Below are 138,765 nucleotides of genomic sequence, written 5' to 3' on the forward strand. Positions count from 1 at the left end.
GTTTGAGTGGTGCTGGGCATGGCCCCAGGTGGTCACAAATCATCTGTCCTGAGATTAAAGTCAGCTTTAGAGCCAGCTTTTAGAGTCTGTTCATGGCTGAGGGCTGGGCATCAGCAGGGATTTCTAAGGGCTGGGGAAGGGACCAGGTGACTGTGCTGTGACTTGTACATTTTAAGCAGAGGTCCTGGTTAGCTTCAAAGCAAGGAGGCTCCCTTTTATTGCTCATTACTTCAGCAGCATCACCAAAAAACTGCATTCAATCAGACCCTCAGGAGGATTCCCAGCCCCCTCATTCCAAAGTGGATCTTCGTAACAACTTTTATGATAACACTGCAAATAAAAAGGTGCATTTTGCACCTTTCACTAAATAAAATGACAAGCTTTATACCCAAGTAGGAAACTATAGTGATGTTTTGTAGCACAATTAAATCCAGCCCCACCTTTCAGCAGGAAGGAAAAAAGACACTAGCCCAGATTTGGGAAGGGAGTCACCAGGTCAGAGTTAAGCTTCTAGGCAAAACCTCAGCTCTGAGTTTCCTGGTCCTCAAGTGTTTTCCTGCCCCATTTTTCACATTCACAAGTACACAAGGCTGGTACATTCAAACAAGGATGCCTGTCAGCTCCTGGCCTCACCCCACAGGACCTCAGTACCAACCCTTGCACAGCCCAGAGACCTCTGCACAGGGCACTTCTTCCTAGGGATTCATCAGGGCTCTGCACAATGAGGACTTGAAACTGCAGCTAATCTCATAGCATGGGTGCCATGAAAACATTTTATTTGAGCAGGCAGTGATAGGAAAAGGGGTTATGGTTTTAAACTTAAAGAAGGGAGATTTAGATTGTATATTAGGAGTAAATTTTTTACTGTGAGCATGGTGAGGCACTGGAACAGGTTGTTTGCCCAGAGAAGCTGTGGATGCCCCATCCCTGGCAGTGTTCAGGGGCAGGCTGGGTGGGGCTCTGACCAGCCTGGGATAGTGGAGGGTGTCCCTGCCCTTGGCAGCGGGGTGGAAGAAGCTGATCTTTCAGGTCCTTTCCAACACACACACACACACACACACACGCAGCGCAGGGGGCTGGCTGCAGCCGGCATGGATGGATGGATGGATGGATGGATGGATGGATGGATGGATGGATGGATGGATGGATGGATGGATGGATGGATGGATGGATGGATGGATGGAGGTACCGCACACACACACCCCCACACCACACCCACAGCACAGGGGCTGGCTGCAGCCGGCTCCTCCCCCGCTAAGAGGCTCAGCCCGGGCAGAGCTGCCCTCGCTCGGTGCTGGAGCAGCCGGCTCCGCTCCGGCTCCGTGCCCGTCCCGCCGCCCCGGCCATGCCCCGCTGAGGTGAGGGGAGCCGGGCAGGGCTGGGGGTGCGCGGGCGGGGGGCGATGGGGGCTGCGGGATGCGGTGGGCGCGGTGAGCTGCCATGGGTGGGATGGATGGATGGATGCAGGGAGGGATGGAGGGATGGGGGTGCCCCCGCCGGGGCTGCGGGCAGCGAGCCGGATCAAACCTGGGCAAGAGGCTGGGCTCGATGGGAGGGGGAGACGGCAGGAGCGCAGACCTGCCGACAGTGCCGGCAGCCCCGAGCCGGCTCGGCTCCTGCAGCGTGGATTAGCGGCTCGGTAATTTCTAGCTGCTGCTTAATTTGGCTGGGGTCACCTAGCAGGGAGCTGGAGTGCAGGGTGAGGGCACTGCCCTCCTGGGCTGTGGTGTGCAGCCCTCCACCCCTTCGCTCCGCAGCCCTCCCGTATTCGGGGATAGCTCTGGGGGATGTCCCTGCTACATGGATCCACTGGCGGTGCACAGGACCCCAGCCATCCACCTCACCCTCTCCCTGCCCTCACACAGCTCCAGACAGCTCCCTCTTGTCCTAGGGAAAGTGGAATATATCTTGATGTCTCTGGGAAGGCTGGGGTGTATGGTGGAGGACGTGTGATGTAGGAAGAATGGAGGGGGAGTTGGAAAGGCAATACTCTGGTGGGTCTAAGATTGCCGTGGCAGAAGATAGAGATGATTTTCTCACAGCCCTAGGGCTGTGGTGTTGGTGTGACTGCTTCTCTCTGTAGTCTGGGCAAAAGGATGTCCCAGAACCAACCCTATGGGGCTAACCTATGCATTGCATAAAGATGGCAAGGACATGGTTGTTGCAAGCTGGCTCCTCACCCACCCTCCGCTATAGGATGCTCTGGGTCTTACTCTTCCTGTGAGGCAAGGGACTGCAAGCTCCCAGCACAAGTAGTGTGAAGGTATGGAATGGATTTGCCAAAGCTTCAGTCAGAACCTGCATGCCTGTGAGATCCTGTGAAGTCTCCTCATTACCCTGTGCCTAAACTGTCCCAGGGAAAATCAAAGAGGGAAAAACAAGGACAAAAAAAAATCCAGGACAGCAATTCTCTTCAGTTCATTGATGGTCCAAATTGTTTTCACCTGTGGATTTGCAATTTCTGAGCCCTTACAATTCCCAAATGTGTGTATCTAAATTGTGTTTAACTCCGTGGTGATGGCCTGATGCCAAACTGTCTTTCAGCACTTGTTTGGAAGTGCTGATCTTCTACAAAACTAAGATGTAGGGCCAAAGTCTCTTCTGACTTTTTTGGGCTGAGACTGGAGTAACTTCATGAAGCTACAGGATCTCCCCACAGACAGTGGCATTTGTGAGATCTGAATCCTGGCCAGGGATGGCCCTCTTTTCAAGGCAATATTGTTTCTAACTCATTTCCCCTCCTCAGAGCAGCCGGTTCATCTTGCTGGCTGTGAAGTTTCCCCGGGGCTGCTGTACAGTGTTCTGTCTTACGCTTGCTAACTTGTGACTTCGCAATCCTTGGGTTGCCATGGAAAGGATTATGCTGTGATTAATGAAGGCATTGTCAGCTAATAGTTTTTTTCAAAGCCTTTCCTGGAGCTGCAGAGAACAGCTTCCAAGCCTGGCAGAAAGGGGCTGACAGGATAGGAGGCTGCAGGCTCTCAGTCCTGGGCACATTTTTGGTTGTCCACATCAAGACCATGCTGACTCCAGTCAGTCACATCGGCTCTGCCAGTCCCTTTTGAAGGTGAGAGAGTAAACAGGGGGGTTTATTGTTCTCTTGGAGCAGAGCCAGTGGTTTTTTTTGTCCCAAAGCAGAGTGGGACAAGTGTCACTGTAGCAAGGGTTTGGCAGGATGTGGAGACAGCATGTAAGACAGTTTTCCCTGTGAAGCCCTCCTCTGTGCTAGGCAATGTCTAAGGAGAACAGATATGGGATGAACCTATGTGTTTGTGACTTTCTGGTGCCCAGTCAAGGAGAGCCAGAAAGCTTTACAGGACAGCAGTGTCCATGTTTATGCTGTCTGTCCAACCCCAGGCAGACCCTACCAAATCCTGCTGTGCCTGGAGCTGTGCACATTTTCCTGCTCTGCAGACACATAGTGGTTGGAAAAGCCCTCTTAGGATCATAAAATCCAACCCTCAACCCAGCACTGCCAAGTCCCCCACTAAACTGTGTCCTCAAGTGCCACATCTACACATCATTTAAATATGTCTAGGGATGATGACTCCACTACTTCCCTGGGCAGCCTGTTCCAGTGCTTGACCACCCTTTCTGCAAAGAACGTTGTCCTAGTATCCAATATAAAGCTCTCACAGTCAGACACTTGTAGAGAACAGAGTGCAGTTGTGCCCAGCTGCACAAAGGGAATGAAAAATGTGAAAATCCAATGGAAAACAGGCAATTGAAGTAGATTGAAGTACGATTTGAAGTAGATTGAGCACCAAATGAAAATAGAAAAGTTAGAAATCCATAGCCATAAATCTCTGGGGACCCCATTATTTCCTGGCATTGTTGGATGGGTCCCCCCAGACCTGCCCAGCCTGAGCAGCTAGGTAGCAGCTTCCAGCTCAGCCCAGCTGGAACCTAAAACCTGAGTGCTTGGTGCCATTGCCAGGCTCAGAGCAGTCACAGAAAATCACTGAGCTCTTCTTAGACTGGAGTCCCAGCAAATGGCTTTCCCAGGATGTTGGTTCAGCTGCTGCCATCCCCTTTCCTGCATTTAACCTGATGCAATGACACTGTACTTACCTGCAGATGACCTGAACACAGATTCACATACATGAAAGGAGTTAAAACTTACACTGTAAGGTTGGCTGTAGATTCACAGGTGCCTGGGGGGGAGGTTTGTACTGCTGTTGGTGCTGCACAACCAGCCTGGTCTGAGCCTTTATGAGTGTGGGGGAAGGAAGACTTTCAAGTGGGATATGCCTGATGTTACATGGAGTTCTGGGAGAATGGAGCCTCTGTAAATCCTGGTTTTGCCCTCTCTCCCCATCTGACACTGGCTTGTACAGTGGGAGCTGGGCTTGGAAAAGGTTTCACCCCATCAGACAAAGCCACTGTCCTCAGCTGTTCCTGACTTTGGAAATGGGAAGATGAATCTGGGATCATGGTAGCTATCAATGTCTCCATGTAAATTGAAGACTTTTAGGAATATTATAGAATCATGGGGTGGTTTGGGTTGGAAGGGACCTTAAACATTAACTCATTCCTACCAATGCTGCTGGGCAGGGATACTTTCCACTAGACCAGGTTCCTCAAAGTCCCCTCCAAACTGGCCTTGATCACTAAGATTTAGTCTTGTAAGGCTTGCAGGTTGCAGCTGGGAAACATCTCCCACCTGAGCAGGACTCACCTGCCCAAAGCACCAGGGCTCAGGGAAAAGGTGCTCTGGGCTGTGCTGGATTGTGACCAGGACCCAAATATTGGGACCAAGCCCTTCTGTGTTCCTCCTCATATCTGCCATTGTCCAGAGGGTACATTCCACTCCTCTGATGATTTATCTCATTTCAATTTAATCTAAAAAAAAATGATCCCACTGGGGAGAACTCTGAGAAAGGAGAGATGGTCAGAGGTCTGGAACACCTTCCATGGGAGGAATGATTGTTTAGACAAAGACTCCAAGCTGAGAAGAGATGGGGAGAAGGTATGTTATAGATCCTGGAAGATCATATTTGCATGGAAAATGCAAAATAAAGATTTTCCTTTGAAATTAGGAAGCATCAAATTAGGGAGCATCAAATAAAGCTTCTAAGACCAGGCTCAAAGATAAAGAGTTTTCACAATCTGGCATTTGTGGTGCTCCTTATGGCAGAACTTCGTGGATACTCAAAGTATTGGGTTAAAAAAGAACATGGTTCATTTACAAAAATCCTCTAAAAAGTACAGAGCATATATATTAAAGGAAAAAGAAAACAACCCCTTTTTGGCTGTAGGGGTTCTTGAGCTGCAAATTAATAGTTTCTGGGGAATATTGCAGAGCAATGCCACTACATCTGCTTTTATACTGCTCCTTAGGCATCCTCTGTCAGAGAAATACAGTAGATGAGGAGCCCACAGGCTGGAACCAGTGTGAGCTATTTTATGTGGAGCTCAACTCACTAAAAAATTATTCATATCCAGAGATCCTCCTTCAAAGTATTCTTCTGCAGTCTCACTGCACTTCTTAATTATCTTGGAGAAGATAAAGTGTCAGCACATCATTTTAGTACAAGTGTCATGTGAGTTGAGAGAAATACAACAGAACCTGTTTTCGTCTTTTTTCATTGAAAATATTTTTACTCCAGCAGATACAGAGAGAAGCTGAATGGGATTTCTTGCAGGTTCTGTATCAGATTTCCTGAAAGCCATTAGGGAATTGCCACAAAGATATTGATCAGCTGGATCTCGGCTAGAAAAGGTGGGGTTTGTGTGTGGATTCCTGTGATTTCCAGAGCTGACCCATGCTTTTGTTGGGGGGAGGCTTGCTTTGTAAGTCAGTTTTCCATGTGCCTGGTGTGTGTTGGTGTACAGGAGTTTGAATTCATGCCAACAGGAGAAGAAAATGCTTTGCCTCTTGGTGGCATCGAGCTGGCAGCCAAGCTGAGCTGAGCTCAGGGGCTCAAACAGCTTCACAATAGCAGCGGGGCTGGAAAGTGGGGGGAGCCCCCATGAACCCCAGCAGCAGGGAGGATCCTCTTCCCTGGCTGGGGCTGGGGGTCAGGCAGCCTGCCCTGGGCCAGAGGAGCCCAGCAGGTGTGTCCTGGGCTGAGGAGCAAGGAGCCCTGCCAGCCCAGCTAGAGCGCGTCAGAGCGCTGCCTCCCACGCCCGAGCATTGGGTGTTTTCCAGCATCAGCAGAGGCTGCTCTTATGTTGTGATACCCCAGCTATTTCTGTCCTGCTTCTTCTCATCCCTCAGCTTTGCTGGATCAATGCCATCAAGGCCAGCAGATTTACCCTGGGCTGAGATGAACTCCAGAAACCACACACACACACTGGGTTTGTCTCTCCTACAGCCCACAGAAGGTTTTGGTGTGGAGAAACAAAAAAGTGGTCATTTAACCTGTAATTTCTGTGTAAACACCTTCCTCAAGTCAAGTCTACTGAAAGTCTGCATGGGTTCTCCATGGCTGGAAAAAGATCTTGGCCAAATGATGAAGTAAATCAGGACTGCAATCGATTCAGCTTAATTGTACCAATACAAATTAGGGTGGTGGCCAACAGAGGGTGAAAGCTCTTAGGGCAGCCTTATTGCTCTTAGAAAAAAACTGTCTAGATCTCCCCAGTCCCTCTTATGTCTGCTTTTCTCCCAGGTCAGACTACTCTTCAGAGTAGCAAACCAGCTCCTGTCCTCCCAGCCCTGAGCCCAGCACTCAGGGGAGATATTAAGTAAATAGGGCTGGAACAAAAGTCAAGCTTTTCAGGTGCAGCCAGGGAAATGAGACTTGTCTCCAGAAACCACCGATTTCTTAAGTGTAGCTAAGAGCAAATGGCAGCTATCAACAGCCACCCCTTTCTTTGTGTGGGTATCTCAAAGTACTGCAAAAAAGGGTAGGAACAGAGCATGTTAATGCTGGAATAATTTAAGAATCTGATTAAAGCTGGCTTTCTCATCTAGGCTGATTTCCATAGGAAATAAAGCTGGTGTGGCCACTCTGCTTGTCCCTTTAGATGTGTCACCTAATCACAATAATCTGATGATCAAGTTCACTTCAAATTTGAGCTGTGACAAGGAAACAAAGTTCCTAGACACTTCCTGAAAAGACACAGGTGAGCATGGGAGAAATCTGGTGCCCTGCAGCAGGATGCCAGTGCCTTTTGGACATCTCAGATGGGGTGAGAAAGCTGCCCCACCTGCAGGAAAGTCTTCTTAGGAGGGGTTATGCCCTGCTGACCATCTAGATACCTTATTATTTGTAATTTTGTCATTCCTCCTAATATCTAATCTAGATGTACCTTTTTATGTGCCCTTTAGTCTAACTCTGCTTTGACCTATATGAGTGACTTCAGCTCAGCCAGCTGCCCTTTAGAGCAGAGCATCCCATGCACTGAGTAACACCCAGAGAGGAGAGCAGTGGATCAGCAGCAAACAGCCCCTGTGACTCAGGATCCCCAGCTGAAAAATTAATGGAACTTTTTGCATGTGCAGCCAATGAGTCAGGGAGTGTCTGTGCCCCTCTCATCCGGACTATTACAGGGCTGATGTCTCCCAGCACTGCCTGATAACTGCCCTGAGGGGTGTGGTGCTGATTGCACCAAAGGCACCCTGAAAGGCCAGAGCAGAGTCTCCACTTAATTTTACAGTCCCTGTTTAAGCAAAACAACCTCAGGAGTCAGCAGGAGTCTCAGCAGAAAAAACAGGGTTGATATCTTATGACTTGAACCCCCTTAATCCTAATAGCCCTTGCATTTGGAAGCTGACCCCAGCCACTTGAAGGGCCACCCTGAATTTCTCCAGGACCATGAAAAATAAGAGGATAGGGTTAGGGCAGGCCAAAGGAGGATTTCACTAAAAATCCCAGCAAAGGGGTTTCTGCTGAGACAAAAGCCCTCACAGGATTACAACAGCTTGCAGAAGTCCTGCTCCAGCCAGCATTAGTGGCACCAAGAGGAGAGAGCCGAGGCCAGATCATTAGGGACCAACAAGAGTAGAGGTGAGACAGCTGCTTATTAGGCCAGTTTAAGGATAGAGAAAAGTAGAGCAGCTGCTTTTATTAAAGACATTCTGATCTGGAGTCATAGGCACAGACTTGGGTGTCCTGGTTCTACTGCATGACCTTGGGGAATGTGGCATCCTCCCTCCGTGCCTCAGTTTCCCTCTGTGTGAAATGAGGATAGCATTAGCCCCTTCTCCACAAACAGGCTGGGATTCAAGAAGGAATAACACAGGATAATGTCCTGCTAGAGTTGTTGCTAAAACAGTGGCTGCAGTAAAGACTCCCTTTAGAGAACATTTCTATAGGAAATAAACAGAAGTGGGTTAGTAATTAATTTACTGAGCTGAGCTAAGTTCAGTAAATTACCTCTGCCATATATTGTCTGGGTGATGGAGGGTCATCTAGAGACTGTTGCAAAATGGATTTTTGGTTCCCAGGCCTTTGCAACAGGCTGCCCAGATAAGCTGTGGATGTCCTATCCCTCTTGGATGGTTCTTTGAGAAACCTGATCTAGTGAAAATGCTCCCTGCCCCTAGCAGAGGGGTTGGAATAAGATAATGTTTAAGGTCCCTCACAACCCAAATCTTTCTAGGATTCTATGACCTTTACAGAGTTGTTTTCAGATAACAGGCAAAGTCTTTATAGGTGCCTGAGCAATACAGCCAAAGGGTTACACCTGCTAAGGGGTAATGTCTGTGGTTCCACTGCAGGGCTGGCAGAGCCTGGGTGGCTCTGAAGGTTGCAGCCTTCCAAACCTGGCCCAAAACAGGATGTACCATGCATGAATCTCCTCCCAAATCCAAGCATTCAGTGTAAAACTCACAGGCTGAACTCAACCAGCCCATCTGTGTGCACCATTTACTCTATAAACAGCAGGGATTTACCAGCCCAGGAAGGGGCAGGTCCATGGTGACCCCACTGGCACTCGCTGGTCTGCTCAGTCCAGGCTACTTGGGCTTCTCTGAATCACAGGTAGGCAGGTTCTGAGCTCTGGGCTTGGCACAGTGCTGTCCAGACATCCCAGTGTGCTCAGGACAAGCAGGAGGGCTTCCAGTACATCCCAGCACTGTGCTATCCAAGGAGAAGAGTCTTGAGAGCATGTTCATGTCTCAAATCACCCTCAGTTTCAAACAAAGGCTTTACTTCTAATTTGTTCTGGTCATGTGCTGTGCCCTGTGTGTAGGGACAAGACTTGGGAGTCCATGTCCAGGTACAGAGGAGATGAAAACAATTGCAGACACCATTCAGTCCACCTGCAAGCGCAGCATTTCCCCAGATCATCTCAGCCTGCTGCGTCCGGATTATGCTGAAATTACACCTGCCCTCCTTGCAAAGGGATCCTTTATTTGCTTGATGGTGGCGGGGGCTGAGGCGTGCTCCGTGGCCGGGGAGGCTGTGCACAAAGGGCGGTGGCGCTGCTCGGGAGGCTGTGCTCCGGGACAGGCGGGATCGGGTGCCGCCGCGGGCATTGTGCTGCCCGCGCTGTGCGAGCGAGCAAAGGTCAGCTCCTTTGTTCGGCTCCTCCACCTGCTGGCTTTTCGGGGAGATTGAATGCAGGGCAAATCTATTGAACTTCCTGCTGAGGGCTTGAAAAATTGATGCCTGTTTCCTGAGCGCTCTCGGATGAACAGAGGCTACTACGTATCGATTCTCTGACTTTCCAGAGGGGGGAGTTTTCTGGGATTTCTTGCTTTAATGTAACCTTTTGGCTGGGGTTCATTCAGTTGAGGTGTCTCTTTCCATGGCTCTGCTATCAAAACCCTCCAAACAGAGAATCAAACCCTCTGAGTCAGCTAAGTAATTTTTTTTTCTCAGGGATGGGAGAAAGGAGGGGGCATAAAAATGAAACCAGTCAGCTCAGGCTTCTTCTGTAGTCTATGGAGATAAATAATCCTGACAGGTGGAAAGAACTGGGCCTCGGAAGCACTAGTGTGTCTCCATAGTCATGGAGGTGATTTTTGAGAATCATAGAAACGTTCCGGTTGGAAAATATCTTTAAAATCATATTTTCCAGCCACTAACCCAGCACTGCCGCATTCACCACTAAGCCATGTCCCTAGATGCTCTATCCACATGCCTTTTGAACACTTCTAGGGATGTTAATTCCACCACTGCCCTGGGCAGCCTGTTCCAGTGCTTGAAAACCCTTTCCATGAAAAAAATATTCCTAATATTCAATTTAAACCTCTCCTGACACACCTTGAGACCATTTGCTCTTGTCCTGTTGCTTGGCACTAGGAAGAAGTGACTGACCCCACACCTGGCTACAGCCTCCTTTTAGGGAGCTGTAGGGAGAGATAAGGTCACCCCTGAGCCTCCTTCCCTCCAGGCTAAACACCCCCAGCTCCCTTGGCTGCTCCTCATCAGGATTGTGCTCCAGACCCTTCACCCTTCCAATCTTTCTTGGCTTTATCTAACCCAGTGTCTGCATATAAACAGCTCAATCCCACTTTGGGTGTCAGATGGGACTTGGATCTTGGAAAGAAAAGGTTGAGAACCACAAGGACACCTAAATGACAGCCCTGTCATGGGAGAGGGAACAATGGATGCTGATGTGAAGCATAAAGCCACAATGGAGATAACACTCCCATTGTAGGATTTGCATGCTTCTGTCTTACTCCATGGTCCCCAGGCTTGTGTGGATAAACACAGTGACAAGTATTTGCTCCCAGCTCTCCTCTGATCTGTGGCATGGCCAGGAGGAGGCAAGGAAATGTTCAGGCACCACTTTACACCCTCCCTAGGTAGTGATTGCATCACAAAGCAAGCACCTGGTTTTGTGGAAACTTTCACTTCTGTCTTGAGTTCTGCTTAAAATCCCATCCTGAGGTCAGCAGTGTTTTGGGGTTAGTTTTTTGAGTTAGCTAGTTTATCACCTTTTGAGACATGTTGTCCACTCAGAGTGTTGCACTCTTGTACAGAAAACCAGAATGAATTCTTGTTGGGAAAACCTCTGAGATCAAATCCAACCTGTGACTGAACACTATGTCAATAGACCATGGCACTGAGGTCACATCCAGCATTTCCTCAAACACCTTTGGGGATGGTGACTCCACCACCTCCCTGGGCAGCCCATTCCAATGTCTAATCACCCCTTCTGTGAAGAAATTCCTCCTGATGTCCAACCTGAACCTTCCCTGGCACAGCTTAAGACTCTGTCCCTTTGTCCTGTCACTGGTTGCTTGGGAGAAGAAACTGATGCACACCTGGCTGCATCTGAGGTGGGCATAGGGGATAACTCAGAATGCATCCCAAACACAGGGGGTGTCAGCCTCTTTGGGGAACTGTCTATATTGTCCTCACCTGAAATATGAAAGAGGGTGGGTAACTGTTAGGAGATTGGTGTGACAAAGCAGAGGATCAAATGCACCCTAGAGGTCCATGAAGGGACTCAGAGGACTGGAGCACCTCTCCTATGGAGACAGGCTGAGAGAAGACATTTGGATTTGTTCAATCTAGAAAAGAGAAGGTTCTGGGAGATGTTAAAGCCCTTCCCAGTAATGAAAGGGGCTACAAGAGAGCTGGAGAGGGACTATGGATAAGGGAATGCAGTGATTGGACAAGGGCAAATGGCTTTAAACTGAAGGAGATTTTATTTAGACTTGATATAGGAGAGGAATTTCTTACAGTGACGATGCTAAGGCACTGGAACAGGCTCCCCAGACAACTGATCAGTGCCCCATTGCTGGAAGTCTTCAAGGTCAAGTTAGATGGAGCTTTTAGCAGCCTGACCTAGTGAAAGGTATCTCTGCCTGTGGCAAGGGGTTTGGACCAGATGACCTTTAAAGGTCCCTTCCAACTCAAACTATTTTATGACTCTAAAAAAGCTCTGAGAGCCTGCAGCTGGAGATGAGTCTCCATGGTCCTCTCACTGACCAGTGCAGTGTTTTGCAAATGCAAACAATATGGCACAGCCTGGAGCTGTCATCACAGGCTCTAATTAGTGCTGCAGCTCTTGGTGGAGGAAGGAACAGAGGATCACATTCCTTTCCTTTGCTGTCTTTTCAAACCCTTCACAGTCTCAGCAGAGATCACTACCTCAGCATTTCTTGGCTCTGCATTTCACAGTTTGTGGAAATCAGCACCGTTTCAACCAAAGTCATTTTATCTTAATCATTTGATACTGCTGGGGATCTGGTTGTTGAGGTTTTTAGCTGGGTCACAAGAAACAACATTGTTTGCATTTTTAGCTGATCCACAGTCAGCCTGACCAATGAGGAGAGCTCAGCACATGGTTTAGAAGTCTCGTTTTTTGGAGAGAAACTGTATTTTTCATATTGTTCATCTCTATCCAAGGTCTGTTGAAAACCATACCCTGTTTTGGGAACTGAAATCTGGCTGCACAGCCCCTGACACTCGTCTGTCACTCATGTTGTGTAGATGACACCCTGTTTATTGCTGGTTTCAGTTACGAGCATCATTTCCCCGGGTTTCACTTGCACTCGCAGAATGACAGACTGCAGTGTGCATTTTCCTGGAGCTACTTGCACAGGGAAAAAATAAATCCTATGCACAGAAATGCAAAGTATCTGTGTGTGTAATGCAGCAAGGCTGCTCCTGTGCTTGGCTGTTTTACTACAGAAAGCCACCTATGGTCTTTTCATCCTGTAGTTATTTGGCTAAGTCATTAGCAGGTTCTCTGTGTTCTTTTCTGTAGGAAAGGTTGTTTTTACTCCAAGTAGCAGGGATTTCATGGATTTGAAGATCCCAGATCTGTAGGATGGTTGAAACATCTCTTTTTGTGTAAAAAAAAAAAATAAAAAAAATAAAAAAATAAAAAAAAAAAAAGCCAAAACCAAGCCAGCCAAACAAAACCCCACCACAATAAAAGACTGCCAAGTCTTCCCTGTGAACAGCATCCTCCCACGAGAAGGAGAAGCCTGACCAGAGTACCCCCAAATCTAATTAGCCCCTAATCCTGTGCCTTTCTTCACTGCGAGGCTGTGCTGCAGGAATAGCTGCAGAAAAAGCTGCACATCTCCTGAAACAGCCCTTGCAGGCTGTTGTTGGGTTGGACATGTTGAACACCAAGGAGCCTTTCTGAGGATCCAGGGCTTCCCAATGGCTCTTTACCCACCCTGCTATCAGATATACCTTTACATGTCACTTTGCAGCTCCGCTTGAATTCCTCTTTTTCACTCAGTTGTCCGGGAAGCTGAATCTGCAGGTAATTCTTCACACCAAAATACACCTCTTGTTCAAGCAGCTATTCCTCTCCTGAGACCAGCATTCACTGGAAATCTGGTACTCGCTCAAGTTCTGGTCCAAAAGCTGTAGGAAAGGCTTTTCTTGACCTGCAGTGAATTTGTGTCGGAGCTTTTCCAGGAGAGCAGGCTCTGTGCTGATGGCAGGCAGAGCCCGCAGGCAGGCTGTGTCATGGATGCGCCGCTCACATGAGCAGTGGTAATTCCAATGTTTTCTGCAGCCTGCTGCTGTTGTGACCTGCCTCGCTGAGGTGACAGCTTCCCCGCATTCCTCACGTCATTTGTCAGCATGACCTCGAGCTGATCCGTCTGTGCGGGGGCGGCAATTAAGGCATAAATAAGGGAACTTTCTCGGCACCGGGGGCAGCCAGCATGTGGCCAGGTGGTGCTTGCCGTGTCCCCACATCCCCGCCACCACAGTCCTGCACTGTTTGCTCACTTGCAGAACCTCAGGGTGTGCTGTCCTGTGTGTAAAAAAAACAGGGAATACTCTGGGTGAATTCCCACTGCTGTTTATTGCACACCAGGCAATACCATTGCTTTCCATAGGAATTCATCTTTTCTCCACATTAAAGGAGACAATGGGTAACAAAAGCAGAAGGCTGGATTTTGCTTTTCTGGAGGAGCTAGAAATGACCATTTCTTCTGCCAAGGATGAAGCTACTTGTGCCATGGGAAGGGAAGGTGTAAGTGAATGGCCACTACTGTAATACTCCTGGTTTTGGTAAAGTCAAAGGTGCTTGTCTCTGAGGGAGTAGGTCTGACCTTTTTATTCACCATTTCTCAGATGAACAGTAAAATACCCTGGAAAATCCTTAATCCTTCTCAGATCCCTTGCAGGAGGGCAGGAGGTGAAATCAGTAGTGTACAGAGAGCACTGATGTGTTAAATCTCTTTGCTCAGCTAAGGTGACACATGTTTCTGCCAATCAAGTGAAGTGGACACAAGCTGAATTGAATTCTGGGTTTTTTACAATTTAAAGTGCACAAGGTGTTCTCTGAAAGACAGGCTCCACACCAAGATGGGTACAGTTGGGGATAGGCATTGAATTTGAATGCACACACCCCATAATTTTTTTTTTTTTTTTTTTTTTTTTTAACGGTACTTGCATTCAGGAAAATCATTTAGGGTGCAGAACTTCAGGAGAAGTACCTGAATTTCTTCTGACCAGTGCTTAATAAGCATGTGCTCTGGAGGATTAGCACTGTGGAGTGATCCCCCAGGAAGTGTGGCCAGTCATGTGGTTGGACTCCAGTCCTGAAGTCCCAACAAGGGGCACAGAAATGCCAGTCAGAGATCAGATTAGCAACCCCCTCTTCACAATTGCAGGATAATGGCTTTGTCCAGGTTCCTCAGACTTTCTCCCTCCAGAGTCGAACTCTGTTGGTTTCCTTTTGTGTTGAGCATCTCTTCAGAGCCAGGGGAGCCATGGTAGAGATCACTGTGGTGCAGACCTCATACTGAAGCACTCCTTGGCTTCTGTAGAGCACAGCTTGCAAGCAAGTGGCAGGTATTGGTCCATGTCACACATCACTCTGCATCCAGATGTGGTTTAGAGCCCCTTCAGCCTCACCCCACTGCCTGCCTCAGATGCTCATTTCAGATGGTGCTCAACCAGTGATGGCCAGAAAGCTGCAAAATGAACCCTATTTACAAAAAATACACTTTCTAGAGGGTTGTCCCTGCCCTTGTGTTACATGTGAGTGATGTGGGAGAGGTGCTGGGTATGTTTTGTTTAGCCCAGCTCGTTTCCCAGACCATCTGTGGAGCTTGTCACAGGATTGGGATTGAAGTGCCCTACACTCACCTGCAGCGAGGGTCAGAGGGTCCAGATGGTTGTTTTGTTCCACCAGGGCCCCCATGAATTAGCAGGCAGCTGATCTCTCTGGTGCTCAGACAAGCCCAATCCTTCTTACTGATCCCTGTGGGAAGAACAGGCAGGGGAGTCTGCTGCTTCCCCTTTGGGAGTGTTCCCTGCTGAGCAAGCTGTGGCTCTGTGTTGTGCACAACCTCTCTTGCAAAGGCATCATCAAGGGACTGACCATGCACTGAACAAGATCAAGTCTGGCTTGGGCTGAGGCTAAACCTTTAGAAAATAAAAATAAGATAAAAATAAAAATAACCCACAAAATATTCTGGGCACCAAAGTCCTGTTTAAAACCAGACTGGATTTGGTATGTAAATACTCTCCAAATCTGGCATAAGTTTTGGAAGAGTGTTCAGGATCACCAGAGGCCTGGTTAAGCAGGATGCCCACACAGCAGGTAGTTTTAATGTTGGGAACCCAGCAGGACAAAAACTGAAGGAGCAGCTCTGAGATGTGGACTTGTGGCTTTAGCTCAGCCTGTTGGAAGAGATGTCCCATGCACAGTTTTTGCAGTGTGGACACCCAATGGGGCCAGCTCACCTAGGTCACTTGGCTAATTAGTATAAAATTTATGCCTGGGATACTTAGAGGTTCCCTTGTTTGGTGAGATGTTTTTCAGAGAGGAAAAGGGAGGAAAGGATCTATGAGATGACTTGTCCATAGCAGATGTCCTTCAGCCAAAAACCTCCAAGTGCTATCCAGCTGCCCACCCCAGTGTCCAACACTGACCCCATAATCATCTCTGAAGAACCTCCCCCAGTGCCTGCTCTCAGCCTGGCTAACATTTCACTGACTGCTCCCAGTGGAACAGACTCTTCAGCATCCCTAGGCAGTCTGCCTCAGGGCTCACTACTTGGCAGGGTTAGAAAGTTATTTTCAGTCCATGTGAATTAAAGAAAACCGTAATCATTTAATGTGCTACAGAGAAGATTCAATCTTAGAATTAGGAAAAGTGCCTGACAGCCTTTCAGTGTGCACGTGATTTTCCACCATTCATCTACCTTCTAGGAAAAGCAAAATTAATTCATTAAATATGGCCTGTGGCCAAAGTTTGCCCAGGGAATATTTCCTAATGAACAGTGATGCCTTGGCTGCTCTTAGGACACCAGTTCCTTTCCTAGGCAATGCAGAGGATTTGTGGATGGTTTTAGCAGATGGATGTTTTCATTAAGGTGCTTGAAATTCCAGTGGGGTAGTTATTTGCTTAATATATGTGGTCTGTGAAAATGTAGAGGTGGTGCAAGCTGGCTGGTGAGGAAAAGGGAATAACTGGAAATTCTGTTGAGCCCTTACAGTCTCTGCAGGAGCTAACAGAGAGAAATCCTGCCTTTCTAGCCAGGATGGGAGCACCTCTGTTTCCCACTGCCCCTGAGAGCCTACAGGAAGTTCAGCCAGCAGGATCAGCACCAGAGGCCAAGTCTCCACCTTGCTGAATGGGATACAAGCTGCTGGTGGGGGAGAGATCCCTTCCCTTGCCATGAGGGAAGGGTGTGGGGACACTGGCATGGGACATTATTGTGCCTTTTTATTGTGAGACTGAGCCTGTCTCTTTGGGACATCCCACCTGGGGATGATTGTGGGGAGGGTGGAAAGACTTCTTCCTCCCATCCCCCTGAGAAATCTTTGCTTTTTAGTGGGGGGAGCATAAAAAAGAAAATTATGGCTAAAACTTGAAACACGGTATTTAGGTTTTTATGATGAGTTCAGATTATTTCGCCACTGTGAATGGAAATATCTTGTGTCCTGCAAGATTATCCTTCATCAACCTTCAATGTCCAGTGTCCTGTGGGAATTGTGTCTCTGAGATCAAGTGCCTTTTCCCCTGTTTTTTAAGGCATGAGTATTTTTACTATGCTGAAAAACATTCCACACCATATAAATACAGTTATTATTGATTGCCATGTAGCAAGGATGATTCAGAGATTAAAAGCTGCAGAAATCCAATTCTTTGAAAGAATTTTTTATTCATACAAACCCAACACATTTAATTTTGGGAGCCATGAAATGGGACCAGAACAGCAAGCACAAATTCAGGAGCAGCATGGGATTTTCCCATGCATATCCCATAAAGATACAACTTGCACAACAGCTAGAGCAGGGAGTGGAAATACTCCATCAAATCCAGATCTTAGCTTCAGCCTTTGCTAGGGGACTTGATATTTTCTTTCCTCTCTTGAAAGCAGTTTGGATAGAAAGATGAAAATCCATCCATCCAGCAATGTGTTGAGGACAGTACTCCCTGTCTCCATGTGTTTTAGTGCATACCACAGGATGCAATTGTAATAAATTACATTTATTACACATGTAATGAATCAGTATCAGTGTGTTTGCTGGGTTAATCCTTGGATAACTTTCTAGGACTCAGTTTACAAAATATTACTTGCATAAGCGACCTCCAGTCCTGGTCTCATTCACCACTGTGCCAGCATTAATCTGGATGTATTTAGAGGATTGTCTCTCACTGTCTGGAATTAATATTACAAAAGCACTGGGAGTTTCACTGCCACTAGCTCTCTCCCACACCTGGGGCTGTGGAAATGCTGTGGAGTTTGGACAGTCCCCAAGCTGGATCTCTTGAGTTAGGGGAAAAAGTCATTAATTGCTGACTTCTTTTGATTTAGATCCATTCCTGGTGATTGCTGATGTGTTTATACAGGAACCATGGTCATTCTACGACAGGTAAGTGAATCATTCTTGCTTCAGCTTCTCTAGTTTTACTCCATCACTCCAGCAGGCACTAATAAAAATATTTTTTTGGAGGGGAAGGGTCAAGTCAGGTTATTTTTGTCCTATCTTATTTCCCTAAAAGGACTGTTACAAGATGCAGAGATACTCATTAGCCTTAATCCTTGATTGGCTTAGAGAAAATCATTGCTCTGTATGTGTAGTCCAGATTAACCTCACACAATGTTCCACTTCTATTTTCTCATCTGGGATGGCCCAAAAGCTACACGTGAATCGTGGACTGCAGAAGCATAAAAAAACTTACTGCCTGACTTAAAATAGGATCTGGTCAAAAATTTATTTTCAGTTTCCAGGAACAATTCTGCTTTGGTTGTGTAAAAATGGAGTCTTTTTGCACATTTAAAAGAAATTGAAGGGTGTAGCACCTCTGATGTGAAGACAGTCTGAGAGAGCTGGGGTTGAGGAGAAGGAGGAGAAAAGAAGGCCTTATATCACCTCACAGTACCTAAAGGGAGCTTGTAAAAAAGAAGGAGAGCAACTTTTACATTGCCCTGCAGTGATGGGACCAGGGAAGTGCTTTAAAACTAAGAGAGGACAGGTTTAGGGTGGTGAGGCACTGTCACAGGTTGCCCAGAGAAGCTGTGGATGCTCCGTCTCTGGAAGTGTTCAGAGGGAGACTGGATGGGGCTTTGAGCAACCTGGTCTAGCAGAAGGTGTCTCTGCCCATGGCAGGGGGTTTGGAACAAGATGATCCTTAAAGTCCCTTCTGACCCAAACCATTCTATGAATTCAAGAACTAATTGCAGGTCTAATTGCATGTAGATTCTGCAATAATTTAGGGCTTCATATTGTAGTGTTTTCCCTTTGTCTAGTATAACATGTCTCACTCTCAGCTTCTCATAGCCTTGTCTCCCCTGGGGAGGACTGACAGTCCCACCACGTGCCCTGGATTGGGGCTGCAGATTGAGACTCAAGTGTATTTGTCAACACGGTCAAGCATTGAACAAATGGAGAAAATCTACCCAACAATTTTGATTTCATTTGGTTTCTTGCTTGGCAAATCTGCTTTTGTCCAGCAGAAAGCACTGGACCTTTGAAGGAGCTCACATAGTTTCAGTTCACAGCATGACACAAGGACCTGAGGATAGCTTTGAGTGGAAGGAATGCCAAAGAGCTTGTGGAGCAACTGAAATGCTTTTTATAACACTTCCCTAACCTGCCAGAACCTGAGCCCAACAAAAACAGGCTGCACTTTGGTAGGGGTGTGTAGGAGCTTGGTCCTTCCAAAGGCTCCAAGGTGTTGGCCCCATGCACAAACTGGCTGATGCAGCTTGTGATGCCAAGGAAAATGGGTGTGGAAATTAAAACAAATTAGGCAAAAAGGTCAGCATAGCAGTTGAGAAATACCCTGCTACAACTCTGTCTAGGATGGTATCACTCCAGGCTGCCTGTCATGTCTCTCCCTGGGGGTTGCCCCTCTGTGGTCCAGCTACTGGACCATTGTCTTCTGTGCCAGCCTGAATTCACCCTTTGTGGAGCTTTAGTCAAATTGGGCACCATGCTCATTATCTAAAAGCAGTGTCCTGTCTAGGCAAGGCTGCAGCCTGCTTCTGAATGGCCCTGAACACTCTCCCTGTGCCTTCAGATGCCAAGCACTTGCTGGCAAGTATCAGGGAAATGGGTTTGTGTTGAATTTGATGCTTACTGCAGACATCTCTGCAGCATGAATAAGGTAGCAAAGAGCCCACCATAATGAAGTAAGCTTACCTAGCTATTACCAGGTACAGGCTCTTTCTGAAGTCATTTTATACCAGTTTGTTCCATCTAAATGTGCTTTCTGAGTCACATAAAAAACACTTTGGTCTCTGTTTTCCTAAAGGCTGCTGTTTATGCAATGCTTAATTCCAAATAGCAGCAATATTTGTATTTTGCCTCCTTCAGTTTTGCTGCAAGATTTTGGAAATAAGTCTATGTTGTTCATGACCTCGTTCTTGAATATGCACAACATGCTTTTTCCCTGAAAACTTTCTCCAACAATGTCAAAACCCCAAATCATCACCTGGCATAAATGATCACAGAGCATTTGGCCCTTACTGCTTGGTTTCCCCCCAGCTGTAAATCCAGGAATTCTGAAGATGAGCCTGTGGCATTGCTTCTCCTCCATTCTCCCATGAGAACAATTCATAGCAGGGTCTCCCTTAGGGAGAGCTGAGCCCCATGCCAGGGCACAGCTCCAGCAAGGAGGAGAAAGCACACAGAGCTTTCTGCCTGCCCTGTGTCTTCCACCCAGTAATCCAAAAGAAAAGCCAATATTGTTCCCCAGCAGGGGCCTGCAGGGAGCCAAACCTATCAGCTTTAGTCGCTAGCAAATTACTAGTGGCAAGTCCATTTCCAGGCACAAAGAAAGGGAAAATGGAAAAGAAGGGCTTCCTGAATTCCTGCCTTGGCAGCCTGACAAGTTTGTTTGGCTCCCCAGCACAGCAGCAGCTCATCCATGCATTTTCTGTCTGTTACTTAACCTAGAGGCATTTCTGGAGCTGGAGTGGAGGCAGGGAGGGTGTGGTGGTCCTGCCCACAGCTGGCCAGGAAGAGGGCTCTCCTGGTGGCAAATGGCAGCAGACTGGTGTTTGCTGCATGGCTCCTTTTTCCAGATCCATCTTCTTGCTCTTGTAGGCAAGAAGCTCCTATATCCCAGTCTTAAATCCAAGGTGCTGCAAATTTGCTGTTGCTGGGCCAGCCCAATAGTAATCAAGCCAACTTATCTGCTGGGGAATAAAACCTGCTGCAAAATTTAAGTATTTAATGGAAGACTGAGTTCTGCATCAGGAGCTGGACTGGACAATCCTTAAGCATCCTTTCCAACCCAGCATATACTGTGATCCTGCAAATCTCATCCACTAAAATAGACTTTTCAGATTATTGTTTCTGTGTTACTGTAGCTGCTTGACTATATCCAGACCACATAAAGTGGATCTCTCCTGTTGCAGGTTTCTCCCATTCTTAGTGTCCCCCTAACCTGCTCCTGCAGCTACAGGAGAAAAGTGGAAATAAGAGCTAAATGAAGCAGTGGAGACCTAATCCAAGCAGATAAAGAAACCAAAGTTCAGCCAGATGTTAAGGTCCTGAGGGATCAAGCACAGCAGATGCTTTACACTATAAAGTTTTTTTTAGTTCACCAGCAAAACAAGGAAGTTGTTCCAATTATTTTGAAACTTTGCAGGAGCCAAGGCTTGGTCAGAGACTTCAGCTCTGCACTCCTGGCTTGTCAGAGCTGCTGGGGAGGTGACTCTTGGGGACAATGCCAATATCTCACCATTCCCTCACTCCTATCCACTCTGCAATTCCTCTGACATTTGGCATTTGGTGACATCTCTGGCATTTCTTTGAAAGTAAAGTCTGCAGTACAGCTTAAGCTTTAAACCCCACAAGGCCTAACAAGAATAAGATTATTCTTGATATACTCATGATTCTGGTTTTTGAGGATACTTGTGGCTTCCTGTCAGGAATGGCCTTTAGAAGAATTAATTAATTATATTAATTTCTTCTTGTTAAGACCAGAATTGCACATTGCAATGCAGGTGAAGGAGATTTGTGCAGTTTGTAAATGAGCAGAAATAGTTGTTGTGACTGCCAGCATTTACAGAGTCTCTGTTTGATGCTCCAGGAGATGTTTTCCTGTGCTGGGGATAGAGTAGCAGAGACCAGGCTTTGAAATCTTTCACCTCTTCTACTTGGGCTGTGTGAGCACTGGCTTTACCTGGAGCTGACATACACTGTTTTGAACACACATTTCACTTTGCCAAGTGATTCATTGTGCTGTGCATTTTGCTAGCACAGAGGAAGAGGCAGGGGAGAAAAACAATGGTATTGTAGATCTGCTTGGGGCTCATCTGTAATCATGTTATTATAAAAAGCAAAGTGTAACTCTGCTGTTTGGATTCTCTTTCTCATAAACACTGAATAATTTAAGTCTTCTCCCATTTATGCCTTGTATCTGCCTGATCTATGAGTCTGAGGCTTCCCTGCGTAGCTGTAATGCTGCAGTGAAAAGTCCAGCACAAGCCAACCAAAGGGCACATTTGCATATAGATTGAAACATGAATCGTTGGGAGCCATTCATTAGTTGCAGTGCTCAAGACATTTGGCATTTTAACAGCTCTTTGCATCAAATCCTTTCCATCACGTTTATGGGACAATTAAAGTGCTGGGGTTGCTGTGTGCAGAAAATGAAGCTGCAGGCTAGGGAGATGTTCTTGCAGCACTATGGCTGTGGAATATAAATTATGTGATGTCAAATAAAGGTAAAGCAAGCAATCTCAGCCCTGGTATGGAGATACCCTCTGAGAGAGCCTGTCTGAAATGCACTCATTCCTGCTTCTTGATACCTCAGGCAAAACCCCAGGATCCATCTTCCCTGAAGTGTATGCACTGAAACCTTCATCTATTTGAATTCAAGACACAGAAGGCTTGGAGTGAGAGTTGTTGTGTGTGTGGCTGAGTTTAGTATTGCTTTTTTAAGAGGTAGTAACAAAATGCCCAGCCACCAGGACATTTATATGGTATAGGAAACTTCAAAGGACTCAATCACAAATTTTACCTTGACTCAATCTTTGGGGCCACATGTTTCCCCAGGGAGAGCTCTTGCAGAACAGCTCATATATCATCTTGTCTTGCTTGATGGTAACTTTTTCATGACTGTCAGAGCCCGTAAAGATGCATTTAACTTGCTGACACCTGTCATCTGGAGCAAGAAGAGAGGAATTCAGCTCCTCAAACTGTCTCTTTCTCTTATACCCTTCAACTCATCATAGCCTCAAGCTGTACCAGGGGAGTTGAGATTGGATATTAGGAAAAATTTTCCTTACCATAAGGATGGTCATCATCCCTGGAGGCATTTAAAAGATGTGGCACTTGGGGCATAGTTTAGAGTGCTAGGTTAACAGTTGGAGTTGATGATCTTAAGGGTCCTGTCCAACCTAAATGATCATTCTATGATTCTATAACCTGACCCTGAACAAGTCTCACTGAATTTACATGCTGCTGGAGCTGGGGGCTGCTGGCCCATCTATCATCCCCTTTTACAGGAGAGGGGTTTGGGGAGGGAGATCAGAAATCCTTCACTCTCATCCACCCCACATCTTATCCTGCTGCTAGGGATCAACACAAGAACACAAGTGTTTCATTTCCCTTGGTCATCCAGCTGTGGAGCTTTTGACTACTGTTCTTAATGGGAGGAAGCATCTTCACCCCAGCTGTGCAAGCAGCAGAGCAAAGGAGCTCCCATCCCATCCCATCCCATCCCATCCCATCCCATCCCATCCCATCCCATCCCATCCCATCCCATCCCATCCCATCCCATCCCATCCCATCCCATCCCATCCCCATGCCCTCATACCCACCTGCCTTTGTCTGTCCCAGATGTGTGAGACAGCTGTTATCTGGACTATCTTATCCATAATTTCACCAAAATCACATTATTCACATGTACTTTGAAAAATCTTTTACATAAGTTATGATTTTTTTTCCTGTTATTTTTAATCAGGTGAGTTCACAGGTGGGATATACAGGGACTGACAATTAGAGGGATTTGGCTAAAAGGGAGACATTTAAGCCAACATGTCTGCTGTAAGGAGTGTTTGTGATGTGACATCCTCAGTGGGGTGTGGGCCCATGTTTGCTGTCTTCTCCTTGTACAAAAGGCTGTGCAGCAGGCTGGTGTCTCTCCCTGTTTCAGGTGACCTTCCTCTTCATCAAATTCCTCTTGCAAGATTGGAAAAAATTTGACAGCCAGGCATTAAAAAGGGAACCCTCAACATTTCATGGATTTGGGGTTTCAGACACTTCTGTGGAATCACTCTGATGTACACCAGAGAAAGATTTGTCTGTTATGGTGTAAAATTCATTCCTTTTTCAAGACACAGCTCCATTTGTTAGCACAGAGACTTGACAGCAATTTTCCTAAAGAAACCCACTTAGCTCTGACTTTTGCAATCAGGTTCAAGAGGCTGAGCACATCTCCTGGGGCCCAGGGGAAGAAAAGCAATAACAGACCTTTTCAAATAGCACAAATTGAAAGATGGCATTTCTTTATTGGGAGAAAGTTGAGATGGGGGAGTAGAGAACATCTTCAAGATGTAATTTCCTGGTCAATAAACAAAATACTTCCATTTAAATTAAAAGCTGAATTTGGAGACAGAATTCCAATAAGAACATCAAAATTATACTCTCCATGTCAGACTTTAGTGAAATGCAAGTGTTTTCCCTAAAAGCTTTGTTTATATGCTTTTCCTCTTGCATTACAGTTTTGGTGAAATGGCAATCTCTAAGGAAAATTTATAGTGAGAACTTTTGAAGAGTAAATCAGTTTTGAGTTGGTTCATAAATGTAGCCAAAATAGTCGGGTAATTTAGATGTTTGCTTGAATTCATATAGGGAGACTTCTGAAAAAGAATTCAAAATCCATTTAAGAACAAAGAAAATTCAGAACTGGCAGTGAAATAACCTGAGATAGGCCAGTGAGCCAGCTGCCACTTCAGATACCTCTGCTGGACTTTTCAACAATAGGGAGGGAATGAGATGAGTAAGTGTGGACTGGGACTTGGGAATTTGCATTCTGATCCTTTAGCATTTCCATTTTGCTGCACCTGGATATATTTACAGACACTGCTCTAGTGGTCAGCTGTACTGCCCAGCTCCTGCAGGGGTTGTGCATCAGTGTTGCAAAGGAAGGGAATTGCCTTTTCCCTGCTGGCCACACCCTCATGGATAAGTTTTACAAGCCTGGGAAGGTGATACAATGGTGGATAAATCCTCTTCTTCCCTGCTTCACGAATCAGCCCTGTCTGGGAGACGGTACAAGGGATGTGGATTGGGCAAATTCGCTTTTAATCTTAAAAGTTTACAAGGATTTCATCTTTCTTAAGGCCATTTTTGTGAGAGGAGAAAACTTCACCAGCTGTAAATTATAAGGACTTCTGTTCCTGAACAGAAATGATTATAAAATTCTTAGGAGCATTACAGGTGGCTGAAGTTGGGAATGTATATCAAATGTTCAGATTTGTTCAGACCCAGATCTGTCCCACTTGGCATTTTGTGTCCAAAATGATTACTGCTGAACAACAAGGGACTAGTAAGCATACAATGTTATTTCCTCAAAATATTTTACTTTCCTTCATCTAATTTCCTTGCCTTTTCAGCTTGGTTATTTCCCAAGCCTGTTGTGATTTATTTAGTTAGCACTCCCTAATTCATCTCCCTTCCATGCACTTGTCCTTAATTCTCATCCACCTCCATGGCTATTTTCTGGACCTACCCACCTCTGAGTTTGAAATCCCCTTAATTTTGGACCAGAGGAGTGTTTTAGAGAAGTGTCTCATCTGACCTGTCCTGCATGGGCCACTGGAGAAAGCAGGATGCTACCCACCATAGATGGTCCTTTTGTGTGCCTTTACCTTGCACACCCATTTGCATGTCCTGCCTGAGGCAGTCCCACTTGCATCCTGTTAATATTGCTCCCTCCCTGCTCTTCTACCAAGAATTAGATGTCCTCCATCCTTTCCTCAGAGCCACGTTAGCAGAACCCAGGAGAAGGAGAGGTTGGTTTATCCTGCATGCTGTAGAGAGAACCAAATGATGCTTGGTGTTAAGGTTAGGAAGAACACCTGCCTGGGACAGTGATTTGCCCACCATGACTTTTGTGCAGCCCATGCAAATGCAATGTGAGCAATTTGTGTGCATCCCCTGCCACCCAGCCAGGCGTTTTATTGCCAGCAAATCACTCTTAAGGTCACATGCTGCATTTTCATGATCTACAAATCACTTTGTGAGGGCATTTTACTGCCCCTTTACCCCATAAAATTTGTAGATTCAGTGTGAGAGAAGCAGGCAGTCTTTTCAATTGCATAGATGCTGGAAATTAACATTTGCATCCAGCAAAATGTAGTGGGGGCATTAACTGTATTTTTATGCTGATACTGTCAGCTAATTTCTGAAACACAGGCTTGATTAATATATCTATATGATAATACTCTTGCCAGTCTCAAAATTAAATCTGGATGGCAATTAGTGAGTTTCTCAAAGCAAGTATAAAATTGGTGAGTATTATTCACAAGAATTAATTTCTCTTCACATGATTTGGGTTTGCACATGAGTACCCACTAGCTGCCAGTTTCTGCATAAGCCTCTGTGCCATGCTAGGCTTCCCGAAAATCCCCCAACCAAACCAAAATTTTGGTTCCTGAAACAACATTTTACAGAACTTACTTGTAATGCAACCCTTCTGAAAATGGGTTTTGGAGGCCATATCCCACTTGTGCAGCATATGCAGAATGGACTATCCATGTAATGAAATATCCATGAGGAATATAAGAAGTACCAAAACTACAGAAATTATTTTCTGTGCCAAAATGCTGAGCTTATTTCTTTTATGGCTTCATTCTTCTAGCTACTAGAGTTGAGGATGCCCATATGAGAGTTTTATCCCACTGACAATCTTACCAGCCTTTATTCCTTAAAAACTTCATGTAAGAAATATGTCCAACTTCCTTTTCCAAGCTGTGAGTATTGCTTTGTTTGCAGTGGCTGGGGATTATTTGCCAGGACTTGGATTTTGAAGCAGGTTTCTGGGTTCATGTGTGTGAAAAGGACTGATGTCTGGTTGATGGCCACTTTCTGAAGGCCAGGTCACTTCAGTGTGTGCCCAACAAGCTCTAAACCATTAGCTGTGGAGCTGTCAAGCTCCCAGTTTGGAGGCATCCACAGTGCCCATCTGTATGTGTCCTGATCCAGCAAGTCTTGGCTGGGTCTGGCAATTGCAGGTGTGATTTGAGCAGTGATGGTTGTCCCCGTCTCCATCACCTTGTGCCAGCCTAAAAATCCCACTCCACCTCTGTTTGCAGCCTCTGAGGGTTTGTGTAGCTGGACCTGCCAACTGCTCCCTTCAGACCCTTCATAAGCCGGATTGCCCTCTGTGATCTCTACGTCATTCCAGCCTTCTGGAATTTCATGTACTGTTAGCATCAAGGTTCAATTAAAACCCATGGAGAAATCATCAGAAACAAGTCTCCTGATGCATTTGGTAATTCCAGAGAGTCACAGCAGATGGGGCTGGTATTGTGCTGCAGCTCTGTGGCTGGTCCACCTCCTCCCTCAGAGGGACCCACCACCAGCACTTTGGTAAGTTTTTCCAATACTGTAGGCACAGGGATTGGAGAATCCAGGCAAGTGCTTGCAATTAGCAGCCTTCCCTGAGTTCCCTTTTCAAGATAATCTTGTACAGAGGCAACTCTGGAGTCTTCAAAACCATGAAGCAACTAATGAAATATGGATTATTTTTCTGGGTTTTGATAAGTAGTCACAGCATTCTTTTGTTTTCTCTTTCATTAAGAAAGAAGAACTATGTGATTCACATTCTCAAGGCTTTTTTCATAGAGTCATAGTATCATAGAAAGGTTTGGCTTGGAAAGGACCCCAAAGATGATCTCATTACAATCCCCTGCAGTGGACAGAGACACCTTCCACTGGATCAGGTTACTCAAAGCCCCACCCAACCTTGCCTTCAACCCTTCTGGGTTTGGGACTGCCACACCTGCGCTGGGCAACCTCTTCCAGTGCCTGACCACCTTCCCTGTCAAGTACTTTTTCCTGATACCTAATCTAAACCCATTTTTTTCACATCTTGAGTGTCTTTTCTCCTTTTGGAAGGATGCTGCTTGTATTGCAGCACCTTTGTTGCTGGCACCCAAGGAACAAAGCCCAGTATTGAGATGTTTTGAATCACATTACAGGCATTGCCAGCATGGTTTGTTTGTTCCCAGTTATGCTTTTTCCTGCCATCCTTCCCTCTCAGGGGCTGGCTTTTCAAACACACCCCTAGACTAGTCAGCTTCTCCCTTCAGCAGTCTATCACAAACTCCCTCAGGATGCTACTCTCTGAGCTGCAAAATAGCCTCCCTCCAGAACCCCTCACTCTCCTCAGTAATCATCACAACCCTCAGTGGGTAAGCATAGATAGTGTGCAAAAAGGACAGATCTGCTCTGATCTGGTGTGGCTATGAAGGAAAGGTACCATTACTCCTCTTTCATTCAATATTTCCAAAGATGAGATATTCTATTTAAGGAGCAGGGCTTGTCTAGACAGATCAGTGTGACTTTGGCTAATGCAGCCCCTTAGCACAAGCACATTTCTGCTGGGAAAATTGCATTTACACAAGTATAGACTATTACTATACAGGAAAATAATTTATTTGCAGTACGATTAAGCACTTCTTTGTACTAAGTCTGCATCTTTGTTTATGTAGGAAATGCTGTGCAGATTGCAGTAGTCTCACATCTATTGGGAGCTAATTGCAGACTAGGTCTCAGTGAGGTGGTGAAAAGGCAGGGAGGAGCAAAAGAGAGACTGAAGTAAAGAAATGAAGCCAAAAGCATCTTCCCGCAGCACGGAAGATAAAGCTAAAACTCTAAAAGAGAATTTGACAGGTTGCATGTGAAAAGTAAAAGATATTTTTATTGCAGATGGTGGAAAAATATTCTTTGTTTCCAAAGGAATAAACTCAGCCAAAACAATTAAATTCATGTGGTTGTTTTTAGGCTTCTTTGAGCAGTCTGTATGAGCTAGGATTAGAAACATCCCTTCCAATTTACATTTCTGTGTATCATCTTCTTTTTTTATTATTGTTCCCCTTAATCAGTACTGTGCAATGTAATTCAAGCTGTCCTTTCTGCAAATCACTGTGATCTTGAAAAGGCTGTATGCCTCAGAGGCAGAACAATGTTTTGTAGACACACCTATTTACCTCCATCTGTTACATAGCTCTGTAGCTCTCATGCTCATCAGCTGGGATTCTGCTTTCATGAATCAAATCAAACAGTTCTCTGCCTTCATCCAGGGAATGAAGCTCATCCCTGGGTGTGGCAGAGCTTCCCTCAGCCCTGCTCAGTGATGCTACAGCAGGTCCCTCACAGGCAGCAGCTGCACTCCCCTGGCCATGCTGCCAGCTCTGTTCTTGCTGCTCTCCCTGCTCCTGCACTGGGGAGTTAGCTCAGGGAATAAACCAGCAAAAACACTGCCCTGAGCTGGTCCAATGGGGATCAAATAAAAGAAAAAAAAATCACAGATTCTTTAAGTCTGATCTAGTCCAGAGCCCCTGCAATGAGCACAGACATCTTCAACTGGATCAAGTTGCACAATGTCCTGTCCGACCTAATCTTGAAAGCTTCCAGGGTGGAGCATCCACCACCTTTCTGGGCAATCTGTGTTTCAAAACAGTGTTTCACCACCCACATTGTAAATTAACTTATTCCTAACTTCAGTTTTAAATCTCTCTTCTTTTTGTTTAAAACCATTACCCCCTTTTCCTGCTAAAATGTTTGTCCCCAGCTTTCTTGTAGCCTAAATCAACCCTATTTGAACTTGAACATTCCCCCTTGTGATATCACTACATGCTCTTGTCAAAAGTCCCTTTCCATCTTTCTCTTGGGTCCTCTTTAGGTACTGTAGAGGCTCTAAGGTCTTCCTGGAGCTTTCTCTTCTGCAGACTGAACACCCCAATTCTCCCAGTTTGTCTCCACTGCAGAGGTTCTCCAGCCTTCTGAGCATTGTCATGGCCTCCTCTGGTTTCACTCCAACAGGTCCATGTCCTTCTTATGCTGGGTGCCCCAGAGCAGGTGGGGTCTTATCACAGTGGAGGTGAGGGGAAAGATCCCCCTCCTTTGGCCTGCTGGCCACACTGCTGGGGATGCAGCCCAGGATGCAGTTGGAATTCCAGGCTGCCAGTGCACATTGTTGGCTCGTGTCCAGTTTCTCGTCCATCCTGTCTTTCTCAGTGCTGCCCCCAATCCCTTTATCCCCCAGCCTGTATGGGCACTGGGGGTTACTCTGACCCAGTGCAGGGCCTTGCACTTGGCTTTGTTGAACCTCATGAGGTTCCCAAGGGTGCACTCCTACAGCTTGTCCCTCTGGTGGCTTCTCATCCTTAAGGTGAATCTACTGCACTGCAGAGCTTGGTACCATCAAAGGGATGGGAACAGACAGCTGAGTGGTATTGTCCAACCTTAGGGACCTGTTGGAACCAGCAGCCATCCCAAACTATGCTTGGAGAAGGAGGTGGCATTTCCTTAGTACCATCTTCCTAAAGCTTGACATATAGAACAACATTCACTTATAGAAAAATATCCAAATTCTTCATGGGTAAGGGCAAGGAGTTTCCATCGTGCCTGCCATTGCAAACTAAGGAAGATATAGCTGCACCCTTGGTTCTCTGGGGGTATGGGGCTGACTGTTCCTGGCAGATTTAGAGTGGATCTGAAAGCTCCCAGAGTGGTACCCAGCAACCTCTTACTCCTAGGACCTGAAGGAATATGTCTTGGTCAAACAGTACTGAATTATGGGCTCCCATCCTGAAGTGCTCCCCTTCTGATTCCTCCTGTTTTTATTTTCCTTCAATCCAGTTTTCCAGATTTGTATTTCTTTGATTGCTCTGTCGTCTTCATTTGGATTATTTAGGACAGGACCCTGCCATGGGGCTAAAAGGCTCAAGCTTCATTTCCTGTTCCACTTCTTCATCTTAGCAGATTTTTCAATCACATCCCAAGCAGCATCCATCAGCTTTTTGTATGAGGCCTGATAGGCAGGGCTCTGGCTCAGCTTTTGGGTGGGTGACACCCGAGGACAGCCTAATCTGCTTGCAGCATCAAGGGATTGCCGGATTCTCCACTTCACCCGTGACAGTAATGCCACAGGGGCCATGGATTAAACCTTCTATCTCCCTGTTTGTCTGCGTGCTTAAACTCCTCTCCTGTGCCAAGAGGTCCCAAGCAGTCAACAACAAGCTCCTTGCCAAAAGCCAGGGAAGAGGTCAAGCATCACTGGGAGCTGAGCCTCATTACACCACACTGGATTGCACCCTGGTAAATCCCACTGAATCCATCATTTTTGCTCCCAGAGCCTTTGAGTATCCCTCAGCACCAAATGGGAAAATGTTGGGATGAGTGTCCCATTTGTGGGAGGTTCTTTTCACTGCTGTCAGTATCAGAGTTACAGGGTGCGTAAGCAGTGCATCAATTATTGAATTATTTAACGACTCCTCTTGTATCTCTCCCCTTGCTTCAGGAGCCCTTTGTGTGTAGCTCGTTACCTTGGCTGACAGCTGGTGCCTGATGTGCTACAAGAAATTGTGAATGGAAACTTCTTTGAAACAGGAAAACTATTAGTGTTACCAGCTACCAGCATGTGCCCTTCTCCTCTACGTTATCATTTGTTATCCAGCAGAAATGCAAGTTTTTTCTGCTTTTCTGCCTCTTCCTGATGATAGTGGCAAATGCACGAGTAAAGACGAGTGCAAAGAATAGCAATGAGCAGTCCTGCTTCTCCCTTGGGCTGCACACTGTGAATCCAGGAGGAGCCCCATTAAAATGAGCAGGGCACACCTGTGTAATTGAGAGCTGAACTGAATCAGACAGGTGATACCTAGAAGTGATGATATGTGTTTTTAGTAGAGCACAAATATACTGCCTGAAGGATTCAGGTAGCTCCTGCAAGTCCTAACTGGCATAATCACCTGCAGTGCACCAGTACATTTGGATTACAGTGTGTTCTCTAAATCACACAGAAATTTGGAGCTGGGGGAATATCCTATGTTTGCACTGGTGTCATGTGCATTAAGAATTTTCTTTCTCTAAAGACAAGCAGGAAGGGAGTAAAGGATTCAGCTCTGGAAACCTGAATATATGAGTGTCTGTTTCCACAAGAAAAAATCCAACACACAACTGCACAAACACACAAACGGGTTGGTTTACATCAGTTGTCAGATGTATGGCCCACAGATAACATTTGGCTCACACAGTGCATCAACAATTATTCTGCAGGATATCATCTTCCTTATTTTAGAAAAGCAAGTTTTAGAGCTGCAGGGAGCAACTGCTGGCCCGAGTCCACAGACAGCTTTTGCTGATTTTTCCATATCCTTCAGCAATTTACCTGAGTATCAGCCCTTAGGGATTTTCAGTATCCATGCAATGGGTAGGAGCTACCTTAGCTAGCCTTGGACATATGTACTGTAGTTTTGTAGCTCCAAATTGTTCTCTTCACACTCTCCTTTAGGTCAGCATCATCTGACCTGGTTTAATTAACTGCTTTGGTGACCATAGAAGTGCCTCTTTTTTTCCTCCCTTGAATGTAGAGTAGGCTAGGCTAGGCTAGGCTAGGCTGGGATATTTCATTTGAAAAGGATGATCATCTAGAAAAGATCTGGATGTCTTGCTGAGAGGTGAGCACTGGGTTAGTTGAGCTGTACCTGACCTTTTGTCACTGAATAACTTAGCTTTTCAGTGCTAGCTGCAAAATAATTGATTCAAGAACACTTCTTCAGCCCTGGTAGTGTCTGATGCACTTTCTTTGGGACTGAAAAACAGACTGGTCCAAAGAAACCCAAGCTTTCATGAAATTGTTTCAGCTGCTGTGAGGGTGCTTCCTGCAGGTGGAATTTGCCTTCTTTCTCCAGCAGTAAGGTCCATGCCCCTGCAATAACACTTAATGGGAGCTCATACCTCAGCAGCAGCATAAATTTCCTGCCTTGTGTCCCATCAATTCCTTAGGATAAACATTTACCCCTTACCATGAGTATGCACAAACGTGTCACAGCAGGACCTTGATCTCAGCTGTGCCTGCTGCTGCAGAGGTGTAGTAAATCACCAGAGCAGGGTCCAGCATGGCTCTTCTGGCTCATCCTTCTGTCTCTGCAGGGAAGGGTCTAATGTTACCCCTAGGGAGCTGTAATCTAAACCGGATGGCATTGCTGACAGGCTGCCAGCCAGCTGAAGCTTCATTTTCCTCCACCGTGGCCCTCCCCTTATTGTACTAAGTGTGTTTATTTGTTTCCCACATAAGGCATAGCACATTCCCTCAGAAAAAGCAGGCTTAGTATTGTTGCTCTGCCTCTTGATGCATAGAGAAGGGAGGCTGGTTCCCAAGCCTGGCCATCTCTTCCAGGGAATGGGGTTTCCCATTTCCAGGATGCAGCACGCTGGGGTCATTCAGGCAGACCTCCTGCAAATGCCTGGTGTCTCTGGCTGACACGTGTGACTCTGCCTAAGTGTCCCAGAAAATCTGCTAGCAGAGGAGCAGTGTGAAAAATAAAGTGGTAATGTGCGAAATTACAGATCTTCAGCAGCCCCAGTGCCAGGAGGAAAATAAGCACACTCATATAATAGGACTGCAGAGGCAGGATTCAGCCCCTAAGCTCCCATCTGTCCTTTGGGTCCTATTCCAAGGATAACCTAGGGCAAATCATTGCAGTCCTCTGCTCCTTAGCTTACTCTTTGGCAGCACACTGGGATACAAACCTCAGAAATATGGTACAGGGTATGGCTGAGCAATGATGGCATTGGCTGCTCCAGTGCAAGGTGAGAGAACTGCTCCAGCTGCTGTCTTGGATCTGCTGCTCCCACACTGCTCCAGTTTCTGGGGCACAGCAGAGGAGAGGTGTTCTGGTGAATAAAGAGCCTCTGTAGGACCCCACTCAAATCCAAGGAGCCCATCCTATAGGTCCCTTTCTATATATTTCATCAGTCTTTCCTTCCACATGGATCCTCTCATTGTTTTCTAGCTTTGATTTCACAACTATCTTCTACTTTCTAGGGGAGCAATACTTCAGTCATTTACAGCACTGTCATTTACATTACAACTATCTTCTACTTTCTAGGGGAGCAATACTTCAGTCATTTACAGCACTGTGTGTTCAGGTCACCCTGGAGGTAGATATCTCCCTTGTTCCCTTCTCCCTGCAATGCTATCATACCTCATGTACATTTTTACTTGCTTCTTTGGTGGACATCCATCTAAATAATCTTCACCTGGCTTCTTATCCATAGCACATGATCTCTTCTTTACTTTCCCTGCACAACTACAAGAATTACACACCTTATTGTTCCAGGGCTTTATAATACAGCTTAAACCTCCAACATTGCCTGCCCTTTGGGCAAGAGTTGCCTTGCTGCTGTCACTGCTGCTCATGGAAGAGCAGAGCTAGCTCGTTCTGAGTTTAATGTACCCATCATCTGCTTGGAGGTCCCATGAAGGGAACCTATGAAGCCTTCCTTTGTCTGGAAAGCTTACCTTCAAGCATATAAAATCACAGAATCATTAAGGTTGGAAAAGACCTCTAAAATCATTTAATCCAAGCACTAATGAAATGCTGCCAGGTCTACCAATAAACTATCTCCCTATGCCTATGGGTTCAAAAGCCCATGGAATCAAGGCATCAGTAGAGCTTTGCATTGAAACAGTGACAAATGAGAATGTCATAGCAGCTGCACTAGTTTAGCTAGTCATGCATTGCTCTGGTCCCTATAAATGGCATAGCTTTAGATTCAAACTTTTAATGGAAGAAATTTGGGGCTGAGCTATAGTGGTCTGAAATTCTCCAAATGACCAGAAAAGCCTTTCTTATCTGAAAATGAGAAATTTCAAATTTCTCAAGTTTCAAGTTTCTCATATAGGACAAGAAAAAAAACAAATCAGAGGTAACTGTAAAATGTCTTGTGCTCTTCTGCTTTGACCAGTGGTCCTGATTAATCCTTGCTAGAACAGTCCTCACTATAGAGAAGGAGTGATTGCAGAAATGTGTTTGTGGAGCTGGCAGGTGTAGAGTCAGTGCAAGTCATTATTTCTGTGATATTTCTGTGATATCTCCTTGTATTGAGCCCATTTTCATCCAGCACAGGCTCTCCTCTCACCTATAGGCACGGAGGCCGTGCTGTGCTCAACACCTTCCACTCAATTATTTAAAATTCAGTTGCTATGGATCTACTCAAGGCGATCAGTTTAAAGAAAATGCAGATGGCCTCTGGTTTTGAGTTCCTGCTGGCTTTGGTTAATTTGGTATGTAAAGGTATTAGGTTAATTAAATGCCATGTGTTGCATAGGGACTGACTGCATTTGTGGATTAATAAGTGTCCCAGAGTGTTCTGTGCTGAAAGTCCTCAAGCTGGCAGACGATTATTTCACTAAGAAAGGAAGGTAACGGAGAGAAGTGCTGGGGAAATGAAGAGGTTTCCTGTTAATCCTGCAGTTGTTTTTCCAGAACGGGTAGTTGCTATGTCCTTCAGCTCCTTGACAGAGTATCAGCCCTTGCTGGAGAGCCTGGAAGAATTTAAGTGAAGAGAAGCAAAGTTGCACAGTTTGCTCTGAGCTTCCTGCAGGGCTGGTCATACACAGCGAGTGTGTCAGCTGGCCAGGGGAGGTCCATGGCTGGTGCATGGAAATTTTCCTGCTAGGAGAAGATCTTTACCAAGAGCCATATTGTGAATCAGGTCAGAGGGTGTCCTGCGAGCAGCAGGTATGGTGGTGCCGCAGGGCTAGAGCAATCCGCTGTGTTTGGGCACTCATGGTGGAATACACCATGTAGAGAGCAGAGACAGGGACAAACACCAGCGCAGTTTTGGAGATGTTGAAGAAGAAGAAAGTCGTTTTCGTGCAGCCATGCCCTGAGGTGGTGGAAGATCAGGAGAGAGACCAGGGCAGATGGACACTGCTCCGCAATGTCAACCAGGTCCTGAAGCCCACGACCATGCTGGCGGTAAGAAAGGGGGCCCCAAGCCCTGAGCACGGCTGGAAGCTTCCAGGCTGCTGTGAAATCTGTCTGGTGTGGATGGGATCCTAGTACTGCTTACGCCAGCTTCTCTCACCTTCCTCCTTTGTCCCCCCCGCCAAGCACTGTAGCTCCCCTGCAGTGCAGCCTCCTCGCTCTTCCATTTGGAAACTCCTGCTAAAGATCTTCTTTGTGAATTGTGTGGATCTGTGTGTGGCGTTTTCTCCTCTTGCACCGTTCTTTGGTTGTCACTGCCCCCAGTTTGTGAGGTCCTGAGGGTCTGCCCCAGAGCAATCTGGAAGGTTTTCCTGGTTTGGAAGTGTACCAAAAACCACTGGCTGCATTGAGGAAGAAGAGACAGACCATGTTGATACTGTAAAGGGTCTGGTGGTATTCTCACTTATTCTCCAGTACTCTGTCATGCATTTTGGGAAACAAACTGTACCAATGTAGGCATGAGGCAGGTTATACAACTCGCAATCCACAGCTGGTAAATGCATGAATCACCCCGATTTGCTCTGAAATCCCCAATATATCTGCTGGGTTTGGGGCTCTGAAGGGATTTGATCCGAAGGGATTGCTTCTGCAGAAGGAATGTGACTCGCTTCCATGGGGTTTATATGAAATTGATTAAAGTCAGAAAAGGAAATAGGTCGGCACTCGTAATAAGTGATGTTATTTTATAACCCCTCCCAACCTTCCTGAGCTTACCAGCTTAGCCCATCCCATAAGACTTTTTTCACCAGTGTTAAGAACTGCACGTTAATGGGTTTTAAAAGAGCAGTTTGAGGGGATGAGCTCTCTGTGCATTAGGCAGACAGAACACAGAAGTTGTTTCAGTCGTAGCAGAGTATCAGTTTACCTTGGGGAGGGCAAACTGCCTTTTATCTCAGCCTTGCAGTAATACACCTTATGAAGCAGACTGCTTTTACAGCTATTCAATATTAGAGTGGTTTTTTTTAAAAAACAGCATTGCAATTCTTGTATTTTTGATCAAGAGTAATTTTTTGCAGAGCTGCTAAGATGTTGGAAAGGTTTTCTGCTGAGCAGGAACTGAGCAACCCAGCTCATCTCTTGCTGACACCTTGATCAGGTTACCTACCATGTGCATGAATTTACCCAGTGATGCAGAGAGGATAACAGTGCTGAACATTCTGAAATGCTTTGAGAGTCTTAGATCAAAGGAGCTAAAAAATAAATGCTAATATAAAATGGATTGATAACATATCTGCTTCTGACACTGCCTTCATTTGTTATGATTTTTTGCCTTATTAACTATGTTATGAGATGAGAGGATAAGACAGTTAATGAGAAAAATATATCAATATTGTATTTTTATGAGCTGGATAAAGATACTTAGAGCTGTAGCACAACCCTCTGAGGAAATGAAAACTCAAACTAAGGACTGGATCCTGACTCCATGAAAGCAGGATGACTTTGTTGATATCCTAGTGGAAACCTAGCAAGCAGCTGCCAAGGGTAGAGTTGCCACAAAAAGGTTGGGAGTCCCTGGTGTGTAGTTTCTCCATGTGTGGATCCCTGAGTGTAACCTTACATCCTGTGGTACTCACAGGTTTGTGTCTCCTGGAAATCTTAGTCAATGATGACTTGGATGGTGATGTTTCCAGTTCCCACCAACCAGCACAAAGATGAGCATGATTTAGCAGCCCAAACCAAGTCTATAAATATGCTCTGTCCACAGAAGTGGTTGATAGTTGATACTCAGGAAAGGGGTTATATCAGAGCACATGCAAAGCAATACATCCTGGTTTTCCCTTCTCCCTCTCCCAGCAGTTTTTTCAGGACTTCAAAAGGTAGATAGTGCATTTGCATCACACTTAATAGGTACAAGTGGAGCTGGTCCCCAAGAATGTGGTGTTAGGTGGGGCTACAAGTCCACAGCATTAATCTCAGCTGCATGAATGAAAACACACCTGATGAGTAGATTGCTCCCAATTTTAACTTTTCACCTTGAGAATAGGGGTGGGAAATAATTCTGCTTTGTTCCAGTGTGGGTCCTGCTTGGGACTTTAGTTTGTAGTTGGTCTGGAGTTTGCTTTTGTATTGAGGAAAACAGCTTCTTTAAAAGCTTTTTTGCATTTGAGTAATTTAATAGCCACAGAGCTGATGAGCAGATAGTCCCTGCCCAGCAGGACTGACAAAGGTGTATAGGATCAGTAGTGACATGAAGTGAGTGGATAGGGGTCAACTGCTTGCTGTGCCTTTCACAATGGAAACACACAGGCGTGAAATGAAAGAGGTAAAGCATTTGAAACATGTAAAAGGACACAGCCTTTTGGGATTATGGATGCTAAAACTTTGCACAGCTTCAGGACTCAGATGAAAGTGCTCACAGCAGGTAAAATCCACTTAGAAGTATTAAATACAAACAGCCCACCCACACACTGCTGTAGCTTGAGGAACTCCTGAAGGAGAACATATATCTGCCTCTCTGTTTATGTTCTTTACCCATCTTTAGTCATTCCCTTTTCAGCAGTCTCCAAGGAATATTTGATAGTGGTTATCTGCAAGTAAGAATGGTGCCACAAGCCTCCAGATAAGGCTTAGCAGAGCTCAGAACCATCTCCTAAATGTGACTTTCTTGTTTTGTATGTTACACAGAGAAAACCTCTACCTGGGTGGGTTTTTCTGCCTGTATCATTGTTCTGTAACCATCTGTGACCAACAACCTCTCATGAGCTTGAGAAGCAGAGAGTTAGGGCAGCAGGACAGCAGAGAGGTCCATACGCTGTGTGGACCATGCCCTGCTGCTGGCACTTTGCAGGGGATTTCACAGAGCCATTAAGGTATCATTAAGGTTGGGAAAGACTTCCAAGATCTTCGAGTCCAACCATTAACCCAGCAGCAGTGTGTTCACCACTAAACCACCTCCCCAAGTGCCACATGCAAAGCATCTGCTTCGCTGAGCCTTTGGGCTTTGTGGTTTGTGGGGGAAGTCATTGGACTCCTGCTAATGTCTTGTGTACTGAACACCAACACCTCGTGTCCCAAGGGATGCTGAGCTCCCTGCAGTGCTGAGTGTAACTGTGCTGTCTTTGGTTCCAGGGGGATTATGTGTGGATGGACCTCAAAACCGGGCGGGAATTCGATGTCCCCATTGGAGCGGTGGTTAAACTGTGTGACTCCGGGCAGATCCAGGTCGTGGATGATGAAGGCAATGTATGTACAAAGGCTTGTGATGTCCCTTCTGCAGCTCTGTGGCCTTGCTGGGCCAGAGGTCCTAGGGCATGATAATCAACCTTGTTATGACTTCCCACATGTTCTTGGGAATCAACTGTGCCACAGTTTTCTATTTGTAAAGACAAGGCAATGTCATGTCCCTGTTTTTGTGATAGTACTGGAAATGCAAAATTGAGAACCTTCTTGAGAACAATGATAGCAGAAGCTCCCAAAATACATTTAGGTAGTTACTTGAGCAAACCCACCTCAACAGGTTCCTCTGGTGTTATCCAATCCTTCCCAACCTCCTACTAATACCTGATGTGCCCTAACACCAGTTCTTCAATTTCCCACCTCTATTTTTATGCAATGGTGGCTATTTTAGAATAAGATCTCTGTGCTTCCTTTTTTTTTTTTTTTTTCTTGCAGAGGTAATTGTAAATGCTCCCACTCCCTTCAAGGGTAATAGAGATTTGGTTTGGCAAGGTCTTTGTGGGCAGTTTGTAGTGGCTTTTGAAACCCTTAGAAATGGTGAGGGAAAATAACACTGCCGATAAAGTATGACTTTGCTACCCCTGTCCATCCCTTTCTCCTTTTCTAAATCATCTTCTCTCTGCTCAATAGTATTTTTGGCAGAGGGTTAACTAGTGATATGAAAATGCAGCTGTGAAGGGGAAGACAAATCTGCTATTTGTTATAAACACCCCTGACGTGCTAGATGACCATGCTGCCCTGGAGGAGGCTCCTGCCAGACTGGCTTGTGTCTCCTGTCTTTTGTTGCTCCAATAAAAAGATGTTTTCTTTCTTCTGTTACAAATCTTTCTAATGCATCACTGCCTTGCCCCAGGAGCAGAAGCTGTGGCACGTGTGCTGATATTGTCTGGTCCTTGTCTTTGGGTTGGGCTGTTTGTGTCTTTCATCCAAGTGGTCTCTCCTTTGACTTACCTTTCTGTGGCCTTGCCCTTTTCCCAGGAGCACTGGATTTCCCCACAGAATGCCAGCCACATCAAGCCCATGCACCCCACCTCCATCCATGGAGTGGAGGACATGATCCGCCTGGGGGACCTGAACGAGGCAGGAATTCTCAGGAACCTGCTGATTCGCTATCGGGAGCACCTCATCTATGTGAGTGTCCCCCTCACCTCCACCTCTGCTTCTGCACCCACCCCTGCTCTCCTTAGCTCTGGGCAGCCCATGTGGGGGAGCTCTGACTGAGCCCAGCATCTAGGTTTCACCTTGTCCCAGGTGGTGAAGGGCTTCTGGCTTTGGAGGACATTGCAGAGCTTCTGGATGCCCCAGTGAAAGACTCCATTAAATCCCCACCACCTTGCTGTCCCACCCCTGCAGAAGTTTTAGGCATAAGTATTAGCTTTCTGCACACAGAATAACCAGTTCAGCCCAGGCCATGAGCATGTTGTAGTCACCTTAAAGCAAAAACTTCTGCAGAAGTGTAAATTACATGCTGAATGTGACCCTTCTGCCCTCTTCCCCTGGACTGTTAACTTATTTTACCTAAGGGGGTGAAGACAACCACTGCTGGAGGTGGAAGGGGTGGAGAAAGGATGAAGAGGGGCATGCATGAAATAACTGGGAACAAAGAAGTGAGCAACTCCCAGAACCTTAGAAACCTTCCCAGTTGGTATTCATGGCTCATTAGCCCTGGGTTGCCTGGGATTCTGGCAGCTGATCTCTGAGGACAGCAGTGTCCTTCCTTAGGTCAGCTCAGTCATGTCATGCCCAGTGTACCCAGTGCACAGCCCAAACAGACATTCACATATTGAGGGGTTTTCGGGGAGCCAGTCAGATCTGCATCTCTTTTCTGTGATAGCATCACAAAGGCAACCTCCCTACAGGTGGAACAGGAGTCAGCATTCAAATCTCTGTGCTGGTTTTATCAGTGTTCTCTGTGCTATGTAGACTTCTGCATGTTCTTCAGACAGAAATTCAGAGTGCACATGTGTTTGCTGCTAGATAAAGTACTCAAACAGACTCTGCAAATACAGAAAATTAGGTATTACTCTTAAATCCTACAGTTTTCAGATGTTCAGGTGAGTGCCTGCTGTGCCTTTGAAGGCCTTGTCAAAGCCTTCTGGTCTTCCAATTTTTAAAAGACTCTAGAGACTACTAGATTTTCAGGCCAAAGGGAATTGCAAGACAGTCAGACTTCACAGATAAAATAAGCTAGCAGAGTATGGGTGGGATTTTATCTATCAGTGTTTGTTCATCACTGCATGATGTCCAGTGCTTTTTGATAGGATGGTTTTGGATTAGGACTGGGCAGGATGGAGAAGACATCATTGCTGCACAGGCTGTTAGTATGGTTGACAGCTCCTTGCCCCCTCTCTGGGATATATCCATCTCTTCTTTCAGAGATGGAGTCCAGTTCTGGAGGAAGGAGACATGGGTGCTGAAAAGGCACCCATAAGTCCCCAAAGCCTGGAGGAGAATAGAGACTTCCTAATTCATCTCTCACCCAGACACTTTATTTGTTGTGCATGATGCCTAAGTCTCCTGTATTGTCAGTTTTGACAAAAAGATTATAACCAAAAAATTATTCCCATGTTAGATGAACTGAGTTTCTCCTTTATAATTAAAATTTCTTGCCATTTATAATGATAAACTAGCAAGTTAACAGCCCAAATTCATACTTGAGGTGCTGTCTCCACGAGCATCCATGGCAGGCACCAGAGGTGTCAATAGAGCCAGCAGAGATAGAAAGATGCCTTTCAGCTATGCAAACAGAAGTGCCTCTCAGATGCTTTAGAACTGGAGTTTGGATACCGTAGAGGAGTTTATGCTGGAAGAAATTTTTAGGCTGGAGGTGTACAGTCCCACCTCCCCCAGCTTAGAGCACATCCATCTTCAGGGTTGGGTGCAGTACTCATGTGGATAGCTGAATTCAAACAGCCTGAATGCCACCTGAGAAGTACAGATGGACAATAATTTGTACCTGATTGGCTCATCCAAGGAGCTTGTGTGTACCCAATGAGCATTTCCCCTTTTCCCCTGCCTGTGAGCACCCTGCAGGGGCACAAAGTGGATTCCTGCCATTCTCTCTGGTAAAGTTTGGGTCATGTTCAGTATTTTTTCAGTGCTGTCCATGTGTCTCTTTTGGGGTGTTTGTATTATCCAGGAAGTGCCTGTTGCCTCTCCAGGTGACCAGAGGCCCACAGATACAATTCTGTGTGTGCAGTACTGGATTGCCTGTGAATACACCAAGCTCCTTTGTAAAAGCTCTGTCTTTGAGCTCCCTTGCCAAGCTATTCACAGGCATCCTGGAAGATTAGGAACACAAACAAGCACTGGTCAAAGTGTTGTTTGGCAACATCATCCTAATAAGGGCTGATGCAAAGGGCAGCTTTTAGCCTGGAGGTGAGTGTGGGTGGTCATTTGGGTTAAAGTGACGCAATAACCACATCAGTTTCTCTGCAAGTTCTTCTGGTCCGATGGTGACAGTGCAGTGTGTCCTGCAGAGTTCCTGCCTAAGGGATGGCCACATCCCACAAAGACATTTGCATCACAGAGATTCCAGGTTGCTGTGTCTTGATTGCTCCACACCACTAATGGCTTTAGAATGCCAGCCCAGGAACTGGGCACAGCACAGCAATTAGTGCAATCCCAAAATCAGAATGACACTCTCAAAATGACAGAGAGTGCATAGCTTGATAGAGAGGTATGCAAACCACATCTGTCTACAGGTGTGTAGCTGGGGGCTCAGGCACCCAGCCTTAGGTTAAGGTTGCACTCTGTTGAGAGTGATGGCACTAGGAGGGGTAGATTTGTTGGGTGTGGTAAATAGTGACGACAGTTTTGCAAAGCCAAGGTACCACCAAATGGATGCCATATGTGCAGGGGACACTCAGTCCCCTGAGGCATTTTTTCTGTGGTATCATTTGCCCTGTCTTAACGATAGTGAAGTTTCACTGCTTGAAAGGATTTCTGAGCCTGCTGAGTAAATTATTACTTTTCCAATGGGACTTCTGTTCCTCTTGTTTCCTCGTGCCTTTAGCTTTGTGGAGGATGTAGCTCTGCTGTAATAAAATATAATTTCCCTTTTTCTTCTCCCTCACATTTTACTCCTAAGACAAACTGCGGCGGGAGGGTGAGTATGACTCTTGGCCATGTCATTTGCAATTGCTGCCATGCCCTCCACTGGATCATCTTTTTCTGTTCACCATTGTGGCCATCTCATTTACTTTGCACCACCATTGCTGCTGCTTCATAAATGCACTGGGAGCATCCATCTGCTTTGATGCAGAGCTTGACCCACATGCTGAAGCTGTGACACCTTCTCAGAGCTGGAAAGTCCCCAACCTGTGACCATGGTTAAAGTTTTAAGTGCTTCTCAGTAATGACCTTAACTTGAAGGGAAGAAATGTCTGCAGCAAAATATAAAAATCTTCAGCAAGGGCTTCTTGCCCTTACTTTGGTTTGCAGGCAGCAAGAGAAACTATGCTGAATAGCAAGAGAGCCTGGTGGGGAGTTTGGACTCATGAGTAAGGTTAAATCTCTTTATCTAGAGATGCAAACAGTGCCTGCTGCTGCTCTATAAGGGCTGCCAAAATGCAGTAGTGTTTGGTAGAGCTTTAACCCCATAACAATCCAGATGAAGTCAGCCATGGTGTTCTGGGTAGCGAGGGAAGCAGGCTCAGAAAGGATTTGTTTGGGGCTAATTAAAATGTAGGTCATGCAGGCAGTAATGAATTTGCTGTGAGATGCAGTTCCTGTGGTCAGCTTCAGCAGAGCCCCTGCTCTCAGTAAAGCTTTATTTTTCCAATAGAAAAGGGCTTTGACATCACCCAGCAATAGAAACCAGTGAGCTACTATTTCCTTGGAAGTGCCCTTTGGCTCCTCATCAGAGTGAACAAAGTTTTGCATTCTGTCAGCTGTGAGAATTGGGCAAATTGTGATTATTTATCAACTAGGAATGACCTAGGCAAACAAGCAATAGTACAAGAGTTCATGCTGACAGAGTGTTTTGTGGATCACAAGGGAAGGGTCAGTGAGAGCATCCAGAAAGCATTCCTAATGGTTAACACCTTTAAAAGCCTCTCTGTTTGCATTTGGGACAGGGCAGACCACTGTGACTGAAATGCAGGGATTTCAGAGACCTCTGCAAGGAGTTGGATTTTTTTTGTTTGTTTGTTTGTTTTTAAAGAGACTCAAGGAAGATGAAAAATGTCCCTAAAATTAACCTGGTGATAAACTGTAAAGAAGAAAAGAGCTTTTCACATATCCCACCTAGGACTCATATGAGTCTTCATTAGGGATCTTGGTGTCATAAACCCATTCAGAAATTGAGCTTCCTCCTTCTCTGAGCACTGAGGTTACCTGTTCTGTCCCCTTTGAAGGCTCCTTTTGAAGGATATCTGTGATCCTTTTTTTCAATGCCTTTTACTTCTAAAATACAGTCTACACAATTTCACAGCCAGTTTCTACCCTTTGGAGTTGTGACAACATTGTTCTTGAGCTCAAAGAGCTTTTTTCCCTTACTGGCACATAATCCCCTGTTACAGAGGAGAGTACTGTGTCCTTTCTCAGTTACCAATGTAAAGTCAAACCTCCCATGGGATTGAGCTGAAAGCTGCTCTCTTGTGTTGGCCATGAGACTAGAAGATGAGGAACCCCAATGCTTTCATGTCTCTGCTATGGGACACAATTGCCACCTACTGGCTGCCTTCAGGAAGCCCAAACTGGTGGCAAGCTTTGTGTAGAGGGTGGTGAATTAATTCTTCTCTCTCACAAGCATCCTCAGATGTGCCACTTTGCTGCTTTGTGCCAAAGTCTTACCAGCTTTAGGCCATACAGATGAAAACCCATAAGGATTATATGAATGTTGAAATTGCTTATTTTGTTTCCTGAAAAAATATGTGCAGTAGTGAGGGCACTTTCACAGCTGGTTCCACCAGGAAAGAAAGGTGAGATTAAAGCTTCTTGTAATTTCAGTTGCTAAAAATTAGCCTAGAGAGAGTAGCTAGAATTCTTTGAAGTCACAGAGTGAGAGTAGCCTTCATCTCATGCCCCTTGGCTAACTCAAGGTGGAGGCCCATTGACTCACCTGCTCTAAACACTGACTTTTAGACAGATGAAACAGGGGAAGGAGATCCTTATTCTCTGCCTTGAGCTTGGGTTGTGGCCAAACCTCCTAATCTCAGCACTGCATCTGAGCAAGATAACAAAGTTTATTAGTCCTTTGATGAGAGCCTTGAAAGAAACAGTTTCTGGAAGGGCAGAAATGAAAGAGCAAAATACTACAGAGGTTTGCTACCCAAGGCTCAGGATAGCTGGACCAAAGGCCATTTACAAAACTTCAGAAATAGATGAGAAGGGGTATATCAGGACTTTGTCAGCAATATCCATCTGTACAGGATGAGGTTTAAACTGCAATATGGAGAGATTTGGTTAGGCAGAGATGGTAGAGAAGAATACATTGCAGAGGGAAATTTAGCAGCTGTTGTGGATTGATAAAAACAGGTTAGATTGTCATCTGTCAGAATGGTTTGAATCCAACTGGTTCTGCCTTGAGGTATGGGAATGGTTGTCAGGTTTCTTTCATCTATGGTTTCTCATCCTACGTGCAGTGCAGTAGATGTGTATGGATATATGCTGGTTCTGGTGATATTTTTGCAAATATGAGTTTCTCTTAACTTAGAGCACACAAAATATTAATTAGGGCTTGAAACCATGCTGTGCATGAGCAAAGCTGAATACAAACTGATTTTGGTATTTTGGGACTTCTGTTCCCATTTTACTCCAAGCTTCCTCTGCAAGCATCTCTGACTTGAGCATCATCTTTCATCCAGCTTTTAAAAAGCCTTGATTTTTCTGGCCTCCATCCCCATCACGTCCAAGCTCCAAAGTCTCTCAGCTGCACCTCACTGTCCCCATAAACCCTCATGTGCTTCTCCTCCAGACATACACTGGTTCAATACTGGTGGCAGTAAACCCCTACCAGCTCCTTCCCATCTACTCACCTGAGCAGATACGCCTCTACACCAACAAAAAGATTGGTGAGATGCCACCACACATCTTTGCAATTGCTGACAACTGCTACTTCAACATGCAGCGCAACAACAAGGACCAGTGCTGTATCATAAGGTGAGTGCTGAGTTTCCAGGTGGGCCATATCCTGAAAGCAGGTGCTGAGCAGATGCAACATGCTTGATTTGGATCAGTTTATCAGATAGAATTGGACATTGAATGGCTGAGTAGGTCTTCCATCCACATATTCCCAATGCAGAGGTGGTCTCTGTTTGCAGTCACTCTGTTCCTAGTAAAGGTGCTTTATAAATACTCTGATATTTACCCTTACAACCCATAGATCTCATACAAAGTTTTAAATTGAAGCTCAATACTCCTACAGACATCACAAATGCAAACATCAATACTTTGCACAAGGAAGGATCAGGGACAAGCTTGGTCACTGGAGCTGTGGTCATTCACACTCCTGAGCAGTGTCTCCTTGCATGGCTCTGCCCCGACTGATCAACCTTGGGCACCAAGAAGTGTCTGGCCACAGTTATGGGTATAGCTCCTTCCCATATCTGTCCCAAATGCTGGTATGAGCCAGATTTGATGTCCTCAGCCCTCCATCATGATCCTATAAATTCTAAACCCACAGTCTTTTTCATTTGAGGCACCCTTTCCCCAAGGCATGCCTACCCTAAGTTTCATTGAATAAAAAACATAACTCTGGAACGTCCTGTGTGCAGTATTTCAGATACATGAGTCTGAAAAGGCCATTCAGCAAGGCTTGTTTTGATGGTCTAAAAAAGCATCATGTGGGGCCCATAGAAGAGTCAGTGCAGTGTGCCAGTGGCCTGAAAAGAGAAACAATTTGCCCATGAGGCCAGGGCTGGATACTCAAAGTCAGGAAGCACTGTTTCAGTCACTTATTTTGGCTACCCCACATATCAGACATACCATAGGCTTACCAAAATATTTCTGCCCAGCCCCCTCACAGGATAACTGAGGTTATCTTTCAGTGAAAAGAAGAGTTTGAGGAGTAGCTCTGGCTTCCTGCCCCACAAGCTTCTCCTCTCCCACCTGCTCTTTGTTAGAAGACGCCTAGGAGGCCTGTGGAAGTTCCTGCTGTTAAAAGTCTGTATTTCAAAGTCTGCCTTACCACAGCTCACTGGTGATGAAGATGTCCCATGGGACCAGCTAGACCCTGCACCACACGGCCATGGTCTGGTGGTCATACCTGGAAAAACACTGACTGAAAGTACTTCATGACCTTCTTAGTGCTGGTTGAATGATGGCATTTGCTGGGGATACCCAAATTCAAGCAACAGCTTGGGCCAAATGGAGCACAGAGCAAATCTGGATCTTGGCTGGAAGCTCTCTGATACCAGGTCCTACCATTTGACCCACAACCAGTCCTTGGGATGCTGGAAACCCATCCTTAGTGGTCTCATCCAGCCTATGCTAACAGAAGAGACACAGGGACAGTCTCTTTGGAGAGAGAGCAGGGGACATTGGCAGGGATGCAGTATGGCTTTCACTGACCCCACTCCTGTTGTCTTTGCAGTGGGGAATCCGGAGCAGGGAAGACAGAAAGCACAAAACTGATTCTGCAGTTCCTGGCAGCAATCAGTGGTCAACACTCCTGGATTGAGCAACAGGTCCTGGAGGCAAATCCCATCTTGGAAGGTGAGGCCTCAGATAATAAAGACTTATTTTGCTGTAAAAAATAAAAAACAGATTCAGGAGCCATAAAATATAATCAAATCACTTATGTCACACTTCGTGTTTCCAAAAAAGTGACAAAACATTTTTTTAAGTACACGTTTGCTAAATAACACATTCAGATTCTTTCCATCTGAATTTATTTTTTACAAGACTAATACTCTCTGATTTGAGCTCTCAATGTTTCCTTTAATATTTTTGACAACTGTTGCTGAAAGCAAAGCATTTCAGCTTTGAGTTATTTTTTCTACTGCTTTGTTATTTTAAAAAGTGAAAAAAGTGGCTTACCACTTTAAAAAAAAAGTGGTTTTTTCCCCAAAAAAAGTTCATACAAACCCCTGAATTTTACCTAATTCTCTGTGTAGTATGTGAAAGTGCTGATAACTACTATTTTGAGTATCTGATGTTGAGTCAAAGCCCTTTTGAAAGATCTCACCACCTCTTCCAGTGCTGGACTGCATGCAGAGCATCAATATCCTATCAGTGCTGAATTCAGCTAATTATTTGCTTTTTTTGGCCATAGTTGCAAAAGTCCTATTCTTATTCCTTGATGGTTCCATAAAGCATCAGTTTAATAGGACCTGAGCTTCACAGCACCTTGTGCTGGCTGTATACAATAGCAAACCTCACCTTTTTCTTTCAAGATCAGTGAATGGCAGCAGAATGCAGAAAAATAAATAGAGGAGTCCAAGAAAGAACCAGATAATGAGAATCAGCCTGTGGCCTTAATAGGTTCATTGGCAAGCTGTTGCTGTGATCAACCCCACTATTTTAATTGGATATCTGTAATTTAAGTAGGTTATCTGTCCCTCTTGACCCAACATGATGCCAAATGTACCTTATATGCTTATGCAGAAATATTGCATTTTCCTTAAAGAATAGCATTGGGGTTGTTCTCTAAGGATAGCGGTTTGTTCAGGCTGGTCTGGTGGGAAGTGTCCCTGCCCATGGCACAGAGATTGGAACTAGATGATCTTTAGGGTCCCTTCCAACCCTTCAAACCATTCTATGATTTCTACCTCCTCTGCTTGGTAAGTAACCCTCTAGGAACCAACAGAAATGTGACAAGCACACAGGGCACTATTGAATATGCGCTTAGTCACTCTTGAGATTCAGAGAAGAGAGGCTTTGCAAGCACATGTCCATCACCTGCCAGAAATCTGGAGCAGGAATTGCAGGGTGTGCTGGCTTAGAGCACTCACCCACACCCAGCAGAGGATGGACACGGGTACCTTTCTCTGCACAGTCTATTTGCAGGGAGAAGTCTCCCATTGGAGGTTGGCTTAGTTGTCTGTATTTCCCTTTTGGACATATTTTCCCTTTTCTTTCCCTCTCAGTCATCAAATCACTCAGCAACATCTCTGTCATTTTCTGTCCAGTGACACCTTTCACACAGCAGCCACTCTTGCTCAACTCTCTTCTATTTTATCAGCTGCCACCAAAATCCTGCTGTCCTAGCCCTTCTTCCTGGATAAGATCACTCCATTCCCAAGCTTCCTCCTCTGTGCTCCTCTCTCATTTCCAAGGAGACTCATCTGATACACATCTTGATTCCTCACACTGAGATTAAAGTGATCCAGCCAAACTTAAGGGAAGGCTTTGGGGCTTATTTTAAAGCTCTCAGTCTCACTCTTTTGTCGTTTTACTGCTCATCCTCCCTGCACAGATCCTCTCTAACACACGGTAATTCTTGCAGCTTTCGGGAACGCGAAGACCATCCGGAACGACAATTCCAGCCGATTTGGGAAGTACATCGATATCCACTTCAACAAAAGGGGAGCCATAGAGGGGGCCAAGATTGAGCAGTACCTGCTGGAGAAGTCGCGGGTGTGCAGGCAGGTGAGGCGATGCGCTGCGGGGCGCTCGGGCAGCCGGCCTGCGCCCTGCCCTTCTCCTCACAGAGCTGGACCTGCTCTTCTCCTGCAGGCCCCAGATGAGAGGAATTACCACGTGTTCTACTGCATGCTCAGAGGAATGACCGTGGAGCAGAAGAAGAAGCTGGGTCTTGGCAAAGCCACGGACTACAACTACCTTGCCATGGTGAGAGGGCAGTGAAGCAGAGGTTTGGTGGGGTGGGGTGGTGGAAGGTTCTTGGGAAAGAAGGAAAAGAGAGGTGCTTCTGCAGCCAAGAGCTGCTTTGCTGGTTATGACCTTCCTGAGCCTTAGCCACAGGGTTTGACAGATCTCTTTGTCTCACCACCTCAAGGCTCATGGTCTTAGTGGAAATCCTTAATCCTTGCGTCTAGACCAGGCTATTTCCACACTTTCTGTGAAATAGGACACAAGCCTGGATGGGATAGTCTATGGTGCCTGTGCCACGTGTTTGGAAGTAACCAGGGTGTTAGAAAAGACCTGCTGCTCTTGAGGCAGTGATGGGTATAGAGGAGTTCTTGTCTGGATAGCACTTTCTCAGCAGAATATGGGGTTGAGCTGTGTGTGCTCCAAGTGTCTGACTGAGCCAGCAGTCTCTTTATACCCCACTTCCTATATACCAGTGTTGATATCCTGAGGAGCTGATAGAAAAAGATGTAATCGAGGCTGGTGCATCCTCAGCAAGGCTGGGACCCAGCTTTCTAACTGGAGGAGTGGGAGCCTCCAACTCTCTATCCCCATCTCAAAGAGCTTTTTCTCTTCTGCTGATGGCAGTCAGACACAGGCTACCTGGGAAAGAGAGGGTAAGAGTAGGTCACAAGGTTGAGCACTGAATCATAGAATATGATGAAGGGCAGAGCCAGATCCACATGTTCAGCATATCCCTTAAACAAAACATTGCTGATTTGGGGAAGCCTGATAGCTTAGGGTGCTCCCTGGCTTTGCCCCATACAGTGTGTGCCCTGCTTGCCTCCCCAGGGTAACTGCACAACCTGTGATGGCAGAGATGACAGCAAGGAGTATGCCAACATCCGCTCCGCTATGAAGGTGCTCATGTTCACCGACACGGAGAACTGGGAGATCTCCAAGCTGCTGGCTGCCATCCTGCACATGGGCAACCTGCAGTATGAAGGTAAAAGGGCAAAATACAGGGGCATGGTCCAGTGCACTGCTGCTCTTTGTTCTGCATGTTGACAGAGAGCCAAGCTTGGGGGTGGAGGGCTGTATCCAGAGCACCTGCCATGGTGCCGTGCCAGGGACTCAGATGTTTATTGTGGCGTTGTAAGGACAAGGAATAAAGGATAATTCCACCTGCCCACAGCAGGACTTCCAGGCTGCAGTGTGTTCAAGGGCATCCACATTTTCTGAACGTTCTGAGGTTGAATATGATCACAGACCATTCAGTAGATTCACATTCTACTAAGAGAGACTAATGGAGTGTGTGACAGGTGCCTGTGTGATTGGATATGCCTTTGTCAATGCACCAAACAGCTCTGCTGTCAGAAACGACACAGTGATTTAAAAATCCACTTCAGAAGACAAAAGCTCAGAACACTTAGATGCTAGAGACATTTCTACATTCTTTACTATCTGATCTGGCAGAGCAGAGTACAGGTCCTTTGCAGTCAGCAGCAGGACTCCAGCAGATGTATGAACTTTTCTCTCCCTTCTGATAGCCAGATTTTGCCAGGACATCACACAGAGGCAGTGGAGAAAGACCCTTTCCCTCACCCCATCCACTTTCTGCAGAGACATGTCCCTTGCTGATGGCTTTCCCTCTGCCTTTCTCTCCCCAGCTCGGACCTATGACAACCTGGATGCCTGTGAGGTTGTTCAGTCAGCATCGCTCATCACTGCAGCAACATTGCTGGAGGTCAGTGGCCCTGCAGTGCTGCTGTTCCCTTTCTGAGTCCATCCCAGGTTTTAGTGTGGTGGCAAAGCTTTGTCTGAGCCAGTCTCTCCTTGCACCACCAGCTCTAGGAGGCTGAGGAGGCCTGGATCAGCCATACTGTGTCCTGCATTGGCAGCATGAAGGGGAATGTCTCCATCTGGGCTGAGTAGGCAGAGGAGGCTACAGAGATGCTCAGAGGGCTGGAATGCCTCTTCCATGGAGATGGGCTGAGAGATTTGAAGTGTTTCAGCCTGGAGAAGAGAAGGCTCTGGGGGCAGCTTAGAGTCCCTTTCAATACCTAGGGAGACTACAAGAGAGCTGGTGGAGGGACTTTTGACAAGGGCAAGGAACGATAGGACAAGGGGAAATGGTTTCAAACTAAAAGAGGACAGTTTAAATTGGGTATTAAGAAATTCTTCATTGAGCATGGTGAGGCACTGGAACAGGTTGCCCAGGAATTTGGAATGTTCAAGGCCAGGTGTGATGACTTTGTGCAACTTGGTCTAGTAGATACTGTTCTTGTTGGAGAGTTGGAGCTAGATGATTTTTAAAGGTCCCTTCCAACCCAAACTATCCTGTGATTCCATGATGTGATTATCTGTGCTCCCCTTCATACCAGCAGATAGAAACAGACCCTCTGGTCGCACATTGTCCTAGAAGGGGTATCCAAAATACCTCAGTCCCTATGGTAGGGTCTTTCCCTCACTGATATAAAGAAAGTTCATAATGGTGCTTGAGACAGATGTTATGTATATTTTGTGTATCTGAAGTGAGGTGAGATAACCCTCACTGAAACCATCCATGCAGTGACTGGAGCATTCTTCAGTGGCCTTTCCAAGAGCTAACAGGGATCCCTCAGGGACATCATCTCATCTCCATAGGCACTGCTGGTCCCAGAGTGTGATCCACAGTTCTCTGTCCACTTAGGGAGTGGACATTTCCCTGGAAAAATATAAAAATGGGTCAGAGTGATGCAAAGCTTTAACCCGTGCTGGCAGGTTTTGTTTCACTTTTTCATCCAGAAATAATTTTTTTTAATCCTGGATTAAAATGCAGTATAAAAATGTTAATTTTTCTCCCTGAAAATGCCTGTGTCTTCATTTGAGGTGCCTCCCCATCCAGCAGCTGTGTTTGTTGTTGTGTCTGTCAGGTTGAGCCCCAGGATGTGATGAACTGCCTTACCAGCCGGACTATAATCACGAGAGGTGAAACTGTCTCCACCCCTCTCAGCATGGAGCAAGCGCTGGATGTGAGGGATGCTTTTGTAAAGGTGAGTCTCAGGGCATTTCCTTATGCCTTCTGTTCATAAGCTGCAGATATCTGTTCCTTCTGAGACTGGACTATCCACTGCACAGAAAAAGGGTCTCTCTTGGTGCCTGTGTGAGCTCAAATGCCCTTGAAACCATGTTCTAATTTGGATGTAGAAAGAGTTGAGATGGAAGGAGTCTAGGTAAACTGGTTTGCAAGGGATTTGCAATCTGGACTGGAGATTGTCTGTAGTCAAAAGAGACCTGAAGAAGGACCCAGCATCCTGAAAATACTTTACCTCAGCTTCAGGATAGATTCTCAGCTGCTGAAAATCAGAACAACTCTACCAACACCTCTAGCACCCACTCCTGAATTTCAGGATTTGGGAACATAAGCAGCAGCAAATACAGCTAATGATACTGGGCCAGGGAGACAGCAGTCCAGAAGCCATTAGAGCACTTGGAACATCTGAAGCTTTGGAGTGATGAAAGTTTATGGGGTGGGCATGCATCACCCCTGCTATGCTGTTTGCAGCCTCATGTAAAACTGCAAGACAAGCATTATTGGCATGCTTTGGCCAGCTTGGGTCCTCATTTTGTCTGTGGGGAATTGGTGGATCAAGCTGCTTTGATAGCTAACTAGCCTGCAAATCCTGGCAGTGTCTTCTCTAATGGTGACAGGCCTTTGAATTGGGCTGCCCTCTTGATCACACTGCTGCAGCTTATAAAATTAAAATTTATGAAGTTTAAAACATGAAGTTCTGTAATTACTGAAGCAGCAATATCTGTGGCATTAGATCATCAGCCTGTTCAGACAGTGCTGCAATGTTTCAGTTGCATAATCTTGTTCAGGTGAGCAGGATGTTCTTGCAGCATAACATGGCTCTGCTTGCTGATCTGTAGAGAGAAATGTGTGCAAACCAAGGAAAGGACTGTCTGTCTTCACAGCAAGCCCACAGATCCAAAATTTAGCACTATCCAAATTTGGGGTTTTGCTCTCAGTAGTGTTTTAACTAGGCTTTCAGGTCTGTTTCCTTGACCTACATAATGGTTCTTGAAGCTTTAAACCATGCCTAGAGTCTGGCACAAATGCTGGTGAGCACATCCTCAGGGACTGCCTGGTTGCTGGCCATGCTTTAGGAGAGCCTGTGCCATCAAGGGTGAAGTGGTGACACAGACTGGCAGGGCAAACTGCTGAACTGTCTCAGTGAGCTCCATCTTTGGGATGTTGCAGGGAATTTATGGGCGACTTTTTGTGTGGATTGTGGAGAAGATCAACGCTGCAATTTACAGACCTCCTTCCCAGGAACTCAAAAGTATCAGAAGATCCATTGGCCTTCTTGACATCTTTGGCTTTGAGAACTTCACTGTGAACAGGTATGGAGCCTGCAGAAGGAGGATCAGGTCTTAATCCCCCTTCATAAGGCCAAGCTCAAGGTCTTGCAGTCCTACCACCTCTCCTGAAGTGAACTGGACTGGATTGGACCAAGTTTTTTTCTATATGAGAAATAATCAGAGCTAATCAATTGCAGCAGGCAGTGGAGTTCCTAAACTGATTAAGACCACACTCATAACATTGTTTTGGGAGAAAAAATGATTGTCTGAACCAATAAGTAAATTCTAAGCCAATAGCAGCCTTACTAAGTGGTTGACAAAGCTGAGAGTATTGCTTCAAGCATGGGGAGAGATGTAGAAAAATTAACCAGGATGGATCTAAAGTGACCTTTTCTTGACCTTCCCTCCACAGTTTTGAGCAGCTTTGCATTAACTTTGCAAATGAAAACCTGCAGCAGTTCTTTGTGCGCCACGTCTTCAAACTAGAGCAGGAGGAGTACAACCTGGAGAACATCAACTGGCAGCACATTGAGTTCACTGATAACCAGGATGCCTTGGACATGATTGCCATCAAGCCTATGAACATCATCTCCCTCATTGACGAGGAGAGCAAGTTCCCCAAGGTGTGTTTTGGGCTCAGCCCTGCTGCCAGTGGCTCTCCCAGTTTTATCCCCTTCACACTTGCATGCTGGCACCATGTGAGTGATCTGCTCAGCCCCAAACACACATTCACCAGTGGCTTGCCTATTTATAGTTTTTATTGCTCTCTTAAATTTTCTTCTGTCAGTGTCACAGCCATGCTAAAACAAGTGTTTCTGATGGGAAAATATGCCTGCAAGAGGCTAAAAAACATCTGTTGGCAGAGTTTAAGAGAAAATGGTGTTAAATATACTCCTTTTGGAGCATTATTTTGAATACAGTACTACATACCAGTGATATTTAATCAATTTTTGTAATTTCTGCACTTGACATATCTTCTCCAATATATCACTTCTCAACATAAATGCACATCATCACCAAGACAAGAAAGAAATGTGCTATTGACTGGAGAATTATATCAGTGGGAATAGCCTTGGTTAAATGTCAGATCTTTTCATGCATGTACAGGGTACAGATGCCACCATGTTGCACAAGCTGAACTCCCAGCACAAGCTTAACACCAACTATATTCCTCCGAAGAATAACTATGAAACCCAGTTTGGCATTAACCATTTTGCTGGAATTGTTTACTACGAAACAAAAGGTAGGGGGCAGCTCCTAGGGCCCTGCAGGGGGTGAGGGGATGTTCGTGGGCAAATGAGCTGCTGCTGTGTTGGAGCAGGGCAGGGTGGTATTCCACAGTAGTGTCAATGTATTCCTGTTCTGGCTGCAATGACTTGACCCTCCAGCTGTGCCCATGAGCTGCGGAGTGTGGTGCTGTTTCATTTGTGTGTGCCTGTGACAGAATGGCAGTGCTTTGCACCACTGCATCTTCAATCCAGCCTGAAGATGCACCTCTGTCTTCCTTTTCATGGTCTCTCTCTCTCTGCTGCTTACTACTCCCATTACCTCATCAAGAACATCCTGTAATCCAACAGCCCAGAAGCTGCTTGCAGCTCACATGCTGCCCATGTTGCACTGTGTCATCTATGTGTTGTCCCATTATTTCTCTAGGTTTCTTGGAGAAAAACAGGGACACGCTGCATGGAGACATCATTCAGCTGGTGCATTCCTCAAAAAACAAATTCATCAAGCAGATCTTCCAAGCAGATGTGGCAATGGTAATGCAGGCGGGAGAAGATCTTCATTCAGGAGGAGGGGTGTTCTTGGAAGGGGTGGGAGATTTGCAGTCATGTTCCTCTGATGTTCTTTGGGGTGTTTCAAACCTGTTAGTGAGAGTCAACCATCAGGAAGTGTTAATGCAGTGTCACAGGTGCATCATGCTCACACCCCCAGTTCACTGCATTTGGTTCATCAATTTATTTTTTTTTTTTTTTTGCTGTGATTGCCCCTCTGAATTGTGTAGGGACAGAAACAATTAGATTTGTGATTGCAGAAATCTGAGAGAAAAGTAACTGTGCCTTCCAGTTAGGTCATCCAGATGTGTGTATATAACAGAATGAGAAGTAAACTAACAGAGGGCAGGCTTAGATCAGGTGTTAGGAAGTTCTTACCTGTGAGGGTGGTGAGGGACTGGCACAGGGTGCCCAGAGAAGCTGTGGATGCCCCATCCCTGGAAGTGTTCGAGTGTTCCAGTGATCTGATCTGCTGGAAGGTGTCCCTGCCTATGATAGGAGGGTTGGAACTACATGGCCTCAAAGGTTCCTTCAAACCCAAACCTTGCTGTGAGTCCAAGTAAAAGCCAAATACTTGTTAATCAGGGTAGAACAAAAGGACAGTCTTGCTGGTCCTTAAGCACTGCAACAGGACTTGGAGGAAACAGTATTTTACTGTTACACCAGCAGAGAGGGAGCACCAGTTATGAAAGCTGAACTTCAAAGCTCCTCTTTCCACATCCCAGTCCTCCAGGAGGTTATGTGCTTACTCCATGCTCAGTGTGAGAGAAGACTGTGTGCCTTGCAGTTTCAGAGAAAGGCAGAGTTATTCCTTTAACCCTTTCCACCCCATTTGAGCATTTATTACTGGGATATCAGCTTAAATGCTGGTAATGAGATTAGTGACCATTTTATCTTTAAAAACACAAATTATGCTTGTGTTTAATAACTCAAATGATGTTATATGATATTTTGTTCAGGAAGTTGAACATCTAAATATTTCTACTCAGCTCTGCTCCCAAAATTAAAGTAGAAAGTGTTTCAAAATATCAGTCTTGCAGATTCTGAAAGTCTATACAGATCAGTCACTATGGCCAAATCCCCAGTCTTTCCCAAAGCAAAAGCCATGAGATGCAGAGAGTGTGGGGATAGCATTTTTCAAAGCAAACACAATTTTTGGCAGTTGAAGTCCCATTTCCAAATGCCAGCCAATGCCACTGATGGACCAAGGGACTTAGGGACTTACAGGAGTGCCAAGTTGTAAGTGCTGAATTCCTTTACATGCCAAGGGAAAGAAATATTTACACTCTCAAGACATTTCTTTGAATATGCTACGTGCTGTTTTGCTAGCCTTGTTCATAACCTTTAGCCATCCAGTTTTACTCCACTGAAATTAATGATCATTATCCTTTTGACTTCATTAGGAATAAGAGAACATTTATCAATTACTAATTAAGCTACCAATTGGCATGGCAATCCTGTTGGGTTCAGAGCTATCCTCAGAAGTGGGTACTCCTGTTGAAGTAGACACTAACTCCCTTAGCATCAGTGCTGCTGCTTACTTTGCTTTTTATTGCTTATTCCTTGCTGCTTTTTATTTTTGGTGTAAGCTTTGCAATTGACCTTGGAAGTGATTTTCTTCTTCTTTGGGCAGAGCAGAGATGCACTCTGGGGCATCAATGAAAGGATTTACACAGTCACACAAGTTTTCTCACAGGGCTCCCTACCAAAGCATCTTTAAAAGATGCTGGAAATATTTAATAACAAAGTTGAGATGTCTGCCTGGATGTTGTCTAGGACTGAGAACTGAAACCTCTGAAAGCATTGGAAACGTTTGGGTTTTTTTCTTTTTTTTTTTTTTTTTTGAATGAGAGAATTTTATCCTGACATCATGGAACCGGAAGAAGAGCCAACACTGTGTACCAGCTCCCCTGGTCATGACAGTGTCACTGTGAACCTGGAGAGCACTAATTCCCTGAACACCACCACACAAAAATCCTCAGACAAACAGGATCCAACACGGGGCTGGGATGCTTTTCTATTGCTTTCCACCAACAATCAGTAACATTTGCAGCCCCTTTCTTAGGATATGTTCCCCAAAAGAGGGACAAAATGAGCCTGGGTCACAGGAATTGACTGCATGTAGCAAAGATCTGTGGTGAGGTGTCCTTGGAATTTCTTGGAACTCTGCATGCCTTCCCTGAGTTTCAGTGAGGCAATCTGTGGAACAAATTTCCAGAGAAAACTTAGGTTTGGTCAATCAAATATAACATCTTCTCTTAAAGAGATGGCTGCTCTGCTAACGGCTAAAACAAACCATGAGGCATTTTGCTCAACACTTCCCAAACTTTGGTCCCAGGAGCATATTGATGAGTTTGTAGGATTCTGTGAGTAAGCCCTAATATGTTTTACATTCACTCTTTCCTATGGAGTCCTTATATTCCAGAAACTTGAGAAAGCCACAGGTCAGAGAAATTTGAAAACTGGTTGAGATTGTGTATTTGAATATTGTAGTAACTGTTTTGTCCCTGAAAGGTGTAATATTTGTACATAGTGAAACCTGTGTGGTGAACTGGGTATTTCTGGAGCACATGGGGCTGTAAAGTCTCGTTTATTCATGGGCATCACAGAGAAGGTTTATCTGCATGTGTTTGCTGAACAGGAACATTGCTTTGATTGGTGCCAGGTGAAATTATGGATTGTATGGGAGTTGTACACTGTTCCTCTGAGGAATCAGCTGGTGTAGCAGCACTGCTTGCTCAAGGAACAGGTAGAAGGAGCAGTGGAGGATGGAACCCTGTAAAGTGAAAAACATGGGAAACTTGGGATGGTGGGGAGGGGGGCTTTCTCCTTGCAAAAGTTTAAATTTTATGAAAAATACCTGAATTTTGGGGTTAAAATTTAGGGAGGGTTTTCTTTCATGTTTTGTTCCTGGTACCTTTCCAACCACTGTATATTGAGAGAGGAGATGTGTGAGGAAGAAGAATGGGAATGGCTGAAGTTGGATTGATAAAGAGTGAGGTTTAAAAATCTACAAAGTTTGTTTCCAAGAAGCAAGAGTTGAACACTGGCAGTTCCCTCAGATTCAGAGCAGTGAACATCAAGACAAAGGAGAAAAGCCAGGAGAGGGTTAGACAACAATCTAAGAATTAATGCATTTTGTTCCTGAGATATGTAACAGCTGGACATCCAAGACTAAAAATGTCAGGCTCCCATTTCAGTTATTCCTTCTTTTCACTATTTGCTCTTCTCTGTCTCTGTTTTGTGTTTTGTTTTTATTTTTTTTTTACCTGTGCTTCGTGTAGTTTCTCTGTGGCTATGCATCCAGCACATTTGGCCAGTCGCCCACACCCACACCAAAGGTAAATTGAATACATGAGTTCCTCTGTTGTATACTCACCTCTCCTTGGCAAGGATTGTGCTTTATTCCTGTTGGTTTATTCCTCTTCCTGCACTGTCTATAGAGGATCCATTTCAAGTGACCAATGTGTTGGAGAGCATTTTTACAGCTTGTTGAATAGGTATAGGTCTATGGTTGTGTCACTTAATTCTGGTACCTAACTCAGAAGAATTTTGTAATGATGGGAATTTGGTTTGGATAAAATCAGAACCAGGCTCAGCCAAAGTTTTGAGGATTTTTTTTCCTGATATTTGAATAATTTTCAATAACTTCAGATGGATCATCTGGGATTTGGCTGTTTACCATAGTGTTACCATTGGTTACCATAGTGTCACCATTGGCTTCAGTGGGACATTATTCCTCCAAACATCTGCAAATCTGACCCTGTTTTGCACTTTCTGAGGCAAGGCAGTTCACATGCAAAGAGAGACCCCTGGATTGCATTTCTGGGTCGTTTGGAAATGCTGTATTTTTTGGAGGTGGAGGGCAGTTCTTTTTCAGGGGGGACCTCAGATCCAGGCTTTCAAAGACAAGATAATATGAAATTTTGTCGTGATCATCCAAAGAGCCTTTTGGCACCTTTTTAAAGTCTTTTCTGTTGCATCTCGTCTGCTGACTGGTTCTGATAGCTTCCCAAACCTTGCTTGCTATTGGCCATAAGGTAGCATTTTGTGTGCTAAGGATTTTATGATACAAGCTTTGTGACTCTGCTCACATTTCCATGACCCTTTAATAACCAGAGTATTAGCCTGCTTTTCAAAATTCAGCTCTTCGCATGGGGCTGAATTACATCCCTTTTTACTTCAGCAGCATCTTGGATGTTTGGATTTGGAATTCCAATGAGGAGGATCTGACCCAAAATGACTGAAAGCTATTCATTCCAGAGGTGGACTCCTTCCCCTCTGTATCATGGTTAAAACTGTTTCAATTGGAACATATCACTGGGCCTTGCTCTAGAGTTGTAGCAAAAATAATAGTCTTTCCTGAGTTAGAATATGAGAGAGCTGGAGAAGTGTTTTTGACAAGGGCCTTGAGTGATAGGACAAGGGGAATAGCTTTAAACTGAAAGAGAAAATGTTTAGTTAAGGTATTAGGAAGAAATTCTTTCCTGTGAGGGTAGTGAGGCACGGGTTGCCCAGAGAATCTGTGGATGCCCAATCCCTGGAAGTGTTCCAGGCCAGGCTGGATGGGGCCCTGAGCAACCTGATTCTAATGGAAGGTGTCCTGCCCATGGCAGAGAGCTTGGAACTAAATGAACTTTAAGATCCCTTACAGCCCAATTCTGTGATTCTTGGTGGGATTAAATCCAGGAGACAAGTATGCAAAATTTGTCAAAAATGCTTAGACCAGTTTTTTTCCTCTGAAGATGTCAACAGGTGATACAGGGAAACGGGACTTTTGTTGTCACAATTGATCTTACAACTAAATTTTATGTTTTATAGGTTTTCTAATGAATAATAGTTGTTCATATTGTTAGACACTGAGGTAAAGGTGGAACAGTCAAGATAAAAATTATTTTTCAAATATATATGTTTATATATATGTATGTATGTATATATATATATACACACATGCATATCAATAAGCTTGTAGTTCAAAAGAGTGATACTTGGCACTGTTATGTAGCCCATATTTTTGCATTGGAAGGCACTTTCCAGACTGCACAGCCTTTAGGAGAAAGACTCTCTTCACTACATGACACTGCAGAATGAGGTGGCCTCAGCTTGAAGTGGTCGCCTGAAGGCCACCCCAATGACATTTCATATAAAAACATAAGAAAGAGAAAAGCATAATTTTGCCCAGAAACTGCATGTCACATTGGCATGGCTCAATTTAGTGACTTCTTAATCCTAAAGAGATGGGAGGATGGTCCTTTGTCCAGAACCTTTCTCCCTCCTTCCCCAGCTCAAGTATTTTATCTTTCTGCATTTCCACTGAAGCAGGTTGCCATCTCCTGATGGTGTTTCTGGTGCACCAGCAGTCTTGTCCTTCAAGGAGGAGAAGGTGCAGAGGGACAGAAGGAACAACCTCTACCATTGCTGGCTCAGTGACATTTCTCCTTGTAGCTGCCATTCTCCTTGCCTTTTGTCTTTGTGTTACTGCAAACAGCCATGTATGTATGTGCTTGCACTTCCAAAGTTCAGGCTGGCTGGAGATGGCAGAAAGAAGCAGAATTGCAGCATGTCTGCATGTCATGCTGGGCTGCACACCATTCTAAACTCACCTGCATGTTCCTTCTCTGTAAATCAGCTAATTCTCATCACTTCCTTGTTTTTCTCCTCTGTTTTTGAGTCTTTCCTTCCTTTGATGTTCTGTACAGGCTGAGTACTCCAGTACTCAGGCTCCAGTTTGGGGTACAGCACCTGGGAATCCTGCTCATCCTTCCCCCCGTTACACAGGTCTCATCCTCCCTTCTAGTGGGCTTTGTATGGACACAAGTGAAGAGACAGTCTAAGTCCCAAAGATGTTGCAGTCTCAGAGTTTAAAAGCTAGGAATTGTCTGGCCAGGGAAAACCAAAAATTATCAGCCCTTTCTCCATCAGGCTATGGGGACTGGGTCTGGTTATAGCTTTAAAAATGCTTCTCCTCTGCAGTAAATCTTGTATTTTCAGTGCCTTGCTAGGCTGTGTTGAGAGGCTACTCCACTCCTTTTTTGGGGTTGTTTTGTTAAAGTAAGGGTAGAGGTGTGATTCTCTCCAAGCTGGTGTTGAGGTCAGGCAGAAGAAACCACAATTACTTGAGTGGTTTCACGCATCCCTGAAGGATGAAGCTAATGCAAAACACTTGTCAGAGTATTTATTGTTTATCTGAGAGCCCAAAAAAAGTGCCCATAGGAATGGTGAGCGGTCTGTGCACAAATGTCAGGCCCTGAAATGTCATTCCTGAATGGGATGATGTGGTCTTGACAGGGGGAGCCCAGACCACTCTCACTGTTTGGACAGGAAGACAAGCTGCTCTCTGGTCACTGTCCCTTCCTGCCAACCCCTCCCAGCAAAAAGCTCTCAGGTGTAAGGGTGGAAATGGCACCACTGCTCTTTGCCAGATCTGGATGCATGCAGGAAAGAAATGCAAGGCACCAGCAAGCTGGAGAGGCATTTCTTGCTGTCTGGGAGCAAACCACTCGTGCATTCCCCTGTAAATATTTGCATCAAGTTTTGCTCCCTTCCTAACACCATGGTTTAAAAATGATCTCTCCCAGCCAAGCCCAAACTGACTAAAATTTGGCTAACATGGAATTGTTTCCAGCTGCCAACCCTGCTCCTGCATCTGCTGCTGCTTCTAACCCCCGTGGCTATCCTTTCACATCTCACAGAGGTGATCTCATGTGCATAATTAGCAATGCGGTAAGAAAACATTCATCAAAGCCTTTCAAACCAGGATTCTGCTGAAACAGCCTTTTCCTCAGAAAATCTGTGACAAAATGTGAGCATTAGACACTACAGTGCTCTGCAGGTAGCAGCTGTATCCATTAATTCCTCTAGACTGGTTAGCAGTTTGTCCTTCCAGGGAGGATTTTGCTGGGAGAGATTGCTGGTAGCCCCCCATGCTCCTCTTGACAAGCAGGCCAGGCTTTTGTGGTGTTTGCATGAGCTGGGTTTTCTCTTGTTGGAATTCCATGATGACTTTGTGTTTGTCTTGATTGGGTTTGTCTCAACATCACATTCAACGTGAGCTGTGTAAACTCCCTGTTCATTTCTGATCCAAACTATTTTGTGATTCTGTGGAATTCCTCAGTTCAGAAGAGTGGGAATGTTAAAGTGGGAATGTCATTAGTGATATGTGATGAGGCATGTGTAAAGATGTTAGCAAAAGTAGAAATAAGCATGGCAACAAAAATGTACAAATAAACACTGCATAACATGGCAGCAAGGCCAGTGCAGATGAGGATTTTGTGACTCCCCATGTGGCTTGGCCACCTGCAAATAAGAGTATGTTTGGAGGGAAAATGCATTAAAATCCTCCCTTTGGGAATTCTCTGGCCATCAGGTCATGTCACAGCTCATGTTACATGCTCACCCTGTTTTTAGTTAAAAAGAGGGAGTTGCCTCCTAGTGCCCAATTCTCCCTCCAACCCTCCAGCTTTACCTGCTGCCTCACAAAGGCTCCCTGAACACCAGACCCCACTAGACACACAGCACCACTGTGGCTGATATGTGATGATCTCAGGTAATAGTGTCTGGCACATGGAATGAGCCGGGAACTTCATTTGGAGCTGGGTTAACAAGGTTTTCCCAGAGCAGGGAGAAGGGACTATTAAGGGAAACATACACATTCTCATTTGGAAACACCTGCCCCAAAATAGAGATTAGGGTTATTAATTTGACCAGGGGAGCTATACCGAGAAAAATATTCCAAATCATCCTGATTCCCCCTAATTTAGTCTAGTGGATATTATTATCCAAAAGCAACTCAAATCTGTGGTAATACAGGCTGAGGAATCTCAGCAGAAGTTTCTGGAACTGTTGCAGGGTCACCCTGCAGCAAGAATTCTCCTGGACTATTTTTTACCTTAAATGAGTCTCTGGTTCTTGTTCCAGAGAGTAGGAGGAGCCCTGCCTGACACGAAGAACCATGACAGAGGGTTTGGCATGACCATTCCCCAATGCATGGGGACAGGGAAGCCCATGCTGCTCCTGAGAGCATCATTGGGCAGGTGCATTGCCCCAAGCTGTGATACAGAGAATTTTGATGGCTCAGAAGAGGCTGTTTGCTCTTATGGGCAGATTTTCCTCATGGAAGATGGGTTTTCCAGTCACACAGGGCGGTTCAAGCAGGAGAAATTAAATCCCAGCTCTTTTCCTGCCTTCATAGAGCCCATGGAGCAGGCTGCCAGAGCCTGGCCATTGCAAGCTCACAGGCTCTGCCCTTCCCCTCTCCTGCCACAACTTCCAGCCAGCTCTGGCCCCACTCCTGGCTGCAAGCCTGGCTGTTGCAGGAGGTTCCAGAGGGGAAAGGCAGTGTTATCCTTTCATTTCCTGAGCACTGCACTGGGGTTTTGCAGGGAGCAGAGACGAGGAAGCGCTCGCCGACGCTCAGCAGCCAGTTCAAGCGCTCCCTGGAGCTGCTGATGAGGACTCTCAGCGTGTGCCAGCCCTTCTTCGTCCGCTGCATCAAGCCCAATGAGTACAAGAAGCCCATGGTAAGTCCTGCTTTTCTCTCCTGGTTGCTTTTTGTATGAGACTGCCAGTGGGGTCATTCTGCTGTGGAGCTACTGGCAAAATTCTTTTAGGCATCAGTGGAGTCAGAACTAGCCCTGCAGGCTTAGGAAACCAAGCCACAGCCTGCTGTGCAAGCAACAGAGCCACAAAAGGGTTGGCAAAATCAGGCACTTGCTTTGCAGTCCAACAGCACCTAAAACTTTCTGCAGTGAGTAGCTCCTGACCCTGCCTTTCCTCCCAAGGACGATCTCAAGGAATTCACCCTGCAGCCCTTTATCCTATAGGAAATGCCTCTGCATTTCCATAGGGGGTAGGCTCCTTCCTGCCTGAGACCTCAGCTGAGCCATGGGTTTAGTTCTGTGGAAGAGTTCAGTGCTTTCTAAAAGCAGAGGAATAAAGAGGCAAAATAGCACATAGGAAATGTGAGAGGAGTTATTTTGCTCAAATTCACAGTGATTTGCTTCAAAAGCAGTGAACACTATAGGGGCAAAATTTTAGGAGCTCATGGAAGGGACTCCAAGTTTTGAGGCAGAAGGCAGGTGAGAAGGTGGGTGCTGATCCCACTCCCCACACCTTGCAGTTTCCAATGCTGATGCTGTGAGTGATCACTGTTACCTGCTCATCACACTTAATAGTGGTACTGCTGGGAAAGGAAGTGCTTTATTTAATAAATAATCTAGCCAGGGTTGGTGCTTTATCTAAAGTCAGTGTCTGTTAGTAAAGCTCAGCTGAGTGCAAAAAAGCATAAAACACTGAATTTTGGACCTGTTATATACAAACAGTGTTTGTCTGAAAGTTATTTTTGCTGTTCAGTGAACCTAATATGATGCAGAGCAAAAGGTTTGTGGGTTCCTCAGATCATTTTACTGTGCTCTTATGCTGGTTTTGGTGAGAGTAAAAAGGCACCTATTATCCTGTTAATGGAATATTTTGGGTAAATATTTAACAATATGTCTGATCTGTGATTATTATCTGAGCAAAGATTGGAACAAGATGTTCTTTTCCAACACAGGGTGATGTTGAGAAATAGGGGTACATCCTGAACTGATGTTAGCAAATTATTCTAAATGTCCTGACTCTGAGCTGTTTTTACACCTGGATGTCTGGAATTCAGTCTGGTACTTTATGTCCTACATAGGAAATCTGTATTTTATCAGGTCTTGCTAGTGCTGAGACAGAAGTGTCTGTTCTACCTATTTGTCTACAAAACTTTGAGTGGGACAGAAAAGCAGTTTCAAGTTTGAAAGAATTAGACAAAGAGAAATTAATCTCCCCATTAAAGAAATAAGTGGGTGAGCTAACACTGAATCAGAGACTGCAGTGTGATATGAAATGTGATTTCTTGCTAAATTTAATTTTGGCCTTGGTTTAATAATCTAAAGGAAAAGAAATCCCAGATAAAGGCACACAGAACTGTGCAGGGTGACTGCAAAAGAGAACATTGTCTGAGAGATCATTTTCTATCCCTGCCTTTGAAGGAAAACATACTGATAGTGATAGGAAATGGGATAGCGGAAGCGAGAGGTCAGTGGAAAGTCCTGGCTGTTTGTTACTTTATGTTATTCTAAAACTTTTACTTCCTTCTGAAACGTGCTTAAGGGGAGAAAAAATTGTTTATATCGGGATACTGGCTGGAGTTCTCTGGGTCTGTACATCATCCCATGCTGCTCTTTCTGAGTATTGTTCTGGTTAATCCAAGAGAAAGGCGTGGGATGAATTAGATAACAAAACCATGCAGAGAAAATCAAAACTGCCTCCAGCAGTGCGTGCCTCATCAGGCCCACACGGAGGAGCACATAGTTGCCCATAAGTACAATGAACTAGCCCTGAAAGGTTGGCAATCAACCCCCTGTGTCCTGTGACCCTTCCCAGCTGTTTGATCGGGAGCTGTGCGTCCGCCAGCTGCGGTACTCGGGGATGATGGAGACCATCCGCATCCGCCGGGCCGGGTACCCCATCCGCTACACCTTCGTGGAGTTCGTGGACCGCTACCGGGTGCTCATGCCTGGGGTGAAGCCAGCCTACAAGCAGGTGAGGATCCTCTCTCACAGCTAACAAGTGCTCTCTGCTGGGCAGTCTCCAGAGATATTTGTGGGGTGTGCCTCCTCTCCAAAAACAATTACGAAGCATCTGATCCCCAGGTGTCACAGCGGTCCTCTGGGCTTTCCAAGTGAAGGGCTGGCAGGGACAGGTAGCCATATTCAGCCTGTCTATCTCACTCATCTCAAACAAAGTGACAGTAAAGCCATAATTACCTCATTAGCAGAAAGCTGCAGGATTTGGGACCACAAGAGGTTTACCCTGGGCTTGGGAGGAGTGATGGGTGAGTCTGTTCGTGGTGAATCCCAACCCCTCTTCTGTCAGGGTGACCTGCGTGGGACATGCCAGCGCATTGCTGAAGCAGTGCTGGGGAAGGATGATGACTGGCAGATTGGCAAGACAAAGATATTTCTAAAGGTGGGTGGTTCTCCACATTCCCCCTGCCATCTTGGATCCTTGCCTCTGGAGGTGTGTCCTACCATTTCCTTTCCATCACAAGAAGTGACCTTTTTCCATGGTCTCTGGGCTGGCATGACAGTGGGTAGAACCTGGCTTAAGGCAGAATATTTGGGACAGGTTTAGGAGAAGCAGGAAGGAGGGAGTCCTGACACAGTGCCAGCACTGATGCATTTACAAATCCATACTGACACAAGAGTGGTCACATCCAGTGCGCAGCCTTTTCCCTCCTGGGCTGAGTGGTTCAGCCTTCCTCTCATGCCCAAAAGGCACAGCAGCAGGAGGGATGCCCCTGCAGAGAGGACATGAGCACAACCGGCTCGTTTTACTTTCTGCACATCCTTATGCAACCCAAGATGTGCTTACAGTCTCCTTTTCTGCATCACTCCAGCTGACATAGAGCAGTCCAACACTGCAGGTCTCCTGAAGCCCCATACACACTCATCTTTCATTACAAACCCATTCCTGTGCTGTTCTGGGAAGGTAAGGCTTCTCTTGAGCAAAAATCACAATGATAAACCCTGGCTGCATACACCTAAATTCACCCCTAAGTCCCACTGCCGGCACAAGCACCCCCATCTCTTCCCCAGAACTTGCTCCCACTAGTTGCTCTTTCCAGAGCCTGTTATCAAGATTTCACAGCTGTCAGGACAGGAAACAGAAAAATTGGGAGGCCCCAAGGGGCCATGGGAGGTCGAGCAGACCAGGAAATGTGTAGAACTGGCTCTGCTGCATGCAGTGCAGCGTGGCTCAGCTTGCCATGACTGGGAAAGAAAGCTGAATCACACACATGAGAGGAATCAGAATCAAGCTTGAATTGGTGCATCTGAAAGCCTCAGGCCAAAGGAAATTTAGTGTTTTGAGGAGGTTTTTTTTTCCTTAGGTTAGGGAGACATTGCAGTCTTGGCTGGAAGAAGTGATGGGACCCAGGCAGCCAGGAGTTTGTTTGAAAAGCTCTCCAGTGCTCCTAGGAGCTACTCCCATGGCTGAGAGCACTAGGAGGGAGCTCTGCAGGGAAGGACAATGTTATTTGGTTGTTTTCAGACTGTGAAGTATTGCATTTGTATCTTCTGGATGACCTGGTTCATTTGGGAATGAAAACTATAGATCACTAGGGTTTATGTTAGGATTTCCCCCAGTGGGCACGTGGGTAATACTTGGGATATAAAATGACCCAAGAGTTTATTTTGAACAACTGTCCTGGAGAAGGATCTTTTACCACCCACATATGAGGCAGAGGGAGAGCTTGAGACATTGGTGCTGTGTTGCCTCCTCCCACAGGACCACCACGACATGCTGCTGGAGATTGAGAGAGACAAGGCCATCACGGACAAAGTCATCCTCATCCAGAAGGTGGTCCGTGGCTATAAAGACAGGTAGGTATGAGCCCCGTGGTCAAATGGGAGGTGGGATGTGGGGGATGCTTCACCAGCAAGTGGCTCCATCACTCCTTGGGTGCCTAGATGAGAAGAGAGAACCCCTGATGTGTTGGCACTCAGATGCAGCAAGTACTGGAGGAAAGCAGTAGTGGAAACAAGAGGATAACTGTGTTATCTGCCTCAATCCTGGACAGAACAGGACCTTATGTCCCTGTTCAGGGCCATTTTCAGGGGATGTGTTTACTATGACAGTGCAGCAGTGGACTCTGAGCCAGCTGAAGGCAACGCTGAGATTCCAGTCTGTGGAGATCCCCACAAGACTGCAGAGGAAACACTGGGTCACCCTCTGCTACTAAATTTGCTCTCCACAAAGCCCAAGGGGATCAGAACTCTTCCCATTGCAACCCAGTTTCCAGACATGGGAAGAGGACAGGTAGCTCATGGCACTGTTGTGGTGAAGAGGGGAAGCCACAGCCAGGGACAAGCTTCACCTACAGATTAGGGACAGTTCTTGGAGTTTTATGCTCTTTGACTGTCCAAGCCATGGCTGTCACTCAGGCTGTGCTTTGCAGAAAGGGCACATGCTAAATAATTTATCAGTCTTTCACACACTGATGGTAGGGAGACCCCCCAAGGCTCCCAACACAATTGTCTCCATGTTGTCTGCAGGTAGAATCAGATCAGGATGAGGACTGGAGGAGCAGATAGGATAGCAGCATGGTGTTGGTGAGGTTTGCTCTCAGTCATTTGCATTCAATATATTTTCAGGTGCTAGAATGAAATGGAAAGGACACACAGGGAAGAGGTTTTAGGTGTGAGAAGAGGATGTGGGGCTGGGGGAAGGAGGGAACCATTCCTAGCATCTCCTGTTCTTCCCATTCCCATAATGTGGCATGATCTCCCTGCAGAGATGTCTCAGAGAGAGTGACTACAGATGTTTTTATGAAAGCAAGGAAAGCTAGGGAAGGAGACACTTTCATGCCAAAAATGTAGTGTTTATTCCACCTGGACACTCAGGTTTAAATCTCCAAGAAATGAGGACTAGGAGATGATGTCACTTGTGGCCAAACCACAGAGGCAAATGATTAAATGCTTTTGCAGGTCCAATTTCCTGAAAGTGAGAAATTCAGTCCTGATGATTCAGAGGTACTGGCGTGGACATAACTGCAGGAAGAACTATGGTGCTGTAAGTACAGAGCTGCTTCCTCACAGCTCTGCCTTCCTGCCTCTTTCACCTGGGACACGCATAAGGGTTTCCTGGTTCAAAGTGTCCCACTGAGTGTTAGAAGTGATGAGGTTGGCTTTTATCAGTTGGAGTGATGAATGGAAGTTTTTCTTTTGCTTTGTCATTGAAGATCCCACCTCCTAGCTGTTCTTTCCCCTGTGGCTTTTATATGTCCTTTGCCCCAAGTTGTCATCTGGGGTTTTGTGAGTCTTCCCTAGTTTCCAGATGACTGAAAACCCAAGAGCAGCTTCCTTTAAAAAATGGACTCCATCTCCATGTGGGACCATATTTGAGTTTCTCACCATCCCAGTCCATAGTCCAGTTCTCTCCCTATTACAGCTGATTTTGACCCAACAACAGGATCTTTTGGAAAGTGCGTTAAGGTTTAAAGTGCCTCACTATAATCTTCCAAATCTGCAAGCTCTGAAGTATCTCAATATAATCTTTCAAGTCTGCAAGGTCTAAAGTATCTCAACATAATCTTTCAAGCCTGTAACTTGATAGAAATAGTGACTTCCAGGCTGGTTGGGATGCTGCCTCCTGCCATCAGACAGCACCTTGGCTGTCAGGCAGGAGCTTTGCAGATACAACCCTCATGGCTCGTGGCTACTTTGGGGTGGCCAACCAGACATCCTGTGGCCTCTCAAAGGCCCAGAGGGGAAGACACTCTGTCCTTCCTGGGCCTTGAGTCAGTGCAGCAGCCGGAGGGGTTCATTTCTCTTGGAGAACCTCCCTCCAGAAGGTTTGCTGCCGTGGGGCCTGGTTTCACGGCTCTTTCTGCCGTGCAGGCAGGAGATCGGTAGCGGGAATGGCCCGGGGCGGGCAGGCTGCCAGCCGTGCTGTGACCCCGCTCCCGTTGCAGATGCGGATTGGCTTCCTGCGGCTGCAGGCCCTGTACCGCTCCCGCAAGCTGCACAAGCAGTACCACATGGCTCGCCGGCGCATCATCGACTTCCAGGCGCGCTGCCGCGGGTACCTGGTGCGCCGGGCCTTCCGCCACCGCCTGTGGGCCGTGCTGACCGTGCAGGCCTACGCCCGCGGCATGATCGCCCGGCGGCTCTACAGGCGCCTCCGCGGCGAGGTGAGTGCCTGCCGGAGCATCGGCTGCTCTTGTTGGTAAAGGGGAAAAATATCCGGGAAGTAGGTAGATGCCTGCTCAGAAAGGCTCTTCTGTTTATTCCCGCAGTATTATCGGCGCCTGGAAGCAGAGAAGCTTCGGCTGGCAGAAGAGGAGCGGCTTCGGAAGGAGATGAGTGCCAAGAAAGCCAAAGAGGAGGCAGAAAAGAAGCACCAAGTACATGGGGACTGATCTCTTTGTGGGGTTCTGTCTGTTCTCCAGGAACTAGTTTTGTTCCTTTGAGGGGCAATGACAAAAATAACTGAGGGATTTCTGCCCTCCTTGAGTGGTTTGTATTTAATTCTCTAAAGTACCCTGTGCTCTTTTAGTTTGAATCTGCTCCAGAATTTCTGATTTGCTGCACAGGAATGCCAGAGATTACAGTTATTATTCACTTTTGCTATTGTATAAAGGGGGAACTGGAACAGTCTGTGTGTGTGTGGACATGCAGGGCTGTTGTATAAAAGAAAAAAAATTAGGTCAGTGAGAGTTTCTATGCATGGACCAACACCCCTAAAAAGGAACTAAGGAATGGGGAAAATGCATTGCTTTGTCCTTCTGGAGTTGGGAAACTGAGACATGGACGTGTCCAGGTCCTGATACGGGTATAGCGCCCTTAGCACCAGGCAGCCTGCCTTCCTAAAGCCAGGCCCTGTGGAATTTACTGCCAGCTCTTTGGAAGGAGCAGTTCAGTCACTGCACTTCTCCTTTTGCAGGTGCGCCTGGCCCAGCTGGCGCGGGAAGATGCAGAGAGAGAAGTAAAGGAGAAGGAGGAAGCACGTCGGAAGAAAGAGCTCTTAGAAAAAATGGAGAGAGCTCGCAATGAGCCAGTGAATGACTCAGAAATGGTGGACAAAATGTTCGGATTCCTGGGGACAACCTCCTCCCTTCCTGGCCAGGAGGGACAGGCACCCAATGGCTTTGAGGTACTGGAGATGTACAGGAGCCTGGCTGTCACATGACAGGTGTTAGCAAAACATTAATAGATCAAGAAAGAGTACAGTAATAAAAAACTGTGTCTCTAAAGGCTTCCTTCAAGGCCAGGCTCTCCTGTGTGGACCCGAAGGGTTACTGTGTTGTGGCTAGAGATGGGCAGGCAGCCTGGCAGCTTTCCCTGGGACTACCAAATGGAGGAGAGCTGTATGACTATAAGGTCATTAAGGACTTGTGGTCTTTGAGATCTTTCCTTTTAGGTTTGTCACAGCTCATGGCATTTAGGTCTTAGACATCCTTTCCCCATGCTATGAGTGGGGCCATGGTCATTGCTTCTTCAGCTGCTCTGGGGACATTCCTGGGCACAGGTTTGTCCTTTGGAGCTTGGGCTTTGCATGGGCTCTAGAGCTATATTCCAAGTGTTTCTTCCAGCTGTCTTTTCCTTTTGGGATGGAAATCAGACTGGCAGAAAAGTCAGGCCCAAAGGGAAATGGTAAATTGATATCCAAAGCCATGCTGAGTGTCTGACATATGCTTCCACCACAGGATCTTGAGCAAGTCCAGAAGGAGCTGGAGGAAGAGGACCTGGATGCAGCATTGCCTCTCCCTGAGGAGGAGGAAGAAGACCTCTCAGAGTACAAATTTGCCAAGTTTGCTGCCACGTATTTCCAGGGCACAACAACACACACATACATCCGCCGGCCCCTCAAGCAGCCTCTCTTGTACCATGAAGATGAAGGAGACCAGTTGGTGAGGCAGGGGATGAAAAGCCTTGAGCAGGGCTGGGTGGGTTGGAGAAAGCCTGGGTAACCCTCCAGCCAAAGGGCACCAGTAGTTTCCATTTTGGTATAATCTCATCTGCTGCACGTGTCCGTGGCCACTGTCCCTCCAGTATGCTTTGAGTGCTGGTAAAACAGTGAATATTGGAGGGATGGAGCCTTAGAGAGGAGGGTCCCTCCCTGTACATTTGTGTAAGGCAGTGAGGTGCTCTGGGCTCAGGGCATGGAAATTGTTACTTTAGTACCACTTGTAAAGCTTCTAGGGAGGTGGAAAAGTCACTTCTTACCTTGTTGTACACACCAGTGCAGAGCTAGAAAAGAAGAACTGCTTGTCCCATAGCCAGCAGTACAAGAGCAGGAATGGATCAAACCAGCATGGTTTTAATTAATATTACATTATCCATGAACTTGCCTTCACTGTGGTTCTTCTTCCCCTCTGCAGTGGGTTAGGAGATGCCAGTCTCTGCCCCTTAATGAGGTTGGCAAATCCCCTTGTAGGGTTCGCAAACACGATCATGGTGGCACAAGCACAGAGGCTGAATTTGTGGTCCCAGCCAGCATCCTGCCCAGCATTCAGAGAGGATGTGTGCTGCAGGAAAAGCTGTTACATGGGGTACAGGGAAGTATTTTATCTCCTGCAGGTGTACAGAGAGACCACAGTGGGGATCCTGATGGATTCAGCCTCCACTGCCCCAGTGTGAGTTAACAGAATGTAACTTTTCTTTTGAACAGGCGGCACTTGCAGTATGGATCACTATCCTGCGTTTCATGGGAGACCTCCCTGAGCCAAAGTATCACACAGCCATGAGTGATGGTGGTGAGAAGATACCAGTAATGACAAAAATCTATGAGACTCTTGGGAAGAAGACCTATAAGAAAGAACTGCAGGCTCTGCAGGGAGAAGGAGAGGTAACTGCTGCAGCTGTAAAAGAGATGTTGTTATTATTAGGTGTTGGATATTGAAATGTGTATTGAAATGTGTGAAAGAAACAACTCGTGGGGTTTGCTGCAGGCAATCAGTTTGTTGATTTTATTTGCACTTATGATAGAAGGGAGAATTCCCTTCCTCACAGGGAGAACTGAATGTCTGCCCTCCGAATGTTCCCCAGTGAAGGAAGTGCCCTGGTATCTCTCCTGGGATTTTCATCTCTCTCCTCCACCCTGCAGGGCTAAAGTACAGGGGGGGAATGAAATGTCCCATGCTTCTTATTTGGGGATTTCCTTTTGATCTGCCCTGAGTCAGAAGAGTCTAAATTAAAAATGTGCCCTTAATCTTGAACCAGGAAGTAATTAGTTACCAGGAGATTAAACTGTGGAAATGAAAATTAAAAAATAAAAACCAAACCAAACAAACAAAAAAAACCAAACCCTATTGCATCCTGAGTGCCTTTTGGATGTCACTGGAAAACGTCATCTTAGTATCCTTCCCAGAAGAAACATTATTCTGGATAAATCAATGTCCACAATGCTGATACTTTTTAATCTTTGTCAATTGCTTTATTCAATAGGACAAGATATAATCTGCTATTGGCATCTTCTGGATGCCACTGTTTAATTTTGACAAATCTCTGCAGTATTTGCAGAGGTAAATTAACAAATTGTTTTTAGAAATGATTATACCATTCAGCAGTTCTAGTGAACTACCTGAGGAGAGTAGCCTGTAAAAAAATACACCATGAATCACCTTTCATTTCTTCTCCCCATAATTTCTTGCCTGTTTATTATAAAAAGACGTATTTGGCCAACTGAGATATCAGGTAGTACAGAAGAGAAGGAAATTTAAGCTGTCCTTTTTCTCTGTAGTTACATCATCTCTTCACAGTACAAAAAGGTGCCTGAGCAAAATGATATACAAATCCAGCATCAACTCATATTTATAATGGATATAAACCATCACAGCCACAGGACTCAAAGTGTCAGTTGGGTGTGAAATCACGGTTTTTTTCAAAACTGTTTAAATGGGTGGAGGTTAACTAGGTCCAAAAGTTTGCTATAAAAGCAAACTTCTATAGCAAACTAAAGCAAACTTCTAAACTTTCCTATAAAAGCATACTTTCTATAAAAGTAGAAACCCAGCAAGTTAATTTGGTGATGCGTAGTCAGTGCCTGGAGCTGTACCACATCAGAGATGTTCTTCTGGGAAACCTAATGGAGCACAGGACTGGTTAAAAATTATGAAACCAGACTGGGTAACTACCTGTCCATGAATCCCTGGCTAGATGACTTCCTGCTAAAAATGCTGTGTAAATGGCTGGTCTCAGAGAGTGGTCTTGCTCATCTCATTTCCACTGTCATACAGCAGAATTGGGTGGACCTGAGTTAAGCACAAGTCAGCCATATATTCATTACAATGAAAACATAAGTTTTTTCATATGCTCCCAATATATAATTTTGATCTAAGGGACACTTGCTGATTAGAGAGTATCTACAAAATTCAGAACCATCTCTGGGTTATCAAGGGGCACAGGAATATGGGTCCAGACTTTTGGTTCCCACCAGTCTGTGAAGCACTCAGGATTAATTGTCTTTTGCAGGAGCCCATGGGAGGCAGAGAGAGCACTTGCTCAGCACTTGCATCTCACCGCTTTGCATCCTCCCCTCTTGCTTTGCAGAGTACTCACATTGATGGGCACAAGAAGAACAGTGTGCGGCACAAGCTGGTCTCCTTAACTCTCAAGAAGAAATCCAAACTGACGGAGGAGGTGAGGGGAGACGCTTGGCCGCCTGGCAGCACAAGTGCCGTTGGATTGTCTGCAGCCCTCTCTGACTCTCTTCTGCTTTTCCCTAGACAACATAGAACCAGCCCTCCTCTGGGTTTGGCGCTACCTGTCTCTCTGCCTGAAAGATTTAAGGAGTGTTTAAGGGGAAAGGTTGGCTTCCCGTGTCTCCTTGAGTCATTCTGCACCTCGCGCCGGCCTCCCCTGGGCTCCTGTTCTCCACTCATCCAGCACCTTCCCTCCCCTCTTTCACAGCCCTCCATCCAGCTGCTGATACCTCTCACCACTCTGTGATGGTCTGATCCTTATCCCTGCTTTTAGTTTCCTGCCCTCTACCATAGATACCATAGAGTGTCTCCACTACCACAGAGTGTCTCCAACGGCACTCACCCATCCTCTGCCCCACTCCAGTGCCAGGGACAAAACTCCCCATGGCAGCAGTTACTCCAAGCTGAGAGTTTTTGAGAAATACCATCTCAAAAGAATGAGGAATGATAAATCTTTCAGGTGGGAGCGATGAAAACAATTGATAGACTGCCCATTTTCAGAGCAGGCACCACCTTACCTGGCTATAGCTGCTTGAGAGCATGAAGATTGCTCTGTGAGATATTCCCTTAGGGGTCAGTGGGGAGAACAGGACCCAATCCAGCTCACCCTAATTTGCTCTGAAGATGCTCTAGAAATGTCCTTCTCTCTAAATCGAGATGGGGTTGACTAACTGAGACAGTGAACTGCTAAGCAAATGCCATCCTTGTTTTCACAAACAGCACCATGCTTATGCATTTTCAGCTGCTTCATTAGCATGGGGAATGAGTCCATTTTTCCAGTGAAAACACTGATGGTTATTTTAATGTGATTAAGTTAAAGGGACAAGTCCTCTTTGGTAATAAAGATGGATTTATTCCAAAGGCCCTTGGTGGCCCTCTCCCAGCAGCAGGGCCAGTTCAGAGCTGGGATGCAGGGAGATGCCATTGTAGAAACCCTGGGAAATGACCAAGCAGGTGGAAGTGTGACTAGACAGGACCATTTTAATTTCACTCATACATGATTAAAGCCAACACAGTCAAACCCTCCATTACTGTTAAAATCCTACATCTAAGAATTTCTGAGTGCCGTCCTGGCTGGTGGAGGAGTCCTTCTGGGGGAGCACCACACACTTGGGGTGGGAGCGGGGGGGACACAGTAACTGGCTGTCCTGAAAGAGACCAATGTGTGTGGTTGGCAGGTGACAAAGAGACTTCATGATGGTGAGTCTACGCTGCAGGGTAACAGCATGCTCGAAGACCGACCCACTTCCAACCTGGAGAAGCTCCATTTCATTATTGGTAATGGCATCCTCAGGCCAGCCTTAAGGTTAGAAATCAAAACAAAGGCATGAACATGCCATTCTTTCCATTCCTTCTTCCTTGAGCTTTTCTTGAGCTATTCAAAAAAGTCTGATATTATCTGCAGCTTTACAAAGCTCTTGTTTTATAATTTTTATGGTTATGTTGTATAAGGCTGGGCTGGATCATGTTCCTTACTGTATGTATCAAGCCCAGTGGAAAGACCATGCAAAGGAATTCAGACTTTTCTGAAAGTCCTAATGACACTGGACTGCTTTTTTAATGCCCACTCTTGTTCCTCACTACTCTGTTTTCCATTTGGCCCTTATATCTCTTTTGTTTGTGTGAATATTTTTAATGATCTGCTAATGAAAAACTCTAACTCATTTCAGCAGCTAAATGAAGCATTCAAAACTGGAAAGTGTCAAATGAAGGTCACTTGCACATCTCTAATTTAGCCAATTTATATGTGTATGTTTATTAATAGAAATTAATGTTAAATAATTAATTTTTTACTGTTTAGCTTTTAATTTTTTTTCCTATCATAGGGATGAAATCTACTGTCAAATCTGCAAGCAGCTGACTCAGAACCCATCCAAAAGCAGCCATGCTAGGGGTTGGATCCTGATGTCCCTTTGTGTGGGATGCTTTGCTCCTTCTGAGAAGTTTGTGAAGGTAAACTGTAGATTACATTTGTCTAATGAATTATCTACCAATACATTTTCTTTTCCACTCATGGGACCAGCTTTTCTCTTGGGTTTCACAGTAGAGGGAGTCCCAAGTTCAATATCTAGTGTCCATTGGATGAGTCGCTCCTGAAAAGTGACAGCCTTTTTCCTTTGGCTATAAAGATAATGCAGACAACCAAATTAGATGATGTCTCCTTCTTGTAGATGTGTGGAGATGTGATTAAGTGACTTCTGGTAGGAAATTTGTTTGTGGGAGGCTGCAAGTAGAAACTACACAACCAGAATAGCTCCATTTCTCCTCTGTTTCCTATATGGAAAGTTCTGTGCATTCAGCATCTACTGGCTTTGACAATATGACCTCAGGAATCTACCAAAACTGGCAAGGAATAGAACACAGCCAATTATAAATATTAATTTATAACTCAAAAATGCACAAAGAAAGGGAAGGATTTAATTTATCAGGAAGTACATTTGCAAAGGAGCTCTCTCAATAGCATCCAATTCCAAACAGCCACATGAGATGACATGTAAACCATCTTCAGCAGCACTGTGGATCAGTGGGAAATGTCAAGTGGCTGACACTTTTGAAAATTGGGTTGTTCTTAAGGATTTTCTTTTTTCCTGGGCAAAGATCTATTGCAGAGATTTGAACAGTCCACTTTCCAAATGAGTTATAGAGTCATGGGATAGTTTGGGTTGGAAAAGACATCTAATATCAAGTCCAACCACTGCCAACTCTACCACTAAAGCATGTCCACAGGTGCCATATCTGCTTTTTTTTTTTTAACACTTCTGGGGATGGTGATTCCACCATCCACTTCTCAGGACAATTTGTTCCAGTGCCTGACTGGAAGATGTTCCATTAATCTCCATAGATATCAGATTAGGTTTTGGGTGTTCAGCACTGAAAGAGCTGAAGCCAAGAATAGAAATGCTTCCTTCATCCCCAGGCCTTGTCAGTGTGAAATCTAATAAAGAAGATAAATCACTGGCAAAGTCACAGAAAATTATATTATGTGTGGAAATGAGATCTGAGAAGTATGCCACAGGAAGTTGTGTTGGTTTAAATCTTTAATAACAGAACATTACTTTAGGATAGTGAATCAGTTGTCAGAAATAATTTGTAAGTAGTTCTGGAGACTCAGACATAGAATCATACAATCACATCATCATAGAATCACAGAGGCAAAGAATGGTTTGGGTTGGAAGGGATCTTTGTAAGTCATCTAGTTCAACCCTGCTGCCAGGAGGGTGTTTCTTCCACTGGACCAGATTACTCAGAGTCCCATTCAGCCTGGCCTTGAATGTTTCCGGTGATGGAACAGACACAATTTTTCTGGGCAACCTGTTCCAGTGCCTTACCCCACCCTCACAGGAAGGAATTTCTTCCTTATGGCCAGTCTAAACCTGCCCTCTTTTGGTTTAAATCAACTTCCCCTTGCCCTGTCATTACATGCCCTTATCCAAGGTTCCTCTCCAGCTCTCTTGTAGCACCTTTAAGTTTTGGAAGGCACTCTAAAGTCTCCCTGGAGCCTTCTCTTATCCAGGCTGAACACTCCCATTTCTCTCAGCCTGTCCATAGCAGAGGTGCTCCAGCCCTCTGAGCATCTTAGTGGCCTCCTTTGGACTTGCTCCAACAGCCCAACATCTTGTTGGAATCCCCAGAGCTAGATGCAGCACTCCATCTGGGATCTGATTAGGGCAGAACAGGGGAGCAGAATGGGGAGCAGAATCTCCTCCCTGGCCCTGCTGCAGCCCAGGACACGTTTGGCTTTCTGAGCTGTGAGTGCACACTGATGGGTTGAGCTTCTTGTCCATGAATACCCTCAAGTCCTTCTCCCCAGGATTAGTCTCAATTCATTCTCTGCCCAGCCTGCATTTGTGTTTGGGATTGTCCCAGCCCAGCTGCAGGAAATTGTTCTTGTCTTTGTTGAGCTTCATATGGTGAAGACCAACTTAAGATTAACTCTTAAGCATGTCCAAGTCCCTCTGGATGGCATCCATTTCCTTCTATGATTCTGTCATTCAGAATTATCAGTTAGAACTAAACAGTTTGAGTTTCACTGATAATGAGACAGGTCTTCAATATGTATTCCAGCTTCCAAATATTCAAAATTGGATCCCATTAGACCCCTTTATCACATCATATGTTAAACATGGGCCAAGGCACATTAGCACTCCTGCTCTTTGCACCTTTCTTTCAACCAACAGTGGGCCTAGGTGGGAAGGCTCAGTCACAAGGAATGTGAAAAAATATGTAATTGCATAGTTCATTATTAGCAATAGCACAATTAAAACTACACTTTCACATTGCATCCATCACTTAGGGTCATTTGCAGCAGATCTCATCCCTATAACCTGGATGTATTAGATAGGTACTTCATAGTGTCTCTGTAAGTTATGATTGACAGAGATATCTATCTCTCCAGCTGTGTTGTTTATGGCTGACAGTGTTACAAAGCAGCCTGTGTTTCTGAAGGAATAGCTGTGTGTTATTGTTCAGAGATCTCTATCTTTCTATGAAGTGTCTCAGAAAATTTTGATTTACAGATATATTAGCCTTAGCTAACATTTTGGCCAAGATGTTTGTGTAATATTTTCAAGTGTGTTCTTTCATATTGTGGAAATCACTGGATTTAATTGTCTCTACAATAATGTGGTTGTATTTTTAACATACACTGAAGTGCTTCAAATTCGAGTTTAGGCCAAAATGCAATTTAAAAACTGACTAAGGAGATATCTGTTTAGTGTCACTGTGAAAGATCTTTTGTACTGTCAGTTAAATGTTCTGAGTGGCATTAACTTACAATTCTCCTGAATCATTACTTACACGTCTTTCTCATTCTTTCCCATCTTTTTGGCCAACACTCAATAACATTTTATAACACATCTTTCAAATACAAAGATAGAAATCAGTGGCAGCAATAGCAGGAACAGAAAAGCTGATGCTCTGGCTTCAATCAAAGATCTGTCTAGTATCTTATCTCCTCTGAGGCCAGAAATGCACAGTAGAAGAACAAGGCAGGGGTGCAGACTGTCCTACTCTCTCTCAGCTTCCAGTGATGTGATGTGGGAGCATCCAATCCTGAGTGGTGTCATTAGTCATGGAGGGCTTTTCTACAATAAAACATTACTTTTTCCAAATGCTTGGCTTCTTAAGCCAAAGGTCTAAACAAGGTGTTCCCTGCTGCCAACAGTATTTAAGGAACTTTATCAACGGAGGCCCCCCAGGTTATGCTCCCTACTGTGAAGAGAGGCTGAGGCGGACGTTTGCCAATGGGACAAGGACACAGCCACCCAGCTGGCTGGAGCTGCAGGTATGAGCCCCTCCACATCCTCCCCAGGGAACTGAGGCTCAGGGCTTAAGCCTTTCACTGTCACAAGAACCACATCTCTGCCAGGACAGAATGTGGGAAAACAAAATGCCTATTTCTGTCAAGAATTTTCACGTAATTCCAACACACTGCATTCCCCATGTGTCCTGGGTTTGCTCCAGAGTACGTTGAGGATCGATTCTTTTGGTTGCATCAGTATTTGTAAATTAAATGTGCTGTTGGCATTGAGGCCAGCTGGCACAAAGCAAGTTCCCATGTGTTCAAAGAAACTGTCTTCCAGATGAAGGATGCTTGCAGGCAAACTGCCTCCTGTGAGTGGTACCTGGGACTTGTTTGGGGATAATTATAGCTGGAACAGGCAGTTTGTGCAAAAATTGCCCATTTTCTGTGCGGGTTTATAAGCATATACAGTTGTGCTCCAGTGTCTGTGAGCATTCCCAAGCATGTTTATATTTTCTGGATTAGGCACATTGATGACTGAATGTATTAAATAAAATATCTGTGACTTCTAAGTGCTTCCAGTGGCTGACTGTACATTATCCTGTTGATAAATATGGTGTGGTAGCATTGAAAAGCATCCAGTCCGTGGGAGCAGGAATTAGGAAGTGGTTACCAGAATGGGGTCAAAGAGTATGCAGGTAAATAGTATTGAAATGCATGTAACATTATAAAGTTTGACTTTAATCCTTTAGGCAACCAAGTCCAAGAAACCAATCATGCTGCCTGTCACATTTATGGATGGGACAACAAAGACACTGTTGACAGACTCTGCAACAACTGCTAAAGAGCTCTGTAATTCTTTGGCTGACAAAATCAGCCTGAAGGACAGATTTGGCTTTTCACTCTACATTGCACTTTTTGACAAGGTATATCTAAAGTTCTATTCCTGAATAGTTCTGGGAAAGAAGGGGGAGGTTCTCCTTGCTGTCACATAACATCCAGAAGGCAGAGGGATTATTTCTACAGTTCAAGTGTCAGCATGATTTTTCACAAAAAGAGTAGTCAAACTCTGCAGCTGGGTTGTATGAAAATCTCTCTCCTTGGAGATATTCAGAATTTAACAGGAAAGTGCAGAGAAACACTTTAAAAAAATGACCTGTTCTGACCAGTGTGGTGGACCAGATTCCTTCAGAAATTCCTTTCTTCCTACATACTTGTATGATGCTATTCTCTTACTCTCAGTTAAGCTTATTAGAGATGAATTTCCAGTAAAACATCCTACCTGGATTTTTATGCAAGGGAGCCAATTAAATTTAATTGGAAAACTAGCAGTTGCAATTAAGCTTCCAAAATGAGCTAAAATCCAAACTGCCATGCCTGCTTTGGCAATTTACCTCATTCATATAACCCAAAAACATATCTTTTTCAGAAATTCTGTTAAAATAAAGGTGAGCATAAATGAGAGAGGTAAAGCTTCATAAGGTGAAACAACAGTTACAAGCCAATGAAACTCAAGTATTCCAAGAGCTGCTGTGTAAGAGGCTGAAGTATATTCTCACCTACAGATGTGGTCACCTCTGCCTCTAGGTGGAGAAGAAAATGTTTTATACTCTGTCTTCTTCATCTTTTGTGAGGAGACATTCAGCAAGGGATGCTAAATCTGAGGAGATATAGAGCTTTGGGGGCTTCATGGTAGACCCCAATAAGAAGGCAGACAAATTTCTGACAGGCTTCTTTATTGTGGGTTTTTGTGATGCTTAGCTAGGTTGGATCCTAGTCCATCCTGTGTTTCAAAGCACAGTATAAATCAACAATAGTTTAAAATGGAGCCATTGGCTCTGCTGGTTCATACTGATGCTCTCCTTTCAGTGTGGATGGGAAACTGGAGCTCAAAATGAAATGGCTCGCCTGGCCGTGCTGCAGAACTTGGCTGGCTAGATGGCATAGAACCATTGATTATTTTGATTATTTGGATTGTCACGATAGTGTCAGGGAATCAAAAATAGGTCTCTCTGCCTAGATTTGGTGAGGTGAATGCCACATTGGTGTCTGGCTCTGTAGGTGTCCTCTCTGGGGAGTGGCAATGACCACGTGATGGATGCTGTGTCGCAGTGCGAGCAGTACGCCAAGGAGCAGGGAGCGCAGGAGCGCAATGCGCCGTGGCGCCTCTTCTTCAGGAAGGAGATCTTCACCCCCTGGCACAGCCCCAGCGAGGACAACGTGGCCACCAACCTCATCTACCAGCAGATCGTGCGAGGGGTGAAGTTTGGGGAGTACCGCTGTGACAAGGTGTGTGACCTCAGCAGCTGCCAGGCTGGTCCAGCAAGTATCTTTGAGATGGGGAAATAGGTTACAGCAAAGGGAATGATAAATATTCCTCCCTGGACATCCATTAGCTTGGGCATTATGGTATCCACATGGAAAACAGGAGCTGCAGCAATCAGGTCTTCATGACTGGGCTTGGATGCTTCTGTGTGCTGCATGAGCACTCTTAACAATGAACATGTTGAGGCTTAATCATAGCTTTTAGTGGTCCATGTCCTGAACTTTTGATGCGTAAAAAGCTGCAAAAGGTGAAGTTCTGCCAAAAGGGAGCATCCCCACACAATTCTGTAGTACACCCAGCCTCCAGAACAGGCTCTCTGAGTGGTGGAGGATGGATGTTGTGATGGCTTGGTGACAGTATTAACTTGGTTTGTTTGACTCCACAGGAGGAAGATCTGGCAGAACTGGCTTCCCAGCAGTACTATGTGGACTATGGGTCAGAGATGGTACTGGAAAGGCTGCTAAATCTAATTCCATCCTATATTCCAGACAGAGAGATCACAGCTTCAAAAACAGTGGAAAAATGGGCTCAGCTCATTATAGCTGCACATAAAAAGGTGGGGACAATAGATGACCTGTCAAGAGTCACATCGTGCTTCTATAGTTTCATGTGCTTTTAAATATATGTCAGCTCAGCTTGGCCTGAAGCTAAAACAGTGAGAAAGGGCAGGGCTTGTACTAACCATATTCAGCTTTACCACTGGTTATTACACAGGATCTGACAGAAGACATCCTGCAAAAATTTACTGTGAGATGCAAAATGCCATCTCTGGGGTGGCATTCCTGTTACACGGGATTGTGGTGTTACCAGTTGTTTTACAGAGATGGTTTATGTCTCTGGGTAATGTCAGGACTTCATTGTGCCAAGCATTGTATAACACCTCCCAGACTTCATTTACAGCATTTGTGACACTCTCACACAGCAACACTTTCCATAACTCATTTACCAGTATTTGTGACCACTCATGAGAGGTGATGTTCCTGGCATGAGGATGGGCATTAATCTAACATCAGGAGCCAGCTTCAGATTAGGATCCCTGCTATGGAAACATCTTCATGTGCATTAGGAGTCTCACCTCAACTTAACTGGCAGTAGAAACACAGGGATCCATTTGGATCTTCCACATCTCCCATCAGCTTTGTACAGAAGTGTCAGGTGTCTAAGGATGCCCTAAATAAGAGACTTAAGGACTGATGAGTGTCTTCTTCCAACTAAGGAATATCAAACTGAAAAGAAAACACTTAGGGAACCCCACAGTCAGTTGAGATCGACCTTACTGAGACTGGTCACCCTAGATGCTTGCCCAGCTTTCTCCAAGCCAAATTATTCCATAGAGTGGGAACTGAAGGCCAGGACTTTGCCCAAACTGTCACTTGTTCCTGTAGTGGTTTGGCCCTTAGCCACACTGAGACCTCCATTAATATTTGTTCCAAGGTCTTCAGGTTACATGGATTGATTTTCCTTGCTCTCTTCCTGAATATAACTGTGTTTTGCTTCATGTTGGTTGTGATTTACTTTTTCTGTAGGGAATTTATACTCAGAAGAGGGCAGACCCAAAAAAAGTCAAGGAAGAAGTAGTGGATTTTGCACGTTTCAAGTGGCCTTTGCTGTTTTCTCGGTTTTATGAAGCCTTCAAATTCTCAGGTGAGTCAGTACAGCACATCCCCAGAACACAAGATGCTCTAAAGCAAAAGGAAGGGGATATGGGCATTCCACAGACAAGAAGGGGACCATCTAGCTGGCCTTTTTACGACACTTTAGTTGTTGTTGCATCCTGATTAGTAATGACTCAGGCTATGGGTCTGCCACTATTTATCTCCCTTTAAAAACAGAAAAGTTTTTGATCATTGCATCCTCCTCTGAAACATTTTCTGTATCCTAAGACCCTTCATGAGCTGATTGAAAATCTCATCTTCAACCCAGGGCCAAGCCTGCCTAAAAATGATGTGATTGTAGCTGTCAACTGGACAGGGGTGTACTTTGTGGATGAACAGGAGCAGGTTCTCCTAGAGCTCTCTTTCCCAGAGATCACAGCTGTGTCAAGCAGCAGGTAAGGAGGAATAGACTTGGCTGGCAATCTCAGCAGAGATCAGTCTTTTTCCAGGCTTTGCCTCTTTATGTCATTATGTCTCGTATTTATGTCTCCTATAAAAACATATCCCAGAGGAGGAAAGCTGCAAGGGCAGAGTTTCACCCTGGCCACCATTAAAGGTGATGAATACACCTTCACCTCCAACAATGCAGAGGATATCCGCGACCTGGTGGTGACCTTCCTTGAAGGACTAAGGAAACGATCCAAGTATGTGGTCACTCTCCAAGACAACCCAAATCCAGGCAAGTAAATAACCCAGCTCAGTGGTAAGCATATAGATCAATTTGATATTCATGAGGAATATGGGGAAAAGAAAATAAATTCAAACCAATGGTTGGTCTTTTTGCAGTGGGAGAAGAATCTGGGTTCCTCAGCTTCCTTAAAGGAGACCTGATAGTTCTGGACCAGGACACAGGAGAGCAGGTGATGAACTCGGGGTGGGCGAACGGCTTCAATGAACGGACCAAGCAGAGAGGGGATTTCCCGACTGATTCCGTCTATGTCTTGCCCACTGTCACCATGCCTCCGCTGGAGATCGTGGTAAGCACCTTATGGAATTGCACAACTTGGTACCACCTCCAGGGAGGTCAAAGCCTCCTCTGGCCTTAGAGCTGGCCAAAGTCTCCCCAAATGTAAAGCAGAAAACAAAGAGCATGAGAGAGGTGACAAGCTGTCCAAGGCAAAAGTGATCTCAGCCTTTCTTCTGATCTTGGACACCACAAACTTGTGACTTGGAATATCAATGTATTGTGCTAAATCCTTCCAGCTGGCATGATTGCTTGAAGGTGTACTTGTGGTTGGAGGGGAATGCTACATTCACATATGGAGTTGAGGGTTCCAGAGCACATTATCTTCCTTAGGAAATTCCTTTGTTATTCCTTGCATTAGTGACTGAGAATGGTACAGAGAAATGACAACTGCACAGTTCTAACTGACTGTTAATGGGAATTGATGGCTTATTCTCATTTTCACTGTTCTTGTTTTGTATCTGCTTCCTTTCTTTGAATACATCAGTTATAATTAATTTCAAATACACCAGGTAACAGAGAGCTTTTCATTCCACAGGCCCTGGTCACAATGACCCCTGACCAGCGACAAGATGTCATCAGAACCTCTCAGATGTCAGTATCAGACAGTGAAGAAAGAGTAAAGCCATACACCTTGGAGGAATTTTCCTACGATTATTTTAGGTGATTTTTTTAAACTGTTTTCAAAAATTATAGGGATCCATCTGCAGGTAGTTTGGGAATCAGGAAAATTTTGCTACTAAAAAAGACTCTGAATACCCCATTCTGTGACTTTGTACAACTGCAACCTCTAATTTAGGTCATGGCATTTGAACTGTAGGTTTTCCACAGACTAGGTCTTATAAAGGATTTCTCCTCAGCAGAGGTGTAGCAATTTGAAATTTAGCATTATGTGGGAGGATGTGTTTAGGCTATATATGCACTTTGATCTCAATTCCAGAAACTTAAATGTGCACCACTGCTGAATGCAGCTAATCAAAGCTCCCACTTCTGTTTGGATGGGCTGGCAATCCAGACAGGCAGATCAGATCCTCTGGGATGTCTTCCCCTTGTCAGGCTTATACTGCTATTATTCTCTCAGTGATATTCTTTCGATGTGGCTGCCCTGACCATTCATTGCCATCATCCTTCCTGTGGTTAGAAGCTTTTTGGGGTGGCATAGGTGATTGTGGTATCATTACTGGGGTAGAGTCTATAAGAGACTCTTCAGAGCGATAGGAAAGTACAAGTGGTTATCTTTGAGCAGAACTGGAGCTGGGTACCTGCTACATTGTGACGTCCCATTTGGTGTAAGAGCTCATTAGCCAAGTGCTGTGAGCAACTGTCCTAGGTGAAACATTGGCCATAAGCTGTTCCTATTACCCCTGTAATCTGTCCACCTCTTGCTTTGCATTTGCCACCAGACCTCCTCCAAAGCACACCCTCAGCCGGGTCATGATCACCAAGAGCCGTGGAAAGGACAAGCTGTGGTGTTACACCCGTGAGCCCATCAAACAGCCACTGCTGAAGAAGATCCTGGGCAGCGAGGAGCTGTCCCAAGAAGCCTGTATGGCCTTCATTGATATCCTTCCTCTGCTTGGAAGTGCCCTTGGGCAACAGGTCTGACAGGCAAAGGGCTGAACAGGCTCTTTAGGGCCCTGAGTAAAGCCCAAAGGAAGGTTTGTGGTCCCTCTTAAGGGCTGTTGGAACCATGTCACAGGCTTGGAGATAGGTTTGCACCACAAATCTGTACTTAAGCATCCTTGAAATCTGAGGTGTGTCTACTTCGTAATCAGTGAGGATTCAGGGACCAGTTACTGAGTCCTGCTGGTGCACACTCACTAGCTTGGTTCAGCTGACTCTGCCAGGTGCACCTGCTGTGGGTGGCCACAGCCCTAGTCAGTGTGGGTGCAGACCAGTCCACAGGGCCTTGGGGACAGAGCTTGATGCCTGAATATCCCTCTGCAGTCACTTCTGTAGTCATGTGTAGGATATCTTTAGCAATATCATCAACAGAGGGGCTTCATTAAATATCCCAGTTAGTCATCCTTGACTTCTTCCTCCCACCTGTGCTGAAATATATGGGTGACTACCCATCCAAAAGGACCCGCTCAGTCAATGAGCTGACAGACCAAATATTTGAAGGTGCCTTGAAAGCTGAACCCCTAAAGGATGAAATCTACTGCCAGACCCTCAAGCAGCTCACAGACAACCACATCAAGTAAGAGTTGTTCATTCCCCTTGGCCCAAATGCACTAGCCTGTGTTGGGCAAAGCAGATCTGAAGTGTCTGTTCCATGAGTGATTTTTTTCCTCCTTGTTGTGCAGATACAGTGAAGAGAAGGGCTGGGAGCTCTTGTGGTTGTGTACAGGCCTTTTCCCTCCAAGTAACATCCTCCTGCCCCACGTCCAGAGGTTCCTGCAGTCCCGAAAACATCACCCCTTGGCAGCAGACTGCATCCAGAGACTCCAGAAGGCCTTGAGGTATGGCACTGAAAGACCTCCTAGACCTGACTGTACAACAACATCCAAATATGTGTGAAAAAATACAGCTGGGAGATATTTTGATGACTTGGGGCACAGTGAAATCTCACTGCCTCTCTCCCTGTTCCACCAAACTGATTGAAAGGGACATTGAGTTGCTGATAAGCAGTGCAGAAAAATAGAAATGAATCAACTTTGTCCAGGTCCATTTAAGTAACTTTCTTCTTTTTAGGAGGGAAAAAAGGCCTTAAGAAAGTAGTTGAAGTTACTAAAAAATAATATGCATTTAAAAGGGAAGATTTAAGCAAAGGATTCTTGCTATGATGATGCTGTGACACTTGCCACCTCCTGGTTTGCAGGAATGGATCCAGAAAATACCCACCCCATCTGGTAGAAGTGGAAGCCATTCAACACAAAACAACACAAATTTTCCACAAGGTTTACTTCCCTGATGACACCGATGAGGTAAATGGGGGAGAAGGAAGTTCTTTTCTGTCAGGATGGCTGTCAGTTTTCATATTAAAATCTCAGAAGAGGCTTATATTGGTTCTGATTCAGAAAGCTCAGCCTCTCCAGAAGCCTCTGGGCCAAGGCATTACAAGGAAAATCCATCCTGGTCTACTCGGATTTGTTTCAAGTTGTGTTTTTTTCAAGACACAGGTGCTTTGCTGGTGTTCACTGGAGGCTTTAGAGTATAACTGCAGAAACAGGGACACTGGATGGGCTCATCCATTCATTCACAGTAGCTCACAGGCCTTGGCTCTCAGTTATTGGAGCCTAAACCAACAGATGTTGCCCACCCAGATGGGTACCGTGATGGCCTCCCCTGGGAACTGGGCAGACTACTGCAGCACTGGCAGTTAATTGACTGAAATTACCCCTTCTGACCTGAGATGACACAGAAATCACACCTGCACTCAGGAAACTCTCATTAAGCTTCTTGCATGCTGATAAGGCAGCTAGTAATATTGATACCAGAGCAGAGCATGTCCTTGCACATACTGCTGTCTCACCTGCTGATTAGTCTTCCTATGAGGCTCACATCTCTCTCTTCCCTCACACCCTTGGGTACTACTAAATTTCTGTATTTCCAAGTGGGTTTATTTGTAAAACAGTCCACACCCATGGAAGGAAAAGGATGATTCCTCTGCAGCAGCTGTGACTGCCCTTGTTTATCTGTAATGGACTTGAAAGCACTCATCACTTTGAGTATTTTTTCCTACATGACCAGCAGTGAGCATGACACTATTTCATATACATGCATCTGTGTGAGAGCCAGTAGAAGGAGGCAGTGGGGACTTCTACACTTGGATACACAGCTCAGAAGGCAAAACCAGAACTGGGATGTGCATACAAATGGGACAGATACTTAAACATCCCACCTTTTAGATAGACATAAAACAGGAATCATTTTCCTTCTATTCAGCAATCTAGAAATCAGTCATCTGACTTCCTCATCATCACTAGAGGGACAAATCAGCCTGGAGGTATCCAATTCTCTCTTTTCCACTCCTCTTCCCTCAAACAAACAGTTCTGACACTTCACTGTGAGATCAGAAAAAACTCTTGCATTGCCTGGAGACCTCTGGATAAGCCAGCACAGGGTATAGATACATATATACATAGATAGCATCATATAGATACATATAGATTGCATCACAAAGCACAGTGGTACATCAGTAGCATGACAGAGCTTCTGCAGACATCCCTTCCAATGCCCAGAGCTCTAGTCCACAATGTCACTGATTTCACTGGTGGTGGGCATCTAAACCCTTCTGTGCATGTGCACCTGGAGCTCCTCAAAGAGAGCAAAATGTGGAAATTAACCCTTAGATAGCAGTGGTGATCTTCCTCTCTTTGTAGGCATTTGAGGTGGAATCCAGCACGAAAGCCAAGGACTTCTGCCAGAACATCTCCAACAGACTGCTCCTGAAGTCCTCTGAGGGCTTCAGCCTCTTTGTCAAAATCTCTGACAAGGTGAGTGACCCACCCAGAGGCTGAGGTAGCCCTGAGGTACTCAGGACAACCTGCCTGCCAGTGGGTACACATTGGTGGAACCAGAGCCATGTGGTGAGGAGCATTTCTCCACAAGCTCGGTGGCATTTCTAAGTCAGATCTGACCTGATACAGGTAAGGTTTGCAGTCCCACAGCCCTGACTTACAGCAGTCACCCCAAAGGACTTAAAGCACAGACAGGCAAAGCTCTCCTAGCCTGTTGCTGAGTTGGGTTTATAAGAAAGGACTAAGTAAGAAAAACGTGCAGCTTAGAGTTGCCTCTGGCAATTGGGAGAAAACTATGGAGATAGTGATCAGGAAGGGAAAGGAAGTGTTGTGGTGAAACAAGTTGCAATAAGGAGTAATGGGTGAAATTAGAGACAGAGCCTGAAGCAAGGTGGCATTGGCTTTCTCACGTCAGCAGTTTATAACACATCAGTGTGAGAAGTACAAAGCAGTGAGCAGCAACTACAGGAGATGGGCTGGGCAATGGCCAACCCTGCCTGTGGAGTCCTGCCACTTGTTTGGGGTGCCACCATTTCAGAAGGAAATAAAGCTGTTAGAGAGAGCTGTGACAATGGTGAAGGCCCTTGAGGGGAAGCCATGTGAGGAGCAGCTGAGGTCACTTGGCTTATTCAGCCTGGAGGAGACTGAGGACAGACCTCATTGCAGTCTGCAAATTCTTCGTGAGGGGAAGAGGAGGGGAAGACACTGATCTCTTCTCTGGGGTGATGGGACTCAAGGGAATGGCCTGAAGCTGTGTCAGGGGGCATTAAGGTTGGATATTGGGAAAAGGCTCTTCACACAAAGGGTGGTTGGGCACTGGACCAGGCTCCCCAGGGAGGCGGTCATGGCATCAAGCCTGACAGAGTTCAAGAAGTATTTGTACAATGCTGTCAGGATATCTTAAAGATATCCTATGCAGGGCCAGAAGATGGACTTTGATTATCTTTCTAGGTCCCTTCCAATTCAGGATATTCTGTGATCCTACTGTATGACTCACTTGCTCAGCCTTGCTGACTATGTGCTGTGTCCCCCAGGTCATCAGTGTGCCAGAGGGAGATTTCTTCTTTGACTTTGTGAGACACCTGACAGACTGGATAAAGAAAGCAAGACCAGCAAAAGATGGTAATGATGACTTTTTTCCAGTATGGGTCACACACAGCCTTCCTAACAGCCCCCCAGCCCTTTCAAACAAGATTGACCACAAGCATTGGAACGGGCTGTTCACAGAAGTGGTGGAATCACTGTCCTCTAGTGTTCAAAAAATGTAGATGTGGTGCTTAGGGACATGGTTTAGTAATGCTTCTGGTAGTGTTAGGTTAGTGGTTGGACTCAATCTTAGAGGTCTTTTCCAGCCTTAGTGATTCTGCGATCTGTTGGGCCACACTGATGGGGTGATGCTCTCTGCACCATCCCTGGGGACATCATCTGGGACATGATCAATCCAAGAGCAGCAAAACCTCTGTTCAAGGCTAGTCCTGGTCCCTGTGAGGAGCACCTGCTGGAGGGCATCTCTCCAGGAAGTGCCTGCAGGAAGGTTTCAGTGGTGGAATTAATCTCACCTCACTGACCACATCCAAAGTGGAACTGGCTGCAGCTCTGCTGAATTTACCAGTGGCTGCAAGATACAGGTGTCTCCAGGGTACAGCTCCTCTGTCCTGTGTTACTATCAATGAAGTTGTGCAAATGAACCAAGACAATTCTTCCACTTTATTGGAGCTTTGCATGGCAGTGATGTGGTTTGTTCTGCCAAGTCAGGGCCCAGGTGGCCTTGAGAATGCCCCTGTCCCTGCAGGTTGTGATGGCACGTGGGCACTGCTGGATGCAGAGACTGATTTCCAGCTGATTCTCACACCATTGCTGTTATGTTTGCCTCACTTGCACAGGTATAGTGCCTTCCCTCACCTACCAAGTGTTCTTCATGAAAAAACTGTGGACCAACACAACGCCTGGAAAAGACTCGATGGCAGACTCAATCTTCCACTATTACCAGGTGTGCTGGGGCTCTGCAATTGCAGTGGAAACATGGGAGGGATTAGGAGTAGGTTGCAAAGACTTATCCATTTGCAGATGCTCCCAGGGAGCAACCTCTTAGCCAGGGGCTGGATACCTCCCAAACTCCATTAAACACCTGAGGGTGACAGTCCCTGGGCATCCTCTCTATGTTTCTGTTCTTTCCCCCGTGCAGGAGTTACCAAAGTACCTGCGTGGCTACCACAAGTGCTCACGGGAGGAGGTCCTGCAGCTGGCAGCTCTCATCTACCGGGTCAAGTTTGAGGATGACAAGTCCTATTTCCCCAGCATTCCCAAGCTCCTGAAGGAGCTGGTGCCTCAGGACCTCATCCGGCAGCTCTCTCCAGATGACTGGAAAAGGGTAAGCCAGCAGCTTGATTCATATGCCAGGCCTGGCTGGGAGAAGTCCAGTCTCTTGAGTGACTTGTCTGACATTCAGTGTTGAAGTTGAACTGCCAGAATCAGTGATACCTGGTCCTTCTTGAACCTTACCAGAGCTTCAGTTTCTCTGGCACCACTAAGAGGAGAAATTGTACATGCATGTTCACATACACATGCCTTGCCCTGGGTTTTCTTTGTCCTGAGACTGGCTGAACTGGCGGATGCAGCACCAGATAGAAACATGCTAAGAGACAGTCTCTTGAAAAGGTGGTCTGTCATTTAATGCAGACTACTGAGTAAAGGGGTCTACTTTACACAGGGAGAGCAGTGGCACAGGTGCAAACAGGTCTAGCCTTAAAATATATTAGAGGGTCTCACCGTCAAGAAATAGTCTGATAAGTCCTTTCTGTTTCCTATCTGATGCCAGCATCTCTGGGTTGAAGGTCACTCAGTCTCCTCTGCTGCATAAATTGGATAATCAAATTTTATAATCTCTTTAATGGAATTGCCAGTTCAGTTTATCTAAAAAGGACCTGCCTTGGTTCCACACCCTGCTCCAGTGACCAGCCAGCACTTTTTTGAAGAGTTATTGGAACAGAGGCTAGAACCAAACATCAAGGCCAGGCTGGATAGAACCCAGAGCGACCTGTTCTAGTGGAAGGCAGCCCTGTCCACCTCAGGAGAATTGGACTAGATGACCTTTCAAAGGTCCCTTCCAACCCAAACTCTTCTATAAGTCTGTCATTGTGGAACTGATGCTTCTTCCTTGCAAACAACCCTAGTGCCAGGTACTGCAAACCCTCCATCTCTGTTGTGTTCTCTGTTGCAGTCCATCGTGGCATACTACAACAAACACGCAGGCAAAACAAGAGAAGAAGCCAAGCTTGCCTTTCTAAAGATTATCTTCAAGTGGCCTACATTTGGATCAGCATTCTTTGAAGTGAAGGTACCTGCTCTGGGGGTTCTCTAGAGGGCAGCTTTTAGCCAAGATCAGGAGCCCTGTGCCACAGAGGGGTTCCAGATCTGAACCTGACTGGGACAGTCCTGATGAAACGGGATAATGTAATACTCTTCATCAAGGGCAAATGCACTCGTTCATTGCTGCCCTGCCTCTTTACACAGACAGCAGCATTGTAGACCTTCAGCTTATCTCAGTCACTGGGACTGTTCCACAGCTGTGCTGCCAAACACACGAGAGCTCTTCTGTTTTGCCAAGGCAAAGGGGAACATGTGGTTTTCCAAGGGATATGTCTCTACCCACCAAACCATGTCTTTACAAACCAAATCCAGACCATCCACCATAGCACTAGAATTCCATCAAGGACAGTAGAAGCCAGTGCTGTCAGGAGAACACAGGGAGAGAGGAAATAGGAAGGAGTCTGATTTTGCTTGACATATCCCCTAACCAGTTCATCTCATTTCCAACAGCAAACTACAGAGCCAAATTATCCAGAAATTCTTCTAATTGCCATCAATAAGCACGGAGTCAGCCTCATTGATCCCAAAACCAAGGTAAGCAAAACTTGGATATTCACCAGATGCTCCTGAGCCTGGTGCCCACGCTCTAACAGAAGACATCCCAAAGAGTGTGTTGTTCAGTACTTAGTGAGTTTTCTTTAAGCCAGGTTAGAAAGGCTGGATAGACAGAAAATTTTCTGGAGGCAGAAATTCACTGTTGTATAGAGCAAGCCCAGACTTTTTCAACAAAATATGGATTGGGAGCATCAACTATTAGGCCGCTGTTCCTGGAGGATGCACACACTCCTTCCTTAATCCTTTCACAGTAGGACAATAGGCAATAAGACAGGAGTTGGAGTAAATGAGGTCCTACTAGTTACTTCCACCACCTGCATGGTCATTCTAGTGTAGCAGTCCTTCAGAAGCTCTGGAGGATCTCGAGTCTTGATCTCACTGCCATTCCCGTGGGTGTCATCACAGTAGATATCCTTGGCCTGCTGTGATGGAAAGTGAGCAGGGACATGACAAGTGTCCACAGCCCCTCATGGAAGTTGTATGTTGAGTGTCAGTTTTGTGTTCCCACCAGGATATTCTCATCACTCACCCCTTCACCAAGATCTCCAATTGGAGTAGTGGCAACACCTATTTCCACATAACCATTGGCAATTTGGTGAGAGGAAGCAAGCTGCTCTGTGAGACCTCCCTGGTAAGAAGTGCTAAAGATTAGACCAAATCCTGATTTGTGTCTTAGGGACTCTGTGGGGTGAAAGTGGTCTCTCAGAAGAGCTGCTGATACAGCTTTCTTCTTCTGAATTTCCCATGGCTCTGCTCAATGAATCAGGCTCTCACTTGGTCCGTCATCCAACCAACAAGCAAGCCTAAGGTGCTTGGGATGTTGCATATCAGGAGCATGGGGGACTGAAAAACACAGTAAAGCTGATATGGCCTCAAGTGGTACTCTTGAGCCCTTTAACCAATATAATTTACCCAGCTTGTCACTAGTAACAGTCACAGCAATAAACCTCCTCCTAGACTATCTTAAACTGAAAACACAAAGGATAAAAATTCCTTCTGGATTGTTACTAATCTGAGGCATTCAGCATTTTGTTGGCCATTTGAAAATTTATGTCCTATCCAAAGCTCCCTATGTCCTTAGCCTCAGCAGCATCCTGGGACAGGGAGTTCCTCCATCTCAATGTTGTAAATTATGTTTGGACAGTGTTCCTTGCAGTGGTGACATTTCACCCAAGGAGAATGGTGAATAGGTCAAAATGTACCTGAAAATTTGAAAGTTGAGAACTGGTAGCCAGTGTGTTGAGGAGGCACAGGCTGTGCTCTAGAGGCTGGTAACATCTTCCCTCTCCTCCTCAGGGGTACAAGATGGATGATCTTTTGACCTCGTACATCAGCCAGATGCTAACAGCCATGAGCAAACAGCGGAGTGCAAAGGGGAGCAAGTGAACTGCAGGAAGCCACTGGCACTTGGTCATGGGGCTCATTCACCAGCTGAGGGCTGTGGGATACCCGTGCAGCTGGGCAAGAACCTTTGCCTCCCAGATGTGGAAGATGAGCCGAACACCATCAGGGAGTTCACTGGACTCTGACCTTGAGGGCTCAAATCCCACCTCCCCTTCCAGCGAAGATGACTATCTCTGACCTCCCACTCACCTTCCTCACCCTGCATCCCAAGTCAATCCTACACCTCAAACATTTCCAGGGGACACCACTACTTTCAGAGAGTGACCAGGGCAAAGACGCTCCAGCAGGAGGTTTGCCTGAACACAGTGGGTGGCATCACAAAGGCTCCTGGAAGAGGATTTATGTGTGTGTGTGTGTGTGTGTGCGTGCGTGTGGCTTGCTTTGTTTTCATTTGTTGGTTTTTTTCTTAAATATGAGAGCTGTTAGGATGCTAACAGGTTTTTGGTGAAGTTCTGGGAATTTCAGGTTTGAAGAGGAATAAGAGAGCCCTGAACCATGGTGGAAAGGTGTCCAATGAACACTGCAGGGCATGTTTTGGTGTTTTTTGGGGTTTGTTTGGTTTTTTTTTTTTGTCATTACAAAAGAATACACTGTGTTCTTAAGATGTACAGAAAGAAAAAGCAGGCTGGGAGGAGCACATTTTAACTAGGAATCAGAATAAACAAACTACTGATCAAACAGGCTAGAGTACTGAAGTGATATCTGTACAATGCTGGAAATATTTAAAGAACAAATTTTAAAGTTTTGTTTCTTCTTCTTCTATTTATTTTTTAATATATTAAAACGGAAAAAAAAATTCCTGTATTTCGTGCCGGTATCTGGATGCTGACCTGGGGCTGAGGGCAACAATCAGAACAATCCCTTGCCCAGAGATTCCCCAAGAGCCATGGCTGCCAGAGACTAAGGCACATCTTTCCCAACCCAAGGGTTCAGCTGGAAGCAAAGCTTGGAAAATGAATTATCTCCTTTTGCTCCCTGTGTCAAGAAAAAATAACCTTGGGAGGACTTTCACTGCAAACTTCTATATGGCTATGGGGATTCTGAGCACCCCATGTTTGGAAGAATGAAGCCAACCCTGTGCTGGGCTCAAACATGAACTTGGTCATCGGGTTTGTACCAGCTGATGATTTTATTGTGCTTTGTGTGTGTATTTCTGTATAAAGCAGCTCTTCATGAGTCCTAGCTGGACCTGAACCACTCACAGCAAGGGCGGACCCTTGATTTTGGTGGGCTTTGCTCTGTCTTTGATCTCATCTGCTGGCTGTTTGTCTCATCTGCCACCCAATGCCACACAGTGCGGACCAGCCTGCTTTGGAGCAGAGATGGGACCTGCTGGCAGACAGAGGCTGAAACCATATTGTGTCTGAGAGAAGCCTGGAGGTGCCTTTCCAAAATTCAGGCTTCTAAGGAACCCATGGCTGGGTGTGGGATATCAAGAGAAGGGACGATTGTCCACCAAGATCTGGTGTTGGTGTAACCAACACTGAGTGGATCTCAGTAGGTGCTGAGGTCTCTCTTGGTCCTGTGCACTGGGCTGGCTTTGACTGCTGTTGTACAAGTCCTTATTGTGGGGTGTCATGTGCTGCTCTGTTCAGCTCAGCTGGGTTCAGGTCTCCAACACTCTGGTGTGCCAGGCAGAATTGTTAGCACTCCCTACCAGACCTCAAGGACTGTGACATTCAAGTGGGATGCTGCAGGGAGACATCCACCAGCCAGAGCTGCTAGGAGATCCCCTTCCTCCATCATCCCCTACCCTAAGCACTCTGGTGATGGGAGCATGGTTACACCAACCAAGGCTACATTGGGAGCCCAGCTATCCTCTCACCATCCACCTCTGACATTTCTCTCCCTTCCCCAGCTGCCATGATCCAGTTATCTGAGGGATGCCACCTGTCCTTAGACACATGCCTATCATCACCACACCATCACTGCTTTTCCTGAGTCTCCAGACATCCCTGCCACCCACTGCAACACTCAGCAGACAATGCAGCACAGCCGTGTTTTCCAGAGCTGTCCTGGGTCATCTTTCCCCTGCCTCCACCCTCATCCCTCCACTTACAGCTCTGTAGGCATCCCATGCACCCCATAATTTTGGGCAGGACTGAGACTCTGTGTGTGTGTGCCTGTGTGTCTTATGTATTAGCATCTGCTGGCCTCTTTGTATTCACACCAAGCGATGTAACATGAAAAAGCTTTGTCCGAGTGAAATACTCCAATTAAAAAGCATCAAGTGGCTTGTGGGAGGCTGTTCTGCACTGTGCACTTGTGGTGACATCTCCAGGGGGAAGGGTGGGATCAGGGGTCCTGGGTTCTTGTGGACAAGACTTCTCCTTGCTCTGTGCAATTCCTGATGAGAGCATCCAGCAAGGGGGAACAAACCACCAGTGTACCCAGTATGGAAATTAATTGAAATCTTTTCTTTTGGGGTAAAAAAGTATTGAAGTCTGTGAGTCTCCACTGCTTGTCCTCTATGACAAGGGCTGACTCTGCCAGTCAGTTCTGAGCTTATCACTGCATGTGGGAAGTGTTGGGTGAAAAGTTAGTGTGTGGGAGTCAGACGACCAGCCATGTGCTTAACAAGGTTGCCAGACCTTGCTAGCTGTGAAGCAATGAAAACAGTAGCTGGGATGTGACAGAGTATAAGGCATTAAAGGAAACCACAGGTCTAACTGGCCAGATGCTGCCTAGGCAAGGCCTCTGAGGATGAGGAGGGTGAGTACAGGGAGTTACCAGTGCATGCTGGCCAAGCAGAGCTAGATACATGGATCAAAGAGCACTGAGGTGGCTTTCCCCAGAGCATATTAAAGGCAGTGGTTAGGGAACCACAGCCAAACCCCTCCCTTGAACACCAAGGCACAGGCTGAGGAGCCCATGGTGCACACCATGCTTAACCCACACCCTCCCCAGCTCCTACTTGTGCTGCTCACATACCCTACATGAGTGGCACCTGTGAAAAGTTATGAACCACCTATGTGTGCAAGGCATGGGGAGGGGATTTAACACCATCCTCTCACCACATTTCATTGACCTGGAGCTGCTCTACAAAAATTCATCAGTCCTTCCACCTTCTTCCAAAGGAAGATCTTAATTTTTTGCATTTCTAGCCTCCAAAATACTCCAAAATTACAGCTTGGAAAGGTTTGGGTGCTTCTCAGCAACTCTGAAACTTAATGCTGCCCTCTCACTTGTGATGACTTCATTTAACAAATGGCTCATGTATAAGAAATGTTGATAGTCTGGATCAGGTAAAGATTACATATTCTTTCCCTTTCCCAGTTTGCTGAAATAAGAAGAAAACAGGATAGGAGAGATAAAATGTATTTAAAACATCACTTACAATTTACAAAAAAACATATTATGTCTTCAAGTAGAAAGATATGGCTTAAACCTGAGAGACATTTACATCTCCTTTACAGAGCATAGGCCCCTCCCCTGTGTGCCAGCAGCCACTGGGAGAAATGAAAACTGGAATAAATCCCAGGCTGTAGTACAGGTGTACAGACCTTCCCAAGGGAAAAGCAAACACTTGGCAGGACCAATTCCTACACAGCTCCATCCTTCTGAAGAAAAATGGTTGTTACTGGTCACAGTCCCAGTGGCTACATGTCCAAGACACTAAAAAGTCCTTCAGCCCCCATGGGGATGACATGCCCTCGCCCACAGACAAGGGGAGGAGATTGCCCTATTAGGCTATGGCAGGGCAAGAGTGGGGAAAAGGAAAATCAAAGTGCCCCTGCCTCTGTTATAGAAAGGTACTGATTGTAATGACCAGCAGCCCCTGACCATGGTGGTGGGCATGGTGTGCTCTTGGGGATGGAGGACAGGAGGTAGTGTGTGCAGAAGAGGCTGGTCTGACAGGAGAAATCTGGGCACCTGAGAATGAGGAGGACTGGAGGATGCTCAGATGTTTGCAGCATGTGTGGAAACAGGGCTTACACGACTGCCCTGTGGGATGCCAGTGGTCTCAGGTAAATGGTGGCTCCCTTGTGGCTGCTGCATCTCACCACAATGCACAGTTTCCTCATGGCTGCCACTCCATCTGTGCTCTCCTGCACCCCAAGGATCCCTGACAGCCGTTTCAATGTGAGAAAAGTTGTAGAGAGGATGGTTGGTGCTCCTGTCCAGCAGGGCTGCGAAGGCAAAAGGCTCCTGCTCACCAGGTGGATCTGAGCCCCCTCCAGCTGGTGTCCCCAGCCTCGTCGAGATGGCAGGTCCACGTTCCTCTGTGCCCATGTCAGGCTGGACAGCAGGCATGTCACTGAGTTCTGGAAAAGGAGACACACAGCAAGCTACCAAACATCTGCATCTGTTCTGTCAGCCACTGCCAGCAAACAGAGCCTGTTGGAAAATGCATGCAGCCCAGGCTGGGTCACAAGTATTAGAGGGGACATCTGGAGGTGTCAGCCCCAGCCTCTGCATGAAGCAGGCCAATTGGAGTGAGCTGCTACGGGGTCTGGGGCTGAGATAACCCAGACTGCATCCTTCCTCATAACCTTCCTCATAAGCCATCACCAACCCACCCATCAGGACCTCGGTAGTCCCACAGAGACCCCCTGAGCAGGATGCAGCTGCTCTCCTTGCCTTGCTCACCTTTGACTTTGTTGTAGGTGCCATTCTCTATCACTGGGTTACCGTTCTGGGCACAGCAGGACAAATTCTTCTCTCCAAACCTGCATGGGGCAAAGCACCTGGATTAGGTCACTGCCTGCTGTGGTGTTTCTCACAGCCCCCTGCTGCCTTGGACAGCTCTTTCCTACTTTGTGAGGGCAGGTATTTTGGGATTTTCTCACGTCCTTACTGAGAAAGGACTCAAGTGCATGGCTGATGTTTAAGAATCCAAACTTTATGTATGCAACAGCATTTTGAAGGCAACCTTCTAACTAAGCCCTGTTTTCTAAGCAAGATTTAAGAGCTCCAAAGCCCCCAGAATGTTTACAGACACTGTTTCTAAAACAGCCATGGAAAATTAAAAACTATGATTCTGGTGTGCTCATAAACCTGACAAGACCACACAGGGCACTGAGGCACTGCCAATGACCTTTCAGCCCAGGAGGGCTGGGGATGCCCTTGTTGCAAGGCCAGCCCAGAGGAGTCTGTTATTTGGTGGGACCAGAAGCATCCACAGAACCCTGGGAAATGCACACAACATGAACATGATCCTGGAGGAACTGGGCTGGCAAGGTCTGGTGGTGGTACACCTTCCTGATACCTGCAGCCTTGAAAACAAGGTGAAAGCAGGACCTGAGGGGAGCAGAGCAGGGGAGCAGGGGAAGGAAGGCAGGGAGGGAGCCGTTTTTCCTTGGGAAGGGAAAAGTCTGGATGCCCAGGAAAAATACCTACACAGCTGCTAGTTCATCACTGTCAGACTGGTACCAACTAATTTTTTCACCATCCCAGAGCAATATTAGCACTTCAACCTTTTCCTATGCCTAAGCAAGTCACAGTTGCTCTCTAAACAGCCCAGAGTTCTCACACAGGGGCTTCCCAGACTTTCTGCTTACTTTTCTGTACTGCCAGCACTCTGGAAAAATACTCCCCTGGGCTGGCTGCTCTGGTCCTCCCACCCACCCACAGCCAGCCAGCTGAAGAGCTGAGCCCAGCCCATCCTGCCTTTCTGGGGCAGTACTGGGATGAGAGCATAGGCATGTTCATCAAACAACTGTGGCAGAGCAGAACATCCAGCAGCCAAACCCAGTCAGATGGGGTGAGCCTGTTCCATGAACCCCAGATTTCCTAATTATCTTTGACAGAGTGGAAAGAAACAAAATGTGGTGTCTGTGACACAGTCAGACATTTTTGTGTGGAAGGATGGATTTCCTGTGGGGCTCTGGCATGTGTAGAGAAACAGGGGGTACTCAAATATGAACACTGGGAGCTTTCCTAACAAATCAGTCCAATGAAACATTGTTAAATAGTAATAACAGAATAATCAGTTCTTTTCTCAGCCCATAAGCTTTGATAATTGGTTTATGTTGCCACTATAAATCCACCAATTTTCCACTAAATCCTGAGAGCAAACAGTGCCTGAGCTGTCAAAATGGAAAGGGAAAATGAGAGCAAGAAGGAGAAACAGAGAGGTTTTGGAGGACTTTCTGGGACTTTCTTCCATTTCCAGAAGGGAAAGCTAGTGTTCTCAAGTGTAGCTTTAACCCTTCAGGTGACCTGAAAGTATCCTTCCTTCCCTCCACCTGGCACAAAAGATCAGGTTAGGATGGCCATTAACAGCTTGGCAGTTACCAGTGCAGAGCAAAGATGAGTGAGATGAGGAATGCAGAGGTCAGATCTGTCAGGATCCACATGGTGTTATACTGCCGTGGAGTCTGGAAGAAAACAGCAGAGGTTGTTTCCACCACCAAGAACCACAAAATCGGCAAAAAAAGTTACTCAAGCTCTTTCTTCCTGCTTGAGTATGGCCATTCAGCTGCCTGGTTTGCACCTGCAGTAACATCCCTTGGGTGTTTAAAGCCTTTGGTAGCATTTCAAAGTGGCCACTCATCACTGGGTGTTGGTGCCAAATCATTCTCCTTCAAAAGAGCAGGTCTGTTGTGTAGCCAACAATATTGTACCATGTCACAGTGAATGCCACAGAGACCTCTTGTTTGTACAAGCAGGACTTGCACTTCTCTGCTTTGCCCCAATAATAATGTCAGCTGATGGCATCTCATTTTCTCTGGCAAAACTGCCCTTTACTGAACACCACAGACTGCCTGGGGTGGCTCCCTCTTTAAGCCTAAGAGCATTTGAAGATTCATCCTTAGACTGGACCTCCACCCAAGTTTAGAATTGACTGAAACACTGCAATTCTCTGGAGGGGAGCACTGTAAAATCTAATTCAGAACTGTGAAGCCAACTACTTTAAGTCCTTACAGAGACTCTGGTGGGACCAATGCCCAGCTGCTTCTTGGTCGTACAGGTTGTCCAAGGCAGAATAACAAATAGAGAAATTATGTGAAAATTCCTCCCAGTAGGAAGGCTTATTTATTTCTGTGGTTGTTTCCCTTGGACTTGTGTAACAAGACCAAGTTTACAAGGGCAGTGGGATGCTCTGGGAAAAGATAAATTTCTGTTATCAGTAAGGTGCTTCAAAACCTTAGAAATGGAAATCCTCATGCATCAGCTTTCTTCCTGCACAAGTCTCAACATGACTTCTTTTCCCTTATCTCAAGACCTAAGGTGATAACCCTAACAAGCAGGGTGCTTCATCCTGAGCCAGGAGAAGAGAGAAGGGGATGGTAATGCCTGTAGTGGCCTTGAGGTTCCAGGTAAGCCAGGTTTCTGGCTCAGGTCCTTCTTATGCAAAGGGTCCTCAAAGGATGCTTTATCCATGTGTGAACTGGCCCATCATCCCATGACCATCCCAAACCTGTTTCCCACCCCTGAGACAGAGAAGACCTCCACTCACCATGAGGAAGAGGGGCTGGCTGAGATCCTTCAGCAAGTGGACAGCATTGGTGGTCACAGAGTGTGCCCCAGAGCACCATGCCAGGGAATAGAGCCATGGCTCGTTGACCACATAGAAGTTGGTGGTGATGTTTGCCTCAGCATATTTCCTTTAAAAGACCAAAAGGCAACAACCTTCATTGAGCAAGGAGATTAGCACTTCCTTCGGGCTTACTCAAGGAGATTCAGGAAGATCATGGGAAATGGTTGTAATCTTCTGTAGGAAGTGCTTACTTTGGGACCTAGATAAGGAACATAAAGGAAAGCCAACCAGCCAATAATTAATCATTAGCAATTGGTCAATATGGAGTAGCTGAACAGCTGGAAACAAATGCAGATAAAATGCCCAAGAGGTCAAAACCTTTCTAATCCTTCTGCCATATGAATCAATGTAACAAGTATTTGTAAAGGAGGCTGTAGCCAGGTGGGAGTCAGTCTCTTCTTTCAAAAGGCAACCAAATTATTCTGTTCTACCATTCTTTCAGCATGGTAGATCTTCAAGCAATAGAACAAGAAGAAATGGACCCAAGCTTTACCAGGAAAAGTTTAGACTGGATATTAGGAGAAAATTCTTAATGGGAAGGATTATCAGGCTTTGGAATTGGCTGCCCAGGGAAGTACTGAAATCATCATCTCAAGAGGTATTTAAAACATGTGGACGTATCACTTAGGGACATGGTTTAGCAGTAGATTTGGCAGTGCTGGGATAATGGTTGGTCTTGATGATCTTAGAGATCTTTTAAATCTAAACCATTCATGTTATTTTAAAATCTTCCCACAGTGTGTTGCAAACCACCACAGAATCACAGAATAGCCTGAGTTGGAAGGGACACAGAAGGCCACAGAGTCCAGCTCTTCAGTCAATGGCTCATGTAGGGATTGAAGCCACCATGTTGGTGCTGGCTGGAGCACCTGAGCTGGTTAGAGCAGCTGAGCTAATCTCTGAAGCTGGCCACACGAGTTTGTTTTGGTCGCTCCACCAATGCATCACTTCTCAAGCTATAAACTATTCAAACTTAATCTGAAGGAAATTCATTCTTTGTATAAAGGTAATGTATCATTGATATCAGCATTTATAAATCTACCTAGGACCTATCCAAGGTTTACCTAAATGGATCTGCCTGTGAATTTTTATAGCCTTTCAGCCTGGAGAAAAGAAGGGTCTGAGGAGACCAGCTACAAGAGGGCTGGAGAGGAACTTTTTACAAGGGCATTGAGTGACAGGACAAGGGGGAATGGCCCTAAACTGAAGGAGGAAAGGTTTAGATCAGACATTAGGACAAAAATTCTTGAATGTGAGGGTGGTTGAGACACTGGTACAGATTGCCCAGAGAGGTTGTGGACTCCCCATCCCTGGAAGTGTTCAATGCCAGGCTATGGGGCTCTGAAAAACCAGGTCTAGTGGGAGCTTCCCTGACCATAGCAGGGAGGTTGTGACTAAATGATGCTGAAAGTCCCTTACAACCCAAACCATTCTGTGATTCTATGATTCTACATCCTGTGACAATTATAATTGAGAAAACATAAACATACTCTTGTCCAAAGGATTAACATTTTTCATTTCTTTTTCATTTCAACTAGACTTCAACAGTTTTGTGCATTCAAAAAAGAAAAAAATCCTATTTACAAAAGGACAGCTAGACAGATAAAGCTGGGGTTTTTGGTGGTTTGTTGGGTTGTGTTGCCATGTGAGAGTAGCATTTTGAGAACTCCTGCAATGAATGTGGAGCCTTTCATCATAGAAGTTACATTTCAGTGTGTGACATGCAACAGAGTACTGGTAGTAACAGACAAGAAGTGATGTCTCCAATACACTGGCTACAAGAGGGTGATGTTCAGTCACCACAGCACTATGCACTCCCACTGGTGTTTGTGGAAGAGCCATGGGAAGTTAAAAAGTTGTTCATGTTCCTTGATTCAGTGTTGGTGGGACTGGGGATGGCACAAATAAAAAGACAAGAAATCAGGATACAGCTGTGGTGTTCTTACCAGAACATCCTCAGATCCTGGTCAATATGGAATTGAGGACAGCCAGATTTAATTACATTATATGCCACCTCTTAATCAACAGCAGGAGTGAACTGCAGTTTGTCACCCCTAAATGCATCAGGCATGGCTACTTGATCTGAACAACCTATTCCCCAAATACTATAGTCTCTAGAACTGGTCACTGGAGGGAGACATTGCCCCATGCATGAGGCAAACATAGTCCAGCTGCACCCCAAAGATTGTACTTGGGGCTGAAACCTACCGGATATCCTCACTGGACATGTCAGTGTAGACCAGGTTGAGTTTGACAATTTTGTGCTTTAACAGATCTTCTATTGGTGCCTTTCTGCCCATCGTGTGCTGAAACCCAGGAGCAACAGACTGAACAAAGGACCTCACACTGTGATGCAGCCACAGGACCTGCAGGCAACAAGAGGAACCAGTGAATTCTCAGCAGAATTCATGCCCCTAATACGCCCCACTCTTCACACAAGCCCAGTACTGATAATGTCTTGAGGGACTTAACCCAGCCTGGGTTTGATCATTGGCGTTTCTCCCAATGATCAAATAATATTCAGATACAGGGTTATAATTTGCAAGTCACTTTTATCAAAAAATAAGCATCCACTGTTGCTTGCTTATCCACTTGAAATCAGTGAGTATGTTTCACATAGCCCAACAAAAGATGCAGTGTTGAAAATTAATGAAAAGACAGCTTTGGTTTATAGAAAAGGCAACCGAAAATATTCTGTTCTACCATTCTTCCAGCATGGAAAAAAAGATCTTCAACAGATACAGATCAGCATAACTCCCCAAACACCAATGGGTACATAACCTGATTCCCACGAGTTTAGCATTCATCCACTGCCAGGGGGAGGAAGGCAATAAACACTCACAATTTATTTTAATTTAAACCAGGAATTTTGATGTAATATATAAAACAAGCATGGGAATAGACTGGCAATTATTATATTTATGAAGGGGTTCTGTTTAGGAGCTATGGCATCAGCTGGTATATACACTGCCTTTTTTCCTCTGCTGCTGAAGGATTACACCATTGTCAATCTTCTGAGGAGCTAATATTAGGAATATACTCCAAATGATGCCTTTTAAATCCAGCGAAATGCAACGGGCCAACTTTATGCAGGTGAAATCATGCAGAGTATGCCCCAAAGTCCCAACGAGGAGAGCAAGAAAATATGGATATGGATATGGATATGGATATGGATATGGATATGGATATGGATGTGGATGTGGATGTGGATGTGGATATGGATATGGATATGGATGTGGATGTGGATGTGGATGTGGATGTGGATGTGGATGTGGATGTGGATGTGGATGTGGATATGGATATGGATATGGATATGGATATGGATATGGATATGGATATGGATATGGATATGGATATGGATATGAGTGAGGTCACCCTACCAGATGGCGTTTAATCTTCGACTCGTTGAGGATGACGTCCAGGACTTTGCGCAGCCACAAGTTCCTGTAAGGATGTTTCTCTGGAGGGCGGTAGAGATCAAATATCACAAGTTTATTGTGGCTGTCTGCGAGGCGCAAGAAACTGCTCAGCGTGTAAATGGACTGATTCATTGCCTGCTTTCGGTCTGCCTTGGACAGCGAGCCCATCCCTACAAAGGGCTTGTTCTAGAAATAAATGGATATAAACAAAACCAAAATCAATCAGGCAGCTTGCTCTGGGAGTCAGCTGCATCTCTAAGAAGGAAAAAGTTTGATGTCAGTCCTCAACAGCTGGGGATATGTTATTTTGCTTGTTTCTTCTACATAAGAAATGGGGGAAGTTAACCCATGCTGTGAGGACATTGCTTCTGGGACCTAAATTGCTTAGTTCAAAGCTAGCTCTGCTGTGCTTCTCTGTCCCACCTTGTAAGCTCTAAATATTTTAAACAACACATTGCACAAGTAGCTCTTTTCTTCTTTCCACAGCCCATGAGCTCTGCTGCTGCCATGGTAAAGTGACACAAGAACATCCACCAGCCAATTGTTACAGGTCTCCTTAGCCTGAAGGCAAAGTGGACAAAGCAGAGACCCAAATTGAAGGATTTACACTGATTTGTTTGAGTTTTGACTCAACCAGCAGTTCCTCTTCTAACACTGATGCTGTTAAATAATAGACAGCTGGTGTCTCCTTTACATCCAGTTGGTGATAACCATGAAATCATAGAAAATCTCTTCCATGGATCGGAAGGGCCTTTTAAAGCTCATCTAGTCCCAACCCCTGCAATAAACAGGGATGTGTCCAACTGGACCAGGTTGCCTAGAGTCCAATCCAATTGACCTTGAATGCTTCTAGCCCTTCATGATGCTTACCTTAAGGAACCACTTTCCAGCATTCAGTTTCTTCAGGGCATCCCAGGAGAAAAATGAAGCTCCTCTACCAGCATCATTAGGGTAAACCTCTTGGATGTTAGTTGTCCTTGTCAAGGTGTCATCATGCATGAGGAAAGGAACCCCATCATAGCTGCCAGAGAGCAAGAGTTCAGGTCACCTGGGGAGCAGGCTCATTCACAGCATGAGCAGACTCAAGCCACGTCAGAAGAACATCTGGGCCACTGTGAATGCAGCAGTACAGCCTTCCTTAGTGCAGAAAGTGCAATATGGAGGGATGCTGAGGCTCAAGACACCAGGTTATTTCCAGTTTAAATACTTCTAGGGGATCTCACAGAAGTCATGCTTGTTTGTGCCTCAGTTTCCCTAGGGGCAATGTGAAGGAGGTGACCTTTTTGCCGTGCTAACTCCCTCAAAAATGGTTAGTAACTTATAGTTGAAATTTCTTTTTGCTGACATCAAAGTGTTTCTGTGGTTTTTAGAGGACTGAATAATGAATGCATAGTGACAGAGATGGATAATTTTCTTTTACAGAAGGATCTAGTTTAGCAGAATGTCTAAATGTTAGTGTTTTTCTCATTCAGTGCCTGGAACCAGCTCATCCTGCATAGAATGTTAGCATTTTGTGGCAATGAGTTCACCAAAGGCAATTAAAGATCTAATAATTACGGCAATGCTGTCACAAATTCAAAAAAACTCAATTTTCTGTTGTTTTGTAGACCTGATATAACCCTCACTGTGACCTGGAAATCAGACCAGAGCAGGGGCTTGTTCCTGTACTCTTGCCAAGCATTTAAAACACTGTAAAAATAACGATTGTCCAATCAATAGCTGCAGCTCATTGACTTTCCTGAGAACAACCATGCCCTACAGCCCCTGCCACATGACAGCTGAGGGGCCCTGTCCCAGGCAGCAGTGAAACCCAGCTGCCTGGAGCTGCATGTCTCCAAACACAGCTCATAGAAGAAGCTGTGTATATTCTGTGAGATGTGATGTTTTGCCCTCACCTTATGGCAACATCTGTTTCAAGACCATCCCCTCCATGCTCAATTGTCTTCAGAAACGACATCTCAGTGTTTTCTGGTGCCAGCTGAAACAAAAAGGCACATGAGCAGATCATTTTCAAGCACACTCTGGAGGACCCTGCAAATATTTCTTGCCTCTTTGTAACATCTCTGTTTTTTATTAAGGGAGCATCATTATATTGTTAAAGTCTACTGTTTATTTTCTTCCCCTTTGGCCAAACCCATCATGCAGAAGAGTAACAGAATCCTAGAATGGTTTGGGCTGGAAGGGACCTTGAACATCACCCTGTTCCAATTCCCCTGTCAGGGCAGAGATGCCTTTCACTAGTCCAGGTTGCTCAGGGCCCCCTCCAACCTGGCCTTGTCCCTCAGGAACAGTGTATTTTTGTAAGCAAAGCCATGCAGTGATGCCTTTGGCATGCAGTCCCAATGACCAGAAATGTCTTCCACTCTCCATGTATTTCATGGGAAGAAAAAAAAAAAAAAAAAACAAAAAAACAACAAAGAAACAACATTGAAGATGTTCACAAAAGTAGCAACAGAGAGGATGAAGAAATGACATAAAACAACTCCTTCAGACCTACCATTGGTGCTCCACGGTGTCCAATGAGGGCTGGCTTTGGTCCAAGCGTTCCCATCTCTCTGATGCAAGGAGAGTACATCCCCAGAGGTATCAAGAAAAGAAAGAGAAGGATAGCCAGGTATGGACCAACAATTATCACCTGAGTAACTGAAAGAATTTGAAGGAGGAAGGCTAGAGTTAATCCACATCGTAACAAACGAGTCTGCCTTGCCACTTAACTTTTAATACAGTCCTCCAGCTAAGGACCATTTGGGCTTTGTCTCATCCCTTTTTCCTTTCCTTCTTCCCCTAATTTTCACTTTCTCTTCAAACAATGCAGCCCAGGAAAACAAATTGGTGAAAGCAAGGATGCAGGCTGTCTAAGCCAGGACTGCAAGTTTTGTGCTTTAATTACATCTCATTATGCCTGACAGCAAAATAGAGCTTTATTTCTTTTTTTCTTTTGACATGATGCAATGAAATCCCCTCCATATGTATAAAAACAATCCTCAACAGAAGGATGCTAATTTTTTCATACTCAGATGAGAACAAGCACCATTTACAAGTTTCATTCACAATGAAGAAGAGTAGGCACCTCTCCTCCAACTGTTGCATCTCCTTACTTTAAATACTTCCTGGTTCATTCATATTGCTGCTAGTGACCTTCTGTGTGTGACCTAGACAATCCTACAGACCCTGAGAGCATGGACTTGCACCTCAGAAACTTGCAAACTCATTTTCTATGCTCTTCTCTGGAGTCTGTTGACACACTGCCCAAAAGCCCCAAGAGTCCTTCTCCTCAAGGACCAAAGCAATTCTGAGAAATGGGCACCTGGGAACCAGCACCTCTTCCTTGAATAGGCACCACCATCCCTCTGTGCCACTGGCTCTGAAGGAATTTGGGCTTAGGCTAAGATAATGGCCAAGCTAGGAGTACCACAGGCATGGTGGTTTATAGGGTCCCTGTGTATTCTCCCCCAGCCTCCCCAGCTGCAGTTCAACAAGAAAGGTCTTGAATAGGAAAAAAATAAGTTTTCACCAGTCCATTCTGTCTGTGATTTTTACAGCAAACCAATATCCAAAGGTGGGTGTCAGGTAGATAATTTTGGCTACATGGAGAGACAATAAGAGAAAAACAGCCACTCCCAGTCAGGTTTCTCTGCAGTTGTTCCTGGCATCTGGCTTTATCCTTACAACATTTGGTCATTCTTCCTAGAGGTGGGCAGGTACTTTCCATGAGATACCACTAAGAACTGATCAAAAAGTTATTTTCCCTAACTCAGCTGGCTTCTCCTGAGATATGCTAGTCTGAAGTGGTTTGTCTGACTGGAAATCCTTTTGTACACAGCAAGCAAAAATCAAGGGAACTGCCACTGGCTGCTTTCTCCTGCAGAGGGCTAAAAAAGTTTCATTCATGACTCAGAGCATGGGTGCTTCTGCTAGTTTCCTCAGTCTCAATGCAATCACTGCCTCAGTATAGGGCAAAACAATGCAAGGTAACATGCAAACCAGTAACACACTGGGACAGCAACAGGGCAGCCAGGCCCATTAATTTCCCTGGGAGATGCAGAATTTGAAAGTCTCCTCCAGCTGGAGTGCAGGTGTGGGGGGAAAGGGCTCCTGTGTGCCTCTTTTCCCATACTCATATATATAATTTATCATACAGGAAGCAGGAACCAGAGCTGCCATACCTTTCTTATCTGCTCTGATGGCATGAAGAGCCACAGGCCAGGCAAGAAGGACCATGATGGCAATTGCCCCTAAGTGGAGATAAGGAGCTGTGACCTGGCAAGGAGAAAAAAGGGATTTTAGTCAAAGGATGAACTGTGCAGATAGATGTTAACAATCTCCACCAGAGCTACAGCCCTTACACCTGGATGGGCTCCTGCTGCAGATACCAGCAGCTAACCACTCTCCCTCGCCTGTGCTGGATCCATGAAACACCTCAGGACTCAGGGGAGAGCTATGCACCCCTGGCCAGGCCAGGGAGGAGTGTGCCCCAGCCTAAGGATGCTCCTCAATTCTTTACTTTCTCCTAAATCAGATGAAGGGGACACAACTACCCTCCTCCATAAGGATACGATTGCCACTACTGATATGCCAAAATCTGTGAGCATCTTCCAGTTTAGCCCAATATAAACCATTCCAATCCAAACCCATACAGGTGATAGCTATCTCCACACAGCAGTTAAATCATTAAACTGATGTCAACAAATCAGAGGGATAAAGTGTGGTATTTACTAGCTGTGGTATGTAACCAACTGCTGTGGAATAATAGAAATAGATACATGGGATAATATTTCTAGACAGATACAGATTTGATTTAATAAATTTGATTTCTTTAATCCTAAAGATTAAACAAGAAGATCATAGAACAAGAATCACTTCTATGCTTAGCATAAACTCATGAAGCAAAAATACAGAATTTGAATGGTTGTTGGTCTAACACATTTTTCCTAAAAGTAGGCAAATCTGAGCTAGAAACCAGTCCATCATCTTCCCATGCTCATCAGAGCCCTGTGGCAAATATTCCAGCTAAAGCTGATGGTTATTAAGGTATGCTAGGGAAAAAACCCAACTCTCCAGATGTAAGCCTTTTCTATTTCTTAGTGCTGATGCTCAATTTTCTAAGCTGGAAGAGTTGAAGAAGGCAGCAGTCAGTGGGAGATGTTACTGCATGTGGCACTGTCTGCCCTGGACACTTGATACCAACATCTCCTGAGCAGAAGCAGGATTCAGCTGTGCAAGCAGAGGTGCCATCTGAGATGTCCAGAATACCTGAGATAGATTTGCAGGGCTAATGGACATGACACAGTATCTATAGGTGATTCATGTCCTTTGGCAACAGCAGTGGGAGGCCATCTCAAAGGGCATGGACACCTGAAATAAACAGCATCTATGGGGAACCCAAAGTCCTTCTCCTTGTCCACACCCCCTGGTGTGTGTCAGGGGGAGGAGAAGCTGGTGGTTTCTCATTACCTTTGCCAGTCCATAACCCAGTAGCTAGAGAACTGTAGAACAGGAATGTGCAATTAACCACACCCTACAAACACCACCACATCTTCAGTTCCTCTGCCAGTCCACTTGCACTGCTCTCCCAGCTTTCACAAGCACAAAGCCACGTAGGGGAGAGGTAATAGACCTAAAGAGCACAGAGTCATAGAACTATAGAGTGGTTTGCAAAGCAGCTGTGGAGTCAAAGGCTGCATGCTTCCTCCTTCCCCATGCACAGGGGGACCTGGATGCTCAGACACTGGACAGCACTGGCAGCTCTTGCCTCCACCTGCAGATCTGCTGGGAGTTGAGGAGGCCAGCAACCATGAGCTTTGACCTCCTGCATCCAGCACTCAACACCAGCATTCCCCAGCTGCTCCCCAAAAACCCAGTGTGCTCATGCCCCCAGGAGATTAAACTCTTCTGAGCCACAAAAGACTGAAACTGTGCTGTACCAGCAGATTGGGATGAGGGATGAGGGAGAATGTTCTTGCTCCAGCAAACCCACCAGCCTAAGAGGCCTGATATGTGTGCCCTGGACAGCTGAAATTTAACAGTAGACCTACATTTTTGGGGAGGGATAAAAAAGGGCTGTAACTTTCTGTATCTTTCTAAACTGAGACATGTTACATCACATAGCTTGAAACTCAGTCTCAGGCCTTGGCTTCCTTTCCTCCAACAGGAAATGTTAAGTCATAATAAAAGTTTATTTTAAGAAATGTACCCTGCTAACAGAAACCCTGTGAAGAACATCCACCATACGGAATATCTTCTGCCAATTGTCACCAAATACTTCTATAAACGAGCTGCTCCTTCAAGGAGACATCCTAACCCCTCTTACCTGGAATGAGAGGCGCACAGTTTTCCTGTGATCTCGCCAGAGTATAGACAATGCAAAGAGGGATGAGATACAGAACCCCAGCACGAGAAAAGTACCAATCTGGGGACACAAAGAAGACATAAATCAGCTTCAGCATTTCTGAATAGGGTGTGCCATCCATCTTAGTCATGGCTAATTTAAGCAGCTTGAAAAATTGTTTCAGATCTATGAGATTGACTGTGCCAGTTCAGAGACAGAGAGATCCAATGGGACTAGAACCAAATCCTCAATGCTATCAGGATGGCAAAGCTGATATCAGGAGCTGGGTACTCAACTAAGTCAGCTCTCAGGATTCTCTCTGCAATCAGTGGAGAAAGAGGAATTTCAGAGGTGATCCATTCCTGCATTATGATGGAATATGCCTCTCTCTCTATTGATACAGATGGAGCTCACGTTAAATCCCTAACCTGCAGATGGAATTCATCACTTCTAAACTCAGAAGTGACAAATTCCACCCAAAAGGGACAACAACACAACTTCCTTGTTCTATGAGCTGCCTTGTAACAGGCATCAGCGACAACAAACCTTCCCATAATTAAGAGATGAGAGTTCAATTTTTAACCAAAAAGGTGAGGCAGTGTCTCAGTCAATTCTTCAGCTTCTTGTTCAGTTTGGTACCAGCACTGTGGTAATGGCAGACACTTCTTGGTACATCATATTTCTGCTAACAGCTAAAGGCAATTGCACCAAGGCCCTAACCATTCTTCAGGGGATCTTCTATGGATCAATATTTTAATAATCTATCCCTAATCCCTTGCACCCAAGAATGCCTCTTTTTTATTATTATTAATTTTTTTCGTTGGTTGTTTTTTTTAAAATTGTTCTACAACCTTCTGGTTCTTCTGGAACCAATTTTTCAATAGCAAAGATCACTCTGTTTCCATCACTTAAATGAAGAAACACAGGATCAAGCACCCACATGTTCAGCTATTCCCTCCCCCTGCAGCCTTTGCAATCACATTGCATCCCACCATAAACTGCATAGATAGAGAAGCATTTTTAAATGCCTTGCATAGCCTCAAAAATTACCTAAGAAAGATTATTCTAACCCATAATTTTACTGCAACAAGTCCCTGATAATTTGTTTCTGTGTCTTCAAAACTCCAAAAGGCATTTCCCAAACCCTAGAATAGAACTATAAACTATAGAACAGTTTGAGTTGAAAGGACTTTAAAGATCACCTAGTTCCACCCCCCTGCCATGGGCAGGGATGCCATGCACTAGATCAGATTTCTCAGGACCCCATCCAGCCTGGCACTGGACACTCCCAGGGAACCATCCAAGGGCCAAAATGCACAAAGCACCAGGATGCCTTGGAAAAGCCATCTTCCTCTCCTGCAGAGAGAGCAGACACTTTTTCACTGCTGTTGGGGTCTGATCCAGAAAATCATGCAGTGCTTCTCATGACAACTTTGGTTTTGACTTCATGTTACCATATGTAGATATATCAAATATAGACACTTTCACCTGAATGAGTCACTGCAGGCATCTTTTGGAGTCAGTGGGGAAAAAATGTTCTTTGAGTGTGATTCATCTCCTCTTAATTTAGAGGCCTATGACCAGAGGATTCATTTGCTTCCACTGAGTGCAAAAAGAGTTTGAGTGATCCGCTCAGGTGGAGATACAATTTTCATGAGTATCTCAGTCTTGGTAGATTAACCTCTTCTCTCTCTTCCTTCTCTCTCATAGTCCAAGAGGTTTTTTGTGCAAAGAAAAACCACAGACTCAATTAAAAGCATAGATTAGAGTTACCAGAAAGCCCTGACTCTCCCCACCTTGTGGCTCCAGTGCAGGTACAGCTGCTGACCTTCTGCAAGCAAACACATCGCAAGGACCTGGAAATCAACAAGAGATTGTATGTATGGATGTATGTATGTATCTTGGTGGAAGGTGGTGAAGTGTGCCAGTGAGGCACTTTTGGAATTGTTTTTTGCATTGGGAAGTTACTTTACAGTAGGTCTTCCTGCATAATGTCAAAGTTTCAGGACAGGTGTATGGAGAGAAAAGTTACATGCTACAGTAAAAATACTTCTGAAACAGCCAAGCATATATCAAGACTTCCCTCCAGGATCAAAGAAATTTTCCTGGATAACAGATAATTGAGCACTCCCTTACAATGACTTTTTGTGAGGAGAGACTCTGAAACAGGAATTATGGCCAGGGTCAATTATTATTGTAAAAACCAGTACAGCACTAACCTTGACTATTTTCTATGCATTTATTGTGATTAGAGGCATATCTACCACGGGAGAGAAGTCAGGAAATAAAAAATGCCCCAGAGCAGCACAGAAGTACAGAGCAGACAGTAAAAAAGGCAATTCTTCCACATTAACCACAGGGAATGTAAGAGACATCTCAGACCTGTCTCAGAGAAAAATGTCTTGGAGATTAAATGACTCCAGTTTTTTGTGGTTAGCACGTCCCTTCCACCTGATGGAGCCCTTGGGGAGGGTTCTTGTGAAGCATGCTGCAAACCTCAGCCAGCACAGAGGACAACCTGAGATGCCTTGAACACCAACAAGCCTAGAATGAGGCAAGTCAGGCCACAGTTCTCATGCACAGCTTCTTCACATAGTTCCAAACCTAAGTAACCAGTGAGTCTGGAGATTAATTTCACCTGAAGAATCACCTTGCTGCTGTGAAAATGCACAGGTCTGTGCTCAGGAGCCTAAATGCCTGGAGAAACTTCCCAACCACTGTAAAGGACCATTTCAGGACCAGTATCAACAGGCATCAGGGCTTAGAGGAAAGTATCTTTTAGTAGACATCAGTGCTCCACTGAGGAGGGTCATTTATGATGCAAGTCCCTCCAGACTGCAGGATAGTGGGATTGTATGAAAAGAAGATATATAGATTTGGGGAAAGAGGGGCTTCTCTCCTGAAACTCCACTGCAAGTAAATGTAAGTTGTGTTCTATCCATCTACAAACACACTCTCTTTCCAGGATCATGCTGATTTGAAGCAAGATAGAAGGCCAGGTTGGATGGGGCTTTCAGCAGCCTGGTCTAGTGACAGTCATTCCTGTCTATGGCAGGGGAGTGGGAATTAGATGACCTTGAAGGTCCCTTACAACACAAACCATTTTATGATTCTATGATAAACTCAGCAGTGAATACAAGTGCTTCTTGACACATTGGGTTCCTTTAATGGAATAAATGCACCCAGTACATGATTGAGTAACATGGGAGCAGTTGAGAGAAAACTGAAATACTGCTAAAGATCTTATATCAGCCCCATTTAAACAAGTTATTCAGGGTGAAAAAAAAGAAAGCAAAAAGCCACTCTGCTCCTTTGCTGTAAGTGGTGCTACCCAAAGAACTGGTTCTTGCATATAGTAAAGCCCAAGACTGAGGACATTCTGAGCCAGAAAGAACCCTCAAGGATCATCAAAGTACATTTTCTGGCCCTGTGCAAAATCACACCAAGAATCACACCATGCTCCTGAGAGTGTAGTCCAAATACTTCTTGAATTGAGGGCACTCAGACAGACTTGGTCCTGTGACTACTTCCCTGGGGAGCCTGTTCCAGTGCCCAGCAATCCCCTGGGTGTAAAACCTTCTCCTACTTTTTAACCTAAATCTTCACTGAGAGTTTTAAGGTATTCCCTCATGTCTTCTCACTGGTCTGTATACTCCAAATTGCTTCCACACACTTTCTGGGATTGTCTAATATAAGTACAGAGGCACAAAGGCTTAGGTGACCACTACATTTCTGACTAATCCTGCCAAGGTTAGAGTCAAAGTCCCTCTTGCCAATCCCACCATCTCCCAGAACCTTACAGCCTCCAACTCTTGCATTCTTCTCTTCTTTAAAATTAGGTGTGGAAGTGTCTCCCCTCCACCATCTACCTGCAAAGTGGTGATTCAGAGAAGTGGCAAGACAAGTGGATTCACTACAATGAAAATTTAATTTCTCTCCTCGTTTCTGATGGCTGAATTGACCACGAGGTTATGCTGCAAAGGGTGGTCAGCAGATGCTTAACTCCACAAGGACATGCAGGCAGGCACTCAGACACTCAGCTCACTGAAACATTGCTCACTTAGATGTTCACAGCAGCTGGATTCGGCTCCTTATATTCATTTACTTTATGGCAAAAAAACCCAACTTGTCTGGTACCCCAGACTCTTAGGGATGGAGTTTTGAGGCCACATTTTGGATTTCAGTGTCAATGTACTATTTTGAGTCCTCTCCATCTATGAATGAAGAGGCCACAATGCATCTGAACCTATTTACTTTGTACAGTCACAGGTCACCTCCTCAGAACCCTTAGAAAAAACGTGGTTGAACTGCAGAAAGGCAAATGTTATCTGTTGGGGTTTGAAAGTCTAAACAAGAAAAGATGTTTCTTCTCCACTGAGCATAAACAGTTCTGAAATTAGACATCTCAGTTTAACCTTTTAACCATAATAGGGATGAGAAAATTGTCTAAGAGAGTGATTGAACAATCAAATTAGATGAAATTGATGGTGTGAAAAAAATGGCAATGATGCATGTGGATGGAGAGCATCTTTGTCCAGACAGCTAATGCTCTCTTGTGCAGCATTTTCTTCAGCCACCTGTGTCTGGTGGGCAGAAGTCTGTATGCTTTAGTGGGTCACAGTAAGGTCATGGAAGCAGGCTTGCAGATTCCAGCTGGGTGCCATCATTGAGAAAGAGGGTATGGTGTTCACAAACAAAACTAGACCAGCCACTGGCTGATGCAAAATCTTTCTGCTCCAACAAGGGCATCAGGATGTACAGTTTTCTGATGTAATGGGCAAAATACCACCAGAAACCATCTGCTAGGTGAAGGTACTCTCCATCCAATACTGTTCAACCAGAACCTGGGATGTAATTCACCATGACAGAAACCTATTTGGCCATCAGTTATCTGAAATGTGTTAGAGCAACCCACTTATCATATGGTACCCACAGTGAATGACTTATTTAGATGTGGAAGGGCTGAGTTACACCAGCCTGTGAGGCTCCCAGTGTTTTGCCGGGTGGTCCAACAAAGCCTTCAGTGAAAGGGAAGCTCTGCAAACAGTGATGGAGGGGTGGATTCCTGGTAGCAGCCTCATGCCCCCAGCACCCTCTGCTCAGCATGGATGCACACAGCAGTCATGCTACAAAGGATGTGATGGCATGGTGATGCAATCAAGCAGGAAAAATGTCCTCAGAAATACCCAACAGCTTTGGCTGTGTCACCTCACAGCTTCATAAAAGCCTGAAGCAAATGGGTCTTCACTGCAGGGACTGCTCCCAGAGCAGAGGAGCCTCTGAAGTGTTTCTCCTGTTGTCTGATCCACACTACTTGCATTCTTTCAGGTTTATCCATGCTCCCTCTTCTGTGGAAGGCAAATGCTGTTAGCTTCATTAGACAGAACTGAGAGGCTTGAGAGGAAGATGTAGCTACATAATAAAGAGTGAGACCAGGACTGAACTAAACCATGTAGGACACCAATTTCAGCTCATATCTTCCATCTTCCTTTCTGGCTTTACTTTGCCCATCACCTGCCCTGACAGCCTGCAGTCATCACATTCATGGTGACAAAAACCTGAAAATGCTCTAAGAAAGTCCACTGCTTGGACACTGGCTGACATTTGGATCCAGATAGAGCATGACCAAGCTGACACTTCAGCCCCAGGGGTCTTCAGATTCCTTAAGCCCAGGAAATCCTGTAAAGGCAGTTTCTAGCATGGGCTGATCCTGAGGCTGACTCCAGATCCACAGTTTGCTGAGGAACTATCTCAGGTGTATCCATGTCACATGGGCACCTCTGGCAAAGTTCTGAGTTGCCCCAAATGGTATTGTAACCACTGAACTACCCACACTATTCCATAGCCTCTGGGAAAGCCAAGTAGGCTTTGCTGTCCATGAGCCCTTGAGCCACCATGGTGTTACAAAATCCTTCTAATTAATTACTGTTGTTTGCCCCTTTCAGAGCTCAGTTAGGCCACATCTCTTATGATGCTCTTGATCAGTGTGGCATGTCCTATTTATCACTTTGTGGTTTTTATTGCTAGCACTAGAATAAAAGTACCATTTATTTGTACTTCACCAGGAAAAAAAAGGAGCCCAGAAACCAATTGTGATAGGTACTGCATGGACAAAGCCAAAAGAGGTTCCCTGTCATGAGCAATTTGCAGACTGACTGTATGATGACACATCAGGGAATGGGTAAGAACAGCAGGAATGGATGATAAAACTAGTTGTCTTGGTCACAGAGGTGAGACAAAGCCATAACCTCACCTTCAGCACCTGGCATTTCCAAATGAAAGTCAAAGCAGGCTTGGGACTGATGGGGACTCCAGTGCCTAGAGTCAAAGTGAATTCTTGACCTATAGCTCTGGATGAAAAAGATGGAAAAACAGGTGCAAATCTGTCTTCATTTGAGAGCTTTCTTATGAGGGAATGATCAGAGGGAAAGTAAGTAGAAATTTTATGAAAATTTTGGGGTTGGTATGTTTACATAACTAAAGCAGACATCATATTAGAAAATTCACAAGTGAAGGTTTCAGGAACCTCTTTCAGCATAAACTTCAGCAGCATTTAGTATAGCCTCTGCCTGGAGAAAACCGTCCAGCAAAGCAGAGTGAGCCAGGTGATAAAGTTATGTTCTCCTTCCTCTAGTAAACCATTTTATCCAGGATTAGAAGAATAACTCAGCTATGATGATGTATCACCACCACTACACAATTCAGAACCCTGTATTTCCCTGCTGCCAAAGAAACAGTTTTTAGTTCTCCCTAAATCTAAATCCAGCCACTGCTGGATCAGCTTTCCTTGGGTTCAAGGAGTAATTGTATATATTTATCAAAGGGAAATCACTGAAAGATATCACAGAAATTACATTTGGATCAGACACTCCTGAGCTAAAACTGGCCATTTGCAGGTGGACACGGGGAGAAAGTACTGTAAGCACTCATTGTGCTCCAGATCATCTCCTGAATTTCACTGTCTAAGGATCACACAGAGCACTAGACTGAACTTTCACCTGACACATTAAAGCCACCCCTATGTTTGCCTTTCAGGACCACAAATCAAGGCCAGCTTACAAGGAGCATTACTTACCAGTAACAGTGAGATGTATGTGAACAAGAGTGCAGCCACAATCAGGATAAGAAGAGACCAGAGAAACCAGAAGCCCAGGTTCCCATAGTTATACCTAAAAATAAACCAATAAAATAATCTAAGAATGTTTTTTGTTAGCACATGGACTAGAGCGGACCAACAGTCCTGTTCCTTGAAATTCTGAAATTTTCTAAGCAATGGAACAAAGGCAAGGGAATATCCTACGCTGTAACATGCAAAAGTGATTAAGAGCCTCCTTCCCAAAATCCCTGATTGCATTAACAATCAGACTAAAACACATTATTATATCTTTCCTTCCCATAATATTTGAGCAGCTTTAATTTAATTTTAGGGGCCAGATTTGCATAACTGCTGCCTACATACCACAGAAGGAAAAGATGTGCATGAACCCTGATGAGTATTTCTTACTTCTGAACCTGGGAACATGGAATTCTCTTTCAGTGAGACAGCTGCTGCAGCTGTCTGATTCCAGCCACTACACTTCTTCTCATGGAATGGGGCAGAAAGGGAAGGGGGAAAGAAAGACTCAGAGGAGGAAGGAGTTATTTAGTCTCTTCCATTCACCATTTTTGTGATGATGATCCTCCCCTTTCTCCTAAATTCACATTTACACCTAAAAATCTTGTGCAAGCAAAGGCAGAGTCTCAGCACCTCCAGAGTCACTGGACATTCTGTATGCTGTAACCAAGAGTCTAAGGTACCAAAAAAATTGCTTTGTATCTAAGGTACCCTGTAGCACCACAGCTGCTCTGGAAGGTGCTCATCCCTTCCCAGTCATCATAGTGAGCTGCCAAAGGGGTGGGTGTGGAGGAAAAGATGTCACTTACCAGTCAAAGCTATTGTAGTCATTTTTACCTTCACCCCACGTGTACAGAAAGACCAGAGAAAGGCAGAAAGCTGCAACGAGCAGTGGGAAAAACATGCATTCCCGCTGGAGAGGGAGAGGAAGGACAAGCAGTCAGAGCTGTGGCCAACCCAGAGCAGTCAAAGCAAATGGCAGGTACTTTTAGGCTGTCCCTAAAAATATGTAGATTGGTGCTGGAATACTAACTGAAGTAAATATGCAGAGGAAATCCCATCCTGTCCCTCGTAACTAGGAAAATGGCCTCAAAAGCATACTGTGCACTACTTGTTCTCAGAGAAAATTTATGATTTCCCAAATTAATGGGATTTTAACCACCTCACATGAGAAGGAACTGCACTGCAGAGCAACCTTCTTTGCAATTCTTACTGCCCACTCAACCTTCATGTTACTTCCTTATTTTGATTCCATGGCTTCGAGGTGTTTTACTGGCCAGGAGAAGCTGGTGTGAAGTCCACATTTCTTAGCTGTGTGGTGGCACAGTCAAATTGAGCCTACCACAGAAGCTGCAGTTCACCAAGCACTTAGAGCAAAATCCAACAGCCCAACAGATCCCAGCGGGCTCCACATCCTGCTGGGCTGGGATCCCTCACCACCAACCTCTTGTCTGCTTAGACTGCCCTGCCCAGTGGAGCAACCTGAGCCTGTGCTGGCTCTGAGCTGGCCATGAGCTGTCCCTGAGCACTCCCTGAGCTGCCCTGAGTGTCCCAGAGCTGCCCTGAGCTGTACCTGAGCTGCCCTGAGCTGTCCCTGAGCTGTCCCTGAGCTGTCCCTGAGCTGGCTGTGAGCTGTCCCTGAGCTGTCCCTGAGCTGTCCCTGAGCTGCCCTGGGCTGTCCCTGAGTGTCCCTGATCTGTCCCTGAGCTGCCCTGCTTTGTCCCTGATCTGTCCCTGAGCTGCCCTGAGCTGCCCTGAGCTGTCCCCTGAGCTGTCCCTGAGTGTCCCTGAGCTGTCCCTGAGCTGTTCCTGAGCTGCCCTGAGCTGCCCTGAGCTGTCTCTGAGTGTCCCTGAGTTATCCCTGAGCTGCCCTGAGCTGTCCCTGAGCTGCCCTGAGTGTCCCTGATCTGTCCCTGATCTGTCCCTGATCTGTCCCTGAGTGTCCCAGAGCTGTCCCGAGCTGTCCCGAGCAGTCTCACCATGCTGCAGCAGCACTCCCCGGGCTGGGTGCTGTGGCGCTGGTAGCGCTTCCAGCGGCAGCTGTAGAATCCGGCCAGGCAGGAGATGAAGGGCTGGTGCTCGTAGCGCTGCAGCAGCCGCCGGCGCACCACCTTCAGCTTCCCAAACTTCAGCCTCTTCAGGCTGCTGCCAGTGGCCTCCATCTGAGGGGCTTTATCTCATCTTCCTCCTGAAACAAGAACACAAGTTTTACGGGGATGCTGTTAGGTAAGCTTGCCATATTCGAAAAAGGACAGAAAGTTTTCCCAAGCAGGTGCTGAGACCGGCAGGAGGTGATGCTGAGGACATCCCACCTAATTTTATATACCAAAGTGAGATGGCCAGCTGAGAAGGATGGTCACTGCAAATCCTCTTAGCAGTGGGACTCCTTGTTGTAACTCAGGCACTCTGAATCACCTTTGATGCTACCTCTGCCTCTACAGGGAGTTCTGGGAAATTAATTCATTAAGCACATTTCAAATTATGTCATATAAACCTGAATCTAGGATTAGCTTTGGGAATTATTCAGCATCACTGTGACCTATTTGAAACATGCTAGCAATTTAACTACCTCATGTAGAAAAGGAGCTAAACCCCCTCCCAGGTACACAGCTCTCTTATCCTGGCAAAACTGCAGCACTGCAGAGACTGATCCCTTAAGAAATAATTATCACCTGGCTGAAAAAACTTTACTTGGAACAGATTTTCAAGTGTAGAAAGACCAGCTGCAAAGATGTACATGTGGGAGATCTATTCATAATCATAATTAAAAACAAAGAACTTGGTGGTAAATTGCAACCAGAGTAGTTACAGTGAAGCAAATAGCACAGGGATTCATTCTAGTTGAAGAGTGGTTCACCCAGCAGGGCACTACCAAGACTTCAAGGAAAGATTTAGGAAAGCAGTTCCGTGTGGGCATGTAAAGAAGCCCCATTATACAGCTTTTCTTTGGAGTTGAGTTAGTCAGAGATGTTTTCTGTTGTGCTACAAGTACCATCACATCCTTAAGTTCACATCAACCACACTCAAATCCTAGAATATCTACTGCAAAATCCCATCTTAGGACTCAAGATTTCCCTGATTTTTAGATGTAATAACAACAATTTAAGAGGAAGAATAAAAAGTTTGCCGCACTCTACATATGGATGAAATGCACATAAAAAGGGTTTGTGTTTGGAAATAACTCAGATCCCAGTATGACTTTGGAGAAATCAGTGCATAAAGCCCTGCAGACTGACACATCCAAATAACTGACCAGTATGCAGAAAGTCCAAATAAACCAGAGACATCAGACACAAGTTAAAGCAGATAAGACATTCCCCTCATACCCTTTCTAAATGCCCCAGCGAGTACAAGGAAAGAGGATGGAAAGGAAAAAAAGGGGGTTCAGTTTGGACCAGTGCTAATTATGTAGTGCTAAGAATGTCATGCCCTGAATGCTTTCCTGAGACAGATGTGTCTGTCCATCCAGGACATCATAGGGAATCACACACACTTGGATGTGGTGGGGCCAAGCCATCCCTAGAAGCTCAGCAGTACCAGATCCTGGCACCAGCAAGGCACCCCTAGTAAAAAATTGATGTCAATCTCATGTGGCAAGATGGTGATCCTGCTCTAGAATTCCCAGAGCACAGCTGGGGGAAGTGGTGCAGATGACAGCTGATCTGGCTGGTTTCATCAGCTGGCCTAAAGTACACCTGGCTTAAACCCAGCAATTACCAAGTTACAACAGCCACAGCTTCTGAATATATTTGAACCTTCAGAGCTCTTACCAGCAGGCTGTCACATGCCATGGGATTGCAATATTCATTACTTCCCATAAGCATCCCCAAAATATGAGCTCCTGTATCACCAAAGCACAGTATCCACTCCTGCTCAGCCCTTCTCCTTCAGCAATAGAAATTCAGGATGCTGGACCAAACTCATTAGTTTGCTGTCAAAGGGCCATGAGATTTGTTACTCACATTCCCAGGCATGGGTACAAGGCTCACACGTCAATATTTGTCTATGAGCACGCAGGATTTGACAGGAAAACAGATTATGGAAATCCTGAAACACTGCCTGCATTATCTGTCTAGCTACAGCAGCATGCCAGGTGTTAAACCTAGGTGTTGGCTTACCCCCTGTGAAATTGTCAGTGATGGAGATCCCACCATCTCTCAAGACAGACTGAACAAGTCCTAACTCACTTTATAATTAAAAAGTTGGGGTTTTTTCCCCAGTGTCTTGTCTCCTGTATTACAGTTAAGGACACTACTTCATGCCTTGTTTATCATGGATATAGGGAACAGCATAAACTCTTCCTCTGGTATTACATGTATTCACATATAGATTAAACCTCCTCTTAAATCTTCTCTGGCCTCAACTATCCCATCTTTTCTAGTCTTTCCTTGTATGGAGTGCACAGTCACCTGCTGTTTGGGATTTCTGTGGCATTTCCCATGGGTTTTGGCACACAGTATCCACAGTCTGTCCAGGTTACACCTGTTCACCCATAGCACAGGCTACTCGATACCTGCAGCATCCAGTTTCTCTCATGTATCAAACATCTTCTAGCCTTGAGCTTCTGAATGCTTAACTAATTCACCCTGGACTCATCCCCAGCAGAAAGGAAAAGGTGTTTTCAGCTTCATCACACAATGACAGAATTGTTTGAATTGGAAGGAATCTTAAAAATCATTCCACTAGACCAGGTTGCTCAGAGTCCCGTGCAATCTGGCCTTGAGCACTTCCAGGAATGTGGCATCCAGAACTTGTCTGGGCAATATCAGAGCTTCATCTGTGCATCAGAGTACTTATGACTGCCTTAGTCTTTCCAATCAAGTCATCTCTCCAAGCCCATGAGTTACTGGGAAAGGGACACTTCATTGCAGAGGCGGCTGGGGAACAAGGGAGAGACAAACACAACCTGCTGTCCACAACCCCCTCCACCAAGAACATCAGGCTGGCCAAAGAAGAGCAAAATGCCTTTCTCTCTGGTATCCCCCAAATCCCCTTTGACCCTGTTGTCCTAGCAGTATCACTATGGCAATAACACCTTTCAGTATCAAGAGACTCAAAAAGCATAACTCGTCCCCTGCTTTAGGCTCTAGTTTCTGCTGGCATCCATCTGTCCTTCTTTTCCTATCCTTGCCCTTTTTTCTTTCCAGAGACCTTTTCCTTCCTCCCCAGCCCCCAACAGACAGAGCTATCTGACCCAGCTACTCCTGAAGCCTGCAAGGGCCAAAGAATCCTACAAAGGTGATAAACTTGGACTGGAATTTCATCTTGTCCAGTATAGAGGACAGATGTTCTTTAGCATATCTCCACCCAAGTAGAGACATAAATGGAGACCCTATTGCACCTTCCAGTACCTAAAGGGGTTACTATTGACAAGGAGAGCGACTTTTGACAAGGGCATGGAGTAACAAGATGAGGGAATGGCTTCAGACTGAAAGGAGGCAGGTTGAGATGAGATCTCAGAAAAGAATTGACAGGGAGAGGGAAGGCCGAGGACAGCTCACCAAATTTGAGGGTGCTTCACTCTGAAGGCAGTGACTCCTGAGAAGAGCCCTTCTCCCTTTACAAGATTAATGTATTGCAAGATTCATGTATTGCAATAATTTACACTGTGCTGTTGCTGCTGTCAGCAAACAGTCCAGCAGCAACTCCTAGGACAAGTCCAGAAGAAATCCCTCTTAGATGTACCAGGTCCCATGTAAGAATGAGGAAAACAAAGACACTAGGACAGCCAGAAGGAAAGCCAGCTTCTCAGTTAAAATGTACTCACATTCTCCAGGCACTCATTGTCATGTGTCCTTCCAAACAGGCATCTCTCCTCCCCTTTTACCTCTGCATATTTTCCCTGCTTTCTGCCCTCAGGTTCATCTCCATGTTCTCAAGTGATTGTGTTGCATTTAGCATCAGCTCCCTCCTTACAGCCACACCTCATGTTCTCCACGAGCCTCTGCCCATGGATTCATCCTTCGTGGTTTCACCCCTGGTAACCAATTACCATCCTGCTGCCACAGCTGGGACAAGGCAATCAGAAGCCACACAAACATTTTAACTCCCAAGGTCTGACTGAATCTGCAGTGCCTCAGACCACATCAAACACTGACACATTTGAATTCACAAGCATCTGATCCTAAGAAAGATAATATCCCAGAAACTGGACCCAATGACCAAAGGGGCAAACAACACCAAAACAAATGACAGATGCAGAAGCCATAAAACCAATTCAGACCTTGGCAGGACTTAGCAAGGGGCTTCATAGTCCTTGCATCTAAATTTGAAGCACAGTTCTCTTAAAACTCAGAGATTGTCTGCAATCTTTACCAAGCAAAGTTGGATAGAGAAGGGAAACAGCAAACTTGCATCCATTCACTGGGAAATCCATGGGAGCAAAGAGAAGCAGGAAAACACGCATCAGTAGGATGGCAAAGTTTAGGACTCCTTAACAAGTGAGGCATGAAAGCAGTAACATATGTTTTTCTGCTCCATAAAGCCCAGGGACTTCAGGTTTTTCCATGGCAAATAGAGACAGATAAGAGTCCCCATAATCGCAGGCAGTCAGACAGGGCTGCTGCTTTCCCGCTGCTTGGCAGAGAGTGAGAAAAGCATGGGAAACAGCCTGGGGGGATGAGAGCGGGAAGAGAAAATCAGGAAACATATTCAGCCACCCCGCCTGAAAGCTCTGAAAAGAGAAACGTGATTGATAGGCCAAGGATTTAAAACCTGCTTATTTTGGGCGCTGGGACTGGAGCATTCATCTTGCAGGGGGCAAAGGTACGGCAGCCAAATCTGGCATTGCCTGTAGCTTTTTCCCTTGTGCCCTCTTGAGGTTTCTCTCCCTTCCCCTGCATGGAGGTGTCTCCCACACCGTACCTAGCAAGGCGGGGGCTGTAAGGCACGGTCAGAGAGGCACGGCCCGGGGCGAGGGTCAGGCCAGGCTGCCGAGGGGAAACACCGAGCAGCGGCAGCGGCAGCGGCAGCCCTGGGCCCCGCAGCACCGGGACACAGCGGGCGAGCAGCGGGAGGAGCCGGGCGGAGCCGGGAGCAGCGCGGCGGTTTCAAACCGGCCCGGGCAGCGCGAGCGGCGGGGCGGCGAACGGGGACTGCGCGGGGAGTGCGCGGGGAGTGCGCGGGGAATGTGAACGGGGACTGCGCGGGGAGTGCGCGGGGAATGTGAACGGGGACGGCGCGGGGAATGTGAACGGGGATTGCGCGGGGAGTGCGCGGGGAATGCGCGGGGAGTGCGCGGGGAATGTGAACGGGGACGGCGCGGGGAATGTGAACGGGGATTGCGCGGGGAGTGCGCGGGGAATGTGAACGGGGATTGCGCGGGGAGTGCGCGGGGAATGTGAACGGGGACGGCGCGGGGAATGCGCGGGTAATGTGAACGGGGACTGCGCGGGGAATGCGCGGGGAATGTGAACGGGGACTGCGCGGGGAATGTGAACGGGGACTGCGCGGGGAATGTGAACGGGGACGGCGCGGGGAGTGCGCGGGGAATGTGAACGGGGACGGCGCGGGGAATGTGAACGGGGATTGCGCGGGGAATGTGAACGGGGATTGCGCGGGGAATGTGAACGGGGATTGCGCGGGGAGTGCGCGGGGATTGTCTCGCAGGCAGCAGCTGGCGCGGGCAGCTGTGCGCACGTGCGGTGGCTGTCCCATGTTTGTCCCAACGGCTGTCCCAGCAGCTGTCCCAGGGCTGTCCCAGGGATTGTCCCAGCGGTTGGCACAGGGAGGGCGCTGAGGCGCTCCAGCACAGGCAGCAGAGTCAGTTGCCATCTCAAGATGAGACGACCAAGAGGGGAGCTCAGCTCTGAGTGTCTGGACCAAGAGGAGACCTCGGCTCTGAGTGTCTGCTGGGAGGGTGACAAGAGGATGGAGCCAGGCTCTTCTCGGTGATGCCATCCACAAGGACAACAAAACAGTGCACGGGAAGCTCCTCCACATGAGGATGAACTTCCTTACTGTGCAGGTGACCATGCACTGGAACAGGTTGCCCAGAGAGGCTGTGGAGTCTCTCACTGGAGATATTCAAGACCCACCCAGTCCTGTGCAACTTGCTCTAGGATGACCCTGCTTGAGCCACGAGGTTGGACCAGATGACCCACTGGGGTCCCTTCCATCCCGACCTGTTTTGATTCCATGTGGTTGCAGGCTCTTTCCAGATCTTACCATTCCCAGTTTGATGCAAGAAGAGATTTGGGGAAAATGTTACATGGGCAGCAGGTGTCACATGAGGGACACAGAGATGGATTTCTCAGCCCTTGAGCATGGCCAGCTTCTCCTAAGAATCTTGACAGTGTAGAAATACAGCAGAAAGGAGTGATGCCTACTCTGCCCATTCCACTGTTTCCAAGGGGTTTGGAGAGAAAGTGAACCCCGTGCCAGGACTAAAAGATTCCTTGAACCTGAGCTGAGCCTCTCCAGCATCTGCAGCTCCTTAGCTTAGAGATTCCTGCCATCACTCTTTAGGGCATCAATTCCTCATTTTTTCCCCTAGGATTCTTTCACATCATCACACCAGCAGAAGCAAAGGAATAAAACCTGCTGGTGGATCACCATCACCATGAGCTGCACACAGATCTGGCCACTAGCCAGAAAAGACCAATGAAGAGCATCCCTCAAACCTGCATTTCCACCCTACAGTCTGCCCAAGGCTCCTGATCATAGTCTAGGATCCCTTTTATTTGACTATCATCTGCCCTCGGTTTCTTTTCAGGAAATTAATGAGGTGTAACCCAGGAAATTAAAAAAAAAAAGATCAAATAAAATATAGTCATAACCTCCCTATGATAAAGAATATAATCTATATCCTCTCCCTGGCAGATGGCAATTATAATTTATCACTACATTTCTTGATAAGGCCTGGTCTGGGATCTCAGGGAGTGGTGCAGCCCGGGACAAACATGTGCAAGGCATGTCTTGTGCTTTGTTTATCTGTTGGCTTCTGAGGTGGAAGAACACAGCCATTAGCAGAAAGAAACAACACAGCACAGCTCAACATGGGAAACAACCAACAGATGTGGATGTAGAAGGGGCTAACAAGGAATTACAGCTCCTGTGACTGCAGGGACAACACTTCTCCATTCCATTTGTTGTAGCACACCTCTAACAGGCAGTGGCTGTGGCTCGACACAGACAGATTCCCACCAAGGTTCCTGCCCTACCTTTTGGAACATCCCACCACATTTTGAACAGACAAAAATAAACAAGCCCATTTCACACAAATACTGCCAAGATCCTGTAACCTATTACACAGGGACTTACTCCATCACAGAGGACATCCAGCAGGGAATGGGTGGTGTGCCCTGCTCAGCCATAAATGCCTCAGCTGTGGGTACATGCTTTAAGGCAAGATCTTCTCAGGCAGCCCATCGATTTTGTGGGGTCAATTGCAGAAGCCCTTGAGGAGCCCCCATGGCTAAAGAATGAGTGATACAGGTTTGAAAATGCTGCTGCAGCCCCAGATTTCTAAACATGCCCCTACATGTTGAAGCAAGCCTCACTCCAAGGTGAGATCTATTCATCTTGAAACAAAACCCACCATCAGCCATAAGAATTTAACATACAAAAGGAATCTTAATCCCTGGTTTTATTCCAGAGTGATCACCTTAGGAAATAAAGCTCTAAAGCTGAAACACATTTTTGCACAAGTCACATTTTTCCTCTCCCAAACCCCTCTCCCAGGACTGTTTAGAGCCTCTATTTCTTCAAGGCACCTCTCTCAAGAGTCTTGCACAATCAGAGGACTGCAGCATCTCTCCTGTGAAGACAAGTTGAGAGAGTTGGGGCAGTTACTGACTTTAAACTGAAAGAGGGTAGGTTTAGATTAGGTATTAGGAAGAAATTCCTCACTGTGAGGGTGGTGAGGCACTGGTACACGTTTCTCAGAGAATTTGTGGCTGCTCCATCCCTGGCAGTGTCCAAGGCCAGGTTGGATGGGGCTCTGAACAACCTGGTGTAGTGGAAGGTATCCCTGCCCATGGCAGGGGCTTTGGAATGAGATGACCTTAAGTTTCCTTTTAACCCAAAAAATTTTATGATTCTGTGTTTGGAGCATGTTTGTCCCCAGTGTCCAGTCCCCAGGGATGGCTCATTATTCACAACCGTTTGCAGAAATCTTGTTTAATCATTCTTATCATCATTAGAAATTACAGCTGTTTTTCTTCATTTTCAAAGCCCTTTGCAGGCTACATTAACAAATGGCCAGGAAATTATTGGCCAAGTCTCAGAGCATTTACAATGGGTTTTATACAAATGCTTTCAGCTTCATGTGGAAACAGGCAAGGGGAAATCATCACGTCTGTAAAAGGGTCTCAAAGTGCTACAATAGATTTTCCCTCCCGCCTGCTAGGAGCAAAATGAGTGTTTTGAATAAAGCTGAATAGTTGCTTAAAAAAAAAAAAAGAAAGAAAGAAAAAAAAGAGGTGGAGAAAGATTTTTTACAAATGCCATGTCTTTGGCTGGACTCAGACATAATCTGATCCAAGTGTTCTTGGGTACATGGGCACTTTTCCAGCATTGCAGAAATGAGCATGATGAACAGGTATCTTTGGCTCTCTTGGTGCCAGACCCCTCAGCAGAGTCTTCTCTCTGTTTTTGGCCCTGATCAACCTTCATATACCTCACATATAACCCATTATCTTGGGTTACACACCTCAGTCTTGCGTTCCCACCCCAAAAGGACAGACCCTTTGGGGAAGCTGGCACCCTGCCCCTTGGCAATAAAGGCAAGCAGAGGCAGAAATCAGCCCTAAAAGGGATCAGGAACAGCCACCTCCCACCTGTGATCACACAGAGACCTTCCATCCCCCAGCCAGATGCTGGTCCCAGATGGCAGCAGTGAGATGTCCATGTCTGGCTGTCACTGCTCACCCAAAGAGGGAATCAGGAGCATGGCTGAGGTTACACCTCCCCAGGTCAAGCCTGGAAACAGAGACTCAGCATGACCAGTTTGGGGTGAGATGCTGCTCCCCACACTCCAGCCAGCCAAGAGCAGGAGGGAAGTTCTGCTCTCACTGTGCTCGTGGCCATGCAGTGTCACCAGCAGCACTGTGTGCAGCTCTCTCAGCTCAGCCCTGTGCAGCACGTGGGCACAGCCCTGGGCTCTGCCCCTGGGTGGCCCACAGCTTTCTAAGAAGTCACTCTCCCACCATTGAAAAGCCACTGTGGGGAGGCAGAAAGTGCTTCCACGCCTCAAAGCCTGCCTGGGCGGGAGGAGGAGGAGGAATAAATCCCTTGGAAAAAAATAAAAAAGAGCTCAGAAAGGAGGGAAATATTTCTTTGAAGATATAAATCCTACTTTGTGCATTTCAGCATGCCCTGGCTTGGGTCCTTCTCTGCTCCTGGGAATGCCTAAGCAGCTCTTTGTGTCCTGCTAAGGAGAGATGAGGAGATTGGGACACAGTGTGGGGGACCCTCTCCAGCCCCACAGCCCCACTGAGGGCTGTGCATCACCCCAAACATCATCTCTGGGGAAAGACTGTCCCTGGGCCAAGAGGGAGACAAAAAGAACTTTCTAGGTTTCACATCTCTGCTCAGCAGCTCTGCAGAGCACTGTTCAGTCTGGACAAAGGGCAGGGGCCCTGGACAGCCACTGTGCTGAAGACCCTAGCACTGGCCCTCCCCAGGCTGTGGGTGTTAAAGTTCAAGCCTTGGAGCAAAACACCTTGCAAGGAGGGGAGGAAAAGGAAGGAAAGGATGCTTCCATGCCACCAGACAGAAGTTTATCCATCTAATTACTGATAATATCCAAATGCATGAGGCCTAGCCAGCTTTTGCACCAGAAGAATGTGGTGCTGCTGTTCTCAGAGAAAAATCCTTTTCAGCTAATTAAACACTACCATAATTCCCCATAAGCCAACTCAGGAAATTCTGAACTCATTTCAGAGCAACAGGATATTCTGACACACAAATCCCCTGACCTCACTTCCAGCAGAGCCATCACCCAGAGCCTCAGTTTCCCAGTTCAGGTTGTGCCAGCAGTGCCACAAGATCTGCAAGTGAGGATTGCATGGCTCATTTGATTTTCATTCATCTGCTGGTGTGAGACATGGAGTCTGCTTAGCAAAACAAGAAGATTGGCACAGATGACCCATGGGCAGAGCCTTGATGGACCTCCTCAGGGCCAGGGACACACAGAACAGTCAGATCTGCTGGGCCAGCACTCAGCAGTGCTCACATCCCAGCATCCTGGAGGAAACAAGTGGTTTCTTTAGCTGAGAGCTTGGGGTGGGTGTTTTCATTCTTCCCTTGGTCTCCTGGAGGACTGGTTAGAACTGTAGAACCATTAGGATTGAAAAGCCTTCTAACATCAAGTCCAACCATTAACCCAACCCTGCCAAGCCTACCAATCACATCCCTAAATACCACATATATGCATTTTTTCCAGGTGACTCCACCACCTTCCTGGCCAATCTATTCCAATGCTTGAGCACTCTTTCAGTGAAGAATTTTTTCCTTCTATCTAATCTAAACCTCCCATGGTGCAACTTGAGGCCATCTCCTCTCATCTTGTTACCTAGGAGAAGAGAAAGGTGCCTACCTGGCTACAGCTTCCTTGTAGAGAGCATTAAGGTGCCCCTCAGTCTCCTTTTCTTGAGGCTAAACATTCTCAGTGCTCCTCATCAGACTTATGTTTTTGTGGTCACCCTGATCACCCAGAACAGCCAGCAATGAGAAATGGGCACAATTCATGCAAGGGCAGATGTCTAAACAGGCCAGATGAATGGTCTCACCCACACCCAGAGTGCCAGGGCACGAGCCCAGCCCAAAATGAAAGGGCATTCATCACTTAAACCCAGCAAGCTCTGCCAGTTCACCCTCAAGGAACTTCTGCATCCTGGCATGGAGAGAACAAGGCCACAACTGCCAGGGGGTTGTCATCCTGTTGCCATACAAAGGGACAGCCACAGAAATCCTGCATGTGGGGTGACATGAAGCAGTCACAGGGACCACAGGCGGGCCCATGGGTAGGACCACGTGTAAGGCTGATTGAGGGCAGTAGTACTTAACCCTACAGTGCCTCATTCTCACAGAAGAGCCAAAAACTCACCTCCCATCCCCCCAAACAGCATTCACCATGAATTGCAAAGGAATATAGAACAGGCCCAGCCTGGCAGCAGTTGCCAACTGGCAGCAGGGAGGGAAGGAAGAGGCCACAGCAGCAAAGCACTGAGATGAAGGCTGGAAAATCTGAGGGATGGAGAAGATAAAAGGGTTGGCGTCATTCACCTTCATTTCTTGCAAGGATTGGGTTGTGCTCAATGAAAAACTTCTTAAAAGCTTTGCAGGGAAAGAGAGCACTTAGGACAGAGGCACCATGACCCCACAGAACCTTTCTGATGGCTTTGAGGCATGAATCAATTAAAACAATCACCGAGCAAAGGTTAATCAGCAGCAAGTACATCTTAAGAAATAAGTAGTCTTTTAAAAAGCAACTGGTTTTGCCAATTCCCCCCTCCCTGTTTTCTGGAGTGCCTTTTATTTCTCCAGCTCTGGAGACCTTCCAAAGTAAGGTCAGTGATGAAGAGCAGCTGCCCAAAGGAGCAGACGGAGTCGGTGGCGGCAGCCGGAGCACAGAGCACCGGACCCGTCATTGTCATCCAGCCTCAGTGCTCTAAAGTGTCCCAGGGATTGAAAACCTTCCAGGGCCTTCCTGCCTAATTGGAGCAGATGGAAGCTGGAGAAACAAGGAATTGCTCACAGTTGCATTGGAGAGGAGAGGAAATGAAGCAGGAGAGTGAGGCAGGGGCTGACTCTCAAGCATTTCTGCACAAGCAGTGAGACTCCAGCAGGTTTACAGGGATTCTTCAAGCTGCTCCTGGCCCGTGCCCTGCTTCTTCTTCTGGCACCCAACACTGAAGCTGACACCAAAACAGCCCTCCCCAGGCAGCAGCCACAGCCTTATTCACACATGTACTCATTGCCCCAGCCTGCCCTCTTTCCCTGCCCGCTGCTATTCTCTGCTCCCTGCTGCTATTATAGCACACCACCATCACAGCTAACCTCTTACCCTGTCACCTTTCCTTGCAAGTGTCGATGGAAGAAAAGAGCTGGCACACTCAGGGGGCCCCAAAGAGCTTCCCTTGGCAGCAGACCTGCAGAGGATGAGTTCCAGGACAGGGTTTCTCATCTCTCTCTTGCTGCAGCATCATGTGCACTCACATAGGCTACAACTGCTCAGGCAACAGAAAGGATCCAGGACATGAGCATGGAGAGTCCATCCTGACCCTGACAGCAGGTTTTCATTGTGCTTAACACAACATCTTCTGTGGAGACACCATGAAGACTGGAAAGGCAAACAATGGCAGGAGAAAAGGATCAATATGAGACCAGATAAAATCAATGTATCACAGAATGGCTTGGATTGAAAGGGACCTTCAAGATCAGCTGGTTCCAACTCTCTGCTCTCTGCTATGGATAGGGACATCTTACTGTTCAAGCCTCTGAAACATCACTATTTCTACATCCCTCCTCTTTTCTTGGAGAGAGCAAGAAATGCAGCAAATGCCAATGTCCTGCTGCTGGGGAGAACAACAGAGACCGTGACCAAAGATACCCTCTGTTTGCTGGGATTTTATAAAATGCCAAGCCCTCAGCCACCAAAGAGCAGCCAGCTGTGAGTCCTGCTTGAATGCTGCTGGGAGAGCAGCGTCCAGCAGATGAAGAACAGGATGAGGATGAGAAAACCAGAAAGGTTTGCCTGAAGAAGGGCCTTTGGGTGTGCAAAGAAAAGAAGGTCATCCTGTCAAAGGGCCACAAACTTCCAAACTTCTAGAAAAAAAAAAAAACAAAAAAACAAAAAAAACTTTCTCTTTTATTTTAGCTGATACTTTATCACACTAAGTGGAACTGTATGGTAACAACTTGCACAGAGGTACATTGTGAGCTGCAGGCATTCTCACAGCAAAGCTGACACAACTAAATTTAAAGAACTATGTTTCCATCACCAGAAATGATACAAAAGACACCATTTGCTCACCTCCTTGGTCCAATGTCATGGTATAAGGAACTCCTAGGACTGGTAGTGAGGAAAAGCTTTGTGTTTGTATTCTCTGCAACGATTACAAATTGCCCTGAAAGTCTTGCACATCTTTTAGACATTTCCATAGTAAAGTTATAAAGGAAGCCACAGCTCTGTCTCCTTTTACATTCAGACCATTTTAAATTAAAATCCAGCTGGTCACATGGTACATTATGATTTTTCTTGTTAAATGCAGCTTAAAATCTGTAAGCACCTGTAGGAAATTATTTCTGCTCTCACTTGTCCTTCCACCTGGTATCATCTCTCAGAACTTATTAGGGGAGATGCTACATTGTGAATTCAGGATTCCCAGAGAAAGTGTAGAAGTGAAGAGAAGGTGATGTACACCACAGGCTGGACCTCCAGCTAATCAAAGTTTGCACTTTGCAACTTAAAGTTGTCCCAGAGCCAGTCCACAGGTACACGTCAGCTGAGTGCCTGATACTGAATTAAAATTCACTCTTTCCTAGAAGCGAAAATTCCCCCGTTTCACTGCTAATCGTGGTTATGCCTACAAACAATGTGGAAGCAGCAGCCTAAAGCCAGGGTCAAATCCTGTTTCAGCTGCAAACCGAGCTGCTCTCTGAGTTGCCCATCACAGCTCCCAGGGTGGCTGCAGCAGCAGGGCAGATGGTGGACTGTACTGTTGCTTCCAGCCTTTCTAACCAAGCCGGGATTATTTACAGCTGTTCCCAGATGTTACCCTTTCACGGGTTATTTGTTCCTGAGTCCACCTCCCCGTTCACACGCTGGGCAAGCTCAGGGGAAGAAAGAGAGAGGCTCCTTTCTCCCTTTTACTATGGAAACAGCCCTTTATCCCAAGGACTGCAAGCGCTCAGCCGCTTCCCTCCCACCGCTGCCCCAGCCACAGCGACCCTAGGAGCTCACGCCTCATCCCGGCTCCCGTTTATCCGCTCAACAGGTCACAGCCAGCTCATCCCGCACGGACCCGCTGCGGCAGGGCTGCCGAGCACCTCCTGCTGCCCGCACACCCCCAGAGAGCCCCCTGCTCGCAAACCATCCCCTTTTGTTATCTCCCCGTTCTCCGGCTCGCTGCGCTCCGCTCCTCTCCCCAGCCCGGGGGCAGCGGCTCCATCGCCCGCCGCCGCATCCCAGCCAGCACACTCAAAAGTCCACGGATGACAAAGGAAGAGTGGGGAAAGTCCCGCCAGCTCGGTGCTGACCGTGGAGGCAGCGGGGAAGGGCGGGCAGGGCGGAGCTCAGCCCCTGGAGAGGCAGGAGCAGGTAACTCACCGCCGGGATGCGCAGCGGGGCTGCGAGCGCTCCCCGCACTCGGCTGCCGTGTCCCCCGCCTGTGACACTCCGGGACGAGAATGGTGGCACCGCTTGTGACACCCGCTATTAGACAGGCTGCTGGAGCCGGCCCTCCCACGGGAGGAGGGGCCATGCCAGGCTTAATAAATTCAGTCCCCAAGGCTAGAAAATTTAAAATCTCTCCATGGGACGCAGACAACTGCTCGTGGCATAGCTCTGAGAGACAACCAGAACTTGGGGGTGGATTCATTTATCCCTTGCCCACCCAGAACAGGAGAAGTTGGTGTTCACATCCCGCCTTGGCAGAATTTAGTGTCCAAAGGATGGGGTTTGAGGAAATATCTCAAAGGACATTTGGGAAAGATGTGACATCGTTGGCCTTCAAAATTAAAACTCCTGAACCTTCTCCATGAAAATATTTTCCACGGCTGTAAGCCCCAGGCAGGAATCCACTGCACCAGATTTCTGAGCAACCCCGGATGCAAAACTGCTTATTTTACTTGGGTTTTTGCATGGTTTTGGACTTTAATATCTAAATCCTATTAGAGTTATAACTTCCTTTGAAGGGGGAGAGGGGTCTCTACAACAAAAGCATGTTGGATTTTGTAACCTCCAATGCACCCTGGGCTTTCAGAGAGGCAAAATCCCACAATAAAGTTTCCCAGGACAGGAAGCTGCACAACCTCATGGAGCTCCTCCTGCTCCATACAAGTTCTTCAATGCATTAAAACCTAAACAAACATCCCTTCCAGCCCTGGAGGGCTCTCTGAAACACCACTGGTGTAGTTTTTCCATCCCTGAAATTTCTCACATTGGGATTATTCTTGTTAGATGTAAAGGCAGATCAGGGGGTCCCTCAAAAGCAAAATCTGCAAAGTGTCCTTGGAAGCAGAGGGCAAGAACAGGCAGAAAGGATGGTCCAGCACCTTTTTGTGCAGTTCACATTACAAAGAGAAAGTTTTCATTAGAAGGTGAGCTGTAGATGTGACAGCCTGGTTCACTCTGAAACTGAACGATGAGCAGAAGGCACGGAAGAGTTCCACGTAAAACAGCCTTGCTAATCCTTACTTAGCACTTGTCCCTAAAATAACATCTCTCTTCCTGTGGAATTGGGAGAATTGGAATTAAATAGATGCAGGAACTACAAGACATGAAGGTAGAAGCAGCTGGTTCTATTGCTGGTGGCTCTCCAGCCAACACTTAGCTGTCTGGAGTAAAAATGCATGGCACGGTGTGGGAGCCTCTAGAAAAATTAGTTGCTTTATGGTCTAATTCCTGGAAATCTGATAAATAGGGCAGGAAAGGGTGAGATTAAGAAGACTGGTGGCACTAATGAGATTTAGGAAGCAGCAGCTTTTCCAGGTACCCTGCAGTTTTAATCTCCTGAGTTGATCCACTGGATTTTTCTCCTTATGTATTTGGGCCGTGTTGAGCCCAGCTTTGTCACGGGGCCACACTGAGGTCCTGAAGGTGCATGGCCAGGGGAAGCATGGCATGGGGGTGGCCTGGAAGGCTTAAGGCTTAGTGGAGAGCACAGAGAGTCAGAGCACTTAGCTCTGCCTTTGAAGACAGTAACAGGGTCAGCAAGTCCCCAAAATAAGTTCTGAATGTCCTTCATCACCATGATCTCTATTCAGGCTGCCATTCTTCCAGCTGCTGCATCCTCATGGTGTGGATGAACCCCAAGGGCTACATGAAGATAAAGGGACAGGGTTCAGCAACATCAGCCCAACAAAGCTCCTCCAGTGGAGGTAAGAGCCTGAAGAATGAAAAAGCTTATTAAAAGCACTACCATAGTCTTACCTCCTACCAAGCAAAAAAACCCCAAATATTTCTATTCTCTCCCCTAAAATATTGCTGTGATTTTGCTTTCTTCTGGGTATAGAGATGCAAAGCATTCAGAGTCAGTTTGCTCTCCAAACACCTGGCAAAGGACTGAACAGCTGGGCAGATGTTGCTCTGGCTTCAGTATCTTCAGCTTAGAGTTCACCAGCTCATCTCAAGCACAAAATTCTCACCCAGTGTTCCAGCCAATGTCCTAGACCTGCCAGAAACTGGGAATAAAGGCAAGCAAGGATCTGCTGGAGCACTGTCACCAGCAAGTCCAGCCTTGGAGTTTGTGAGTCCATGAAGGAAATGCCTGCAAGGGACTGGTGCTGTACAAACCTCTCCAAGGGGACAGCAGGGCAGGTCAGCCTTGAACCCTGTGAGTTTTGCCTCTGTTTGTGTCAGGACAAGATAAACCCAGGGCAAAAATGGCACAAATAGAGAGTGGGGATGGTGTCCCTGCCTAAGTGCCAGCCATTTCATGGAGTATTTTGCTGGAAATATATTCGCAGCCTCCTACCCTGAGTCCTCCTCACCTTGGGACAATTGTCCTCCCTTGGCAGTATGAGGGGCCAGTGTGTGTGTCCCCATCATGTCCCCCATCCCACACAGCCCATTTGCCCAAGGAGCAGCTGAACTTTCAGAGCAGGGACTCATGCAAGCAATGATGTCCCCACGAGGCTTGATAGAAATACCACAGTTTATGGCAGCTCCAGGAGTGATAAGGGAGTTGGAGAGAGTAGGAAGTGACCTGAACTGATCCAAGCTTCAGATCCACAGCCAGGGGAGAGCAGTATCTGCTTTTTTCAACAAGTAGTATCCCACCAAAAAGCAGAAATGTCAGTCCCTGGAGGCACACAGGATGGGTGAGGTGGGAGAAAGGGACTCTGGCCAGCTCCATGCCACAGCACAAGAGAGCAGAGACTGCTCCAGTCCCTCAATGCAAAGCATGACTGAAAATAAAGATGTCCAGTCAGTTCTTCAGTCAGAAGACAGCCAGCTTCACATCAAGCCCGAGAGGATGAGCCTGCAGGGGAAGGGGTGGGCTGGGAGGTCCTCTTGCCATCTCCCAGCCTGACCTCTTTGACACACAGCTCTGACACAAAAGAAACAGGGAGAGCATCAGCACCTCCCAAAGCGTTGGTGTGGGGAGACTTAGGGTGAAGTAGAGGCACAGTGAAAATGGAGAGCAGCAGGTTTTGCAGGATGCTGGCAACCCTCCATGGAAACCTGGGCCTGGCCCTGCTCCTGCACTGAGACTTCTCAGGCTGCTTGGGTTGATCAGAGCTGTTTTTAAACACATTTAATCCCAAGAAACGCTGCTGCCCCTTTCCAAGGACAGCAGTGGCTCAGGATAATGGTGCAAAGCCCAACCAGTTGATCCCAAGACGTGGCTGTTTCTTCTGGAGTGTGCAACCCACCAGATAGAAAACATACATCAAAAGTCAAAATATAAACTCAAAAAATCACCTCGTGCATGCTGAATTACCAGGCAAATCCTCCCCAGTCCTGGGGCTCAACAAGGGGCTCTGAGCTTTCTGGGAAAGCCACATCCCTCAGGTGGGCAGGAAGGGACACCAGGCAGATACAAGAGCCTGGCTGTGGGGAAGCAGCCCCCAGCAGAAATACAGGCTGTGTTGAGTGCAGGGAGGGAGCTTTTACATCATCCTCAAAGCAGCAGGCAGGGACAAACTCTGCCTCACAGCTGCTGCTGCTGCTCCTCTGCCTGCTCCCCACAGCAGGGCTGGCTGCTGCTGCAGCTGGTGCAGCCTTGTCTGAAGGAGAAAGGGACTGTGGTCAC

At 46.0% G+C, this 138,765-nt stretch overlaps 2 protein-coding genes across 3 annotated transcripts; one reads left to right on the forward strand and one right to left on the reverse strand.

Moving 5' to 3' along the window:
- Positions 1-35,200: 35,200 nt before the first annotated feature.
- MYO7A (myosin VIIA) lies at positions 35,201-95,022 on the forward strand. 2 transcript variants are annotated; one of them, XM_079310420.1, is made up of 49 exons: positions 35,201-35,290; positions 38,369-38,482; positions 39,455-39,607; positions 45,396-45,580; positions 47,013-47,134; positions 48,867-49,009; positions 49,097-49,210; positions 50,021-50,174; positions 50,839-50,915; positions 52,084-52,203; positions 53,415-53,557; positions 53,928-54,138; positions 54,623-54,758; positions 55,169-55,275; positions 58,575-58,631; positions 63,672-63,809; positions 65,701-65,859; positions 66,193-66,285; positions 67,606-67,700; positions 68,805-68,889; positions 69,791-70,009; positions 70,115-70,222; positions 70,762-70,971; positions 71,525-71,728; positions 72,490-72,666; positions 74,370-74,459; positions 75,700-75,827; positions 76,348-76,474; positions 79,686-79,805; positions 80,516-80,689; positions 81,825-82,052; positions 82,475-82,645; positions 83,616-83,733; positions 84,013-84,139; positions 84,254-84,423; positions 84,531-84,721; positions 85,247-85,371; positions 86,112-86,269; positions 86,755-86,908; positions 87,015-87,170; positions 87,530-87,635; positions 89,034-89,147; positions 90,206-90,293; positions 91,055-91,161; positions 91,357-91,542; positions 92,392-92,508; positions 92,991-93,074; positions 93,607-93,726; positions 94,392-95,022. In XM_079310420.1, the coding sequence occupies exons 1-49, from the start codon at positions 35,282-35,284 to the stop codon at positions 94,479-94,481; spliced, it is 6,582 nt and encodes a 2,193-aa protein (XP_079166546.1). In that variant the 5' UTR covers positions 35,201-35,281; the 3' UTR covers positions 94,482-95,022. The 2 variants fall into 2 exon arrangements, with proteins under 2 accessions (XP_079166546.1, XP_079166547.1); XM_079310421.1 differs by lacking the exon at positions 58,575-58,631 and having other exon boundaries at positions 35,202-35,290.
- A 3,409-nt stretch (positions 95,023-98,431) lies between these two features.
- Positions 98,432-121,032, reverse strand: GDPD4 (glycerophosphodiester phosphodiesterase domain containing 4; the record flags this gene model as incomplete). Its single annotated transcript, XM_079316464.1, has 16 exons — positions 120,823-121,032; positions 119,653-119,756; positions 118,805-118,898; positions 113,526-113,585; positions 111,712-111,810; positions 109,568-109,661; positions 107,899-108,044; positions 107,297-107,379; positions 106,272-106,422; positions 105,363-105,587; positions 104,191-104,348; positions 101,902-102,049; positions 100,737-100,819; positions 99,016-99,169; positions 98,657-98,764; positions 98,432-98,548 (listed from the first exon to the last, which is right to left on the reverse strand). Exons 1-16 carry the CDS (start codon positions 121,003-121,005, stop codon positions 98,432-98,434), a joined length of 2,007 nt encoding a protein of 668 aa, XP_079172590.1. The 5' UTR covers positions 121,006-121,032.
- Positions 121,033-138,765: the final 17,733 nt, after the last annotated feature.

Source organism: Erithacus rubecula (genome assembly GCF_903797595.1).
Source record: "Erithacus rubecula genome assembly, chromosome: 1".
Lineage (NCBI taxonomy): Eukaryota > Metazoa > Chordata > Aves > Passeriformes > Muscicapidae > Erithacus > Erithacus rubecula.

Coding starts and splice junctions, on each gene's coding strand:
- MYO7A (XM_079310420.1), top strand. Junction 72,667..74,369: donor CTCTGCAGGGAGAAGGAGAG/GTAACTGCTGCA, acceptor CTTGCTTTGCAG/AGTACTCACATTGATGGGCA. Junction 82,646..83,615: donor TTATAGCTGCACATAAAAAG/GTGGGGACAATA, acceptor CTTTTTCTGTAG/GGAATTTATACTCAGAAGAG.